Source organism: Schistocerca americana, chromosome 2 (genome assembly GCF_021461395.2).
Source record: "Schistocerca americana isolate TAMUIC-IGC-003095 chromosome 2, iqSchAmer2.1, whole genome shotgun sequence".
Taxonomy (NCBI): domain Eukaryota; kingdom Metazoa; phylum Arthropoda; class Insecta; order Orthoptera; family Acrididae; genus Schistocerca; species Schistocerca americana.
Genome location: NC_060120.1, coordinates 820,759,492 through 820,903,670, shown reverse-complemented (window position 1 = coordinate 820,903,670; position 144,179 = coordinate 820,759,492). Strand labels below are relative to the sequence as shown.

The 144,179-nt window shown below is 41.1% G+C and overlaps 1 protein-coding gene and 2 non-coding genes across 3 annotated transcripts; 2 read left to right on the top strand and 1 right to left on the bottom strand.

The window, feature by feature from the left end:
• Window positions 1-3,273: 3,273 nt before the first annotated feature.
• On the bottom strand, window positions 3,274-3,348 carry Trnat-ugu. The gene has a single exon. It is a non-coding gene; the product is annotated as a tRNA-Thr (tRNA).
• Window positions 3,349-3,759: 411 nt separating this feature from the next.
• On the top strand, window positions 3,760-3,834 carry Trnai-uau. The gene has a single exon. It is a non-coding gene; the product is annotated as a tRNA-Ile (tRNA).
• A 23,427-nt stretch (window positions 3,835-27,261) lies between these two features.
• Window positions 27,262-134,592, top strand: LOC124595031 (NADP-dependent malic enzyme-like). The gene is made up of 11 exons (XM_047133592.1): window positions 27,262-27,844; window positions 62,655-62,813; window positions 75,299-75,480; window positions 75,573-75,753; window positions 78,548-78,676; window positions 82,216-82,398; window positions 93,549-93,774; window positions 96,252-96,394; window positions 119,704-119,874; window positions 133,445-133,568; window positions 133,710-134,592. The coding sequence occupies exons 1-11, from the start codon at window positions 27,341-27,343 to the stop codon at window positions 133,841-133,843; spliced, it is 2,136 nt and encodes a 711-aa protein (XP_046989548.1). The 5' UTR covers window positions 27,262-27,340; the 3' UTR covers window positions 133,844-134,592.
• The last annotated feature ends 9,587 nt before the right edge of the window (window positions 134,593-144,179 follow it).

Here is a 144,179-nt window from a genome sequence, read left to right as displayed (position 1 = left end):
TGTGATTAATACAAGTACAGCCGTTGTCATACCCACATGGTCTTCAGTCATCTCCAATACAAGTTCATCTTCAACACTGACAGAAAAGCAAATGACAATATTAGAATAGTTTGAAAATAAATTGCTTTGAAATGTAAACAACACAGAAACCAAAAAAATATGCTTATTTAATAGCTGACGCGGTTGCATTAGCTAACGAGCCATCCAATATCTGTGGTGGAAAGATATGGATTTAGAAGACTTATAGAACAAACTTTAACCTGCTATAAAATGTCAAGTAGTACATACATTTCCCAAAAAGCTGTTGCTGCCATCTACGACAGGGCTTACAGAAAAATAAAAATAAACATTTCAAGATTTTTCACTGTTTCTGTAATGTCTGGTATATGCGCCTGTTTGCATAATGATGTCCTGAGTTTCGCAGCTCATTGGTTGTTCCCTGAATTGCAGTTGGAACACGGACTTCTTGTTATGAAACATTTTCGAGGTTCTCACACTGAAAAAAATATAGCAAGGGAACTTAATACAATCGCAGTTTGCTAGGATATTGACGAATGCAAAATACATTTACGCATTCACGTCAGTTACGTCAACGTGGTGTAAGGTGTTCGTGTGGCTTAGTGCGATTCTGCTTGATGTTTCATCCATTCGCTTTATAGGGTTGTTACTTGGCCATTGAAAGACCAGCTTGAAGTAGAAGGAATGAGTGCTCATGCTGAGCTTAAGAAAAACTACTGGCAGTTTAAAAGCAGTTAATTTACCAGAGCATTTGTTGGTGCAAGATATCAGCTTGAAGTGGAATACCGACTTTTATAATATCGTACAGCAAAAACCGACCATTTTACTTTATGTGGTGGATCACGATACTCCTACTAATTAAGTGTGTCATCTGTGCCTTTTCATGGAACAGTGCGTTAAGTTTCTGAAGCCGTTTGAAGATACAAAAATAAGCTATTTTCTCTCCTGCATATCTGAAATAACACCACCAGATGTTGTGGCATTAAATAAGAATTTAGATAAGGATGACACTGAAAAGAACCACTGAACTACTGCACACGAGAGCCTCATTAAAAGGTATCGAGTGAGGTGACGCACTGGTTAGCACACTTGATTCGGAAGAACGACGGTTCCAATCCCTGTCCGAGCATCCAGATTTGGGTTTCCTGTGATTTCCCTACATTGTTTAAGGAAAATGCCAGGGTGATTCCTTTGAAAGGGTACAGCCGAATCATCCTTAACCAGCCCATTATTATGATCTGTCCCTAATGACCCAGTTGTTGACAAGGGTTAAACCCCAATCTTCATTCCTTTTGTTGTTGAAAGCTGATTCAGGACTTCATTTCAGCTCCTCAAATCAAGATCTAAATTACTATATTGCAACATTTTTACATCCAACATTCGAGACAGACTGTTTGGTTTTGTAGAAACTGAAAGAGCTCGACAGAAGATCCTACTGAAATTTCGCGCAGAATTTTGCAGCAGCAACATTTCATCTGAAATACCTGCTAAAAGAAGTGGAGGACAGGAGACGGGATTAAATCAAGTGTGACTCGTGAAGCTCAATACATATTTTGTACCACTTTAATAGGGTGGCAAATGAAAATAGTCTGTAGGATGGTAAAGAAACAAAAGCGATTATAAGCGAGACTCACTCTTATTTGAAGACAGTTCGAGTCTATCTCAAACGCCACCCATATACTTGGTGGTCAGCTTGTAGCGTGGGCTTTGACTGGGGGGGGGGGGGGGGGGGGGTTCGGCCTGGCGGTTGTGCAGGCGTTGGCTCAATTTAGCAGTTAATTTACTAAACGTAAAACTGTTCTTGATAACAGAAGAATCATACAATAACAATGAAACAGAATTTAATACTCAGCCCTGTATAGTTTTTGAAAGCAGTCCTCAACAAATAAATTGTCTTCAATACAATAAACAGAATTAACGCCAAACCATTGTCTCAGCACACAAAATCTGATAATACAATATAGGGCACCCAGGTTGAGAGAGGAATACACTAGATATGATTTCTTAAGATACTGAAAAAAAAATCAGGCTTAATTAAGATCATCTACATAGCACATAACGGCATACTGGACTACTACTGCTACTACTATTACTACTAATACTGCAATCACCTGCTAGATACTATGACAAGATGCCATCAATACTCTGCAGAACTACCTACGCAAATATCTCAGAAGTCTCCTGTACAATAAAATGTACAAACTGATCATATGTACAAAGTAAAGACCAAGGTGGCTTTCATTGTACAAATGGCATCAACCAATCTGTCATGTTCACAGTTTAATACATAGGTAGGTACTCAGAGAGCGACCAGGATATGGTTAATATTGTGGATGGGGCCATTAACAGTTACTGTGAGTTGCACTATCATGCACACAACTTTATTTTTCTAAGAATCACTTATTTACACATTGCCTTAAAAATTCACAATTAGAAGGCCTAGTTAAAGAAAACTTGAGATGCTTTCTGGGCTGAAGGCCCAAAACAACGTCCAAAACAAGAACGGCTGAATTCCTGGCTTAGAAATCAAAAGCAATTAAAATATAAGGTAAAAAATTAAAAAAAACATGCAATTAAAAACAATTAGCTGCTGAAGGCCTACACTACACGTCTGAAAGACAACTATAATTAAAACACATTAATAAAAATATTTTTCTAACCAAGAAATTTCTTTTTAAACTTACAACTGAATCGCCGAAAGCATAAATAAAGAAATATTAACTTCTGCATGGCTTAAGGCCACAAACAAATTTGAAACAACAGCTGAAAACCTGAATTACAAGTCAGACAAACAATTTAAAATAAACCCCTTCCTTCTTATAAAAAATTTTCCTTTAAAGAATACACACGGCTGAAGGCATTATTAAAAAGGGTTCACATAAGTCCTCGGCTGATGGCCACACATAACACATCGAACAACTAACGGCTTAGGGTCTGGATTACATACAATTTCAGATAGAACAAATTTTAAGGACAAATATCTTTTTTTAAAAATAAAATCAACCTTCAAAATTTTAATTTAACACAGCTGAAAGCCTTTATGTAAAATTTAAAAAGAACTGAAATACATGGCCGAAGGCCTCACACAATACTTCAAACTAAAATGAAAATATATATGGCGGTAGTATCTGTTCCAGAAGGAACAGTTACCGTGGATGACGATGCAGCTTTGCTAGAAATGAAATGATAGTTAAATGGACACCCTAGCTGCAAACAGGCGTTGGTGTACTTCATTGGGGACATGTTGAAAATGTGTGCCCCGACCGGGACTCGAGCCCGGGATCTCCTGCTTACATGGCAGACGCTCTATCCAACTGAGCCACCGCGGGCACAGAGGATAGTGCGTCTGCAGGGACTTATCCCTTGCACGCTCCCCATGAGATCCACATTCCCAACATGTCTACATCACTACATTTGTAGTGCGCCTAATAGATGTTTGCCCATCATACTCGGTACTCGTGGCAGATTAATCTGCAAGGTCCCGTACGAGTTCGGGCGTAGCGTGTGCGTTCGCACAAGAAGGTCAATGGCCGGGAAGCCATATTTTTTAACTATATATGACGGTAGTATCTGTTCCAGAAGGAACAGTTACCGTGGATGACCATGCAGCTTTGCTAGAAATGAAATGATAATTAAATGGACACCCTAGCTGCAAACAGGCGTTGATGTACTTCATTGGGGAATGTGGATCTCACGGGGAGCGTGCAAGGTATAAGTCCCTGCAGACACCCTATCCTCTGTGCCCGCGGTGGCTCAGTTGGATAGAGCGTCTGCCATATAAGCAGGAGATCCCGGGTTCGAGTCCCGGTCGGGGCACACATTTTCAACATGTCCCCAATGAAGTACATCAACGCCTGTTTGCAGCTAGGGTGTCCATTTAATTATCATTTCATTAAAATGAAAATCACGATCTAAAACAAACAGAACAAGTGGCGCTCAGAAGTGTCCCAAGGATCGGCATGAGCAGGTAGCTCAAACATAAGGTGAGGTGAGACAGGCAACCAAGACCTGAAGTTGAATAATCGGATGGCAACCCAAACTAGGGATGGCTCCAGGGCCGACCAACAATTTAACCAATTCCCTTCCATCAGACCAACGGCACAATGATGGAAAATATTGGCCGAGTACGAGGATACAAACAGCACTATGTCTTCAGAAATTGGCGTCTAAAAACAGCCAAGGGAACAATAACCACTCTAAGCAAAATACAAACCAAACAATTTAAAAGGCTGTTGAACTACACATCGTGCTGGACAGCATCAACACAACGAGGAAAGGCACACTGCCGGAAACAACACTAACGACCAGGGCAGGTAACTGGGGCGTTAACGGTCACAGGGCAGAAAATACCTCAGGTGCACTTCACTGGCAAATAACACTCAATTTAATAATTAATCACAGTATAGGGAGACGGCTGCAAGATTTAGCTGACTCCAACACGTCATACATTGCTGCTAGCCTGAACGGCCCAGGGAGCAACAACCTGCAAATGAACAAAGAGTTGTCACAATAGTTGAGCTTTCATAACAGGTTAACTGATCACTCAACTTCAGCGTCTAGGTTTGGTGGGCCAATGAACTTTGTCAATCTTGCAGCTAGCACCTCACGATCCGACAGCGTCTACATGCCGCCAGCAGTACCGGCCTGACCTCGCGCCGTGATGACTTCCTCGTTGCTCTGTTCCCACCGACTGACAACCACACTCCACCACTACCCGGAAATACTAGCGGTCACACTACAGATAGTACGTCAGTACTAGTATCGATAAGTGCTGCTGCTGCCACTCTAGGAGGCAAGCCAGCAACTTCGTTATGGCAGTAAGCAAGGAAGAAACAAGACGCCACTCGATGTGACAAAATGCCAAAGAACAAACGGCATGAGCGTGAGCGGCACAGGGCTCAGTCGTCAAATTAAAAAAAAAAAAAAAAAATGAAAATGGCTCTTGATTTCAGAGAACACACCAAAATGTCCTCAAACAACAGCCACAACTTGTCACTTGATTATCACGGTTGTCAGTGCATAATATTGTTTGCTAACCAATACACTCAATGCACCACTTGTACTTAGCAATACACGCTGCACGAGTTATTCAACCTCCAGAATGCAATCATCAGTTACCAAAGCACACAGGTAGTACTCCTCTTGACATGTAAAAGTTCCTTCTTTCTCCACCTCCGCTTGAATCACTGTCCTCCGTTCACTCTTCCAGGAAAAGACACCAGCTGCTCTACCAGGGTATTGTGTGCACACTGCTGCCACATCTCTAAATGGCTCTTAGTGACATATCATCGACAGTCCACTGAGTACCAACTTATATAAGCTTCATGTAATTGGCTCTGCAGTCATCACTTTGTTACTGGCTGTTCGGTCGCTGTCTATTCCATTCGTAACTGCTCTTTCTGGCTCACATGCTAGGCAGCCGAAGAGTCCCACTCAGTTGACCACCTCCAAGTGCAGCCCAAGCTGCCAACCCTGGCCACCGTCTACAGCTCTCCAGGTCCTGCAATGACGGTTTAAAATGCGCCGCAGGCTATCTGACAGCAGTCACAGTGCTGACTTCCAGGGGGTATACCACATTCTAAGTGGAGCAGGTGACTGCCACAATCTCGTCTCGACACTGTTCCACTGAGGCTTGGAATGGCTCAAGTGCTCCCAATCATCCTCCCCCCCCCACTCCCTTCCCCTCAAACGAGCACTAATGTGATAGCAGCGCTATTGTGGATGGGGCAGGAAACTAGACGTACCATGAATTACAAATTCCGTCTGGCATCATCGCCCCCCTCCTTTCTCAAACCGGTATCCACCCCTCCAGCTCATGACGAAAACCCACACATATAGTCTGCAACTAAAACAACATGAAAATAGCAAGAAAAAAGTACAGCCACGCTGTCATATAGTCATTACACAAATAGGCACATTAAAACTTTACAACAGCTGATGAAAATACGCCATGGCTCCATATAGTCATACACAACAAGCATGCTAAATTATTTATGCCACTGGTATTGCCTCCCCTGCCTGGACCCCTCGCCATGATGCCAGGCTATGGCCACCCGCCAGCACAACGTACAACCACACTCTGCTATCAATTGTAAAACAGGCTTTGGGTGTAGTGTGGGGTCAGGCTGCGTGTTGTGCTGGTGTGGGCTTAATTTATCAATCAATTTATTGAACATGAAACTTAATCTGCAGCCTTACAAATTTTTTGATTGCAGGTCTCAAACAAGAGGATACAAATCAAATACATTCAACGCAATAAACAGAATTAAATCAAAGTTTTGCCCCAGTGCAATTATGGCATCAACTATGCAGATGACCATTCCAAAACACAAACATTTTATTTTTCATTCGGTGACTAGTTTCGGGCCGAGACCCATTTTCAAATCAACATTTCCGTAGGTGTCAACAAAATGTGTAATTTACATTTACAGTATATATAATGATTTGAAAATGAGTTTCGGCCCGAAACAAGTTATCAAATGAAAAATAAAATATTTGCAACTTGGACTGGTTTTTCGATCAATTGAATATGAAAGTAGCTCTCGCTTTCAGAGAAGACACCCACATGCCCTCAAACAACAACCACAACTTGTCACATGATAAACACAGATGCCTGTCTCTAATATTTCTTACTAACCAATACACTCAATACAACACTCGTACTTCCCGCGACACACTGTACTGAATCACTCAACCACCAGGATGCAATCATCAGTTACTAAAGCACGCAGGTAGTACTTTTCTTGTCATGCAAAAACCCGTTTGTCCGCCTCCATTGGAGTCACCGTCCTCTCGCCAAGTGAAAGATACTAACCACTTTACCAGGACTTGCATATTGACCAGGCTGAGAAAATCACAGATATCCGATCGCATACGTAAGGTTTCTCAACGCCTCATACGTGTATGGTAATCAAGAGGTGGGGAAATGACAGTTCCATCTTCCACCACACACCCTAAGGTGTCTCACATAGTGGTCATGCCCTATGCTGACCATTTGTGACGTCCCGTCACCAGCTTTGCAGCATACCCTCTAAGAGAAGCTTTCTGTACTTGGCTCTACAACCACTGCTTCTTTTCTTTCCATCCAGCCACTGAGTACTTCTCCGCTAACTGCTCCTTCTGGCTCATGTGCTGGGCAGTCCAAAATTTGCACTCCACTGCCCATCTGAGGTGCAGATTGAGCTGCCAACCTCAGCCATAGCCACCAGCTCTCCGCAACTCCTGCTGACTACTTGACTATTCACTGCAAGTTACCTGGCCGCAGTCACAGTGCTGGCTTCCAGGAGATGTACTGCGTTTGAAGTGGAGCAGGTGACTGCCAGCCTCTTGTCTCAAACTGTTCTACCAAGGCTCAGAGCTGCACCAGCAGCACCCCAGACGCCACCGATCGAGTCCCGCACCCAGGAGCCAGTTGTGATTGCAGCGCTAAGGTGCTCCCGTGTGCGAGGCAGGGAACTAGACAACCCATGGATTACAAATACACAGCGGAAGTCAATGCGTCACAGAACCCGAATTTTGCGAAGTTTAGATGAGTTTATCTGTCAGCACATATAATAAAAGGCTTTCCTCTGAAACTGGCCCTGTTTACGAAGTCACACACTCACCATAATTTGCCTCTAATTCGAGTATCACCTAATTTCTTTTGTGTTGATGTGAATAGCAGATAGTGTTTTGATTTGAAGATATTATAGTTTTATCTGTGTGTAGAGTATTTTGCCTGTGAATTAAATGAAGTCGAGTTTAAGAAATTTTCATAATTTATTGAAAATCCGGTTTCTGCTGTATATTGACCTACTATCTGGCATCCAACCAGATAGTAAGGTTAAGCTGAATACTGGATAGGTGCTGGATATCCGTTTCATGTCTAGGTGAAATCCTCAAATGTGAAAGGAAATTCAGGTGTACTACATGGATCACGTCAGAAGTTTTACATGGATGTTGACAGGCGTGTTATGTATAGCAAAGTCACAATGTCAGGAAGTTTAAGCTAAAATGCAAGACGACCTGTAGTTTCAAGATATCGTGCAGGGGCTGGGACTTGACTCTAACATTAATAAATGTAACATAATACGGAGGAAAAACAGTTATTGTTGCAGTGTATGTGAACCGTGATTTATTTTCAAAGAATATTCTTAAGAATTTATTTTATTTACTAGCGATTCATCAAGAACATTAACACATTTTAATCACACTATGTAAGCATGGAAGTAGTTGCCAGGGAGTAACTGATGAAATCATAACCAAATTCTTTTTAACAAATAGGCATTTTATTCACTTTAATAGTGCCTAAAAGTATTTTTTAAAAGAAACAGATTTAAAATTATAATCAGAAAGCACCCTCTAAATATCAATGTTACAATTTATTCAGAGGCAGAAAGAAACAAGTTTCGACTGAGCTTTCGGGCAGAGAACCTTCCTACTCCCTTTTGACGCGGCCGTAGTTACGACTGCTCACAACAGCCTCTGAAAGACTACACTGGTACAAATCTGCAACACACCAGATAACTTTAAACTAAGAGTTTTAAGAATTTACACAAGCACACAAACTATACACCCCCTGTAGGACGGATGGAAATAGTACAAAACACTAACAATTAAAATATTAACCTTGCCACTGAAGGTGCAACCTGATTTTAACTTCTAAGAAAAGGCTTATGATGAAAGGGTGGGAACTTTATATACTAAAATGATCATTTAAATAAAAGCCCATGAAATGCAATCTTATATAAAATTCTACAATGTTGGCCAAACAATAGTAAAGATGCTCTACAGTACACAGATACCGCCTCTCAAGATCAAAGGCAATAATTTCAAAGTTTCCAAAGATAAAAACATATTTCAGGTATTATGCCGTTACACTCCAAGCAATAAATTCGTTAACGCACCAAATCCGACAAACATGACAGAGGCAGCTACTCACGGACGGTAGATTGATAGGGAGATCACCGAACAACCCGAACCACAGGTTGCTCTAACACGCTCCTAGTCCACAAGGGAAAAACGTACCACACAATTTATAAACAACCACCTTCCCGCGGGTGGGCAAACGGAGAAGAATGGTGGGACGACCCCAAAGCAAAACGGCTGGTGACCTCACCAAGAAAACAAGTAGAATTTAACAAGAATAAATCAAACGACATATCACCAATCACTTAACTTCTAATAAACTGCGATTTCTCGAGAAGACCTGGTGCAGCACCCCCAACGCTCTCCCGAACTGTCCGCTGCCAGCCGCTTCAAAGGACACAGGAAGACGCGCCGATCTCCCGTCTCACGGCGTCGCAGCTCGCACCGGTCAGACTGATGTCGTGGGTTGACTCCTGTTGCTCTCGTGTCGACCGCGAAGTCACTACCCCTCGCTATACGCCGCAGCCCACTGGACTCACATGGCGACCTCAGATGCGCCGACGCTCAAGACGGACAAGTCATCTTGTGTCTCAGTGCGCGACTGACCAACCGATCGATCCGTCCGCCAATGACCATTCCCCTTAGCAAACTCGAGCAGACTGGCGGCCTAACGCGCAGACTCAGATGCAGTTACTAAGCCCCGACCGGGCGACAACTAGCTGAGTTCTCTTACTGGTGAAGTGGAAAGAGTCTCATTTTTCCGGCCTTAAAGGTTGATCCGAACGACAGACATACTAGCACTCCGAACGACAGACAAACTGCCTAACAAATGCGGACGAGAGACGGACTAGCAAGCTGAGGACGAGAGACTGACCCAGACTGACCGACTGGCGAGTTCATAACGCCCCTTAAATGCACGTGAACAGCAACCTTTCCCCTTTCCCACCAGAGGGAGACACCAAAGCTGCGATTGCCACAGCGGCGCCACCGCCAGAAAAGGAGGCCGACTGCTTCACACTACGCGCTGCGGCGCGCTCTTCAAAACAGCACTTTTTATCACGGCTCAGAATGACTAACGATTAATCGTTGAACACAGTAATAACTATAAAAGTCTGTTCGAATGCATTTTGAGGCACCTAAAGTTGAAAGACCTCATAAAACTATTTTTAGGAAAAGGAGATTCCAAATTTAGAACCATTGGCAGAATCCTAAGGAAATAAGACTCAGGCACAAAATAAGTAGCTTACAACACTCTTGTCTGACCAGTTATTAGGTGTTGCTCATCAGTATTTTGTCTTACCAGCTGGTATTAATGGAGGGGACAGAAGATACAGACACGAGCATGTAGGTTCGTTCGTTCGTTAGTAAAAGCCATAGCATCACTGGGAGATGATAACTAGTCTCTAGTGGTAGATGCTCCAAGAGAGGTTTGAGCACCAGGGAAAAGTTTACTTCCACAAAACTGTGAGCGTCAATTCTGAGAAGATTCAGGCAACATGTACATGACATATGTCTTAATGAGCTGTCTGGATGACGTAGAGGAACTCCCTTGGCCACAATATCCCCAGATCTGTAGATCTGTCCCCAATAGAACGTATTTGGGACCAGCTCAGACATCAGATCCCTTCCAGGGACACAGTATCCAGGATATCAAGGACCAGTTACTACAGTTGTGAACCTGTGTGTCCCAGGAAAGGATACAACAGCTTTATGACACACTCCCCAACCGAATAAGTGCATGCATCTAGGCCTGAGGAGGTGCAACATCATACGGATTATTGGGCTCATACTGTCAAGTTTTTGGCAAATTTGTCTTAGTTTTGTAATCACTGAAATAATATCACTTACCCTCTCGGCCCATGAGTTCATACCAACACTGGGGCTTGTGCACTAAAATCAAAGGCTTCTAATTATTAAACGTTGTGATAATCTGAAAAACGCTATTATAACTAGTTATTGAGAGCAGCTTCTGATGCAGCTAACGATCTAAATTCTATGAACTGATGAGATAAGTGGGCAATTTCAGGAACTGGGGTGTCAGGTTAAGCCTGCAGCCCCCTCTCTCGATGGATATACTGTACGCCCACACACTTGTATGTGGTACACTCAGGGTCACACCCCTCCTCTCTACCCTGAGCCAATAAGAAGCAAGCTGTCTTCTTTCCCCTCGTCCATTCATGGTTTCTGCTCCGCAGTGGAAGATCTGGAGTGTTTGGAGTCATGGTATGGATATTTCTAATAAATAATGATGATAAAGAAATTTTATTATTATTCCAATTTTATTGTTACAAATATTTGACTTCAGCCATTAGAGGTCTGTACACTGTAGTGTGAGGACCATCAGCATCAGCAGAGAACTGTACTTAAAAAAATTGTGGCAAATATTATCATAATTTTGCGTGCTAAGACACTTCGGCATTACAGTGTGTGTATAAATTAACGTGGTCATAGCATATTCTGCAAAACGTCGATTAATGTTAACGCACCTTATGATGTAAGATACTTTTGCATTATAGTGAGTGGCTGGATTACTAAAATTTTATGACGTCGTGGCATATTCTGCAAAAGACAGATAATGTTACTCCACCCGCTCCTCTAGGCATATTGTGTGTGGTAGGTAAGCTGTGGTAAAAAATTACTGTTTTGAAGAGTGCGCCGCAGCGCGTTGTGTGAAGCAGTCGCCCTCTGTTTCTGGCGGTGGCGCCGCTGTGGTAATCGCAGCTTTGGTATCTCCCTCTGGTGGGAAAGCGGAAAGGTTGCCTGTTCACATGCATTTAAGGGGCGCTATAAGCTCGGCAGGGGTCCCAACCACCACCACTATCATTTTCACCTCTCCCTCTGCTGCTCCAACCACCATCACATGGAGCTCATCCTCCACCCCCCTTCCCGTCCTTCCTTCTCTCCCTGTCCACCCCACCCCTGCGCCATTTTCGGCTGTAACTACCCCCAACTCACCCTCCCCTATCACTGTCGCCCCATCGACAGCTACTGACTTTCCACAGCTCCCTGCACCGCCTCCGACAGGCTCCAATCCAGCACGGATTTCGGCTCGACGTTCCACAGTCTCTGTGACACCCACGCCCCTCCCTCTGCGTCATCCGCTACTCAGGGTGGTACTGCCCCCCGCCATCTCCCCCTGCAACCCATCCCCCAGCCCCCTCTCCACCCTGTCGTGACCGCGAAACATTCGAAGCACCCGTATGTTGATTCTTCCACCGAAATCTCCTCCAAGAAAACCCCCGATCCCCGTGACCCACCCACCCCCATGGACGCAACCCCGACCCTCGACCCTGCCACGCCTGCCACTCACAACTTCGTCCTCTCCAATCCTGACCCTCAATTCCTTGACGGCCGCTCACTCATTGTCGCCATCCGGAAATACACTCCTGGAAATGGAAAAAAGAACACATTGACACCGGTGTGTCAGACCCACCATACTTGCTCCGGACACTGCGAGAGGGCTGTACAAGCAATGATCACACGCACGGCACAGCGGACACACCAGGAACCGCGGTGTTGGCCGTCGAATGGCGCTAGCTGCGCAGCATTTGTGCACCGCCGCCGTCAGTGTCAACCAGTTTGCCGTGGCATACAGAGCTCCATCGCAGTCTTTAACACTGGTAGCATGCCGCGACAGCGTGAACGTGAACCGTATGTGCAGTTGACGGACTTTGAGCGAGGGCGTATAGTGGGCATGCGGGAGGCCGGGTGGACGTACCGCCGAATTGCTCAACACGTGGGGCGTGAGGTCTCCACAGTACGTCGATGTTGTCGCCAGTGGTCGGCGGAAGGTGCACATGCCCGTCGACCTGGGACCGGACCGCAGCGACGCACGGATGCACGCCAAGACCGTAGGATCCTACGCAGTGCCGTAGGGGACCGCACCGCCACTTCCCAGCAAATTAGGGACACTGTTGCTCCTGGGGTATCGGCGAGGACCATTCGCAACCGTCTCCATGAAGCTGGGCTACGGTCCCGCACACCGTTAGGCCGTCTTCCGCTCACGCCCCAACATCGTGCAGCCCGCCTCCAGTGGTGTCGCGACAGGCATGAATGGAGGGACGAATGGAGACGTGTCGTCTTCAGCGATGAGAGTCGCTTCTGCCTTGGTGCCAATGATGGTTGTATGCGTGTTTGGCGCCGTGCAGGTGAGTGCCACAATCAGGACTGAATACGACCGAGGCACACAGGGCCAACACCCGGCATCATGGTGTGGGGAGCGATCTCCTACACTGGCCGTACACCACTGGTGATCGTCGAGGGGACACTGAATAGTGCACGGTACATCCAAACCGTCATCGAACCCATCGTTCTACCATTCCTAGACTGGCAAGGGAACTTGCTGTTCCAACAGGACAATGCACGTCCGCATGTATCCCGTGCCACCCAACGTGCTCTAAAAGGTGTAAGTCAACTACCCTGGCCAGCAAGATCTCCGGATCTGTCCCCCATTGAGCATGTTTGGGACTGGATGAAACGTCGTCTCACGCGGTCTGCACGTCCAGCACGAATGCTGGTCCAACTGAGGCGCCAGGTGGAAATGGCATGGCAAACCGTTCCACAGGACTACATCCAGCATCTCTACGATCGTCTCCATGGGAGAATAGCAGCCTGCATTGCTGCGAAAGGTGGATATACACTGTACTAGTGCCGACATTGTGCATGCTCTGTTGCCTGTGTCTATGTGCCTGTGGTTCTGTCAGTGTGATCATGTGATGTATCTGACCCCAGGAATGTGTCAATAAAGTTTCCCCTTCCTGGGACAATGAATTCACGGTGTTCTTATTTCAATTTCCAGGAGTGTACTACCCCAATGCCCCCATTTCCCTTTTGATTCCTCACAAGGACTTGGTCCTCATTAAATCCCCCAATGCTTCCTTCCACACCAATCTCCTCTCCTGCATCGCCTGTATCCAATTTGGTCAACGTGCAACCCTCCCCCCCTCTACCACACCCCATCCTCTCCCCATCAGCCTCAACCTCCCCAACATCCGCCAACCTTCACCGCTGTGATGACGAAGCTTAGCCCCGTGATCATGGAGGCTGAGGTGTTGGTGGAACTCAACTCCCGGCCTGACATAGAAATCCGCTCAGTCCGTTGCATATTCAATGATGCCGAGCTGACTTTTCTCATCCTGATATTCACTGAATCCTCCTCCTCCATTGACTGCCTCCTCACCAAGGGAGCCCTCATCTACAATCGCCGTCATAAGGTGGACCCCTCCCGTTCCCCAGTTCAATCCTACCACTGCCAATGCTGCCTCACATACAACGACCATGTGACCTCTGCCTGCAAGAACCCCCCTACTTGTCCCCACTGCAAAGCTTCACACTTCCTCAAGAATTGCCCCAACCTCACCTCTCCCCCTCCTGCAACACCTGTAACGAACCACATCCTACCTACTCCTCGAAGTGTAAAGCGAAACCTCCTCCAGTCACCCCTGAGCTCACTGTCCCTGTCCGTCCTGTTGATGAGCCCATCCACCCCAACAACTAGCTCCACACTCCATCTACTGCAGAGGACATCATCCACTTCATCACCATTGTGCTCCAAAACATCCATCCCTTCCAGCGCTCCCACACCCTTTCCCAAATTGCCCTTGCTGCCTGTTCCATCTTCCATCTTATCACCTATGCCACATACTACCACAACCAGGCCCACTTCACCTTCACCCCCCTCACCACCCTCGTCTAACTCTCCCCTCCCATGGTACAACAACCCTACCATATCCTGTACCACAATATTCACTCCCTGCCCACCCACAAACTCCTCTTCCTCCACACCCTCTGTCAGCACCGCATGGATGCCTTCGTCCTAAATGAAACCTTCCTTCAACTCCGTATCTCCATCTCCACAGCTCCTTACACCCTTCACCGCACCGATAACCCATACCCTCTGGTGCGTGGCAGAGTTGCTATATACCACCTCAAGCACCTCCCTGTCCAGCCCCAACCTCTCCTTAACAATCCTGCCGAGCATCTCACCCTCAGCCTCTTCTTCCCCACCCTTACCATCACCTGAGCCACCATTTATGTCCACCCTCACACCCCCATCCCATATGATTTCCTGGCCCACATTGACCGCACCTTCTCCACCTACGTGATTGCCGCCGACCTCAATATGCACAGCCGTGATCCTGCCGACCTCCAGTGGTGGCATCAGTTTCTCACCAACCTCCAGGGAGACCTGGTTCCCCTGCCTCAGCACACCCAACCCGAATCCAACACCACTCCTGATGTGGCCCTTGCCTCTCCCAAACTCCTTGGGCGCCTCACTGCAGATGTCCTTGACCTCATTGGCAGTGACCATTCTCCTGTTCTCCTCACTATCTCTAATGGTCGCCATCCCCGCAATGCTCCTCGCCCCAACGTCCTTCCTAAACTTGTCCATGATTACTCCCGTGCCAACTGGGACACCTACCGGGACTCCATTTACACCCAGGTTGATGGCCACGACCTTACCCTCCAATCTCCTGATGACATCTCTCGCACTGCTGCCTTCCTGCACCAGACCTTGTCTGACGCCATCGCCACCCATATCCCCACCAAAGCCATCCACCCTCACTGCCCTGCCCTGCCTCCACAGGCCGTCCTTCTCCTTCGAGAGTCCCGCCACCTCTACCGCACTTTCTTCCACACTTGTGACTGGGATACACTTACCCACCACCGGCAATTACAACGACACATCCGCAACCTGCTTACTGCGAAGAAACGCCGTGCCTGGCACCAGACATGTACACAACTCAACACCACGCTCCCCATAAACTCTTCCAAGTATTGGTCTGCTTTCCACTGCCTTACTGGGAACCGCCACACCCCCCCAGTAGTCTCTCCTCCTTGATGACCGTCCCTTTCCTGACAACCTCAGTAAGGCCAACCACTTTGCCTCTCACCTCTCAGATGTTTTTTCCATCCCAGATGATCCCCACTTTGATTATTCCCTCTTCCCTGACGTCATGGACTGTATGAATACCTCTGTTCCTTCCCTTGCTCCTAGCTTCCAGTACTTGGGCCACACACCACCATCTGAACTCAACACTCCCATCACTACACATCACATCAGCCTCACATTCCACACTAAACACAATACTGCTCCCGGCCATGACTGCATTACCTACTGCCACCTCAAACACTGCCCCCTTCCTTCCTTTCAGTCCTTGCCACCCTCTACAATGTTATCCTTGCCACTGGCTTCTATCCCGACCTGTGGAAGCTCTCCCGTATCCTGATGCTCTCCAAACCCAACAAGCCTCAATCTGATGCCTTTCCCTATCGTCCTATCCATCTCACATCAGTGTTCAGCAAGCTCTTGGAATCCATCCTTTCCCAGCGCATCCATCACCACCTCCACCAAAACCACCTCCTCCACAACACCCAATGTCGCTTTCGACCTTCCTTCTCTGCCGACGACCAACTTCTCCGCCTCACTCATCTCCTCTCCCTCCAGCTTAACTCCCGTCACTCTGCCATTTTTGTCTCCCTCGACCTCGAAAAGGCCTACGACTGTGTCTGGCATCCCAGTCTCCTGTTTAAACTCCAAACCTATGCCCTTCCTATCAACTACTTCCGTCTGTTGGCCTCTTTCCTCTCCCGCCGCCCCTCCTATGTTACCATCCATAATGCCAATTCCCACACCTTCTGCCCCTCTGCAGGTGTGCCCCAGGGCTCTGTCCTCTCCCCTCTCCTCTACCTCCTGTACATGGCAGATATACCCCAACCCCCCCACCAGTACACCTCTTGCAATATGCTGATGACACCGCATACCTCGCCCTCACTCCTACCCTCCAATGGTCCCAACGCCTTCTCCAGAATCACCTTGACCTTTTTGCTGCATGGTGTAACCAGTGGCTCCTGAAAATCAATCCTTCCAAGACCCAGGCAACCATCGTAGGTCATACCACTCGCTTCTTCCAGCACCTGGATTTCTTCCTTACTGTCTGCGCCCCTCCTGTCCGCCTCACCCCCACCCTCACCTACCTTGGCCTCACCATTGACCGTCACCTCACCTGGATCCCTCATCTCCGCTCCATCCAATCCAAAGCCCACAACCGCCTCCGACTCCTCAAACTCCTCTCTGGCTGGACATGGGGGTTGCACCGCTCTACCATCCTCCACACCTACAAATCCTTAATCCGTCCCATCCTCTGTTATGCCAGTCCCGCCTGGATATCTGCCCCCCCCCCCCAAATTCTATAAGTCCCTCCAAATCCTTGAGAGTCATGCACTCTGCCTCCCCTTCCATATACGCCTCCCGTCCCCCACGCGGATCCTCTATGACCTCATTCCTTTCCCCCATCTGCTCCTATTCCTTGAACATATCCACATCCTCTACAACTCCTGTCGCCTTGATCCCCTTACCCCCTGGTTGCTCCTCTCCTCTCCCATCCCCGCCCACTGCCACGTCTTCACTGTTGTGTCCCCCCTACCTTCCATCGCTACACCCTTCATCTCCTTTCCCAAGGTGGCTTCCATCAACTCCCCCTCCCGGATGATGCCCTCTCTCCCTCCATTTATCCCTCAAATCAACTCTGATCCTCACTCCCCCTCCTTTCCTCTGTCCTTTTCCCAGGCTCCCTCTCCCCCCCATCCATCCTCTTTTTTCCCCACCTCCCCTCTCTCTGCCCCCTTCTCTCCACGGAGTCCTTTTGCATTTCCCTCCTCTACCTCTTCTCATTCCCTCTCACGTCTGCCCTGCCCCTCTCCCCCCTTATGAGTCCTCTCCCTCCTTGGTTCCCCCCCTTTCGTTTTTTCCTCTCCTCCCTCCTCGTTTTCCCCCCTTCTCCGGGTCCCCCCCCCCCCCCCCCCCACCCGCCATCTGCCTTCGGCTCGGGAGTGTCATCTTTGTGCCGCCATTTTCGTGCAGTGTTTTACAGTGCACGTTTTACAGTGAGTGTTCCGTGTTGTGTCTTTTGGGAAGTGTTGCGAACGGCCATCATACTGTCGCTGGGTGTGATTTTTTATCACTTGCGAACAGAAACCAGACTGTCGCCATGTTTTTTAATTGTGTGTCTACTATGTTACTTGTCTGATTCCTGTGTATTTTATTAACATTGCCAACCCCTTTTGCTTTGTGTTTTAACTTTCCGCATTTTTCCGCAATTTTACACTTTAAGTCACCGTTTTATCGCCTGTTTTTCTTGTTTCTTTTCTTCTTCCGTTTTTAAAAAAGTCTGTAGGCTGTAGAGCAGCGTACTAAGCTGCTGCCAGCCCGCACCCTTCGGGGGGAACTGAAAATCAATAAAGGAAAAAAAAAAAAACTCGGCAGGGGGTAAGTCGGAGTGAAGCTACAGTCTCGCGTCACCAGTCTGTCTCTCGTTTGCATTTGTGCGGCAGTTAACTGGTTAGGTGTAAGAGAGGGCCTGAAGGCCCTAATCTTGCCAGGTAAAATAAATGCATAAATAAATAAATAAATAAATAAATTCTGTCTGTGGTCGAGTGCTAGTATGTCTGTCGTTTGGATCAAACTTTATAAGTCAGAAAATGAGAGTCTTGCCACTCCGCCAGTAACAGAACTCATCTAGTGGTCGCCCGGTCGGGGCTGAGTTCCTGCATCTTAGCCTGCACTTTAGGCCGCCAGTCTCCTCGAGTTGCTCGGGCAACGGTCATTGGCGGTTGGATCGGTCGATTGGTCGGTCACACACTAAGACACGAGATGACTTGTCCGACTTGACCGTCGGCGCATGTGAGGTCGCCACGTGAGTCCCGTGGGCCGCGCCGTATAGCGAGGGGTAGTGGCTTCGCGGTTCACACGAGAGCAACAGGAGCAAAACCACGACATCGAGCTGGCAGGGGCGAGCTGCGACGCCGTGAGACGGGAAATCGACGCGCCTTCCTGCGTCCATTGAAGAGGCTGGCAGCGGTCGGTTCGGGAGAGCGTTGGGGGTGCTGCGCCAGGTCTTCTCAAGAAATCGCAGTTTATCAGAAGTTAAGTGATTGGAGATATGTTGTTTCATTTACTTGTTAAATTCTACTTGTTTTCTTGCTGAGGTCACCAGCCGCTTTGTTTTGGGGTCGTCACACCATTCTTCTCCGAATTTATTGCTTAAAGACCGAATTCCTGAAATATGTTTTTTGCCTCTCTTCTTACGAGGTGGTATATGTGTAATGTAGAGTATGTTGTACATTTTATGTAAGTCTGCATTTTATGGGATTTATTTAAATAGTCATTTACTCTTTCAGAGTTTGTCGTGAGCGGTCATGACTACGGCCGTGTTGAAAGGGAGCAGGCAAGCTTCTCAGCCCGAAGGCTCATACTGTTAATATTGTTCTTCCTGCCTCTAAATAAAATTGTAACTTGATATTTCGAGGGTGCTTTTCTGCTTATAATTCTAAATTGTTTTTGAATAAGCTTTTAGGAATAAAATTCTCAGTTGTTAAAAGTAATTTCATTTTCCATCAGTTACTTCCTGGCAACTACTTCCACGCTCACCTAGTGTGATTAAATGTGTTAATGTTCTTGATGAATCGCTAGTAAATAAAGTAAATTCTTTAAGAAAAGATTTTGAAAGTAAATTTACGATTCAGTAGGGTGTAACCCTACTTAAAATTAATGGCCAATATTACCATAACAAATGGTTCAAAATGATGTCTTTAAGTTTCCATCTTAAGTAAGATGATTAGCAACAAAGTATTGGGTATATTTCGTAAGCACTCCTCCTCCCAATGTAATTTTCAATAATTTTAGCCTATTTCTCCACAAATACCCACACTGTGAGCCTGAGCAACACAAACTAATGCCGCAAGTATCACGTTGTGCTATTATTAATGTGTGACATCACGATAAAGCAGTCCATAGTAGTAGGCTTGTAAATAACAAAGAAAAAATGAACACACTTGACAATGCTAAAATAAAATTACTATCTCCATAGGCATAAAACTGAGGTAGTTTATTAATAAAAGAATCACATGACTAACAGAATGCCTTAGAAGAGTCAGACACTTGAAGAATATAGTACATTTGTAAATAAAGATGGAATAATCCGAGTAGGAACGTTTCTACACACCAGTAAATTTAAGCTATAAATAACAGCCTCACTTACTTGTTTTGGATAGCAATTGATACATATATGCAATTTATTTAAAACAACAACAACAAAAACTTGCAATGTGGATGCCTGTATGTAATGCCGTTGTTGCACAGGTCTCCAGCTAGGCTGCTCAAGACCAAATGCCGCCAATGGTGGCTGGTGCCGTACACCTCCGACCTAGGTCCCAGCTCCGCGACGGGGAAATTAGCGATGTGTTTTGCCAGTATCTGTGGGCTCTGACACTCTTACTACAATGCACAGACTATGAATGACACATCCCACACATTTGCTCTAGTTATAAAGGGGGAGGGAGAGGAAGAGAGGTTGCTTATTGTTGGCTCTGGGGAGAGTGGGGGGGGGGGGGGAACTTGAATTATAGCATACAAGTGCATGGACAGGACGCTGGGTCCCCAGAGGTGGGCGGCAGGTGACTATCAATATAACTCGCCGAGTTGCCTCAAGTGTAACCTGATACACTGAAAGTCTTAATAGTTCCTCGAATTGCCCCCCCCCCCCCCCCCACCCTTTATCTTAGCAGTTCTTGGAATTTAGATCATTATCTGTGCTCTGCGTAACTGCTTTTAAAAACGTTTTTCAGACTATTACAGTGATAAAATAAGGAGCCTTTGGTGTTGGTGAATTCTGCATGTGTCGCGGTGGTCGTATTCTATGGAACACCCAGATGGTGATAAGGAAACGAAACGTCATTTCAAGAAAAATTGTGGGATGTGATGTCCACCAGTTATGCAAAACACCGTTTTTTCAAAGTACCAAAACATGTTTCAGCACCACTGTGACATCATCAGTGGGTTTCCGTTTTATTTAATCTGTAATGTGAACATTTTTATTAAATGATTACAAAATTATGTGGATATTTAGGTCAAACAATAGTTAGTTTCTTTTTGTTAATACCATTACACTTGGTGTGCATGATTTTTCAGGACCACTTGTGTGTTATTTATTACGTGTAGCTGGTTTTGGAAACTTTGTTAATAGACTTTCTTGGGATAGTTTACGTCTGTCTTCAAGAGTCTACCAGTTCAGTTCCTTCAGTATCTCTGTGACACTCTCTCACAGATTAAACAAACTTGTGACCATTCGTGCAGCCCATCTCTGTTCAATATCCCCTGTTAGTCATACCTGGTAAAAAATAAATTTAAAAAAAACTGCGCTCGAACAGGCCATGAAGGCCCAACAGTACCGACGGGCCGCCGTCTCATCCACAGACCACAGGCGTCAGCGGATGCGGACAGGAGGGGCATGTGGTCAGCACACCGCTCTCACGGCCGTATGTCAGTTTCCGAGACCGGAGCCGCTACTTATCACAAGGGAACCTCCCCATCGCACCCCCCTCAGATTTACTTATAAGTTGGCACAGTGGATAGGCCTTGAAAAACTGAACACAGATGAATTGAGAAAACAGGAAGAAGTTGTGTGGAACTGTGAAAAAATAAGCAAAATGTACAAACTGAGTAGTTCATGGGAAGATATGCAACATCAAGGACACTGGGAACGCAGGAGCGCCGTGGTCTCGTGGTAACGTGAGCAGCTGCGCAACGAAAGGTCCATGGTTCAAATCTTCCATCAAGTGAAAAGTTTAATTTTTTATTTTCAGTTTATGTGACAAACTCTTATGTTTTCATCACTTTTTTGGGAGTGATTATCACATCCACAAGAAAACCTAAATCGGGCAAGGTAGAAGAATCTTTTTACCCATTCGCCAAGTGTACAAGTTAGGTGGGTCGACAACATATTCCTGTCATGTGACGCACATGCTGTCACCATTGTCGTATAGAATATATCAGACGTGTTTTCCTGTGGAGGAATCGGTTGACCTATTACCATGCGATCAAATGTTTTCGGTTCCCATTGGAGAGGCACGTCCTTTCGTCTACTAATCGCGCAGTTTTGCGGTGCGGCCGCAAAACACAGACACTGAACTTATTACAGTGAACAGAGACGTCAATGAACGAACGGACAGATAATAACTATGCGAAAATAAAGAAAGTAAAAGTTTCACTCGAGGGAAGACTTGAACGAAGGACCTCTCCTTCTGCAGCTGCTCACGCTACCACGGGACCACGGCGCTCCTGAGCTCACGTTCTCCATGATGTTGCCTATGTGGCCCATGGACTACTCAGTTTGTATATTTTGCTTATTTTTTCACAGTTCCACACAACTTCTTCCTGTTTTCTCAATTGATCTGTGTTCAGTTTATCAAGGCCTATCCACAGTGCCAACTTATAACTAAATCTGAGGGGGGTGCGATGGGGAGGTTCCCTTGTCAGTAAAGTAGCTCCTCGGTTTGCCTCACAAGGGCTGAGTGCACCCCGCTTGCCAACGCTGCTCGGCAGTCCGGATGGTCACCCATCCAAGCGCTAGCCCAGCACGACAGCGCTTAACTTCGATGATCTGACGGGAACCGGTGTTACCACTGCGGCAAGGCAATTGGCAATCATATTTGGTAGTAGTCCCGCAAACTTAAGCATTATTCTAGGATGGGTCACACGAGCGATTTGCAGACAATCTCGTTTGTAGGCTGTTTGCGCTTCCGCAGTAAACCGAAGTCTATCACCCGCTTTACCTATAAATGAGTCTATGTGGTCTTTCCATTTCACATCCCTACAAAATGCTACACCCAGGTATTTGTGAGAGTTCCCGATTCCAACAGTGACTGATTGATATTATAGTCACAGGATTCTACGTTGTTTCGTTTTGTGACGTGCACAGTTTTACGTTTCTGAACATTTAGAGCAAGTTACCAATCTCTGCAGCGCGTTGAAATCTTGTCGACATCTGACAATATTTATGCAGCTTCCTTCAGATAATACTTCATTACAGATAATTGCATCATCTGCAAGTAGTCTGAGGTTGTTATTAACATTGTCAGTCACAAATTTCACTTGATACCCCATAAGACTGTACTTTTGACAATAAGCCTAGATGAGGTACTGAGTCAAATACTTTTCGGAATTTAAGAAATACTGCATCTAGCTCATTGCCTTGCGTATGTCACGTGAGAAAAGTGCAAGCTGGGTTTCACAGGATCGATTTTGCTGAATCCATGCTAACTGGCACTGAGGAAGTCATTCCGTTCAAGATACCTCATCATGTTTGAGTTCAGAATATGTTCTAAGACTGTGCAACAAATTTATGTCAAGGATACTGGACGGTAGTTTTGTGGATCACTTCTACTACCCTTCTTGGAGACGGGTGTGACCTACGCCTTTCTCCAAGAACTGGACACGGTCTTTTATTCTAAGGATCTACGATAGGTTATAGATAAAAGATGGGCTTACTCCTCTGCAAATTCAGTATAGAATTTAACAGGAATTCCATCTGGACCTGGAGCTTTGTTAAGATTTCAACTGTTTCTCAGCACCACTGACGCTACTGCTTACTTCATTCATCTTTTCAGTGATACGAGGATTAAAGTGGGGCAATTCTCCTGGGTTTTTCTTTGTAAAGGAATATTTGAAAATGCAGTTAAGCATTTCAGCTTTTGATTTGCCTCCCTCAGTTTCAGTTCCTGTACCTTTCGCTGCGAACTGGACACTAACTTTGGTGCCATTAACAGCATTTACATACGACCAGAATTTTTTGGAGTTCTGTGAAAAATCATTTGACAATATTGTGCTACGCTAGTCACTGAAGGCATCATGCACTGCTCTTTTGACAGCCAAAGGCGTTTCATTCAGCATTTCTCTATCTATAGCTCTACGCTTCGTTTTACACCTATTATGCACCAATCTCTGTTTGTTTAAAAGTTTCTTTACAGTGACTGTATACCTTGGAGGTTCCCTCCCATTTTGGACTGTTCTAATGGGTGCATATTTCTCCAGTGCGTGGTCAACTATTCTTTTAAACTTGAGCCATAGTTTCTCTACATGCTCCTGCCCTGTGTTGAAAGTTTCAGGTTCCTGATCGAGATATGACACTACTAATTTTTTATCTAGTTTAGTGAACGTTTTTGTTTTAATTATCTTTTGTATTTTGGTAATCATTGTCGCCACAAACGCGTCATGGTCACTAATACCAGTTTCGATGTGGGCATCCTCAATGATCTACTTGTTGCCATTAAATACAATATATTTCCACCATGAGTGGGATTTCTAGCTGTCTGTTACAGGTAGTTTTCAGAGAAGGCATTCAGTAATGTTTTACAGTCTATCTTATCACGTACACCACTAAAAAACAGTAATTTTTCCAATTAACTGTTGGATCATTGAAGTGTCCACCAACGATTACAGTATGATTGAGGAACTTGCATACAAGTGAACTGAGGTTTTCTCTAAAGTTTTCGATTACATCAGGGGATGAATCCGGTGCAATAGTTCTAGATTTCCGGAAAGCATTTGACACGGTGCCCCAGTGCAGGCTGTTAACGAAGGTACGAGCGTGTGGAATAAGTTCACAGATATGTGAGTGGCTCGAAGACTTCTGAAATAATAGAACCCAGTATATTGTCCTCGACGGCGAGTTTTCATCAGGGGAAGGGTATCGTCAGGAGTGCTCCAGGGAAGTGTGATAGGACTGCTGTTGTTCTCTACACAGGGTGTTACAAAAAGGTACGGCCAAACTTTCAGGAAACATTCCTCACACACAAATAAAGAAAAGATGTTATGTTGACATGTGTCCGGAAACGCTTAATTTCCATGTTAGAGCTCATTTTATTACTTCTCTTCAAATCAGACTAATCATGGAATGGAAACACATAGCAACAGAACGTACCAGCGTGACTACAAACACTTTGCTACAGGAAATGTTCAAAATGTCCTCCGTTAGCGAGGATACATGCATCCACCCTCCGTCGCATGGAATCCCTGATGCGCTGATGCAGCCCTGGAGAATGGCGTATTGTATCACAGCTGTCCACAATACGAGCACGAAGAGTCTCTACATTTGGTACCGGGGTTGCGTAGACAAGAGCTTTCAAATGCCCCCATAAATGAAAGTCAAGAGGGTTGAGGTCAGGAGAGCGTGGAGGCCATGGAATTGGTCCGCCTCTACCAATCCATCGGTCACCGAATCTGTTGTTGAGAGGCGTACGAACACTTCGACTGAAATGTGCAGGAGCTCCAGCGTGCGTGAACCACATGTTGTGTCGTACTTGTAAAGGCACATGTTCTAGCAGCGCAGGTAGAGTATCCCGTATGAAATCAAGATAACGTGCTCCATTGAGCGTAGGTGGAAGAACATGGGGCCCAATCAAGACATCACCAACAATGCCTGTCCAAACGTTCAGAGATGTCAACACAAGCACCGAACTCAACATTACCTTCCTTTCATTGGGCCAACTGGCGGTGAATCGAGGAAGTACAGTACATACTGACGAAACTAAAATGAGCTCTAACATGGAAATTAAGCGTTTCCGGACACATGTCCACATAACATCTTTTCTTTATTTGTGTGTGAGGAATGTTTCCTGACAGTTTGGCCGTCCCTTTTTGTAACAAATGGTTCAAATGGCTCTGAGCACTATGGGACTTAACATCTTAGGTCATCAGTCCCCTAGGACTTAAAAATGGTTCAAATGGCTCTGAGCACTATGCGACTCAACTGCTGAGGTCATTAGTCCCCTAGAACTTAGAACTAGTTAAACCTAACTAACCTAAGGACATCACAAACATCCATGCCTGAGGCAGGATTCGAACCTGCGACCGTAGCGGTCTTGCGGTTCCAGACTGCAGCGCCTTTAACCGCACGGCCACTTCGGCCGGCCCCTAGAACTTAGAACTACTTAAACCTAACTAACCTAAGGACATCACACACATCCACGCCCGAGGCAGGATTCGAACCTGCGACCGTAGCGGCCACGCGGTTCCGGACTGCAGCGCCTAGAACCGCACGGCCACCGCGGCCGGCTATGAAGATACAAGTCGACTTAGACAACATTTGCAGTTGGTGTGATGAATGGCAGCTAGCCATAAATGTGGAAAATTGTAAGTCAATGAGGATAAGTTGGAAGATCAAACCTATAATATTCGGATACAGTATTACTGGTGTCCTGCTTGACACAGTCAAGTCTGAGCGTAACGTTGCAAAGTGGTATGAGGTGGAACGAGGATGTGAAAACTGTGGTAGGGAAGGCGAATGGTCGACTTCGTTTCATTGGGAGAATTTTAGGAATTTGTGGCTCACTTGCAAAGGCGGCCTCATAATTATAGGACGCTGAGGGGACCAATTCTTGAGTACTGCTCGAGTGATTGGGATCCGTACCAGGCCGGATTGAAGGAAGAATAGAAGCAACTCAAATGCGGGCTGGCAGGTTTGTTACCGGTTCGAACAACATGCAGGTGTTACGGAGACACTTCGGGAACACAGATGTGAATTCCTGGAGGGAAGGCGACGTTGTTTTCGAGAAACACTATTGAGAAAATTTAGAGAACAGGAGTTTGAAGCTGACAGCCGAATGATTCTACTGCCGCCAACATACATTGCGTGTAAGGGCCACGGAGATAAGATTTGAGAAATTAGGGCTCATACGGGGGCATACAGACAGTCGATTTTCTCTAGTTCTATTTGCGAGTGGGACAGAAAAGGAAATGACAAGTGGTGGTACAGGGTACCCTCCGCCAGGCACCTTACCGTGGTTTGCGGTGTATCTATGTAGATGTAGATGTTATAGTGTTGCCCGCATCTCGTGGTCGTGCGGTAGCGTTCTCGTTTCCCACGCCCGGGTTCCCGAGTTCGATTCTCGGCGGGGTCAGGGATTTTCTCTGCCTCGTGATGGCTGGGTGTTGTGTGATGTCCTTAGGTTAGTTAGGTTTAAGTAGTTCTAAGTTCTAGGGGACTGATGACCTATGATGTTAAGTCCCATAGTGCTCAGAGCCATTTGAACCATTTTGTTATAGTGTTGTGTTTGTGTCGTTGTTGACGGTTAGGAAGAAGAATGAGGGGAAATGCCGGCTCCGGTGCACAGAGTACTTCTCTCGAATAGGACCGAATACTGGTGATAAAAATTTCTTCCGCTACCAGCGTTTGAACCGGATACCTTTGAATAGAGTCAGTCTATACAGCGCGTTTTAGTGACCTTTTTTCACTCTATCTGTCCGCTACTTCGTCATTTTCTTGTCACTATTTCTGCGGGAGAGTAGTATGACACCTCTGAAATTCTATCGTAAAGAAAATCACACAGTTTTTTCTTTTTTTTTTTTTTATTACCGATGGTGGCAAGCCCCCTGCCCGCAGACACTGAGCTGTCGGGTCTCGGCTGCGCAGGCGAGTGACACTTCATTATCTGTAACGGCCTTCAATCTAAGCAGGAGTCTATCCTATCGATTGACGCGGAGGCATTTCCGCTCTGCCGTTTCCGGACCGGGCTTGTTTATAACGGAGGCGCAGCTGTGAGAACCGGAGAACGCTGGGGTCGCACAGAAATCTGCGCTACTATATCACCCAGAGTCACCAGGCACTAACGAAATATCGCCGTCAGTAATCTGTTAACCATGGACACCGTATCGGCGAGCGAAGGCACTGGGAAGACGGCGATTGAGGCAAAGGATGAGAAAAGTGAAACGGCAGAACATAGCGCGCACTCAGTGTCGACAACCGGTGCTGCTGACAATGCAGGCGAGAAGGCGACGGGTACAACAAAACAGGAGCTCGATCCGGGTCAAGCGAACGCAGGCAGCGAAGCGACCCTGACAATTGGCGGTGCAGCAGTGGGACCAACCTCAGAGTCAAAACCAGGTGTAGCGCCCAGGGCGCAGACAGTGCCGTCTGACGAGACAGTAGCAGGTACTACTCTTGTTCCACAGAAGCAACCAGTCGCTGGAAAATCCGTGGAAACACCGGTAGCTCCGACTGCGAAGGAGCCACCAGCAGCGGCCACCGTGTCCGACCTCCGGAGGGACAAGTTCGGACAGTGGGCGACAGGCGATGAGGGAACAGCTGCCTGCCCTTCGCTCACCAGGGGTGTGGATCACTTGCGCAGCCCTCAACTCAACAAGGTGCGTAGTGCAATAGCTGCAAAAGACACATTTTGAGGAAGGGGTTGAGGGGCTTGGATGAGGAGGGCAGGATGTCATCAGTCTTATGACTGGCTCTATTCCACCCACTACTCCTTCTCCTGTACCAATTTCTTCAGGTCAGACTAGCACTTACAGCCAACGTCTTCGAATGTTTTGTTGGACACATTCTATTCTTTATCTCTCCCTCTACGGATTGCTCTAGTACATGAAACATATTCCACGATGCCTTAAGGCATGTACTGTCATCCTGCCCCTCATTCTAATCAGTGTTGTCCACATATTCCTTTCCTCGCCGATTCTGAGGAAATCCTCCACAATTTTCGTTTTATCACTCCACTTAACTATCATCATTTTCCTATAAGATCTCAGATGCTTCGATTCTCTTTTATCCGTTTTACCACACAGTCCACGATTCAGTCCTCCTGTGCTCCAGATGTACATTTCCGATTTTTTCCCTCGTATTAATGACTACGTGTGATACTAATAAACACTTTTTAGCGAGGAATGCACTGTTTGCCTATGCTAGCCTGCTTCTCTGCTTCTTATACCCTCCTTGCGTCATCCGTCGTGCATTGTTTTGCTTCCAAGTTAGCAGAATTCCTTCACTTCGGCTACTACAGGGACTCTAATTTTTTGTTGAGTTATTCTTCATTACATTCGTTTTTCTTCGATATGCTCTCAGTTTTTATTCTGTTATCATTAAACTCAAATGAAACATTACGGTTCTAGAGACCTTTCCAGGTCTCAAGACATCTATGATGTGTATATGCAGACTGCAGTGACAAATGAAGATATGTAACAAGACCAGAATTCGAACCCCGGCCTCCTCCTTACTTGACAGATGTGCTAACCACAATACCACCCTGGCACAATGGCTTTGCACAACTGCACAGACTACCCTAGCACGCCTCACTTCTCCCCCAGTCCATACAGTTGTGCAAAGCCACTGTGCCAGGGTGGCGGAGTGGTTTACACAACTGCCTAGTGAGCAGGAGACCGGGTCCATATCCTCGCCTTGGTACAAATTTTCATTCATCGCTTCAGTCTGCATGTATACGTCATAGATGTATGAGACTCGAAAAAGTCTCTGGAACCATATGGTCTCATTCAATTAATGCACCTGAGCCCGGTTTTAAGACAGGATCCCCCATTTCGTGGGCTGAGATGTGAATGGGACTTTGTACTGAGGAGATTCCGTGGAGTTGCGGAAAGCCACTGTGCCTGGGTAGCATAGCGGTTAGCGCATCTGCCTAGCGAACAGGAGGCCCACCAGACTCGAATTGTGGCCTTCATAGAAATGTAGCCCCTTTTATACCTTGTAAAAAGAGATACGTTATTAAGAGTAAAAAAAAAAAAAAAAAAAAAAAACAAACGCCGAAACAAATACTAGTAAGACAAATTATTTTTCTTGATCCTAGGTCCACAGTGCAATGAATTTTTAATGAGTCCATGCTGCCAGTAATAAATTAAAAACTAACAGTTAGGCATCATGGAGTCATTCAAAAACTAATAAGATTAAATTACAGCAGGAGAAAGAACTAAAAATGTCCTTCAAAGGTGTAGAACATTGTTAATGCCCTGAAACAAAACGAAGTAGACATCTCGAATACTAAAGAAGTATTTGCCGTTATATATTAGAACCCATTTCCTTTTAGGAATCTAGAACTGTTTCCTTACGCTGCGACGAATTTCTTCGAAACAGGTCAACTTGGTAGAAGTAAACAGGCAGTTTTCTACAGACGTTTGCTTGCGTTTCGACGAATGACAAATACGGCAGAGATCCTGCAGAGCTTCTTGGAAAATGAAACGCAGAAATGTTTTGAGAAGTACAGTGAACGAATACGGCCGTTTGTGCTCTCAAGTAGGTCCTGATCTGAGGGCAACCACTAACCTAACATCCTTCTAAAGCAGAAAAATTTGCACTATCCCTCCAGAATTTTTTTGTCACAGACTTTGTTTACATTTCTTGAGGAATCTCAAAAACGCGTCCTTCGTATATGGTTCATCCACTTTTACTAGTTTGCCGACACACAACTAGCAGAGTACTATTACACTACAGCAAAAAAATGGCTCTGAGCACTATGAGACTTAACATCTATGGTCATCAGTCCCCTAGAACTTAGAACGACTTAAACCTAACTAACCTAAGGACATCACACAACACCCAGTCATCACGAGGCAGAGAAAATCCCTGACCCCGCCGGGAATCGAACCCGGGAGCCTGGGCGTGGGAAGCGAGAGCGCTACCGCACGACCTCGAGCTACACTACAGCAAATAGATCTATAGTAATGTGAGCAATTTCGTTTGTTTCGAATCGCGGTAGTACGTAAGAACTTATGCCATTCTCCGACTGCCGGCCGGGGTGGCCGAGCGGTTCTAGGCGCTTCAGTCCGGAACCGCGCGACCGCTACGGTCGAAGGTTCGAACCCTGCCTCGGGCTTGGATGTGTGTGTTGTCCTTAGGTTTGTTAGGTTTAAGTTGTTCTAAGTTCTAGGGGACTGATGACCTTAGAAGTTAAGTCCACAGTGCTCAGAGTCATTTGAACCACTCTCCGACTTTACTGTATACTTCACGCAATAGTTTCATTGCACTTTGACAGTTCGCTTTTATCTAAAATTAGTTTTTTTTTCAGTGAAATTGGTGTTGATGTAATCATAGGTTGTTTAGGCACTCCACGCAGGAACTTCATGATGACTAAAGGTTGACCTCTAGGAAAATTGCCGCACCACAGTTGTATAAGGCTTACTCAGGCAAGCGGGGCTCTGTCTGAGTGGATCCTTATTACCCTAGCTGCTCGTGGGTCTGAGATGGATCCCTCGAAATTTTCTCCTCCACCTCCCAGCAGAATGAGTGAGCCGCTACTAGATATCGACACCAATCTCTCGAGAGGCCTCGTGTGACGAGTCCTTCAGATTCTAGATTTATTCAGGGTAGTTCTGTCTTTAGTAACAGAACGCATGGTTCGGCTCAGGATATGTTTTTCATAGTTAAACGAAGAGAGGGAAGCTTTGAGAAAGTTTCCCCTTCCTACATTCACAAGGGTTTAGATGGTATAGCAATTATACTGAAATCTGCAAAGCAGCTGTGCAGTGAAACACTGTTGGTCGAACCCTCCAGTTCCCAACAAGCGACAAACCTACAAAATGCGAAAAGCGTTGGGTAATGTGATGTGTCGACCGAAGTGCCGACACAGTGTTATTTTGAGGGGGCCGATAGGCACGCTATCTAACGCAGACGGGCGTGAATTCTGGAACAGGATAAGTAGTGAATTCTCATGAGAAAAGTATGCAGCTCCTCAAATACTTATCTTTTATTCTTTGATGAATACAGCATTCTCGATGAGACATTTCATATGATAACTTTCAAACTAGGTAAGGCTAATGGCGCCTTGCTAGGTCGTAGCCATGGACTCAGCAGAAGGCTATTCTAACTGTCTCTCGGCAAATGAGAGGAAGGCTTCTTCCGTACTGTCGCTAGCAATGTCGTCGTACAACTGGGGCGAGTGCTCGTCCGTATCTCGAGACCTGCCTTGTGGTGGCGCTAGGTCTGCGATCACACAATGGCGACACGCGGGTCCGACATATACTAAATGGACCGCGGCCGATTTAAGCTACCACCTAGCAAGTGTGGTGTCTGGCGGTGACACCACATAATGTGCCATTGAAACTGAGATACACACAACCTTGAGCTACAGCAAAGCTACTGCATATCTGGTGGCCATTACAAAAGAAGAACTGCAAGGTTAGTGGGCTCAAGCATTCGGTTTTAACATACAGAATACCATGGAAGTGGTGAGAGAAACGTATTGTACCTGCTAACAACAGGAACTGGGGGCGGAAGAAAATGTATAGAAACTATCAAAATCAACCAAGAACAAACATTTAGCAAAGGGGAGGAGAACATGGAAGATTTTTGGCTCAATACAGAGGTATTAAAGGCTCTGTGATAGATTTCCTGTATGATATCAGTCAACAGATCAAAGTGGCCTGTTTAGATGCTCATTTGTCATGATGGAACTGAAACGGAAGGTGATGAAATGAAAGCTGACATATTAAATTCTGTCTTTGGACATTAGTTCTCACAAGAACGTAACACAATTCTTTTGATTGTCGCAAGGATATGAAAACATTAAAAACTTTAGCGCCCACCTGAAAAACAAACGAAGACAAAAGATAGAGGTTTCGTGATCGTCGATGCTGATAACCCACAGCCTGCGTACACCTGTAATACTCGTATATAGGTTCTGCCCTCCACCATGAGATGGAGGCAAGAAGAAAAACGATTATTGTAAATGTATCTGGAAAGATATTATTATGGCAGTTGAAGGCCGCTCACTTATGTCTCAGACCAGCATAAATAAATGCAAGTTATTAATAATAGCAAATAGTCTGCAGGGGACGTTGCAAATGGAAGACTCTTGGACCAGGTGCGGTGTTTATCACACTGTCCATTCATAAGATCCAGAAGTCTGTAGACAGTGAGCTTTAGTTTGATGCTATGTTTCGTGATTTCCGAGAAACCTTCGATACAGAAACACATCGACGCCGTATATACAAACCACGTATTTATGAAAACCCGTATGAAACTGGAGACTGAAGACTTTACTAGCATCGCGTAGTACCTCTTTCTTATCATTTTCAGAAGCGAAAGTATCGTCTGGTATACTTGAGGAAGTTCTGTTGACAAGACATTAAGCAATCTAAAAGAACTTTTACCTCTCTGAGGCTTTTCAGAAACGACACATCTGTAATTAGGGAGAGGGAGATCATATCGTTAGAAGATTGCTGCAGAAAGACCTAGACATAGCTATCTCTCGTTGTAACTACTAGCAACTCATCCTCAACACGGTTTATCTGATTTACTCTCCACAAATACCCCGAAAGTCCCGATACCAGTTGATCCGGTAATCATTCATTAGAATCAGTCAGGACAGCCAGGCTTCAAGGAGTAGCTGTCCAGAACGATTTATCGCGGAACGACCGCATAAATCTATCGTTCTGGAAACAGGATGATGTTGAGTTATCGGAAAAATCGTTCGGAAATGTTGTTCACCCAAGAAAAACGCTAGGCCAATTATGAAATTCTAGTTCCAACAACTCATGAGAATTGTTCGTCAGTATTGGTTACCGTTAGAGATACACGTTGAAAACAGATCCATGCGTCTCGTCATTAATTTTATTTAGTCAGTGCAAGCACGACACAGAAATCCTCAAAAAACTCTAGTGAGAAACGTATCAAGAAAGGCGCTGTGTATTGTGACTCGAAGACCTTTGAAATAATAGAACCCAGTACGTTGTCCCGGACGGCAGATGTTCATTGAAGACAGGAATGCTCCAAGGAAGTGTGACAGAACCGCTCTTATTTTCAATGTGCATAAACGATCTATCTGAGCAGAAATCTGAGACTGCTGATGACGCTGCAGTGTACGAGAAAGTGCCGTCCTTGAGCGACTGTAGCAGAATACAGGATAATATAGATAGAATTTATACTTGGTGTAATAAATGCCACCTTGCCCTCAATGTGGAAAAATGTAGGTTAATGCAGTTGAGCAGGAGAAACAGTCCTGCAATTTCGTATACTGTGTTATAGTTCAATTCTTTTATCTTGGCGGCTCGCGCATGCCCGCCTAGACGTGGGAGATTGCTGCGTTGCCAGTTGCACACGACGCACGCGCCAAGAGAAGCAGCGCCATAGTATAGCATAGCTCGCAAGCTTACGTTTAGGGGGGAGCGCGCAGTTCATGAAGTAAAGCCGCCACGGCCGCATTAACCCTTTCGCTGCTACAAAGACGTGCTCCCTGCATTCCGCGCTGTGGGCGATTTTGTCACTGCACTGCTCGCCTGTGCAGACACATTGTGTTCCGACTGCTTTGACACTCTTTATCATTCGATTCCACAAAAATTATTTGGCTCAAAAATTAGATTTTTACCTATCTTCTTGACTGATACCTTACCCATAAATGACTTAATTTTGTTTCGATGTTCAACGCAGTTATTGTGCAGCATTAAATATAGTAAACCCTTGCACGAAATTTTGAAGAGTTTGCAGAGGTAAAGTCCATAGAGTATACTTTCCGGATGGTCGATTTTAGTTGCCACAATGTTGAGAATGAAATGTGGACAAGATACCTATATATTTCATTTAATTTAAGTACCACATAAGTGTCGTATGTAATATTGAGAAATATTCCACCTTTCGCGACTGTAACAAAAGTTTTACTTACACTGGGCACGTTTGGCTTTATTTTAAAGCACTTCAATCAATCAAAAGGAAGTAGACAAAATACATTAAACAAAACTGTGGACTTACAAAAACATTAGGACTTGAATATACCGTCTGTCAGTGAAGTGCTCAGAGCTATGTCAAATATAATTTTGTGTGTGGCACACACAAACAGCATTTATTTGCTAAAACACTGATGAGCCAACACAAACGTTGAATATTGTGCTACCGCAGCACAAAACTACGAAAGGTGACTTGGCAATGGAGGACACAAAATACAGTCCTCTTATGATGCTTCAAAAGAGAGAAACGCGTCTGGTCTAAATAAGTCACTTATTACAGTTGCAGAAGAGGGATATATTTCAATACCATTGGTAAAACTGCGACTGTGGAACAAAAACAAGAAATAGAACATGAATACCATTGTGTATGTGCCATACCGTTCACCGATGAAAGTGCTTTAAAATAAAGCCAAACGCGCCGTGTGTAAATAAAACTTTTATTACAGTCGCGAAAGACGGAATATTTCTCAATATTACATACGACACCTATGTGGTACTTAAATTAAATGAGATATTGTTATACAGTAAATATTATATGAAATTTAGGTATCTTGTCCACATTTCATTCTCAACATTGTGGCAACTAAAATCGACCATGCGGAAATTATACGCTATGGACTTTTACCTCTGCAAACTCTTCAAAATTTCGTGCATTGGTTTACTACATTTAATGTTGCATATCAAAACAAAATTAAGTCATTTACGGGGGGAAGGTATCAGGCAAGAAGACGTGTAAAAATCAAATTCTTTGGCCAAATAGTTTTTGTGAAATCGAATGATAAGTGTGTCAAAGCAGTGGGAACACCATGTGTCTGCACAGGCGAGAAAAGCAGTGATGACAAAATCGCGCACAGCGCGGAATGCGGGGAGCACGTGTCTGCAGCAGCGAAAATGTTAATGAAGAGGCAAAGCACTAGAAATTTCATTCAAACGAATAAAATTCGTGAAGTAAGGCACTCCAATATTGTTTTTAAATAAAGAAAATATTAAGCGCCGCACAAGGTTTGAACTCATAACCTTTCACTAGGCAGCCCAACACCTTAACCATTCCACTACCTTAGCTCATCGAACAATGTAACTCCATAAGGACTCTAACACCTCACGCAACTACATATAAACACTGTTGGTATGACTATGAATTACTCACGCTTCGTCGACGTACAATAGGAAATAAACAGTTACCGCTGTTCTTTATTGCAAAAAAGCAGTTCGTGAGATTGAAACAAACACCTTTCCTTGCTATCGCTTGTATTAGGAGTCTTATTGCTTGTTTGGTTTAATTAATTAATAGAATATGAAGCAATTGGTATAAAGAATGCTTTTTCCAAACTTTCTGTAAAAGAAAGTCTGCTATCAAGACATTGCTTTTGTTCTATTACTTTATTTATGACTGAACGTTTCTAAAACTGAAGACACTCGTCCGTGCTCTGCACTGCTGTCGAGATCTGGCAACGTCGTTCTCTGTTCATTGGCTGACTGTGTTTTGTGACGTCAGATGCGCAGAACGAACCTAAACTCGGCCGCCAAGATATATGACGCGCACTTTAGTGGTGTGCTGATTGACATTGCCAAGTCCATTAAATAACTTACCGTAATGTTGTAAAGCTGCATGAAATGGAAAGAACAGGTAAGGGTAACTGTAGGGAAGATAAATAGTCGACTTCTGTTTATTGGGAGAATTCAAGGAAAGGGTAGTTCATGTATAAAGAAGATCACGTACAGATCACTAGTGCGACCCATTCTTGGGTAATGTTCGAATGTTTAGGATTCCGAGCATGTCGTATAAATGAAAGCTGTCGAAGCAATTCAGAAGCGTACTGCTAGATTTGTTACCGGCAATTCGATCAACACGCAAATACTACGGAAATGTTCCGTAAATTCAAATGAGAATCCCTGGAGAGAAGTAGTTCTTTTACGAAGTACTGTTGAGAAAGTTTAGAGAACCAGCACTTGCGACAGACTGCAAAATAATTTTACTACCACTAATGTACATCCCTCATAAACACAGCGTCGAAAAAAGAAACGAGGGGCCGGCCGAAGTGGCCGTGCGGTTAAAGGCGCTGCAGTCTGGAACCGCAAGACCGCTACGGTCGCAGGTTCGAATCCTGCCTCGGGCATGGATGTTTGTGATGTCCTTAGGTTAGTTAGGTTTAACTAGTTCTAAGTTCTAGGGGACTAATGACCTCAGCAGTTGAGTCCCATAGTGCTCAGAGCCATTTCAACCATTTTTTTTTAGAAACGAGGGCTTGTAAAGAGGCACCCAGAGAGTCGCTTTTCCCTCGCTCCATTTGCGTGAAACAGAAAGGAGAACGACTAACACCGATATGAGGCTCCCTCCACCATGCACCTTATATTGATTTGCGCATTATACGCGTAGATGTAATTGCAGGCTTCCTTTCGAAATTCTGAGAAACCATTTTCCAACACGAGTTTATATTTCAGTTGTTGTTGTTGTTGTTGTGGTCTTCAGTCCTGAGACTGGTTTGATGCAGCTCTCCATGCTAATCTATCCAGTGCAAGCTTCTTCATCTCCCAGTACCTACTGCAACCTACATCCTTCTGGATCTGCTTAGTGTATTCATCTCTTGGTCTCCCTCTACGATTTTTACCCTCCATGCTGCCCTCCAATACTAAATTGGTGATCCCTTGATGCCTCAGAACATGTCCTACGAACCGATCCCATCTTCTGGTCAAGTTGTGCCACAAACTTCTCCTCAATCCTATTCAATACTTCCTCATTAGCTATGTGATATACCCATCTAATCTTCAGCATTCTTCTGTAGCACCACATTTCGAAAGCTTCTATTCTCTTCTTGTCCAAACTATTTATCGTCCATGTTTCACTTCCATACATGGCTACACTCCATACAAATACTTTCAGAAATGACTTCCTGACACTTAAATCTATACTCGATGTTAACAAATTTCTCTTCTTCAGAAACGCTTTCCTTGCCATTGCCAGTCTACATTTTATATCCTCTCTACTTCGACCATCATCAGTTATTTTGCTCCCCAAATAGCAAAACTCCTTTACTACTTTAAGTGTCTGATTTCCTAATCTAATTCCCTCAGCATCAACCGACTTAATTCGACTACATTCCATTATCCTCGTTTTGCTTTTGTTGACGTTCATCTTATATCCTCCTTTCAAGACACTGTCCATTCCATTCAACTGCTCTTACCTCCAGCTTATATCACGAGTAATTATCCAAGAAAATTTAAGGCGTGCCTTTAGGGAATGAAACAAGTAGGACCGGAAATGTTTATTGCACACTAAGTACCCTCCGCCTCGCATCACACGGTGAAGTATAGTCGTAGATGTACTTGCCCTCCATTCTACGATGAAAGATTGGCTCTGAAACTGACCTCTAAGCCCCTCCAGGAAGGGCCATTCCATCAGAGACTGCAGGAGAACATCTCAGGAGTTTGGATGAGTAGTACAGAGGTACTTGTAAATTGAAGAGCCGAACAGGGTTGTGAGTTGTGTTGCAAAGGGTTAGTTATTACGAAGTTTCTTGTGGTATGCAGAGTTCTGATTTCGTCTCCAGTTTGAAATTCAGGTTTAGACTCATTCTGTAGTTGTTTCTGCATTAAGAGCCGGCAGAGCGGTTCTAGGCGCTACAGTCTGGAACAGCGCGACCGCTACGGTCGCAGGTTCGAATCCTGCCTCGGGCACGGATGTGTGTGATGTCCTTAGGTTAGTTAGGTTTAAGTAGTTCTAAGTTCTAGGGAACTTATGACCACAGCAGTTGAGTCCCATAGTGCTCAGAGCCATTTGAACCATTTGAACAACGAGACTGGACTGTAGATCAGTGGAAAAGTGTCGCTTGGTCGGATAAATCATGTTTCTTGTTACACCAGACCGATTGTTGGGTCCGCATCCTCTAGGTCAGTGATCGTCAAAGTTGTCAGTCAAAAGAGCTATATGGCAACAGAACATGAACTGAAATTTCTTCTAAGAGCCAATTTTTTAAAACTTAAACTATGTAGGCAGATACTTCGTTATTAACTTAATTAGAGTACTCTTAAGCCAGGTTTTGCAAAAACCTCCTGAATTTGAATGAAATAAATTTGCTGAGGTCAATCCCTTTCAACATACCCATCCACAGTACAACGAAAAACGAGCCAAAGTTGCAAATTTCACTTTTTTATTTACTTTATTTCGGGCCAGGACCCATTTTCAAATCATCGTGCCAGTTAGTCGAAATGGTATTTCCAAAAATACAAAATCATATCAAAAATATATAAGTATTATGAAGTGAAAATGAACAGTTACAGTGCATACAGAGTCACCGCGTAAAAAAAAAGTAAAATTTGCAACTTTGGCTGGTTTTTCGTTGCGCTGATTAAGAGACGTTGAGGGCTAAGAGAAGTTGAGGACCTGCAAATATTTCAGCATGCTAGAAGTTCATACCCATCCACATTTGTGTTTTATAATTGTCTCGTATGCCTCCTTTCATTCATCCTCTGTATATGCCAAACAGACTCACCATACCTTTCTCAATATGCGACACTACAACTTTTCTCGTACTACAACGCTCCCTAAAATTAACAAACTTCGCTGAAACTTTTAAATCTCAGTTGTGCTTTAGGCACGTTGGATAACGATGTTATTTATGAATAAAGGTAGATTTTGAGGTATCTATGAAATTAAATCATTACAGTGACTGGCACAAACTAATGTGAGTAATGATGTTGCATGTCTTTGGGCATTTGAGTAAATCAGCTTTTTATGTGGCTTTTAATTATAGCTAAGGTTCGACATTCTCAGCAGTAAGACAACTTCTCTTCACAAGGTCCATGGTTGAGAATGTTCGTTCGCATGAATACATAGATCTGAATAAGAAAATAACAAGGGACACTAGTTTTTCGGCTGATTATGAGTCAGGAATACTGTTCCAGGCGTAAAAAAAAAAAAAAAAAACTTCAGAGCACTCGCCTGAAGATAGACACAAACACAAACAGGGTATGAAGAAATTGATTTAAGAAAACCAGACATATTTACAAGTATATTTATTTGTTGTTGCACGGGCTTGTATTTCTTTGTAATTATCATCATCTACTCCACTTATTTACGACTCATGGATATTACTAAACCACTTTGCAAATGTTTCCTTGTTATTTCATTCTCTTTTTTTCTTTTTTTTTTTTAATCGATTGCACGCTTCATAATGCACTAACTTCAGCACGTTAAAAATTATCTCGCGCACCTGACATAGAACCATTTCGATGACACTGTCTCGAGCCGAAAAAGCGGTGCGAATGGCAACGAGTGGACGTGGTTTGAGTCATCTACACACACGCCTAACACCACTTCTTCAAAATACTCTAGCCCAAACCAAGAATCTACTTCTGTGCATAGGCCAGGAAGTTTCATTCGCACTGTGCGTGCACGACCGCGCGTGATTTTTGCAGAGTAACAACAACGAGATAAGAGCTGCCTGAGGCTCGCGAGCCACGGTTTGCCGACCACTGTTCTAGGTGAACTTCTGCTCGAAGCAAGTACAGCACTACCGACTCCGTCCTGTGGGGACAGCATTAGTATACGGGTACATTCACTTGGGCTTCCACGGGACCTGTAGTAGTAACCGAATGCACTGTGACAGCTGCGCACTACATGAACATAACTGCGAAGTACCTGCTCTCTTAACGCTTAATATCTTCCTTGATGACGGCATGTCGCAGCAGGATAACTGTCCATGTCACAAGGCCAAAATTGTGTTAGGGTGTTTTGGAGAGCATGATCGTGAACTCATTTCTTGTCTTGGCCATCAAATTAGTCTGATCTGAACCCGATGGAAAACATCTGAGATGCTATCGGACACTAGCTCTGTGCCCTATACTAAAGGCCCATAATTTACGGGAATTTCGTGGTCTGTGTATAGACTTGTGAAGCCACATATTTCCACATTCCTACCGTGGACTTTTCGAATCCGTAACACTCAGAACTGCTGCTGCATTGCATCCCAAATGTGGACTAACACGCTATTAGCAGGTGTTCATAACGTTTTGGCTGTTTGTGTGCGTTTTTTGAAGAATACGAAGGAAGACTATAGAGTTTTGGTTGGAGACGGACCGCAGCTAAGCTAGGACAAAGATGGGGAACGAAATCAGCCGTATACTCCTGAAAGGAACATCCCACACAGTTCGCTTAACCGATTTAGGAAAGCCACATAAAACTTAAATCTGGACTGGTAGATGGGGATTTGAAACCCACGCCTCCAGAATCTAGGTCTGTTATCTTAATCTACTATCTTAGCCGGCCGGTGTGGCCGTGCGGTTATAGGCGCTTCAGTCTGGAACCGCGTGACCGCTACAGTCGCAGGTTAGAATCCTGCCTCGGGCATGGATGTGTATGATGTCCTTAGGTTAGTTAGGTTTAAGTAGTTCTAAGTTCTAGGGGACTGATGACCTCAGATGTTAAGTCCCATAGTGTTCAGAGCCATTTGAACCATCTATTATCTTAACCGCTGCATCACATGGCTCGGTTTGGGTTTCTGAGACTGGCATTTACCTGTGTTTGAATCTGCCCACAGTTAATTACAGCACTCAGATTTGCGAATGTCTTGTTCAGCTATATCACAAGAGAGCACTCCGCGCGATAAGCTATTGGAGCAACGTCGTACTACTAGCTATTGACATTTTCAAGATATTCATTTAGTATTCTAGGTAACTGGTACGCGGCACGTCATGAGGTCTATTTTACAAAGGAACTTTGTTTCTACAGCTAGATTCATAACATTATCACCCTGAAATTTTGCCGCATTGACATTAAACCTCGTCAAACTGGCATGTACTGTAAAAAAACTGCACTGTCTGTCAGCAGGTAATACAACATGCAGCTTGAAAAAACACGCTATAGGTGAATGCTGTAAATATTATCTTATAATTATGTGCTGGTGAGTACGTAGGATACCAGTGTGTTATACAGCTAACACGAATTTAGTAGCTGTTCTGGATATGTTGTCGACTGTGCATCACGTCTTGTCCAAATAAGTTACGGCGCAGCTATTGTATTATCAGTATGAATTATTTCATTTTCTCGTAAATAATTTTTGTTTCTAAGTTGCTTGTCACGAGGGCTGATTAGTTCAAATGGTTCAAATGGCTCTGAGCACTATGGGACTTAACATCTGTGGTCATCAGTCCCCTAGAACTCAGAACTACTTAAACCTAACTAACCTAAGGACATCACACACATCCATGCCCGAGGCAGGATTCGAACCTGCGACGTAGCGGTCACGCGGCTCCAGACTGAAGCGCCTTTAACCGCACGGCCACACCGGCCGGCGGCTGATTAGTATGATATCCTATAAGCTAACTGTTTTGTGTGACTGTCTGCAGTCGCCTTTGCTCATAATTAAGAATTTCCACAAATTATTTTTCTGAAAAGTAAAGCATAAAGGCCGTCTGGTACTAACGATAGACAGGTAATGAGTGGTAGTTTCAATAGATCACTCACTGACTACAGACAGTTCTGAATTGCGTGTAGGTCGACATTCTTACTGCAGTAGCAGGCTACGATGAATGCGTGTAAAACTATGCGTTACATTTACGTCCATATTGACAGAAATCTAAGCCCTGTCAAAAAACGTTAGTAACTAAACTTGGCGTGAAGTAATATTATGGTCAACTGTATCTTACGTTATCTCGTTGTTTGATACTACAGAAAAATTCATTAACCCTGAGTGTCGACGTGATGGTGTGCAGTAGATAATCTCAGATCAAACAACACGAAGATGTATTGTCTTTCTCCACGAAGGAGAGATGCTAAAGGACTGCTATAACGACCCATCATGCATGAAGACGATAACGCTTGTTTCGTCATCATGATTGTAAACATAATAACATCGAAACGAAAAACTAGAGGCTGCAATTTGTTTTAATTTTGCTGTTACCTGTTTCCCTTTATTCCATCATTGCCTCTGTAATCGGAGAAACTGTAGGAAATAACCATTCGACCTTTTTAATTTTTTATCATGACGAAAGCTTCCGTCTCCTCTCCTGTCAAGAAGCCATTAGTTTCCGTATTATATTCATTTCTGCGTGCTTTTCTCTCTCTTTGATTTAAAAGCTTTTATCTTCTGTGTAAGACATCGCATGGATACATCTTGGAAATGTAGGCGAAATACTGCATCGCTATTCGTCTTTATATACTGATGCAAAAATATCTCAACACCAAAAAATAATTAATGTAACAAAATGAAATTTCGGAAATTCATTTGTCTAGGTAACACATTTAAGTGATTAACGTTGCAAGATCATAGGTTAATGTTTGTGTGAGATAAGTCATTGCAAATGTGAAATGCTGGTACACTAATAACCCGTGTAACCGCCAGAATGTTGAATGCAAACATGCAGACGTGCGTCCATTGTACTGTACAGGTGCTAGACGTCAGTTTGTGGAATGGATTTCCATGCCTGTTGCACTTGGTCGATCAACAACAAAAATGGTTAATGCTGTTTGTGGATGAAGCTGGAGTTGTCATCCAATGGTGTCCCATATGTATTGGATTGGAGGCAGATCTTGTGATAGAGCAGGTCAAGCCAACATGTCGACACTGTAGAGCATGTTGGGTAACAAGAGCGGAATGTGGGCGAGTGTTATCTTGTCGGAAAACACTCCCTGGAATGCTCTTCAAGAATGGCAGCACAACAGGTCGAATCACGAGACTGACCTACAGATTTGCGGTCAGGGTGCATGGGATCACCTTGAGAGTGCTCCGGCTGTAGTACGAAATCGCACCCCTGATCATAGGTCCAGCGTATCTACCACGCAGACAGGTTAGTTTCAGGCCCGCAACTGGCCCCTTCTAACCAACACATGGCCGTCACTGGCACCGAGGCAGAACCAGCTTTCATCAGAAAACACAACAGACCTCCACCCTGTCCTCCAATGAGCTATCACTTGATGCCACTCAAGTTGCAAATGGCGGTGGTTTAGGGTTACAGGACGTTTGGCTCGGAGCTGTCCTTGAACTAACCGATCTGTAAGATTCATTGTGTCACTGTCGTTCTAACTGCTGCTCACGTTGTCGCTACATATAAGTACGATGCGCCAGAGCCATGCGCCGAATACGATGGTCTTTCCTTTCCGTAGTGCCACGTGACGTCTGGAGCCCAGTTTTCTTGCGACCACAGATTCCCGTGATCACCGCTGACAGCAGTCGTGTACAGAGGCAACATTTATGCCAAGTCTGTCTGCAGTATCGCAGAACGAACATCCAGTTTCTCGTAGCCGTATTACACGACCTCGTTTAAACTCAGATGTCGATAATGGTGTCATGTTAACGGCATTCTTGACTAATATTAAATCACCACGTCCTGTCTCGAAAGTAACTAAAGGACACGGCTGTTATAGCCTGTATTTATAGCAAACCCGATTTGCATCCTGATAGTGGCTCTTATGTGACTGGCGTGAAATTTGAGTAGACATCATCTCTCAGATGTGGAAACACACCTACCAGCTTTCGTTAATGTCGCACAACTCCTTCTTGGTGTCGCGATGTTGTTTCCGTCAGTGTATTTGGCAGCTCCGCTTCGATTTTTCGCCTATTTGTACACCATATTTTTATTTTTGTTGTGCTTCGGGAATTTAGGAGGACTTTTTCAGTAGTTTCGATTTCACTTTATGCCATCTCTTCCCGTAATCTTCAATATGAGAAGCTACATTAATATCTGCGCTTTTCCGTTGGTTCATTAACAGCAAACACATTGTCTGCGTATTAATGCCTTTTTCTAAAACCAGGTTGCTTACCATCAAGTCTTGTAACCCCTACACCATCATATTGTTTAAAACAAAAATGATATCTTCTAAGGTGCTGCACTACCTCAAAATAACGTGGGCGAGCGTGGTGGGACAATAACTCGCAGCAAGCCACTCGAAACGTAGGAATTTGAACTGTCGTTGTGTACAAGATGAGTCTGAGTCGCCCATTCAGCGCGGCATCGTGGTGACTGGGTGTTGTGTGATGTCCTTAGGTTAGTTAGGTTTAAGAAGTTCTAGGGAACTGATGACCATAGATGCTAAGTCCCATAGTGCTCAGAGCCATTTGAACCATTTGACCCAGCGCGGCATCTTCAAATGTGTAATCTCTTACAAACAAACGTACAGTGGAAGACAGAAGGCAAGCAAGCTCTTGACGGAAGGAAATCATGTTTTAAAACTCTAAGGAACCGTTCTGAGTAGTATACCAAAACACTGTGCAGTTACCAGAGAAGCTGTCAATATATACTGAACGCACTGGATACCACAAAAAGTTTTTTCTAGAAGGTAACACTTCCTTCGACAATTATATTTTTCAGTTCTTGTAAGCAAGAGGTTTCAAGAAACTACTTCTGTTGAAATCCCGCTTCAAAGTGCATTCATTTTATGCGGAAGGGAGCAAAAACTACTGCCATCCTGCAGTGGAATGTTTCGTTACGTATCGTGCAAAGACTGGTTTTCAAAAGCGGCGTATACAGTAGAGCCTAGATGTTTTCGTGCAACAGTGATCTGCATATTAAGTATTGTCGTTATCACCATACTAATCTGATTTCGCAATCGATGTGTCCCAAACAGGATATCGGGAGCGCTGTTTACGGAAATCACAACAATACGGCTATCACGCCGTTATTTTTGGGCAATAAATATCTCATACGGGCACATAAACATCCGGTCTGATTCGTCCGTGATAAGCTATTTTCGGTGGCTTAAAGCATCCGGAGGGCAACGAAACGCATGTTATTTTGGAAAGGAAACGCGCTGTGATAACAGAGAGGTTGCTAACCCAAGAGAAGTATACCAATGGAGTTGAACAGCTAAAACTCGATGCACTTTGTTGGACAGTGCTAACGTAGATGTTTCCAGAGTCTGCATCTAAATACAGCCTTAGGGTCAAATATACACTGCAGAGGATCCAAAAATGAACATGTACCAGATGATTCAAATAGACAGAACATATTTCAGTTATTTATTACAGACAAACTACGAAAGACAGAAGCACATTGCGCATGTCACTGGCGAGACGAAGGTTCAAAGTTTTGACACAGCTGAGCTGCTGTTAGTTTGTACAACATGGCGACTACACCACAAGAGAAGTTACTTTGTGTGTTGGGATTTACGCGATGTCAGTCCATTGTTCAAGCTCAACGTGCATTCCGCCATCGATTCTGCAGGAAGCCGCTTCTGCACAAGCAGATTTATGACTGGCGTACAAAATTCTTTGAAGCTGGTTGCATATGCAAAGGGAAGAGCACTGGTCTGCCACGCACATCTGATGAAAATGATGAGCGCATCTAACAAGGGAACCACCCCATCGCAGCCCACTCAGATTTAGTAGTAAGATGGCCCAAAGACTGAACACAGATCAAGCACAAAAAAAGGAAGAAAGTGTACTGAACTGTGAAACAAAAGCAAAACAGAAACAGACAACGGTCCAAGCTTGACAAATGCACCATTGAGTGGAGCATAAGTGCAAAGCGGGCGAGCCGAGTTCTAAACCTCCTCGTGCCATTTATCTTTTTTCACACCTTCAAGTACTGTCCGTCCAGTCAGTGAAATGTTTGTTCTCTTTCTTTAGTCTTGGTTCAAATGGCTCTGAGCACTATGGGACTCAACTGCTGAGGTCATCGGTCCCCCAGAACTTAGAACCACTTAAACCTAAATAACCTAAGGACATCACACAACACCCAGTCATCACGAGGCAGGGAAAATCCCTGACCCCGCCGGGAATCGAACCCGGGAACCCGGGCGTGGGAAGCGAGAACGCTACCGCACGGCCACGAGCTGCGGACATCATGTTTTCATCATTTCCTTAGGAGTGATCATGTTCACTTTCATACGAACACCTAAATCGGGCAGAGAGACATATCTCACTCACTCACCAGGCGTACAAATTAGGTGCTATTATTTGGCACACGTACTGTCGCTAATGCCGCGTATGACACACCAGACGTGTTTTCCGGTGGTGGACCCCGTTGACTTGTCGCCTTGTCATCAAACGTTTGCTGTTCCAATTCGAAAGCCACTTCCTTTCGGCTGCTAATAGCGTAGTCGTGCAGAACCGACCTTCATTATAGGTCCCTTCCTTACACCTCGCTGTTGCAAACGGACCTTAGACCTTAGACCATGAATTCAGCGAACAAAAACATAAATAAATGAAAAAAAGAAAGGCAAGAAGGAGCTTTGAAAACGGCTCGCCCACTCTGAAGTCCAACACCGTGACCACTTAACCACGACGCCGTCGTTGCTCAGCTTCCTTTAATGTTGCACTTGTGAAGCCTGGATCTTTCACTGTTTCTATTTTTTTATTTTCACAGTTCAGTAAGCCTTCTTCCTGTTTTCATGCTTGATCTGTGTTCAGTTTTTGACGGGCTGACTACTAAATCTGCGGAGGGTGGGAGTCTGATAGGGAGTTTCCCTTGTGAGATGTGTTGGCGCGAAACCCTCGGAAGTCCACAACCATCTACTAACTTCAACAACGGTGTGGAGTGTTTTGAAATGACGCATGCATATGAAGTCTTACAAGTTGCATTTCTGCAGCAATTGCGTCCCGGCGACCATAACAGAAGGTACGAATTATGAATTTCAATGCCCAAGAATATGGCACAGGACACTTTTTCCAAACGACTCATCGTTTCGGACGAATCGACATTTCATCTACCGGGTAAAGTAAACCACCATAATGTAAGAATTTGGGGTTCACAAAATCCTGGCGTCGTCGTCGAAAATGAAAGAAACTCACTGAAACTGAATGGGTTCTGTGTTGTTTCTGTTCACAAAGTTTATTGACCTTTCTTTTTTGCGGAGGAAACTGTAACTGGAATGTCACACCCTGCCGTGCTGCAAAATTGGTTGTTTTCTCAACTTCACGAAGATTCCAACGATTTTATTTTTATGCGTAATGACATCTCGCCTGACTTTCATCTTGAGATGTGGCGTTATCTTAACACCACCACACCACAACGTTGGATTCGAAGAGGTTTATAACGAGATCTTGTTCACTGCTTTTGGCCTCCTAGGTCACCAGACCTCACACCTTGGGATTTTTTTTTTTTCTGATTACATAAGACAATCTTTGTCCCACATATGGCATCTACTCTTCAAGACTGATAAATCGAATTGTTGAAGATGTCGATTCAATAAATGGAATGTGTAACGAAATGAACTACTGTTTTGACGTTTCTTGAGCAACTCATGGTGCTCATGTTGATTCTACAGTGCAAACATAAAACTTTTAGTCTTCCTCTACCCAGTGACATCTGAAATCTGGTTCTGTCTTTCATAGTTTGTCTGTAATAAACAACTTAAATCTGTTCTTTCTTTTTGAATCACCCTATACTCCGTGATAAATAATTAATGGTCGGAAATGAATTCACAAAAAAAAAAAAAATGGTTCAAATGGCTCTGAGCACTATGGGACTTAACATCTTAGGTCATCAGTCCCCTAGAACTTAGAACTACTTAAACCTAACTAACCTAAGGACATCACACACATCCATGCCCGAGGCAGGATTCGAACCTGCGACAGTAGCAGTCCCGCGGTTTCGGACTGCAGCGCCTAGAACCGCACGGCCACCGCGGCCGGCAATGAATTCACACCTTATAGCAACAACTTAAGCTTTCCCAAATGCGACTGACACTTTCAGTGCATGCATGAATGACAATATAATCCATTGACAGAACTAAACGCCATGTTCAAAAACATACGGCCTCCTGCTGCTTGTACACATTCTTTTTGATACAGGTGTAACTGCTACTGCGTGACTGTCGATTACTCTCCACACTGTGTATTTCGAAGTGTCAATTTCACGCCCATATAGAAGAGTGCGTTTTGTTTAATCTTCTCCCACACGATCCGAAGCCATCTCCTTAAATTCTTTGTCGAGTGCCTTGACCCAAACGTGGATCCAGATTCAGTTCTGAAGGAGGCGAGTCACAGCAGTCGGACACCTATTATAGTTGGGAATCGCAAACGATGGCTGACGAGTTTGAGCTTCTTCTGCGCACCTACCCCACGCATTCTCCGACGGCTAATGCGCGTTCAGTAGTGTTCTGATTCCTCTGTTCTGAATGGCGTAGCTAATGCCAGCATTGAACGTGATCTTAGCGAATTGTTTAGTGAATTTTTATTCCATTTGTTGCGAGCTATCATCGCTGGTTGTGGTGGTAAGTGATTCATTCCGCATAAGCAACAGAGAGACGTAAGTTACAGGATATACCCTTTCTTCAAGCGGAAAGCACACGCATGCGCGTCCCGCAACTGTCGCCATGAATCGTCCGTGCCTCTCGACATGCGGGAACCGCCATTGTTCGTGTGTCATTCTATGAGGTGACTCTAAAATTATAATTTTGGACATAAATGTGTTTCCAGTTTCTAGACAGTTCATTTCATAAGAACTAAATTACATAAGTGGCAGAATAAAACGTTTTATAGCCGAGAGAATTGAAGTACCGGCGTATGAGAAATGCATCAGAATTCATATGGCCTGTACTCCAAATCCGGGGAGGGGGGGGGAGGTACACTTTCTTGACTTCTCCCTCCCCGACCCCTCCTTTCCCGCCCTTTTCTTCGTCTGCGCACGCCTACATGCACTGAATGCGTGTCTGCAAGTTTGCTCTGTCTTCGACAACCACTAGTGAACTGTAAACAGTGGTGAACTTCACCGTACACCATCACACTCAGCTAAATGTATACCTTTTAAAAGACGCAGCCGATTTCGTTCCCCATCCTAACATGACGACCGGTCCATACGCTGCGATTTGTCGGCGCAGAAGTCTGTTCGTGTAACAAAATGCCGTGAAGTCTCGCGCCCACACACGAAAATTTCGATATACTGCCGATCTGTCATCTGTCGATCTAAAGAAAATATCACGTTTTTACGGTGTCTGTAATACAGCAGGGAAACCACACCATATGGTAAGAAAGTATGAATAAATAATTTTACGTGCTCTTCAAAAATCTGTAATTAGTACTTAGAAACTAATATTTACATGCATTTAAACAGTAAATAACTTTCATTATGATGAATGCTTCTCGGGTTATCAGCCGAGTGGTGGCGTTGTCTTGTCGCAACGTTTCGATGAGTTTCTTCTGGTGAAGATGATGGGTACGAGACTCATCGAAACGTTGCGACAAGACGACGCCACCACTCGGCTGATAACCCGAGAAGAATTCATCTGTGGAATACGCCGAGAAAGACTGCAATCGCATAACAGTCCATATGTTTAACAGCCATAATACGCTCATGCTAATAAATTAATAGTAATTGCAGAATGTGGTGCCACACAACGTGGCATTACACAAAACTGGCGCTAATATCATAGGTACATAGGGAACAGACATGACACGGAGCTATAAGTCCACGGTATTGGTGATAAGTTGAGAAAACCGTCCTGAAACACATGTGCTACAAAACGCCAATGTCTCCTGCGCATGTACCTCGACATCAATATGGGATATGACCACCATGCACATGTACACACGCCACACAACGGGTTAGCATACTCTAGATTAGGTGGTAGAGTAGCTGCTGGGGTACAGCCTTCCATTATTGCACCAGTGCCTGTCGGAGCTCCTGAAGTGTCATAGAGGTTTGAAGACGGGCAGCGATACGTTGACTGAGAGCATCTCAGACGTGCTCAGTGGGATTTACATCTGGAGAACAGGCAGGCCACTCCATTCGCCTGATACGTTCTGTTTCAAGGTACTCCTCCATGATGGCAGCTCGGTGGGGCCGTGCGTTATCATCCATCAGGAGGAAGGTGGGACCCACTGCACCCCTGAAAAGGCGGACATACTGGAGCAAAATGTTGTGCCGATACATCTGACCTGTAAGAGTTCCTCTGTCAAAGACATGCAGGGGTGTACGTGAACATATCATAATCCCACCCCACACCATCAAACCACGTCTTCCATACAGGTTCCTTCGAGGACATTAAGCGGTTGGTATCTGGTTCCTGGTTCACGCCAGATGAAAACCCGGCGAGAATCACTGTTCAGACTATACCTGGACTCATGCGTGAACATAACCTGGGACTACTGTACCAATGACCATGTACTGTGTTCCTGACACCAGGCTTTACAGGCTCTCCTGTGACCAGGGGTCAGTGGAATGCATCTTGCAGGTCTCGGACGAATAAACCACTTCTGTTCAGTCGTCTGTAGACTGTGTGTCTGGAGACAACTGTTCCAGTCGCTGCGGTAAGGTCCCAAGCAAGGCTACCTGCAGTACTCCATGGTCATGTGTGGGCACTGATGGTGAGATATCGGTCATTTGTGGTTTTGTACACAGTGGACGTCCCATACTGTAGCGTCTGGACACGTTTCTTGTCTGCTGGAATCATTACCATAATCTTGAGATCACACTTTGTGGCACACGGAGGACCCGTGCTACGACCTGCGGTGTTTGACCAGCCTCCAGTCCCCCTAGTATTCTACCCCTCATAACGTCATAAATATGTGTTCTGTAACCCATTTTCAACACACAGTAACCATTAGCATGTCTGAAAACGTCTGCACACAAACTCGCTGCACCGTACTCTGATATGCACCAGCATATGTGGACTGCTGTCAGCCCACCGTGCGACGACCACAGGTCAAATACACAGCATGGTCATACCCCGAGGTGATTTAAGCCTGCAAACCGCCTACCGGAGCGTTGTTTCACCATGTATCAGCATTAGCCTTAATTTATGAGCATGAGTGTAATGAAAAACCCGCTGATGATGCTGCAACTGCAGTGAAACATGTTTGGGACAAAAAACAAAATTGTGTTTTGCTAAAGGCAGACCCCACCTGAAAACATATGTTATTGTTAAAGCAACCACAGACAAAAGAGCTTCAACCTCAAGATGGTTGTTATTTCACTTCTTTTAACATCTATATTACTTTTTCATAAACATTGTTACCATTCTAGAAGCGTTTCTGAATCCCTTACAAGTCTACTGTTATGAGTAATAAATAAGATCTCCAAACACTGGACAGTACTGAAGAATAGATCATTCTTGCATTCATCCACACTGAGAGTTATCTGTCAGTACTCGAAGTATACGTATTTTCCAAGTCGTTTGAAACGTTTCTTCTCGTCCTTGCATCGGAGAGACCCACTCACTGCCGCAGCCACAAACAATAGGTGCTTATGACCTCAGTTGTTTTTGCGCCCTCAAACAAAACAAAAACAACCACAAACATATATTGTGATTCTTGAGTTTCTCCCGGCGTGTTTGATATTCAAAATATCCACGGGTATGCTGCCGGTCTATAGTGTCCAACGGGCACAATATTTCGGCGATCAAACATGTCGCCATCATCAGGTGAACTGACGGACTGAGCTCCTGTGAACGTGCCGGCACGGAGATCCGTACGCTATGACTGCTCAGAGGGAACTGGGTTCGGTCGCGGCGGCGGCCGATTTAAATACCCTCCGCCCGCGGCGCGCTCCCTCCGCCGTCCGCGCCCAGCGCCACGGTCGTGCGGTGGAACAGATTGCGACGGCGTCTGAGATGACGTCGGTGTGATGGCTCTGTCCGCCGTGGTCGTCACAACTATACGTCTGCTCGATTTACTCTTGATTAACCCGATCGCTGGTTCCCAAGCCTTGCTAAGATTATAGCCACAGTCACGGTTTATGAGGTCGTCATTGGTGCGAATTTCGATGGCCTCTCTAACAACGCTGTCCCAGTATCTCGACGTCTGTACCAGAATCCTCGTGCGGTCATACTCCATGGCGTGATTTTCCGACAAACAATGTTCAGCGACCGCCGACTTGCTCGGATACATCAGTCGAGTGTGCCTCTGGTGTTCACGGCATCGATCCTCGACGGTACGCATCGTCTGACCAATATACGACTTGCCACATTGACACGGAATCTGGTACACGCCGGCCTTCCTCAAACCGAGGTCATCTTTGGCGCTCCCCACCAGTGCACGAGTTTTATTTGGAGGACAAAACACAGTTCCGACCCGGTGTTTCTTCAGAATGCGGGCGATTTTTCCCGAGAGTGCGCCTGTGTATGGAATAAATGCAGTGCCTACCTCCTCCCTCGTGACTTCATCCATCTCAACAGGTTGTGCTGCAGTGGTAGGGCGTAGAGCACGTTGAATCTGCCACTCTGAGTACCCATTTTTTCGAAATACAGTTCTCAGATGTTCCAATTCCTGGGGTAGACTCTCTGCGTCAGAGATAGTGCGCGCCCTATGTACTAGAGTTTTAAGTACCCCATTCCTCTGTGAAGGGTGGTGGCAGCTGTCTGCATGCAAATACAGATCAGTGTGCGTAGCCTTCCGATACACCCCATGACCTAGGGTGCCGTCAGCCCTTCTCTTGACCAAGACGTCAAGGAAAGGTAATTTACCCTCCGTTTCAGTCTCCATAGTGAATTTGATGTTGGGGTGTATGGAGTTTAGATGTGTAAGGAAGTCAAGGAGTTTATCCATACCATGTGGCCAGATGACGAACGTGTCGTCAACGTAACGGAAAAAGCAAGTAGGTTTCCATACGGATGACGACAGGGCTTCCTCCTCGAAGTTCTCCATGCACAAATTCGCTACCACCGGTGAGAGTGGGCTACCCATGGCGACTCCCTCCGTTTGTTCGTAGTATTCTCCATTAAAAAGAAAATACGTGGAAGTCAAGACATGCCTAAAAAGTTCAGTGGTCTTCTCGTCAAACTTCTGACTAATCAATTCTAGTGACTCTCCCAGGGGTACCCTCGTAAACAAGGAAACGACGTCAAAACTCACCATGATATCTGACTCATCCAACCTGAAGCTATCAAGGCGTTTAACAAAATCCACGGAATTACGGATGTGATGAGGGCATTTACCCACATAAGGACTTAATATTCCCGTCAGGGAACTGGCTAGTAAGTTCACTTCTTGTTCCTGGGATTGGATTGATGGTGTCACCTGGGTGTCAGCTGATTCCGCCCATAAGAAGGCTACGGGACGTCAAACAGCTAAGTTCTCACGTCTCCTTGACAAACCATCCCTGCAGGTTCCGTGCAAGACTGTCATCAATCTGAGTGGCATGGTGTTGAGTGATGATGCGGTCTCGGTTTTGCAGAAAGGTCTCAACTTCGCTCCCACCCCCAAGTTCACTCCGGTCGCAGAAATTGTTAGTGCTGTTGAACAGGTTGCAGCTCGACTTCCGCCAGAATCAGCCGAGGAAATACGTCGTGAAACTTGTCGTGCGTTGACGAAATCCAAGCCGATGAAGTCAAATATCAGCAGTAAAGAGAGGGCGGCCATTCGTGATCTGAGGGAGCGCTCTGAAATTGTTGTCTTACCGGCTGACAAAGGCAATGCTACAGTTGTTGTCTCCCATAAGGACTACACTGATAAGATGCAGAGCCTGCTAAATGACGATTCCTACCGGAAGATCAGCGTTGACCCTACAAAGAAGGTGGAGAACAAGACGAGGGCGCTTCTCAAGGACGCAGATTTACCGGAGGGTGACGCTAAGAAATTGTTACCCCAAGGTCCGGTACCGCCTAGACTATATGGACTCCCGAAGGTTCACAAAGAGGGGGTACCATTACGCCCCATTGTCAGCAACATCAGGGCACCTACATATTTGTTGGCCAAATACCTGACGGGAATATTAAGTCCTTATGTGGGTAAATGCCCTCATCACATCCGTAATTCCGTGGATTTTGTTAAACGCCTTGATAGCTTCAGGTTGGATGAGTCAGATATCATGGTGAGTTTTGACGTCGTTTCCTTGTTTACGAGGGTACCCCTGGGAGAGTCACTAGAATTGATTGGTCAGAAGTTTGACGAGAAGACCACTGAACTTTTTAGGCATGTCTTGACTTCCACGTATTTTCTTTTTAATGGAGAATACTACGAACAAACGGAGGGAGTCGCCATGGGTAGCCCACTCTCACCGGTGGTAGCGAATTTGTACATGGAGAACTTCGAGGAGGAAGCCCTGTCGTCATCCGTATGGAAACCTACTTGCTTTTTCCGTTACGTTGACGACACGTTCGTCATCTGGCCACATGGTATGGATAAACTCCTTGACTTCCTTACACATCTAAACTCCATACACCCCAACATCAAATTCACTATGGAGACTGAAACGGAGGGTAAATTACCTTTCCTTGACGTCTTGGTCAAGAGAAGGGCTGACGGCACCCTAGGTCATGGGGTGTATCGGAAGGCTACGCACACTGATCTGTATTTGCATGCAGACAGCTGCCACCACCCTTCACAGAGGAATGGGGTACTTAAAACTCTAGTACATAGGGCGCGCACTATCTCTGACGCAGAGAGTCTACCCCAGGAATTGGAACATCTGAGAACTGTATTTCGAAAAAATGGGTACTCAGAGTGGCAGATTCAACGTGCTCTCCGCCCTACCACTGCAGCACAACCTGTTGAGATGGATGAAGTCACGAGGGAGGAGGTAGGCACTGCATTTATTCCATACACAGGCGCACTCTCGGGAAAAATCGCCCGCATTCTGAAGAAACACCGGGTCGGAACTGTGTTTTGTCCTCCAAATAAAACTCGTGCACTGGTGGGGAGCGCCAAAGATGACCTCGGTTTGAGGAAGGCCGGCGTGTACCAGATTCCGTGTCAATGTGGCAAGTCGTATATTGGTCAGACGATGCGTACCGTCGAGGATCGATGCCGTGAACACCAGAGGCACACTCGACTGATGTATCCGAGCAAGTCGGCGGTCGCTGAACATTGTTTGTCGGAAAATCACGCCATGGAGTATGACCGCACGAGGATTCTGGTACAGATGTCGAGATACTGGGACAGCGTTGTTAGAGAGGCCATCGAAATTCGCACCAATGACGACCTCATAAACCGTGACTGTGGCTATAATCTTAGCAAGGCTTGGGAACCAGCGATCGGGTTAATCAAGAGTAAATCGAGCAGACGTATAGTTGTGACGACCACGGCGGACAGAGCCATCACACCGACGTCATCTCAGACGCCGTCGCAATCTGTTCCACCGCACGACCGTGGCGCTGGGCGCGGACGGCGGAGGGAGCGCGCCGCGGGCGGAGGGTATTTAAATCGGCCGCCGCCGCGACCGAACCCAGTTCCCTCTGAGCAGTCATAGCGTACGGATCTCCGTGCCGGCACGTTCACAGGAGCTCAGTCCGTCAGTTCACCTGATGATGGCGACATGTTTGATCGCCGAAATATTGTGCCCGTTGGACACTATAGACCGGCAGCATACCCGTGGATATTTTGATTAACAAACATATATTATTTATGTCTGTGGCAGCAATCAAAATTTATGCATTCTCGGCGCTGTGCGGTGCGCGTGACTAATTATGCTACAGTTTGTTCCGGAGACTTTCTCACAACTGCTTATTATTGGACCTGGATTAGTTCTTTGCAATCTCACACATGGGCATCACCAGAAGGGGGAGGGGGCCAGGGTGAACGTGACACGCTGCCCCTTTTTTTGAGGTGATAAGAAACTTAAGGATCTAAAGCACACAGATAAGGTTTTGAAAGAATAGATTTTTGTGAAAATCAGATTTCTAGGCAAACAATCTGAATCGTAGGTTGACTTTTTTTTCTTTTCTTTTTTAACAAAGTCTTGACATTCTACATTTCGTGTTAAAAAATTACATATCCACTTTATGTTATGAAATTTTAATTAATATTTAGAATTATTATTATTAATGTTAATCTCCCCCCCTGCCCCCATGAACCTTGGACCTTGCCGTTGGTGGGGAGATTAAAACTGAAGAAACTGCAAAAAGGTGGGAATTTAAGGAGATGGGACCTGGATAAACTGACTAAACCAGAAGTTGTACAGAGTTTCAGGGAGAGCGTAAGGGAACAAATGGCAGGAATGGAGGAAAGAAATACAATAGAAGAAGAATGGGTAGTTTTGAGGGATGAAGTAGTGAAGGCAGCAGAGGATCAAGTAGGTAAATAGATGAGGGCTAGTAGAAATCCTTGGGCAACAGAAGAAATACTGAATTTAATTGATGAAAGGAGAAAATATAAAAATGCAGAAACAGAAGCAGGCAAAAAGGAATACAAATGTCTCAGAAATGAGATCGACAGAAAGTGCAAAATGGCTAAGCAGGGATGGCTAGAGGATAAATGTAAGGATGTAGAGGCTTATCTCACTAGGGGTATGATAGATACTGCCTACAGGAAAATTAAGGAGACCTTTGGAGAAAAGAGAACCACTTGTATGAATATCAAGAGCTCAGATGGAAACCCAGTTCTAAGCAAAGAAGGGAAAGCAGAAAGGTGGAAGGAGTATATAGAGGGTCTATACAAGGGTGATGTACTTGAGGACAATATTATAGAAATGGAAGAGGATGTAGAAGAAGATGAAATGGGAGATACGATACTGCGTGAAGAGTTTGACAGAGCACTGAAAGACCTGAGTTGAAACAAGGCCCCGGGAGTAGACAACATTCCATTAGAACTATTGATGGCCTTGAGAGAGCCAGTCCTGACAAAACTCTACCATCTGGTGAGCAAGATGTGTGAGACAGGCGAAATAGCCTCAGACTTCAAGAAGAATATAATAATTCCAATCCCAAAGAAAGCAGGTGTTGACAGATCTGAAAATTACCAAACTGTCAGTTTAATAAGCCACAGCTGCAAAATACTAATACGAATTCTTTATAGACGATTGGAAAAACTGGTAGAAGTCGACCTCGGGGAAGATCAGTTTGGATTCTGTAGAAATACTGGAACACGTGAGGCAATACTGACCTTACAACTTATCGTAGAAGAAAGATTAAGGAAAGGCAAACCTATGTTTCTAGCATTTGTTGACTTAGGGAAAGCTTTTGACAGTGTTGACTGGAATACTCTCTTTCAAATTCTAAAGGTGGTAGGGGTAAAATACAGGGAGCGAAAGGCTATTTACAGTTTGTACAGAAACCAGAGGTCAGTTATAAGAGTTGAGGGGCACGAAAGGGAAGCAGTGGTTGGGAAGGGAGTGAGACAGGGTTGTAGCCTCTCCCCGATGTTATTCAATCTGTATATTGAGCAAGCAGTAAAGGAAACAAAAGAAAAATTTGGTGTAGGTATTACAACCCATGGAGAAGAAATAAAAACTTTGAGGTTTGCCGATGACATTGTAATTCTGTCAGAGACAGCAAAGGACTTGGAAGGGCAGTTGAACGGAATGGACAGTGTCTTGAAAGGAGGATATAAGATGAACATCAACAAAAGCAAAACGAAGATAATGGAATATAGTCAAATTAAGTCGGGTGATGCTGACGGAATTAGATTAGGTAATGAGACACTTAAAGTAGTAAAAGAGTTTTGCTGTTTGGGGAGCAAAATAACTGATGATGGTCAAAATAGAGAGAATATAAAATGTAGACTGGCAATGGCAAGGAAAGTGTTTCTGAAGAAGAGAAATTTGTTAATATCGAGTATAGATTTAAGTGTGAGGAGGTCGTTTCTGAAAGTATTTGTATGGAGTGTAGCCATGAATGGAAGTGAAACATGGATGATAAATAGTTTAGACAAGAAGAGAATAGAATCTTTCGAAATGTGGTGGTACAGAGGAATGCTGAAGATTAGATGGGTAGATCACATAACTAATGAGGAGGTGTTGCATAGGATTGGGGAGAAGAGAATTTTGTGGCACAACTGGACTAGAAGAAGGGATCGGTTGGTAGGACATGTTCTGAGGCATTAAGGGATCACCATTTACGTGGAGGGTAAACATTGTAGACGGAGACCAAGATATGAATACACCAAGCAGATTCAGAAGGATGTAGGTTGCAGTGGGTACTGGGAGATGAAGAAGCTTGTGCAGGATAGAGTAGCGTGGAGAGCTGCATCAAACCAGTCTCAGGACTGAAGACCACAACAACAACAACAACAACAGTGAGGGTCCCCACACCATTTTAATTTTCTTTCCACAATATTCTCTTGTATGGAAGGGTTTCTCATTTATAATCTCTGTAACCCTTTCACTTCTCATCTTCTCTATTTTTGTCAGACTTACCAACACCTTACTTTTTTCCCTTTCCTTCAAGACTCATGTTTTTGCAGCATAAAACAAAACTGCTGTCTAATATTTGGTATATCACCCTCTTAGTTTTCTGAGGGACTTGTTTGTCACCCATCATTCCTCTCACATTTCTCGTAAAGTTATCAGGTTGTCCTGCAAGATCACTTACTGTTGGTTAGTTTTTCCATTTTCCTGGATTATATTCCAGAGATTCTTGAAACTTTCCAATGTTTTCAGCTGCTTCCTGCCCAGCCTCATGTTTGCTATGGATATATTCTCTTTTCTAGTTGTGACGATCAGGTCAGATCACTTTGCATTAAATTTTAGGCCATATTCTTGCATAACTTATTACCAAACATTTGATTGCTTCTGTACTTTCTCCTTGTTACTCCTCAATACCATCAAATCAACAGCAAACAACTTTGCTGTCACCCCAACTCCAATCTTTCTTGCCACATGTATTGTTATATCATCCATCATCGCCACGAAAAGTAGCATAAGTAATGCACTTCCTTTATTCTGACCATCTGCTTTCCCTCTTCCTACTCTCGCTCATTTCTTCCAAAGTACAATTCTTTTATGGATACAGTTTCCTTCTCTGTCTCTTTTATTCATAGTGATTCCTAAACTTTAGTTCTGGACATAGTATCATACAATGACTCCTAAATTAAGGAATACTATAAGTAGGTCTCTTGCATAATCATGATGGTGTACCAGCAGCTGTCTCACTGCAGATATGAGACCTACTGTGGATCCTCCTGGGCAGAAATCACATTCTTCTTTTCTCAGCTGCTTTTCTGCTGTTCTCTGGACTAGTCTCTCCAAAATGTTCTCAAAAATTTTCGAGCAGTAGCACATTAGGGTAATGCTTATATAGTTATTTACAATACTGTGGAGTTCCTTACAGAATTCATTTTGCCACCCATCAACATTCATCGTTTCTTGATAACTGATCCATAATAGCTGGTTTGTTTCTATTGCATGAAGTGTCATCTTTCTGGATCCCATAGTCTTTCTATTATTCTGAATATGGTTCACCATTGAAACGCTACAACTTCTTCTCCAAAAGTCTATTGCTAATGCCAGTAGATTCACTTTCTGTCAAATTTCCAAATCCCATATCTTTGCACCACACCTAGCAACACTCTCAACAATGGATTTACAGGAACTTTGCGTCATCCTTTTTGTTATACTGGCGTTCCAGAGAACAGTGTCATCTTATTGCTCTTTTCATTAGTCTATTTTGTTATTTATATGAATTGTGCTTATGATAAGGGATAACAGTACTTGCTTCAGATATCACAGCATTTCACATGTGTTGTCTTTATCCCCAATTACAAGACCCTGATTATCAGTGAAGAGGAGTGGATATTACATTTTATCTTCTGTGAGTTTTCCAGTTTTGATCCATCTCTTAAGTGTTCCTCCAAGTAGATTCTAAATCAGTCAGTGTCATTGAATACATTTGTCACATTCCTTTTCTGACTGGTAAAACTGTGAAACTCAGTTTCTTACTTTAACTGTACTAGTACAATTTGTATATAGTTGTACATCTTTAACATATGTGCTGTAGTTGGAAAGTTATGGTAGAATGTACATACTTCGGAGTAAAGGAACTGCGCCCTGAGAAGCAGAGTTGTTGAGTTATCAGCAGGCATACACAAAAAATACTTGCCTCTAGAGTAATCCATTTTCAAGCTAGAGTACAAATACAAACTATACACACACACACACACACACACACACACACACACACACACACACACACACACATGCACATGCACATGCTTGCCTGTGACAATACATGGTACCAGGTAGATGAAGAATGCCAGTGCCATTCAGTAGGAGAACTAGGCTGGGGGGTGTTGGATTGTGTCAGATGGGGTGTGTTCAGTGAGAGATAGGAAAGAGGCAGGAAGAGGGGTCAGGACAGCTGGCCAGTGGTTGGAGACAGACAGCCACTTTGCCAGCTAGAAATATGGGAGGGAGGGGTGGCAGATACACAAGCTAGGCATGTGATGAATGGGTGCCAGAGACATTGAAGGTTACATGAACTGGGAGGGGTGATAGGACAGAAGAAGTGAAAACTTTTGGGTGGAGGGTGTGGGGACAGTGGGTTACCAGAGAATGAGACAAAGATGATTAGGGGAGCAAAGGATATGTTGCAAGGATAACTTCCAGTTTTGTAGTTCAGAGAAGCTGGTGATAAATGAAAGGATTCAGGTGGCCTGAGTTGTGCGCCAGACATTGAAATTGAGCATGTTATGCTCATCTGCATGTTGTGTGGCACAACTTTGATCTTGGAAACAGTTTGGTGATGTGGTGGTGGCTACTCATCCTGGTGGACAACTAGCTGGTAATAAGCTGTGCAGTGTTTGCAGCAGAGTTGGTGTAGGAGATGGATGCTTTCACAGGTAGCCCAGCCCCTGTTGGAGTAGGATAATCCTGTGACCGGACTGAAGTATTAAGTGTAGGGTCGTTGGACTGGTCACTTCTTGCACCTGGTCCTTCCACAGGGATGTGATCACTGTGGCAAGGGGTTGGGAGTGAGAGTAGCTTAGGGATGGACTAGGATGTTGTGTAGTTTGGCTAGGTGACAGAACACCACTTTAGGTGGGGTGGGAGGGATCTTGGGTAGGATGTGGCTCATTTGATAGGATGAGGATAGATAATCAAAGCTCTAATGAAGGGTATGGTTAAGCTGTTCCAGTACAGGATGGTATTGGGTGACAGAGATGTTGTTCCTTTATAAGTGGAACCCTACTTATCACTGTTGATGCCACCTCCCTATTCACCAACATCTGTCACACTCGTGGCCTTCCTGCTACTGAACTCTACCTGCCCCAACATCCCTCAGACTCCAAAGTCACTACCTCATTCCGTATACACCTTACCAATAAAATCCTACACCAAACTACTTTGCCACTGATGTGAAATCCATGGCACAGCCATGGGACCTGCATGGCACCTTCTTTTGCCAAGTTTCTGGGTCATCTAGAGGGAATCTCCCAAACCCTAGTCTGGTTCAGGTTCATTGGTGATATCTCCATGATCTGGACTCAAGGCCAAGACATCCTATCCTCAATCCTACAGAATCTCAACACCTTTCTCCCATCTGCTTCACTTGGAACTCCTCAAACCAATGTGCCACTTTCTTGGATGTTGACCTCCACCTCTTTAATGGCTCAAGCTGAAGGTCTCTGTAATATGCTGATGTGGTACCTCTGAATAATTCAGCTTTACTGTGCCATATTCAGCCTTCTGATGACTACTTCACTGTAACTCAGCCACTGGAAAACAAACACAAGACTTCACAAGCACGGCCATTGCCAGGTGCACCCAGTTCTCTACCAATTGCTGCCTCATGGGGCTCCACACATACAGACAGTGTGAGACAACCCTACTTCAATGATCAAACCTAGACTCTGATTGAACCTTCTTACTTTTGGGTGCAGTGTAATCTTATATCTTGTTATCTAGTCATTACTCTTTATTTTGTTCTTGTCACCAAGGATTAACTCTATCCTTCTATAACTGATGTTCCACGATTACTGAATTAATAAATAAAGTGTTGTCCATCACTACAAGTGGCTCATCAATAAGTTTTTCCCCTCTGTGGTCATGGAGATAAGTGTCATAAAGGCTTTCAGAGACAGGCACCACCCTTCAAACCTAGCCTGCAAACAGATTTCCTGTGCCATATCCTGACACACTCCCAATCCTCTCCCCCCCCCCCCCCCCCCCCCCCAAGAATCATCTACAAAGGAGTGCACCCCTCATCACTCAATACAATATCACCCTGAACTGGAATGAGTGAACAATACTGTTCCTAGCTGGAAAACCAGCTACCACTCTCTGAGCCACTAGCCATCCACCCCAACCCCTCTCCTGCCTCCAACCTTTCACATATCATTGCCTGAGTAATACAACTGTGTTATCATGCTAATCCACAACCTATTTAATGGAACAACCTGAATAAAAATAAATTACTGTCAACCATAATCACACATAACCTCCATGCTGAGTGTAAAAATTGCTTTGATTGTACTATGCACTTACGTAAATTAACATTTAGGTGTATGCAGGTGTAATGTTCATTCCAGATGTAATGTTATTGTTAAGTAAGCACAGTAAAATGCTCTGGTTTTCACTGTAGGATAAAGACAGTGCCAAACATAGAAACATTATAGATAGAACTGAATAGACAAGAAAAGCTTGATAGTTCACAACATGCCTGGTGGAAAGGTCTCCTATGGTTGCAAAGTACAGAAAACGGAAAGTGTACCCTTATACAGACAGATGTATTTAGCATTTGTTATGAGCATCTAAGAAATGAAACAAAACAAATCATATAATTGATTTTGAGAAAAATTATCTACAGTACTCAGTTACAGTGGCGACTTGTTTGAAGGTAGATATAAACCAAAAACTCAGATTTTTAACTTGCAACTGAAATTATACTTTAAATTCCATCACATTTTCTGATACATTCACCACATCACAGAAGCTAAACATGACTAACTCAACATCATTAAACCATTTTAAATATTTCCAGGGTATGGCTTTTGAATTGATGGAAAGACAACTGCTAGGAATCCATGGTCTGCTGCCTCCACGCATCAAAACCCATGATGAGCAAATGGCTCTGTGCATGCTTAATGTGGAACAGTGCACTGATGGCCTGAGCAAGTACAGGTACTTAATGGGACTTCAGGTAAGCAGTCTAGATAATACCTTTTGTATTCACTGTTGATGATATTATAATTATGTAGTGTAATTTATTGTATCTATTGAGCAGTATTATATATTTACTATATTTATAAACCTAAATATGTCAGAAGTAATACCATTTTTTTGAAGATTCTAAGAAATGCAAAACTGGCAGCATAAAGGAAACAATTTTCGCTTCTTGAATGGAAGGTAGTGGCCTAATCTTCCAAACTTGATAGAATATCAGAAAAATGATTTTCGCTTTGCTGTTTCTCCATAAACCGTCTTGTGAATGAAAATAAATTGAAACAGAAATCACAGTTCAAACCTATCAGATTTTATCAACTAATACTCAGAGCTAAGTATACTAAAGTTAGTAGATCCTTAGGCATTTTTATTTCTCATTATTTCCAAGTACCCATTTGTGACATAAATTCAGGACTTGTCTTCCATCATGTACTCTGGCAATGTGTGTCCATAACAAATCATCATATATACTTTCTATTTTCTCAGTTAGATGTGGTTTATATGTCAGTGACTTCAAGCAGGCCACCGTTCACCAGAAATCATGGCTACATATATGAAAATTTTGGAGAGAAAATATCTTTCCACATTTATTTTTCAAGAACACAATATAAATACTATAGAAAAAAGTATATTTTTGTTTTAGAGTGGTTATGAGTTCATTTAACTTAATTTACAGCTTGAGGCAAATATTAGCAAAATAAAAAATAATAGATTTACAAAAATAAGGAACTGTAGTCTACACTGAATATCACAATGGATGTATGTTCATACCAACTCTTGTGTGTCTGTCACCAACTGAAGGAAAAATTATTTGTATTTTGACATACTTTCTGGAAACACAAGTTTCTGTGACATATGCGACATGGTTGAACAAAATTTCTTGGAACTTTGTGTTTCAGAAATATTTACATTGCCAATGCTGGGTGTGACAGATTTGGCATTCGCCATTTGTCAATCATGCTTGTCGGCAAGAGCCTTGGAAAGCTGTGAAGAACCACAAACATGAGTCTTGTGGTTGTTGGCAGTTAGGCACTAATTGGAATAGTAACCAGCTGCATCTAAACTGTTGTTCTTCAAAAGAGCAAGGAGAAATGCACATCCTTGTATGAGAGCAAAAATACACTCATTACCATCGCCAGTCTGTAGTTTGTTTGTAGGCACTGCAGCACTTGCTGCAGCAGGTGTTCACTCATTACCATCGCCAGTCTGTAGTTTGTTTGTAGGCACTGCAGCACTTGCTGCAGCAGGTGTTGTCTTTGAGCAGTTGTGAAACAGTCTTTTGGTCATTGTTTCTTTGAGCTGTTACTTGGGAGCACTCATGTCTTACTGCATTGCATGGATTTGTTCTGCTAGCAGAAGCTGGTACCCTCTTGCTGCATCCAGTGAAGCTAACATATTACTGCCATTACAGATTAGAGAAGCCACACATTGTCATCAATATTTAAGGCGAAGACAAGTTATCACTGCTAATAGAAATTACTGTGCCTTTAACTGCAAATGGGAGTTTATTAAATCACACATGTTGTAGGGTTGCATCTGAACCTTCAGCTTTTGCAACCAATGTTTGAAGGTGACACCAAAATTCTAATGGGTATCTGTCACCAATATAGCTCTTGTTGAATATGTAGGTGTCTTGATTTCCAAACACAGCAAAGCACTTGCTCTTTCAGAAGTTCGTATTTGCACATACTGAGTGTGCCTCAAATAATGTCTGACAGTAAAAATAGAGTTTGAGCATCCAAAGCACCAGTGGTGAGTACAAATTGAAAAATGAGAGCTCCAGCGCTTTAAACCATAGATTTGACTGCTGGAATTATGATTTTTCTATGCAGTGTGGAAGGTACAATGTTGAAATGTTTGTGAGTTGCATATTACTGAAAATTCCAGCAAATGTCTGTAAGTTAGAAGGACATGAGAACTAAGATTAATTGTTCTACATTGTGACATTTTAATAATTGTTCCAGCAAGATGGTGTTTTGTGTACCCGGCACTGTAAATTCACATTTGGCTAGTTCTTGTGATCCAAAACTTTCTGCAGAGTCATCACTTGAGGGAAATGTTGATTCACAACAATAACAACAGTACCTATATGTTAGTACTGAAATATTTCAGTTTATTATTGCACATTTGCAGACGCATATGATACAAGACATTACAAATGTATCAACCACAAGGAAGTAAAGCGAAAGACGGGAAGACAGAGACACTAGTACAAAAGATATTACACACTATATTCCTTCAGTTATTGTCTTTAGTTATCAATTAATTGTGTCACAGGATTTAGGTTAGCACCTCACTTTTGTAGAGCAGAAATGGAGAAAGGAATACTTGTCACATTCATGAGGAATTATCCTAAAGCTGATAAATTTTGGTCAGAGCAGCATGTTGAAGCATAAGCAACAGGAGTAATATTTTATAATACAGTAAAGCTTGCTCAAATCGGCACATGTATAATTCAGAAATCTGCCCAAACCATACAAGTATTTCAGTCCCAATGCATTCAATGCACTTTTATATGCTGATTTTTTGTGTAAAGCGGAACGTGCCCAACTTGGAAACGGAGTGCTAATCTTAGAACATACTTAATAATTCATTGTATAATGTGGAAAAGAGCCTATACAGTACTACTGTATTACAGTTCATTAGTTATTCATGATTCTACAAGGACATTACTTTTAACAACACTATTAAGTGGCACAAAACCAAGAAAAGAGGTCCAGCACAGTGCAGCGCTGCTGGTGTGGATAAGATTTAGGACAAATGGATGAAAGGGAACAGGCAGATGAAAAGAAAGGCAAAGAAGACCGGAAATAAAGAAATTAATGAAATATCGTGGGAATGGTTTGTAAGTGCGTCGGCAAAAACCTTACCTTTATCTGGACCCATGTTGCAGAGTGAGGCTCTGAAAGTTGCTAAAGAGCTTGGAATTATGGATGAAAGCATCCACAGGATGGCTGGTCAGTTTCAAATCTAGCAGAACATCATGTGGAGTGAGGTGTGTGGGAAAGCTAAGGATGTGCAGGAAAGTGTGACAACAGAATGGAAGACACTACTGTCCAACTTAATTGTGAATTATGACCAGAAAGACGTTTTCAATACTGATGAAATGGGACTGTTTTATTGTGTGCTGCCTTCAAAATCACTTGCATTTAGAGATGAAAAGTGGACCGACTGAAAAATGTCCAAGGAAAGACTCACTGTACTGCTGTGTGGAAACATGTTAGGTGAAATTGAGAAGCCACTGGCGATTTCAAAGGAGGCAAAACAGCATTATTTCAAATATATAGACGTCTATAAGCTTCCAGTCACATTGCAAAGCTATAAAGAAGCATGGATAGTGAGTGTCTTATGAAAGAATGGCTGGGTTCGTTCAATGCCAAAATGAAAAAAGGAAATCACCAAGTTCTCCTTTTCCTAGACAATGCAACCTGTCACTCAAAATTAACGTTATCAAACGTGAAATTGGCTTGTTTGCCTCTAGATTCAACCAGCCCCACACAACCTATGGACCAGCAGGTTATTTACACATTCAAGTGTCATTATAGCTGATTACTGATGCAATCTCTTATTCTTAGTGTCAAAGAAGCTGAAAGTGCATTTGCTCTTGTACTGTCAGTTTCTGTACTGGATGCAGTAAATTGGATTGGCTTGGCAGTAAAGGAAATAAAACCAGAAACTATCACCCAGTGCTTCAACAAAGCAAGTTTTGGGGGTCAAGAAAAGATGTTTCTGTGGCCACCAAAGTTCAAGAAAATGCAGTAGCCATTGCTGAATTCATGAAAATGCAAGACGTTTCATGTAGTGCATATGATTACATTCTAAGTGATGACTTTCTGTCAACTCACTCCACTTTCACTTCAGCAACAGATTTAATAGAAATCCACAAAACAGAGAATGATGGAGAAGAAACAAAGGAGGGAAAAGAGGAGCAAAATGATGTCCCTAGAAAAATTAATATGCCTGAAGAACTTTTTGGAACTATTGTATGGTACAAAAAAATTGCCTAGAAAAAACAGTTTTGAACAGAAAATTAAAACAAGTGTCCCTCCTTGTTATGTGGCAAAAAAAGTGAAATGTAAAGCAAATAAACATGGAAATAATATGTATGTACATACAATAATATACAAATTTAAAATTTGAGTAAAATATAGAAATGCCTTGTGATTTATCAAATAGTGTAATAGTCCAGTGTTGTATTGTCCAATATACAGTAAATGAACATCTACGGTGCTGAAGTGAAGGTACATAAATACAGTATATGCATAATTAAAATTGTTTACTGTACTTTTGTTCATGATACCTGACAAATTTTACATGTCCCAGTGAGTTTTGCGTAATGTGGAAACTTGGCCAATTTGGAAAATTCTTTTAGTCTCAAGCAATTCGTTTTTGAGCAAGTTTTACTATACGTTTCATGATAGGTAACTGTAACTGAAAACAAGAAAAAAAGTTTCTGTTGATTTTATTGTAGATTTTCTAAAAAAAACTCTTCCTATAAGGTCAGTAACATTATCATTCAACTTTCCAACTAGGGTAGTTAATTGTTCAAAAACAGCCATTAATTATATCTATATAGAAAGATCTAATGAACAGAATTATATTACAAAACAACTCAATGGACTCTCAGATCATGACATTCAGTTCCTTTTGTTGAATGTTAATACTAACACACCAGTTGAGCATAACAAACTGGGACAAATTATTTCAAAACTGTGATTTCAGTGCCCAAACAGTTTATGAAACATTCCACAATTACTTAACAGGTATTTTAAAAGCCCATCTTGTTCAAAAGAAATACCATAAAACAAGGAAAGGTAAATTTTGGTACACCAAAGAACTGGAGAATCTAAAAAATAAGCTACTGCTGTTGAAGCGCCTTGCCAAAGTAAACAATTCTAATGAAATTAAGGATCTTGAAAAAATCACTAAGAAACTGTATAATAAAGAGTTGCAATTAGCGAAACTAAGATACAACACAAATTTCATAAAAAATAGTAAAAACCAATGCAAAACAGCCTGGTCAGTAATTAATACTGTTAAAGGTGAAGTCAGAAACTTCGACAAGACAGTCCCAATACCAGCAGATACATTCAATAAATATTTTGTAAGCTGTGCTGATGATATCAAAAAGCTGATCAGTAAACCCAATGTAACATATATAGATTATCTGAAGAGAGCAAACCTAAATCATAATAGGGCCGGATCATCATTGAAACACTTCAGAGAGGTATGCCAACGTGAAGTTCTTAAAATAGTCAAAGAAATGAAAAATTCATACAGTACAGATATTTTTAATATGTCAAACAATCTATTGAAAGAAATCATACATTACATTGCAGCACCATAAACATATTCTATAAACCTGTGTCTCATAGAAGGGTTTTTTCCTGATCCTCTCAAACTATCCAAGGTAACTCCAGTCTTTAAGAAGGGTGTCAAATCAGATCCTGCAAACTACAGGCCAATTTCACTAATTCCAGTACTAGGAAAAGTCTTTGAAGGCATAATATATAAGCAGATGTATGAGTACCTAGAACTAAATGGTATGTTAAGTGCATCACAGTTTGGTTACAGAAAAGGAAGGTCAGCTATACATGCCATAGAGCTCTTAGTCAGAGACATTCTAGCAGCATTTGAGGACCATGCGCACGCACAGGTAACCTTATGTGATCTGAGCAAAGCTTTTGACTGTGTTGACCACTCACTTCTGCTCTCTAAACTTGAGTACTATGGAATATGTGATAAAAGTTTAAAACTCATCAAATCATACCTCAATAAAAGGAACCAGGTGGTGAGTTCAGGAAGTCATCTGTCAAACATACTCGAGGTTCAACATGGAGTGCCACAGGGATCTAAATTGGTACCACTTCTTTTCCTTGTACACATAAATGACTTACCAGGAAATATAGATGTAAAGACATATATGTATGCAGATGACACAACTTTTCTATCTGTAAACCATGTACTTGATAACCTTGTAAGTGATATGAAATTGGCAAAAGAAAATGCAACATCATGGTTTAATGCCAATGGTCTGCTATTAAATGAGGAAAAGACCCAGAATATGTGGTTCGGTCTATCAAAGTCTACAAAAATAGAAAAACAAAAGGCAAAGTTTTTAGGTATTGTACTTGACAACAGTCTAACATGGAACTCTCATGTTGATCACATAGTGGTTAGGTTGTCAAGAGTTATATATTTGTTGAAGAGACTGATGTGTTGTGTGACATTTGAGTACGTAAGGACAGCGTACTTTGCCTTTTTTCAATCTGTTTTAAGGTATGGGTTAATACTCTGGGGAAACAGCAGAAAAATAAATGAAATTATGGTGATCCAGAAGAAAGCAATCAGAGTAATGGCTAAGGTAGATAATAGAACACATTGTAAACCATTGTTCACTAAATATAGAGTTTTAACAGTAATTAATTTATATATTCTTGACAGTGTTAACTACATACTTGCTGAACTACCTAATTTAAGTGTAACAAATGAAAGACATGGCTACTATACAAAAACGTGTACTTCTCTGCTGTTGCCACAAAATAGATTAGCCAAAACTAACAATAGTCATAAGTATATGGCAATTAAAATATATAACAAATTGTCTAAAAATGGGTCAATCAAGCCTGACAAATTATTTAAAGACAATGTTCATAACTTCTTGTTAACCAATCCATTCTATTCATTAGAAGAATTTTTAGAAATGCCTAATATCAACTTAAATGTGTAAAAAATTTTTTTTGTAAAATTAATAAGTTAAGTGAACTGACGAAGTCTATTGCATGTAACAATGCTGAATGACTAATAAAGAATCTGAATCTGAATCTGAATATAAAATCTACTAAACCTGTGTTCAAGAGTAAGCCAAAAGTTGATTCTTTTAGGAAGCTACTCAAAGACATGAGCTGGAGTGATACTGTGCTCATGAATGAAAACTACCACACTTTTATTCATAAAGTCCTTACCTCATTTGAAAGTTCTTTCCTACAAAAGTAACCAACATTGGAGCATAATCTGTGAAAAGCCATAAATGACTCAAGAAATAAAAGTTATCTTGTAAGACATACAGGAAACTGAACCTGTCAATCAGAAACACCTCTGATGTTGATACTATATCTCATTACAAGACATACTGCAAAATAGTGAAGAGAGCAGGTGTAATACAGACATCAGATCAAATACATTACAAGAAAAGACAAGAAAAGTGTAGCTACAACAGGTAACAAGATGAAAGCTATACGGGATATATTGAAAGAGGAGAGTGGCAGAACCAGAGATAAAGAGAAGTAGACACAGTTGAGAGTAAATGATACACTGATAACAGATGTGTGCAGTATTGCAAAACTTTTTAACAAGCATTTAATAACTGTTACTAAAAACATGAGGTTTTATGTTAAGCAGATGCTACTGTGGAATATCTCAGACCAGCCTTTACAAACAACTACAGTAATATGAATATGGCCCATGCTGCACCTGTAGAAGTAAAGGCCACAACAAGGTCTTTAAAATAAAAATTTCTTGTAGTTGTGATAATATATCACCAAAGTTAATAAAGAGTGTTCTTCTGGATTTAGTAACATATTAAGTTATTTGCGTAATCAACATCAATATAGAAAAGATAGCCAGGACTTTTCATTGTTCATTTTTTCTCAGTGGTTGAAATACACTGAAGTTAAGCCTTTGTATAAGAAAAGAAAAAATATGGACAAATATCAATCCAGTTTCACTTTTTCCAGAATTCCTAAAAATTTTAGAAAAAGTAACATACAGTTGGCTTTTTAACCATCTGACTATAAATAATAATCTGACTGGGCAGATAGGCTCTTACCTTTAGGTTATCTGGTTTTCAAATCTTGTCTGGTGCAGTCCCCAACAATCATTCTTTCCTTCTTATCCCGTCCAGTAAGTCCCCCTTAACCTGGGGTTCTAGATGACTTTTCCAATTTGTCCCCATTACCTAAACCTCAACAGCCTTTTTCTTTCACCACTCTTCCTTCCCCTTCAACACTTCTGTCAAAAGCCAGCAAATTTTAATACCTTCATATGTGTGTTCTCCTGGTGCCACTTGGTGAGTATATGTTTTATCCATCCAATTACATTATATTTTCAAAAAGTGATTACTTTCATTGATTACAAATATGACAAAGTCAAAGACACAGTTTGGATATATGGGTTTGTATATTGAGAAGTTTACTTATACATACAGCAAGAATGTACTTGTAACCGGCAATACATAAACCAACAGCTATAGTTTCTTCAATCATTTGTTCCAGAGGCAACCAGTTTTGGCATTCCATTATGCCATAATGATGGCATGGCATGTCAATCACAATATCCTTTTAAGTTAATTAGAATATTATGATTTAACTAGAAAAGCTGTAAGTGGTTCAGATTGTGTCTCTCTAACAGGAAAAAAGGGATCAAAAAGAAAAAAGCCCTGTTTTAAGCTACCAACCATCATCTAATTGGGAACTAATTGCATTTGGTGTTCCACACTATTCCATCTTAGGGCCCTAACATTTTATGGTGTTTAACAATAACTTTCATCACTAACATTACCATATGCCAAGTTTGTTATGTTTGCAGATGATACAAACAATGCAATAAAGACCAAATCATATACAGTTTTGAAATGATAGGTTAATGAGATTTTCATGGATATTAATAAATGGTTCCTAGCCAACTCCCTGTCACTAAAATAAATAAATAAAACTATATGCAGTTCAGTACTTGTAAGGACCATACCATAGAACTGCATTCTGTAATGACATATAGGTTTTTTTTTCCTGACTATACATCAAATCATGCTAACATGTAACACAAATTATTTGTGCTGTGAACTCAAGAATCCCCTGCAAACATCCACTCAAGGAACTGGAGAGACTGCCTACTGCCTCTGAAGATATTTATTCCTTAAAGAAATTTACTGTGAAGAATATATCTCTTTTTTGAACCAACACCCCAGTGCATTGAGTTAATGCTAGAAATAAGATTAAACAAACCTGTGACCATTCCTGCTGCCCTTCTCTATATATGTCCAATATCCCCTCTTAGACCTATCTGGTATGGGTCTCACACACTTGAGCAATATTTTAGAATTGGTTGCATGAACGATTTGTAAGCAATCTCCTTTGTAGATTAATTACACTTTCCCAGCATTCTATCAGTAAACTGATGTCTACCACCTGTTTTACCCATGACTGAACCTATATGATCATTCCATTTACATATCCACAATGTGTTACACACAGGTATTTGTATGAGTTGGTCAATTCCAACAGTGACTCATTGATATTATAGTATAGTCATGGGACCCTTTTTTTTTTTTTTTTTTTTTTTTTTTTTTTTTTTTTTTTTTTTTTTTTTTTTGTGAAATGCAAAATTTTACGTTTCTAAACAATTAAAGCAAGTTGCCAGTCTTTGCACCACTTTGAAATCTTACCAAGGTTGGACCGAATATTTATACCACTTCTTTCAGATAGTACTTCATTATAGATAACTGCATCATCTGCAAAAAGCATGATTTTATTATTAATACTGTCTGTGAGATCATTAATATACTATATGAACAGCAAGGGTCCCAACACACTTCTCTGGGGCATTACTTTAACATCAGATGATGGCTCTCTATCCAAGATAATATGTTGCATTCTCCCTACCAAAAAGTCCTCAATCCAGTCACAAATTTCACTTGATACCAGTGTGCTTTGATCATCTTAACATATACAGCCATATTTCTGTCCCATTCACCCAGCAACCCATCAGACTTATGTCATTATGCCAGAGTCCACAATGTGTATCTGCCTCAGCTGCTGTAAGAAGTCCTTTGAGTTCTGAATGTGGTGCACACATTTGCCCGCATGTGGTGTCAGCATCTTCTTTAGATATTTTTCAGCAGGATATTGCTAACAATAGATCGAATGACCAGTTTCGATGTTATCTCTCTCTTCATACAAGTACCACTGAGCGACTCACTCGATCTTATTGGAGAGAGGTTCGATGGAGCTCTCCTCGACTTATTCAGGTATGTTCTAACCTCAACGTACTTCCTACAAGGGAGTCAATTTTATGAGCAAACGGAAGGGGTGGATTGCCCTCTATCACCAGTGGTTGCGAACCTATTCATGGAAAGATTTTAAGAGGAGGCCCTTACATCAGCCACATATCAACCCAAGTGCTTTTTTCTTAGATATGTGGATGATAACTTTGTCATTTCACCCCATGGCAGGGAGAAGCTAGATGATTTTTTGGAACATCCGAATTCACACCACCCAAATATAACATTCACAGTGGAACTGGAGAAGGATGGACAACTGCCATTCCTTGATGTATTAGTCAAGAGAAAGGCTGATGGCACATTTGGGCACAGTGTGTACCGCAAACCAACGCACACTAACTTATACCTGCAAGCCAACAGCTGTCACCATCCAACACAGAAGAAAGGAGTGCTAAAAACTCTAGTCCACAGAGCATGTACTCTGTGGGACCTTGACAGTTTGGCGATGGAAGTAGAACACTTACAGTCAGTGTTCAGCAAGAATAGATTCTCATACAGAGACATCCAGAAGGCCCTTCAACCTGCCAGTCAACCACAGGATCCAGAAGAAGAACCAGGAGAGGTGAAGAGGGTGGCATACTTGCCATATGCTGGACCAATTTATGCTAAGATCAGCAGAATCTCATGAAACATGACATCAAGATCATATTTCTCCCACCCATTAAGATTGGGATAATGTTGGGCAATGTAAAGGATGAGCTGAGGTTACAGAAGCCAGGTATTTACAACATACCATGTGAGTGTGGGATATCATACATCAGCCAGACCACCAGGGCTGTGGACATCATGTGTAAAGAATATCAGAGGCACACCAAACTCAGACAGGCAACCAAATCAGCCATAGCAGAACACTGTCTAGAGCTCGGCCACTCAATGAACTACAACAACACCAAGATTGTCACACAGACCCCTAGAAATTGGGACAGTGCAATAAAAGAGTCCATTGAGATCAAGATCACAGAGAATCTCATCAACCATGACAGTGGATACCAGCTCAGCATGGCCTGGGATCTGGCTCTTGAACTTCTGAAAACTCAAAGCAAAACACATCGAGATTTCACAAGAAACAGGAGTGGGGACCTAGAAAACAGCCACAAAACAGAGCACCAGACACTACACATTTGTCCTGACACTCCTGAGATGATGACCACGATGCTAGAAGACATCCAAGTCAAGCGTGGACGTTGGTTGGCACACCAATGATCAGAAATGGAACTCTCGATGTGGCGTGGACTGATTATGGAATGCCCAGCAAGAGACAGAAGTGGAAACCGAGGAAACAGCAAAGAGACAGAACACCTGACATTACAGACCAGTTTTGACAGACCTCAGATGATCGCCACAATCCCAGAGGATGTCCACACCAGGTGCAGAAAGCGTTTGGAACACAAGTGACCAGAGGAGAGCACAGGAGCTGAGCCTGGTGTGCGCGGACCACAAACAAAATGCTCGATGTGGCGCAGACCAGTTACGAAGTGCCCAGCAAGAAACAGAAGTGGAGACAAAGGAAACAGGCAGGATACAGAGCACCAGACACTACAGATGATGACTGTGACCCCAGAGAGTGGCTGAGCCAGGCACGGACAGCAGTGGTAACACCAGTGACCAGAGAGGACCCTGGAAGCTGCATCTGGCAGGCGCAGACCTGAGGGGGAACACCTGATGCGGCACGGACCAACTAGGGAATACCCAGCACCTTACAGGCATAAATACTGGACTTGATCTGCCCAAGGACCGTTCTTGGGCAGCACCTGAAGAAGACAGCAAGATACACCATCGAAATACTGTGCGCAAGCGATGCAAACATCCAGCAGAAGTCCTGTTTTTTCAAAATGTCAACAGATCACCGAGAAAGCTTATTTATTACTTCATTGCTATTTGTCTTTGCACAACTCAGATGAAAATTGGCAAATACTGGTTCAGTGAATTGGGAGTTTTGGTGGAGAATTGGGATTAAAATACTGTCTACCCACTAGGCTTTTTGTAACACACAGCTTTTTTTGGTGAATGCTAACAGTTTCTCTTCACTGTAATATTGCTTGCAGAAAGTAGATATCTGCTTCTCTCATCTCATACTATTACAGTTAACGTTAAAATTACTGGTATCACCTTTTTGTATGTGGTACCAAATGACTCAGCTATCTTTTGTGAAAATAAGTTGTATTCTCAAAGGAGTATGGATAAAAATATTTTTAAAACTGAAAGGTGATCTAATCCTCAATGTGCAGAATTATTTGGGTGTAGTGAGATACCACCGGTAGAAAGGTGTCAAAAATTAAGCATTCACATCACATCAAATCATCCCTGCACATGTTTGCATAAATTTCATGCATATTAATGAAGAACTAATGGAGAGCTTATATTTTTGTACTGCTTGTAAATAATGTGGCTGTGTTTGTCAACAGGACAGCAATGAGAAGCTTTTCTATCATTTATTATCTGATAATGTGCAGTCCCTATTGCCTATAGTCTATACACCAACTGTTGGACTAGCTTGTCAGAATTATGGTCTAATTTATATGAGACCACGAGGACTGTTTATAACAATTCATGACAAAGGACATGTGTATGAAATACTCAAAAACTGGTAAGTATAATTATTCCATAATGAATTTCAGTTAATGGAAAATTTGTATATGTCCTTTTTGAGTTATTGTTAAGTTCACATTTTTTCCTTAGGCCTGAATCTTCTGTTAGAGCCATAGTAGTTACAGATGGAGAAAGGATCTTAGGTCTTGGTGATCTTGGTGCTTATGGTATGGGAATCCCTGTTGGCAAATTGGCTCTTTACACAGCCTTAGCGGGCATTAAACCCTACCAGTGCTTGCCTGTAACACTGGATGTTGGCACCAATACACAGGTAACATATTTAACCAAGACTGTCTGAGGAACTTTAACACTACAACAGTTAAATATACTGTAACTGTTACTTGAATGTAAACTGAATTTTGACAGATTTTCGTTTTTGGGTGCCTTAATTATTTCATACAGTTTGGCAGTAACTATTTCTATAGATTAACAGTTTATAGCTTCCAGCCCTGTGGCTGGACAGCTATTACCTCTTAACTGAAATTTAACCACTTATTGTCACAATGAAGTTAAATGAAATGTTTCTAGCTGAATAAGTGAGGAATGGCTGTGAACATTTCTGGTTAACATCCCTAAACAAATAGGGGTGCACATTATGTAATTCTGATCAAAAGGCAGTGATTATTTGAGAAAAGATTCTTATACACTTTTATTAGATCATGTGCTCAATTCCAAGGCAATTTACTAAAATTTAATCAGCCATGAAGTAGGCAATGACTTCATTTATATGTTTCCGACTTCAAGTAAAATTACAAGCCACAGTTACTGACTGATATCTATTTCATGTGCACTCTAAACTCAAACTAAAACCATTTACTTATTAACTATAGCACATTCAATTTACAAATACATTATCTGTTATTCTGGGTGTTGACAAGCACCATGGTGTGAATGAACAAATTTGGGAAGTCTGTGACTGATACTTTTCTGTGAAGTGCATACAGAGTTTTTGGTTTTTAGTTTTAACTGAAACTGCAGTAAACATTACAGCAGGCCTTGCTGTAGTGGAGCTGTGCACATATGCTCTTATATAAATACAGTGTTTTAACTGGTTGCGAATTTCTTCTAATGAGACTCAAACAATTGAATCCACCCTTGACAATTTTTGTTATAACCAAAATCATCAAGGACGCAAATACCTGCTGTGATATCCTGCTGTGAATGGTATTTTGTTATATCCATTTGAGACCTCTGGCATAAACTGATGGGCTACAACATTATGACAACCTGGTTAACAGCTTTTGGTCCACCTTTGAAATGCAGTACAGCAGAGATCTGCATGGCTTGAATTCTATAAGTCCTTGGTAGATTTCTGGAGGTATGTCTAATGTCAGGTGTCTAATCATACATTATGCAATTCCCATAAATTACAGGCCGATAGTTTGTGGTAAGAGGGTGGATATGTAATAGCACCCAGGATGTGTTCCATTGGGTTAAGACCACATGAACTTGATTACCATGACATCTTGCTCCTCAGACCACACGATTCTGGTCCTGTGAGAACAGCTGAAAGGTGCCACAATGATAGAGGAAGATATTAAGCATGAAGTGGCACAGGTAGTCCACAACCATGTTCACATAGCCCACAGCTATCAAGGCGCCTTCAGTTACTGCCACATTATCTCTTGTTCCCTATAGCATAATACTGTCCCCAGCAGCCTGCATCCATGTCAAGGTGCACGTTTTGAGTAGCCATTCACCTGGATGATGGCATAGCTGGATAAGACATTCAACCTGCTGTAACAAGAAACATGATTCATCTGAGACTTTTCCACTGATCCACAATCCAATCTCAGTGATCCAGGGCCCACTGCAATCATAATTTATGATGACATTAGGTCAATATGGGAAATTGTGGTGGTTTTCTGCAAGTGAACCTCATGCATGCTGAATTGTGTGTTCCAAAACACTTGTGCCTTCACTAGCATTGTACTACATCAGATCTGCCACTGATAACCAACAATCCTGCTTTAATACATGATTCCAATACAACACTGTTACACCACAAGGTGCATGATTAGCCATGTGCTTGTCTGATAGCACTTCTTTAATGTAACTGAATGCAACTCTTTCTAGTGCCATATTTGAAGTTACATGACAACAGAGACCAAAAAGTGGCATACAACTTGTCTGCTCAACAAGGTCGTATTCAGTTACATTAAAGGAGTGTCATCAGATAGGTGCTTGGTTAGCCCTGCTGCTTATGTCACTACAGCTGCTGCACTGGAATTCCACCTGGACTGGGCACTGTCTCTGATGAGGTGTGGGTGTTCAACATCCTGTCACCTGCTCATGGTTTGGCTGTTCTTCTACCACTTTCCATAGATGCTCAGGATGGCTGCATCTAATGGTCAACCAGCTTCACCATTTCCAGGATGCTCTTCTCTGGTGCCAGATCATAACAACCTTGTCAGAGTCACTTATGTCATTAGATATTGTTATTTGCAATCAGTATCATCACTAGAATGTTCTCTGTGTGTCTCTTCTCTGCTTATATACTTTTCTTATTATGTCATATACTTGCAGTGCCACCAGGAAGCATACAATTTTGTGGTGGGCAGTAGTCATTATGTTCTTGGTTATCCCTAATGTTAGAACAAATTGTGGCCTTATCAAATGAACTAATTGCAAGAGACTGTCAGAATAAAAACCAGCAATTACACAGAAAATAGCTAACATTTTAGGGTCACTGGATTTTATGGAAACAGCAGTGATTTTTATGGAAGGATACAATTTTGTAATGTGACCCACTGTCTGATCACCAATGCAAATCATAATAATGTTCTGTGTAATTGCTACAAAGCAATGTACCAGGGGTTTCTCAGACTGTCACCATTTACTGCATTTCCCTATCACAGACAAAACAAATCAAACTAATAATGACTGACACAGCAATTATTTTTGCCATTTTAGTTTGCTCACAGCCATAAAGAATATCTATCTTCATTTACAACTCAAATAAAACAGTATTTTGTGTAAGACAAAAAATATTTTTCTCATTTTTGTTGAAGGCAAATGACAAACTTGAATCTATCTTTTCATTCTTGTTTTGCCCTTTATTACAGAAACTGCTTGATGACCCTCTCTACATTGGACTAAGGCAAAAGCGAGTAAGAGGAGACCAATATTCTGACTTTGTTGACGAATTTATGCAAGCAGTGGTAAAGAGATATGGTCAAAATACTCTTATACAGGTAACATAATATCTCTGTTCTAATTATCCAAAATTAACTAATTACCAAAACAAATTCCCACTATGTTCATTTATGAAACTTCTTAGAGATGAACCTACTAATGCAACTACACATCTGCAAATAAGAATTAAGTCCATCATTTGTCACATATACTTCAGAATTTTTGTAATAATAAAATAAATAAACATCATATATGATTAGGGACTTAGGGAAAATTGTTCTCATCTCTATGTCTTCGTCACTGAAGAAGCAAAGCCAGAAAATTCTGTTTGCTTTGTTATTTTAACATGTTTTTTGTTATGAATGAATTACAAAATCCAAAATCCAAAAAGATTGTCAAAATGACAGTTTTCTGTTGGGTTGTTTACTGGTATTTTAAAACATAAAAATACTGAGTAAAATAAAATTTGCTTATCTGCTGATGCTGGAGCACTTTGAAAGCCTCTTCTTTCTTTCTTTTTATGTCCAAAAATCGTTAGCTTTTTGCAGACTTTCATCCTAATACTGAACAATATCACTGGGACATTTATGTAATTTCCTTATATCTTGAAGAGTATACTGTAATGGGGGAAACCCAGCATTCCAAGACATGCTTCATGTCTTAAACCTGATCCCACTCAGGAAGGACATAGTCCCCAGTCGTCTGGCTACATCTTATTAGATTGGCCTTCTCTACTGGCTGCTTGTAACTAATTGAGCTACTTTTTGCATTGTTGAAGTGTGTGTTGTTTTGTATAGCTTTGTGTAACATAAACTTCATGCAGTGAACTATTATGTGATAAACTGAATTAAGGATAACAGCTATTTTCTTGATGTAGGCAGATTCATTACAGAGAGAGCAGGCTGCATAGATGAGAGACCTGTCTAAGACAACTCCAAGATACCTGGTTGTATATGTAACAGCTGGAATTCCACAGACACATTACATTTTTTATCCCAGTCTTGAGTGTAAGGAAGAAAGGAAAATAAGAGTTTATAGCCTTCTCAATGGTGAGATAATTAGGGACAAACTTGAATTGGAGAAGGATATGGAAGGAAATGTGATGTTCTTTCACAGTTACTATCCTGACAATCACCTTAAGCGATTTATAGAAATTACAGAAAACCTAAACCACTCTTCTGGTTTTTCCATTTTCCTTTTTTGCCATCAAACCAAACATAAAAGATCTGTTAGGAACCAAGGAGTGAATTATTCAGAGCGAATGGTAATCCAGGGAGGATTAATATACAAACATCAAAAAAAGTTTTGCATCACCCCAGTTCCCAGAACTCCTGAAGATACATGCTGACTGTGGATATTGTATCACAAACACAGTCCCTTTGACTGTTCAGAGATGTCACTAAATCTGCCGAAAGATGTAAACAGCCATGCATGAGTAGCACCTATTAGACGGAGGGGATCTGACAGCTGATCAGTTCCAGTCACTCCCCCAGGAAGGAGGTACACAGCTTGTGTTCTCCATAGTTCAACCATACCTAAACAGTCAATGCTGCAGTTTGATTGTGTCTGCCAGGAAGGACTCTCAACAAGAGAAGTGTCCAGGCATCTTGGAGTGAACCAAAGCAATGTTGTTCGGACATGGAAGAGATACATAGAGACAGGAACAATCGATGACATGCCTGGCTCAGGCCGCCCAAGGGTTACTTCTGCAGTGGATGACCACTACCTATGGTTTATGGCTCAGAGGAACCCTGACAGCAATGCTAGCATGTTGAATAATGCTTTTCGTGCAGCTACAGGACATGAGTTACGAGTCCAACTGTGTGCAATAGGCTACATGATGCACATCTTCACTCATGACATCCATGGCGAGGTCCACCTTTACAACCACAACACCATGCAGTGTGGTACAGATGGGCCCAACAACATGCCGAATGGGCCACTCAGGACTGGCATCACATTCTCTTCACTGATGAGTGTCGCATATGCCTTCAAACAGACAATCATTGGAGACATGTGTTTGGAGACAACCTGGTCAGGCTGAATGCCTTAGAAACACCGTCCAGGGAGTGCAGCAAGACAGAGGTTCCCTGCATTTTTGGGATGGCATTATGGGGGGGGGGGGCAATTTACACTGCTGGTGGTCATGGAAGGTGTCATAACGGCTGTACAATATGTGAATGTCATCCTCCGACCGATAGTGCAACCATTTCATCAGCATATTGGCGAGGCATTCGTCTTCATGGATGACAATTCGCACCCCTACTGTGCACATCTTGTGAATGACTTCCTTCAGGATAACGACATCACTTGACTATAGTGGCCAGCATGTTCTCCAGACATGAACCCTATCGAACATGCCTGGGGTAGACTGAAAAGTGCTGTTTATGGACAATGTTACCCACCAACCACTCTGTGGGATCTACACTGAATTGTCATTGAGGAGTGGGACAATCTGGACCAACAGTGCCTTGATGAACTGGTGGATAGTATGCCATGACAAATACAGGCATGCATCAGTGCAAGAGGTTATGCTACTGTGTTTTAGAGGTACTGGTGTGTACAGCAATCTGGTCCACCACCTATGAAGGTCTTGCTATATGTTGGTACAACGTGCAATGTGTGGTTTTCATGAGCAATAAAAAAGGGCAGAAATGATGTTTATGTTGATCTCTATTCAAATTTTCTGTACAGGTTTCGGAACTCTCAGAACCGAGGTGATGCAAAACTTTTTTTGATGTGTGTAGGTTGACAATTATAATTTTGTAGTTTATAGTATCACACATTACTGAAAGGTCTATTGCTGCAATGCCAGTAACTATGTTCTCCTGGAAACCTTTCTCTATGTGTCCCATGACAAAAATAACCTGACTTGTGTGGCATTGTTGAGCTGGACTTTTAAATAGTTTTAAGAAATGACAGGGAAGAGAACTTAGTTACCAAATATGTTTGGGTATTTGTCTAACTTTAATTTGGAAGCTGCTTTTTATCTTCTCTGTAATTATGAAATATTACAGATGCTGATGCAGTTGTTACATAGTTATAATGCTCATTGTTTGGTGTCAATTCCAAAATGTTTAATTTGCTCTTTACTTGTGTCCTCTATGTTAATGACATTACCATTTCATTTTCTATTGAGACCACTGTTTTGTGCCGGTAAAGAGAGAGGAGTAGTCTTTGCTTCTTTGGATCACATGATTTTTTTGAGTTGGAAAATATTTCATTTATCTTCCCATTAAGACTAAGTTAGTGTGTAATCTGGTTTCCTCTCTCTGTGCCACTCTGTTTAGTATGGTACGGTATATCTTGGTTCCCCATTTAACTTCCTCACCACAATCGAACAGTACTGTTACTGTATGCTACACTTATTTAGAAATATTAAAAAATCTGAACTTTATTAACCATTCTGACAGAAGGGTGCAGTATTTCATTAATTTATCCATTAAATTATTTTATTAATGAACTTTATCATAATTAATTCAAGAACTTCAATTATATAATGTTAAGTAATAGAAAAAGATAATTTTAGCAAATCTTTTTAACTGATATTAGATGATGCATCTAATAAACATAGTATATATTTCTTTTAATGTTTCAGTTTGAAGATTTTGGAAACTACAATGCATTTCATTTGCTTGAAAAATACAGACAAAGTTACTGCACATTCAATGATGACATACAAGGAACAGCCTCAGTAGTTGTGGCTGGATTACTTGCCTCTTTCCGTATCACAAAGACGCGCCTGTCTGACAACATAATACTGTTTCAGGGTGCTGGGCAGGTATCTATGAACTGTTTACTAAAATATCATCATTGAAGGAAATACTGTATAACTAACTTTATGTTGACTTGTGACATAAATGCACAAGTGTATGTCACCACGGTGCTCTGTTATTGCTTTTTATGTATCTCTTCACATTGGAAAGCAATTCTTGAGTCAAGACTTCAAGTGGCAGAAGTTGGCAGCACTTCAAAGGATTATTTTTTCTTAGAGAAATGAATTGTTGCTCATTTGAAAGGACCAGGTGAGAGTGGAGATTTGTTTTTGATAGTGACTGACAGCTGACAGCCATTGCATCAACCATTAGTCCTCTGTAAATATTCCTGCATTTTGCTGCAGTCTTCTCATATTGTAATTCATTCATACACAACAATACCATTAGTAAACAGCCTTGTGGTGATTCGGATGATTCAGTTATACAGGATTTCATTCTTTTGGAGTTACTTGGAATGTACACTTTTTTTACCTTGTTTCATGTGCTATTCTTTCACCTTTATTTGCATTATGAAGCACTGATAATTCATTATTTCTGCAGGAATAGCAGTTGCACTTTCCAAGTATGTTAACTGACCAAAATCCATAAAATGGGAAATGTCAGTTTTGCTGTAGGATACTGTTTTTTCCATTGACAATATGATTTTCGATTGTTTGATGATTACAAAAGCAAATAGTGATACTGTGTTGTATTTCATAGAATGTACAACAAGAAGTAACAGAAAAGTTTACATTCAATGATTCTCAATGTATTGGTAGTGGCATAAAAATTAGCTTAGAATTCGCCCAAGAAGCTAGACTAGAATTAAACAGCCTGCCTATAGGGCACCAGAGATTGAACATTGAATTAAACACTTTTCAGAGCTGTAATGTTTTCTAATGATAGAAACAGATAGATCAATTGCCCAACAAGTCCATGCAAAACACGTGTACAGCAAGATATGAGCATGCTTAAGAGGTTCATTACAAGCACTTGTCTTAATTTTTTAAACAATCATTCAGTCCTTAACACTTAGTAGTGCATTACATATCTCAAAAATAAATATTAATGGCTGTGTGCTAAATGAAACTCCACAACCAAACATTTTTATGTCCTTGTAGATAAGAAAGCAAATGTAGTTGGTATACCACAACATTAGCTAACTGAATCTGAAAAAGACATTTTTCTTCCTCATGGCTATGTTGTCACTAACATAATGTACAGAAAACAGAAAAAAAGATGCAGTTGTAATTATTTTCAAAGATGGCATGAAATTGGACAAAATTTAATGTGGGCCAATTTTGTTAGAAATCAGATTGAGTGTCCAACTGCATGATGATGACAGACCAAGAAAATGGTAGTTCTCTGTTCTTTATAGGTCTCTAAATCAAGCCATAAAAATATTCTTCAAAAATTTTGAACTTACAGTGAGAACAGATTTTTTGAAAAAAGGAAATATCACTATCTGTGGCAACTTCAATAGAGATATGACAGACTCTGACAAGAAAGTTTCAAGGTTGTTTTTTAGTAATCCAAAGTACCTCAATTTTTTGTATGAACAAAAGTGATACTTGTAAAGAAGCCTGCTTCAGTACCATTAATGTTAATTTATCTAGTGACATTTTTACTGTTAGCTATGTGGACAGATGTTTTTATGGCCATGAACTACTGCTCCTAACACTCTACAGCAGACAGCCAAGTCACACCAACAATTCTTTCCATGAAAAAGGTGTAGTGATTTGGAGGAGTGATAAGAAATTGTTGTTTGTGAACTTGTTTGCTGATAGGCTAAGTTATATAAAATGGAGGTTTTTTGTATGAAATTGAGACTGGACAAATTAATGTTGAAACTATGTGTGATGGGTTCTTTAGCAAATTATTCAGTGAGTGGTACCCTTGTTTGCCTTTAAGAAAGATTAATTTCAAAGTTAAGCCTAAAAGAAATTTACCAAACTGATATAACAGTGAATTCAAAAAGGTTAGGGAAAAATGTTGTTACTGTGAAGCATATATAAAATTAACCATAAATAGAGACACTAAACAGGATGATAAAAATTACAAGATGTATATGAAATATAAAATATTTTATTCACTGATCAGCTAGAACATTATGACCACTGATTTACTATCAGTACAAACCCATCCAGGTGATAGCAGCATCAGCTGTTGGGAAATGACTGCAAATCAGACACACACACGGTGCATGTAGTATCAGTGAGCGTGCTGTCCATGTCTAGAATGGGGAAGGTGCAAGATCTATCTGAGTTTGACCAAGGGCAGATTGTGATGGTCCAGTGGCTCAGCACAAGCATTTTGGAAACTGCATGACTAGTTGGGTGTTTGAGGAGTGCTATAGTGAGTGTCTTCAACACATAGTGAAATCAAAATGAAACCATATCCAGATGCCATGGGGATGGGGAGCCACCCCTCATTACAGTTGTCAGAAATTGTAGGCTGAGCAGACTGGTAAAACAGGAGAGACAGTGAACTGTGGGAGAACTAACACCAGACTTTAATGCTGGGCAGGGTACAAGTCTGTCTGAACACACAGTGCAGCCGATAACCCATGCATGTGCCAATGTTAGCACCACGACACTAACAACTGATATGGGCACATGACCTTTAGCAACGGACGTTGGCACAGTGGCAGACAGTGCACGGTCTGATGAATTCTGATACCCTCTTCTTCATGTTGATGGAAGAATGTGAATCTGTCATCTTCCAGGGGAATAGATCCTCGACATCTGTACTGCAGGATGGAGACAAGCTGGCAGTGGCTCAACTATGCTCTGGGAAACATTCATGTGGGCATCCAGGGGTCCAGTGTAGCTCATGCAGGGCACTATGACCAGCCAAGGAGTATTGTACACTAGTTGCAGACCATGTTTTGCATGATCGTTTTTCTTGATGGCGGTGGCACTTTCCAGCAAGATAATGCACCATGTCACACAGCCAGGAATATGATGGATTGGTAGGAGGAACACAATGGCAAGTTTCAATTGATGTGCTGACCCCCCAACTCACTGGATCTGAACTCAATTGAACACATCTGGGATATGATCGAACCTGGTGTCAGAGCTCATCATCCTCCTCCCCAGAATTTAAGGCAATTAGGTGGCATGTGTGTGTGCAGAGGTGGTGCCAATGCACTCCAGTGACCTGCCATGAGCTCATTTGCTGTCATGCAATGACACATCACTGCTGTTATCGATGCCAAAGATAGACGTACCATCTGTTAGATAGTTGGTCATAATGTTCTGACTGATCAGTTAAAATTTTCTCAAACTCTAAAGCTATGGGTAATGTCTGTCCATCCACCTACATTATCAAAAAGGCCATTCATTTGATCTATGAAACATAAACATTCAATTCATTGTAATAAATGTCTACAGTCTGAAATTTCCCTGAATCACTAAGAACTTCAAAAGTTATAGCAGTTTCCAAAAAAGAAGACATAAATCTCTCACATGATTACTGACCAGTTTCAGTAGTTGTGATAATTTAAAAAATTTTTGAAACTCCTATAGTACCAGCTAAGTAATCATTTGAAAGAAAATAATTTCCTTCCAAAGAATCAGATTGGTTACAGATGGGGAAACATGGGCTACAGCTTCAGCAGTTTATAACATAGTAAACCAGATAATCACAGCTTTAAGAACAATATCTTACTTTATACATGAGATAAGTAAAGCTTTTGATTGTAGTCCTTAATAAATATTCCTTGAGAAACTTGAACTTTATGGGATGCATAACACATCAATACAAGTAACTGATTCATGCTTAAGTAACAGAAAACAATATGTCTCTCCGAGGAAGAGACATTCTCTGATGAAAGTTGTTGAAACAGGTGTATCTCAGGTATCATTTCTAGGACTATTCTTTTTCATTATTGCAATCAGTTAATTGATGTATTATGTTCAGCACTCTGTGACCTGCTATGTAGATGACTCAGTGATGATTAACAGCCATCAAGACACAGCATTGTTAAAACAGTTGTCACTGGAATCACTAGATGATGCAGTGAAATGGTTCTTCTCCTGTGTAACCCAGATAAGATCCATCATCTTCTAATAGGACTAAATAATGGAGAGACAGCTTATAGTTAAAGGTTCTGAAGTGAAGCCACCCCAAAATATATATTAAATACATCTCTTGATAATGGATTACATAATTTATATTATCAGAGTACATTTTTCATATTTGCCACATGAATTTACATAACGACAGTCAACGTATTTAAACTGTTGATATCATCAAGTGATGTTTTTCAAATAATTATTAGCTAGGTGTAAGACTGTGCCTCAAAATGCTTCTTAGCTCTATGTAGCAGAGGTTTGAGTGCATGGTTTCTACAGTATACAGCTCTTACAGGCACCCTGAATATTCAATTCATTCAGCCTACTGGCCCTACATCACCTCTTCCTCATGTCTACATCACAAGCAGAATTTGGGCAGATGTCATTTTGGATTTCATCATATTCAGCTTAAGCCTATGTTTGCTGGGTTTTATGTTATAAGATATTATGTCCTATGAATGCATGCTGTTTCAAAGCATTAGTACGAAGAGGGTCTCTTGAAACTGTGTCTTTATTGGTACGATCTGCTGTAAGAAAATGATAGAAAACATCATATTTTCCATTAAAGAGTTTTTGTATTTCTTCATTTTCTTTTATAGCTTCTGTGCCATGAAAGTATGGCATTTCAGGGCAATGTAACACTGAATATGCATCAAAACTGGATCATTCTTGGTATGATTTGTTATAACTGAATGTCAGTTAATGGCATACCAGTGATTAATAGTTTCTTTGTGTAGAGCTACCCGTAGTTAATAAATATTCAAACACGCACTGAGAATATACTTGAATGGTTTATTAATTGGTATTACAGAAAAAGAAATACAGTTGCTATAGGCAACTTGTAAACAACAAAAACAGTAACCAAGGAACAGAATAAACATAAAAACAAAAGTTATAACTCCAAGCAGTAGGCAAAACATTATTCAGTGCTCCAACTGGCTGATTCAAACTTGGCCGTGCAGTCACTGAATTCGTGACACAACTGTATCTTGGCGCAAATGGAACTAACGTGTGCAGACACAGCAGTTGATGTGAATAGCAGTAGCTACAGGAGCCCCCTTGGTGAAAGCGGAGCATGGTGTGTCTTCTCTGAACCTGGCCAGGAAGTGGACGTGTCATCCGGAGTGGGTGGTGTGTAGGTTCTGCATCAACCTGTTGTGGCCACTGGTGCTGGAAGTCAAGGTGTTGCATCTGTCAGGCATTGAGCTCTTCACCATAAGGTGGGTGATGCCTCCTTGGAAATGTAAGCCAGCTTCACTCTGCTAAGAGACACAGTGTCCTGTTTGCCATTTACTATGATGACCATCACATATGTGTCTCTGCGCTGGATGCAACGGGGTCCAGCATACGGTGGCTGCGGTGGTGGCTTGATGCCCTCTGTATGTAACATAATGTGCGAACAGCTTTTGAGGCTGCTATGCACAAAAGTTGTTGGACAACCATGCATGGAGGCCTTTGTGGGTTTGATTTGGCTTACATCTTTCTGTAGCTTGCGAAGGAACTCTGGTGGGTCGTCCGTTTCTAACAGTAGGCCTGTGTCGACAAACTGATAGGTGCAAAGTCTTGCCATAAACCAATACAGTTGCCAAGGACTCTATATCTGGTTTGTATGTGGCTTATAGTCCCAGCAGGACTATGGGTAGTGCAGACGTCCAAGATGTCCCATGGCACATTAGCGCAGCCTTCAGCGTTCGATGCCAATGTTCAAGCATGCCATTGCTGACCAGATGATAATTGGTCATTTTGTGATGGACATAGCCACAGAACTTCGTCAAGTGTGTGAACAAATCTGACTCAAACTGTCAACCTCTGTCAGTGGTGATATGGAGAGGACAGCCAAATCTCGCCAGCTAGATTGATGTGAAAGTGGTGGCTAGTGTTTCCGCAGAGATGTTGTCCATAGGTACCGCTTCAGACCATTGCGTGTATCTGTCAATCATTCTGAATATGTACCACTGGCCATCTGATGGAAGAAGTGGTCCTACCACATCAAGGTGAAAATAGGCGAAGCATAAAGAAGTGTCCGGAAACTCTCCTATTCGGGGATGAATGTGGCGAGTGATTTTGCAAAGTTGGCAATTCTGGCAAGTTCTCATCCATTCATGGCATTTTCTTTCTATCCCTGGCCACACAAACCTTTGAGACACTAGCTTGAATGTTGACCGGACTTGTGGGTGCCAAAGATTATGTAAGAACTTGAACACTGGCCTGTGAAATGCAATGGGAAAAAAAAGTGTGTGATCTGCCATGTGACACTTCACAGTACAATTTCATGTTCTCACCAGGAATATCAACTTGCTGTAACTTGAGTGGTGCAGTGTCATCAGGCAATATGATGTGTAGCTCGGAATCTTCTTGTTGCACCCTGGCACAGCACCATCATGTCCACAGGCTATGAGACACTGGCCACTCCAGAGAGGCAGTCCACAACCACATTAGTGATGCCTCATGTATGGCAGATGTCCATACTAAACTGGCTAATAAATTCTAATTGGCTGTACTGCTGTGGAGAGCAAGTGTTGCTGTTTTCCTTGATGACGTATATGAAAGGCTTGTGGTCAGTGTATATCACAAACTCTCGTGCCTCAACCTGTGGTCGAAAGTACTTGATTGCTTGACATATGGCTAAAAGTTCCTGATCATATGTGCTCCATCTTTGTTGTGCAGGTGACAGCTTGTGCGAGAAATAAGCCAGTGGCTGCCAGGCATTGTCCACCCATTGTTGGAGGGCTGCACCAATGGCTAACTGACTCGCATCCACCACTAATGCCAGTGGAGCTTCAAGCTTGGGGTGTGCCAGCAGTGCTGCTTGTGCTAGGCTCTTTTTGGTTACTTCAAAAGCCGCATTCATCTCCTCTGTCCACTACACAGGAGAACTGCTCTTAACCTTGGGACCAACCAGTGCTGTGTTGAACTGTGCCTGTTGTTCGGCAGTGTGTGGTAAATGACGGGCGGTAAAAATTGAGCATTCATAAGTACCTGCATATCTTTTTTATTGTAGGTGGCTTGGGTAATTGCAATATGGCTTCAACCTTCTCAGAGAGTGGTAATGAGCCTGATGAAGATATTTGATAAACCCAGGAAATCGACTTGATGTTGGCCAAACACACATTTAGCTGTGTTTAACATTATGCTGTACTTTTTGAAACGCTCAAAAACTTCTCTCAGGTGCTGGTGATGTTGCTCCTTGGATGATGAATACGCTAACACATCATCCAGATAGGCAAAACAAAAGTTCAACCCACGCAAGACAGAATTGACGAACCTGTGCCAGGTTTGAGCAGCATTACGCAGGCCAAAGATCATGAACTTGCCTTCATACAACCCAAATGGCATAATAATAGTGATCTTTGGAATGTCCTCTGTTGCCACGGAAATCTGGGTATACGCTTTTGTGCAGTCTATAACACTGAATACAGTAGCTCCATGTAGTGTGTGGCTATAGTCTTTTAGTAGTGGCACTGGGTAGCGATCAGGCACAGTCCACGAGTTGAGCACTCTGTAATTGCTACACAGGTGCCAACATCCTCCCTTTTTGGGTACTAAATGGAGTGCAAATGACCGTGGACTACTTGAGGGTTGGATGAAAACTTCTCGTAACATTGCGTTGAATTCTGGTTTAGCAATGGTGAGGTGTCCTGGAGCCAATCATCTCAGTCACCAACATGCAGGTGTTTTTTGTGTGGTTGACTGTATTGTGCAAAACTTTCTGTGGCACACCTGGAGGCCTTGTTACGGTCGGGAACTCATGGAGCAGCAAGCAATACTCCTCTTCTGATACCTGTATAACCTTGATGATATATGTTATGGCATCACGATGGTACCCAGTGGTTATAAGTCCAGTAACATTGTCTATTAGGTAGGAATTTGCTGCATCCGGTAGACATTGATAGTGAGCTAATAAATCAGCACAAATTATTGCTTCTGCCACATCTGCTATGGTGACGTCCCACGTAAACTTATGGTGGAGCCACATGCCATACATTGCAATTGCTGAATTATTTGCAGCAGACAAGCTAAATGCAGTGGGTGGCCTGAAACAGTGCAGAGATACTCTGGGCAGGATAGTAAGGTTGGACCCTGTGTCATTAAATATTTCTGGCCTGATACCCTGTCAGTAATGAATAGGCACTAGGATGTAGTTGAGCAGTCGGTGGCGCCTACATCCAACCGCTGTTTGTATTTTGGTAGGTACAGGGGTTAGTGCACTTTGTAGCCTGCTTTCCAAATCTTCTGTGGCACCAACAAGTGGTCAGACCAGCATCTGATACAGACTGATTCGAGGAACAGCTCCTAGATCATTTGTGGCTACGTCCTCTGTAGCGACTAACACCTCCTTGTGACAACAGTGTGCCAATATGTGCGCTCAATGCATCAACTTTGACGGACAGAGCATTGTAATCTGTGCCTGAAACGGGAAGGGCCACAGATGGGACACTACCAGACTTTGTCGCAGCACTAACCTGTAGGTCCGGAGCGATGGCATCTTAGATGCGGTCAGCCAGTTCTGCAACAGTGTCCAGGGACATCTCTGTCTGCGATGTGATGATTGCCTTTACCTGCAGTGGCAGACGGCTGCTCCAGATGCAGACGCAGAAGATTGTTGGGCACTGTTCTGATGTCCACCTTTCTGCAGAGGTGACACAGGTACGGAGATGGTTTTTCTGTCACCTATATCTTCCTGAGTCAGCACTTGTCTGATACGGTCTTCCTGTGATCTTGCAACTCTATGAATAAGCTCAGTCTTTAATTTTTTGTATGGATTCTCGGTTGGCAGTGCCGTGATTATATCTTGAACTTTGGAAGCATAGCATTGCTCGAGCTGACTCACTATTAATGCAAACTTAGTCGTACCTGCTGTAATTCCAGCACAGCAAAAGCTGGCATCAATCTGAGCGAATCTTGAATTTTTTATTACTTGGTATTACAGAAAAAGAAGCACAGGTAACTTGTAAACAATAAAAACAGTAACCAAGGAACAGAATAAACATAAAAACAAAAGTTATAGCTTCAAGGAGTAGGCAACAACATTATTCAGCACTCCAAGTGGCAGATTCAAACTTGGCCATTTATGCCATTCGTTTGTTGCTGTGCAGTCACTGAATTGACGACACAACTGTGTTGATGAATGTTGCGAATGGAACTAACGTGTTAGGACACAGCAGTCAACATGAGTAGGGGTTGCTACAATGGCTTCAGGAAACTGGACAATACAAAAAACACATCTGCATGGAAGTTTATGACAGTTAATGGATACACACTTGGATTTACGAGGACGACGGTTCAATCCCGCATCCGGTCATCCTGATTTAGGTTTTCCGTGATTTCCCTAAATCGCTCTAGGCAAATGCCGGGATGGTTCCCTTGAAAGGGCACGGCCAACTTCCTTCCCATCCTTCCCTAATCCGATGAGACCGATCACCTCGCTGTGTGGTCTCCTACCACAAACAACCCAACCCAACTTAGATTTACAATGCAAAAGTTAGTTGGTTCACAGCCTGCTTTCTCCATTTTTTAAAATAAAAGATTCTGGGACTTGCTTATTAATTTAATGGCTGTATGCTCTGTAATATTAGATTTCATGTACACATACAGCTCTCTCTCTCTCTCTCTCTCTCTCTCTCTCTCTCTCCCTCCCTCCCTCTCTCTCCCTCCCTCTTTCTCAAGAGTGAGTTTTTTTATTGTGTGAATATGCCATGGAATATACGAACAAACTACAAGACTGTTTTCTATGGCACTGTCTCATTAGATCTCAATTCAGTATTTATTTATTTATTTATTTACCCAAAAATCCCAATCACAGCACAAGACAAAACATTAACCATGCAGTAATGCTAGTACATGTAGCACTAAAAATTTCTCCAAAACACAAAAAACAAAAATGTGATGTTGGCAGATAAATATGCTACCTAAAGCTCTGACCTTGGAGTTAGCTTTTAGTGTCATTTAGTAGTTGATTATGATTTGGAAAGAAGATACATGTGTAAACTATTGGCCAGAGTGTGATATTGACATATTTCACTCCTCTCTCCCTCCATTCCACACCCCCTCCCCCTCCCCCCCCCCCCCCCCAATATTGGTTGCATGACAGACTGAGCTGTAGCGTAGCCCAAGGTCTGGTTTGCTCCAATTGATAAATGTTACAGCCTCGTCTAGCATGGAAACTACAAGCTACATCTGATATAACTATTTAGGAAACAACAACAGTACAAGGAAAAGGACAGACTGCTACTCACTGTAATGATGACATGTTGAACTGAAGACAAGCACAATGAAAAGACACTTAGCTTTGAGCCAAAGCCCTCTTCAGGAAAGGAAACACACATACATTCACTCACATAAGTGAGAACACCTCATGTACACATGACCACTACCTCCGGTGGCTTGGACCAGAATTCTCGACATTCCAGTCTGAGCTGCTGGAGATGGAAGTCCTCTGTTTGTGAGGTGTGCTTGCTTATGTGAATAAATTTGTATGTGTGTTTCCTTTACTGAAGAGGGCTTTGGCTGAAAACTAATGTATAACAGTCTTTTCATTGTGCCTGCCTGCAACTCAATGTGTCATCTTTAATGTGAGTAGCAGTTTATCCTTTTCTTTATGTTGTCGATATTCCAATCTGGAGTTCTCATTGCCTGTAGAAAATAAGTTGAATCCACGGTGATGTGGGGAGATCACATCAATCATATCTGGAAATGAATATCAAGGACAACATGCCTATATAGAAAGTAAGATGTGCAGTTACCTCTGATTATAGAAGACAACATATATTGAACTGTTCTAATCTCATATCTCTTGTGGGCTGCTGGAGTGGGTGCACTCTTCACATGTAAGTGATACACTGAAAATAAAAAAAAGTCTTGAGAAATGTGTGACACTTGCCCACGAGCCCACTGTCAGTCTCTGTTCAGAAAATTTAAGATAGTCAAAATTGTAATCTACACATATACGTCTCATCATTATGCATTAAGTTATATGTAAGAGGAGATATTCACCAGCATAACACAAGAAGTAAACTGTAAATTCCAAAACACTGTTCACAACCTCTAGTTTGCACCATGAGAAGATTGGTGAATCGTACAGCATTTTGATATTTTTATAGGCTTCACTTGGTATTGCTGGACTCTGTGTGAGGGCAATGCAGGAAGAGGGAACCTCTCTGCAAGATGCAAGGGACAAGATCTGGATGGTAGACTCAAAAGGACTGATTGTCAAAGATAGGCCTTCAGGTGGAATTACAGCTCAAAAGTCAGTATATGCAAAAATCCATGAACCTATCAAAGATCTTGAGGAAATAGTTGAAACAGTGAAACCAACAGTTATAATAGGTAATTATCAGATTTTAATAAATAATCTATTTTTATACCTATATAGTTTAACTTATTTACTAAATCTATACCAGTCTCAATGCTGCATTTTGCTTTGAAGTTCAGTTTCTTCTTGACCACAGCTTTAGTTTTTCTTCCTATACTGTGCCCGGAGCTTGAACTGCTGCAGACATTGGTTGAGTTGTTTTATAAAGCATAATTAAAGAGCAAAATAGTGGTCCACAAGGATTCATCTATATCATTTTGCTTATTTCAGTCTTAGAATGATTTTCACAGGTTTATCCCACTGAATCAGGTGCCAGGCCACCTGTGAAAGCAGCCATATTATTTACCAGCTCTGCTCCAATCAGTGCACGGATTATTATATTGCTATGACTACCAACCAACTGTCCAGTGGGATGAACAGCCACTGCCAAACTGTGGCCAAGAGAAAAGTAGACTACCCTGTGGCACAATATGCAGCTGAACATAACATGCTTGATTTCAATGGCTGCATCACTACCCAAACCACATAGATCCAGCCCTCCACCAGCAGCTTTTCTTTCAACTGCACAGATGGAGCTATCCTTATAACACATTCTCTGCTCTCATAATTATCCCAGCCTTCGTCTATGGCAACATATTGTCCCTACACCATTCACCCATAAGTTTCCACCCCCTCTGTCCAATGATCTCCTCCACATTGTCCCCTCCCACCCTCTTTGTTTTTCTGCCCTCTGACAACTTACATGCCCATCTTTTTCTGCTGCTCTCCTTTTTTGCTCCTTTTTGCCCACTTCCCTGCCCAGTAACCTTCTGATACTGTAACACTCCACAGGACAACATTCTTCTCTCTCCTCACCCATGCACTACCATCCCTTCTCCTTCCTGCCCCCTCCAGATTGCTGCTTGCATCCCAGATTAAGGTGAACTCTGGCTCAATATGCTGGAGTTGGCAGTAATGTGTACATAAGGTGTGCTTGCTTGCATGTATGAATGGTGTGTGTTTCTCTTTTGCTGATGAAGGCTGTGGCTGAAAGCTTTAAGTAAGTGTCTTTCCCTTGTGCCTGTCTGCAACTTAACATGTCTTCTTTACAGTAAGTAACAATCTATCTTTTCCTATATTGTTGATATTCCTACCTGTAGTTTCCACCGTTTACACAGAAATCTCTTTATATTTTGCTATGTAAAAACTGAACAGTTGTAAAAATTATCATATAATATTAAATTCTGTAGTCGTTTTTAAGTACACTGATACTTGTATCATGCATATGTTATCACTTATGCTTATATGAAATGTTTTTTCTCTCTGTTTATGTAAAAACTGTAAATTGTGTTCTCTCACTTAGTAGATATAATTAATGATTTTGATCAATGGGAATGAACTATGAAATTTAATCCCTGAAAGGCTGAGAAACAAATAATATCTAATAATTAACATTTATCCAGAACATATGGTTTCCACAGAAAGGAAAGGTTTTATTCATACTGTGCAGTTATTTGTAGGTTGCATTTTAGTGGAATACATCAGCCTTTGCATCAGCCTTATGTGAGCTAATTAGAAACTCAATGGTACAAGTACAGCTTCAGTATGGGATGGAGATTACTGGTGACTATATAAAGGGCCAGACAATCCAATCATACCTACGGTAACTGTAAAACACACTTCCTCAATGCTGAAAAAACTAATTTTACTAATTTTAAAGAATCATGTGATAACTACATTCTAATGCTCTATCTCATGCCCAAATTACAGTGTAGAGGCAGCTCAACTACAACTTATCCAGTTGATGAATCAAGTATGAGCAAAGTGATCCAGTAGAATGACCTGCTTAGTCATCAGACATGTGAAAGGTTTCATGTATGAGGAGCTCATATAAGACGTTCAGTTACTAAAATAACATGTTCACACCATTTAGTTTACATTGGAATATTTAAAGTGTGCAGCAATCTGTGACAGTTGCATATTCATGCAGGCCTCTGCATTTGAGATGAACACTTCAAACCCTTCCACCAAAATACAAGAAAGTGTGTCATTCACTGTAATTTACTGTGAAGGATGCTGCATGGCATGCATAAAATGGCCTTTTTAATTAAAAAGGTGTGTTATGCACTTTTGTTCATTAAACCTTATTATTCCTTATATCATCATGCATCATCTCCTGCAGTTTAACTAATTACTCAAAATCGTGATGTGTATGAAAAGAGCGTTCTTTTCTTCTTATCAATGGATGTCATTTTATTTACGTTCAGCTACTTATGTAACTCTTGATATATATTTTGACTGTTTTAGGACTACTGAAATTTAAAAAAAACCTTAAATTTTTGTTTAAATCTGGCTGTAGTGCAGACATACTTTTGCCAAATGTTTTGTTGAAGATTTGCGGGAGCACTTGTAGAAATAATGTCTTTCTTACAGTGCCTGCTAGAGTAATATTAAATATTCATTTTTTTAAAATCTCGATAACAATAACAAAATGTACATCTTCCCTTCCCAGGCGCTGCAGCTGTTAGAGGGGCTTTTACACCAAAGCTGTTAAAAACTGTGGCAAAATTCACAGAGCATCCCATTGTGTTTGCATTGAGCAATCCTACAGAGAAGGCAGAATGTACAGCTGAGGATGCGTATGTTAACACAGATGTAAGTGACTCAATGAATGTGAAAATATAAGCAATAGGCTATAGCATTTTGAATGAGAGAGAAATGATCTGTTGCAATTGCAAGAGATCCTGCCTTTTTGCAAGATACTGCAGTAATTTCTCCCACATCATGAAACTGAACATAAGGAGATGGTAATGCATAACATTTGATGGGAATAATGCTCCAAAATATATGCAGAAAGAGATATATTGCTTAATGGGACTCAACCATTATTTCTGTACATGGGACAGCTTTCAGTTTGTAATCACTTCTTCAAGTGTGCTCTGTTTCATGTGAAAATATTATGAAAAGGATAGTTGCATTACTCACCATATAGCAGAGATGCTGTTGCAGATAGGCACAACAACTGAGGCCTCAGCAACCAGAGACTGTGGTCTTGTGTGTGTAAGTTGTGTTTGCATGAGTGTGTGTATATATGTTGTCTATTTCCAACAAAGGCCTTTTTGGCCAAGAGGTCCCTTTCTGACAGTCTTTTTGAGTGCCTGTCTGTGACTCAGCATCCCTGCTGTATGGCAAAAAGCAACTATACTTTTCACAGTATTGTCCCATAAAACAGTACATTCTTCTTATATTAGTTTATGTATCATAGGCATTGCAACATTCCTTTTCTTGGTCAAGATCTAAACATTTAGTGCAAAGTTCTAATTATAGATTGAATTTTCATCAACATCCAAATAAAGGGCTTTGCAAATCATAGAAGTCTTACAGCAGGAAACATTACTTTTGCAACAGATATGTATCCTGAAGAGTTCAAAGCTGGCTTTCATTGTTGTTCATGTATGCTCACTGCAGGCATCCTGGTTGCTATGCTTTATTGGATTATGTTGCATTCCTTAGCAGTTTTTGTATTTTGACTTGTTTTAGATAAAAAATCAAACAGAGGTATATTGATGATTTTCTTCATTTATCCAGAACAATTAACTGCAACTGTCTCACACTGGTTATTGATTCACACTAACAATTCAGTAACAAATCTCTGTAGCAATTAATTTGAACTGCTTTGGCCTGACACCATACCTTATATAGAAATATAACAATTTGTGGTGCTTACAGTTTTGTTATGATTATTATCTTATATAATTTACAATGAAAAAAAACTGATACAAAATTATTTATGCACGACAGTATGCTTGACAGAAAATAGACATATCTTACATAAACAGTTTCGTAAAATACAGTCTTCCAATGTTAAAATCTATAGGAAGAATACTTTTAGGAATTATATTAAAAAATTTCATTAAAAATAAAGTAATATACCATATCCCCATACTAGCAGTAACTTCAATTCTAAATCTTCATTATTTTATATAAAATATAATGTTCCAGCTCATACTGAAGACTTGTAATTAAAACTTCTTTACATTATGAACAAATGTTTTTATAATTTAATAAGTTTTTTGTTATCCTTTGAAGTGTGATTGTTACTCTTCTTCGCATCACATAATGATAAACGCAAGCTGAATATTGGAACATGGTCATACATAAATTCTTACATAGCAAAATTACCAGTGTATCAAGAAGTAAGCAGAAAAGGGTGCATCATGCACTGCTATTGGTGTCTTGATGTGTTACATTATAGCATCCACAAGAGAAGGAAATGGTCACCTCCCCCCCCCCCCCCCTTTCCCCTAAATCAAGATGTGAGATGCATTTAAAAAATTCTTCCACATTTTTCATATTATTTTGAGTAGACATGTTGCGGTAATCCCTATGTCTCTCACTCTATGAAAGCCATAGACGTCTCCAAGATGGGACGTGGATGTGGGGGTCACGAAAGAGCACTTGCTATTTCATGAAATATGGAGTACAGGCTCTTTATTCACTACATAAATCTTATCTATTTCAAAAAATAGTTATCTGTAATTCTGCTAAACTTCAAGTTTGACCTATTTTGGCATTATGTCACTGGTGTAATAAAAGCTCTGTCGCCATGACAGTTGCTGTGTAACATTTGTTTGTTTTGTGGTCATGCTTTTCATAGCAATTTATTCAGTTTCTGTTTGCTTGGTGGCAGTATTAGCACCATTGAATGTTGAATAAATATGTGAACCTGCCCAGAACAGTGTCAAAATAGTCCATAAGTTCTTCTCTGTTGCTTCTGTTTACATATTGTTATCAAGCTATAATATTGACTGATCCTACAGTCCAGAGTGTAGAGTCAGCCTCAATTCCCTGCTCACACAATTCCTTCCTCACCTCCTTAACCCTGGTTGTAGTGTACCTTGTTGATATCAAATCAACACTGACCATAGTAGTAAAAGTTCATATGACAACTAGGTCTGCAGATGATTAAGATATTGAAAGAATAAATGATGAGATAAAAGAAATTATTGAGGTAGTTAAGGGAGACAAAAGTTTAATTGTGGTAGGGAAGCTAAATTTGATAGTAGGAAAAGGGAGAGATGGAAAACTAGTAGGAGAATATGGTCTGGGGGAAAGTACTGAAAGAGGAAACCATTTCTAGAATTCTACCAAGAACATAATTAATCATTACTAATATTTGGTTTAAGAACCATGAAAGATGGTCGAAGGACAGTGGGAGGTTTCAGATTGATTATGTGACTGTGAGATGAAGGTTTTGAAACCACATTTTAAACTGTAAAGCATTTCCAGAGCCAGATGTGGACTCCAACCATAATTTTTTAGTCAAACTGTAAGTTAAAACTTACAGAATTAAAGAAAGCTATGAAATTAAGGAGATGGGGCATGGATAAGTTGAAAAGACAAAAGATTATTAGGAATTATAGCAAGCATAAGACAATATTTGGCTGAAACTGGAAGGGAATGTAGTTAAAGATGAATGGGTAGCTTTGATGTAAGTGGGTAGCCTTGACAAATGAAATAGTGAAGGTAGCAGATAATCAAACAGGTAAAAAGACAAGGCCTAGTGGAAATTCTTATATTACACAGAAGATACTGAATCATTTGATCAAAAGAGAAATTATAAAAATGAAGCAGGTGGAAAGCAGTAGTCTAAAAATGAGATTGGTAGGTATAAATGGCTACGCAGAATTGGATAGAACATAAAAGCAGGGCTGTAGAAGCTTGTATGACAAGGAGAAAGTTAGGTACCACCTATAGAATGATTAAAGAGACCTTTGGAGAAAAGAAAACCAACTGTATGAATATCAAGAGCTGGAATGGCATATTAATACTAAACAAACAAGGGGAAGTTGAAAGCTGGAAGAAATATATAGAGAGGCTCTACAAAGGAAGTGAACTTGAAGACAATATTGAGAGAGGGAAGAAAGAGTAGATGAATGGGAGGTATGGTACAATGATGAGAGTTTGACAGAATGCTGAAAGATATGGTTATCAGACACTCTGTCATTAAGAGATTAATTTTTTGTCCAAATTTTCTTCCTCTGTTTAGTTTTTACCCTTAGTAAAGAACTCTCTCTTTTTATACTTATGTCCTATTCGAAACTATATTTTATGAAATAAATGTAATCTTAAAACTTTTCTTCATGAAAAATGACTTTGTTACAGTTTCTTTGGTTAATAAATGTCATAAATATTGTCAATGCTCGAGCTTCCAAATGCAGGCAAAAGCCAACTTCACTAATTTACATTACTTTCTCCACCATCTCCTGTCTGATTCAAGTATAGTGTGGCATGTGTTCTTAATCTGTTAGTCTTTACTATAAAATTGGTTTCAAGTTAACATTTGAGGGTGAAGAGGGTTCATCCAAGACTCCTCCATGAAAAAAGTTTAAATCTAAAGGCAAATATAATCAAATATATCTCAAGAAGTGGGAAGATACATTTGTGTGGTTTGAGCCAGGACCAGATGAGAGCCAAGCATTCTGTATTTTGTGTAATACACATTTTAATATTTCAAAGGGTGTGGATTAACTGACTTGAGGCAATGTGCTCCATTCAAGGGATAACAAATTAAGGAAAAGTTCAAACAAACTGATGAGCTATTTTGTTATCTTAAAAGGTAAAGAAAAGTTCGATAAAAACACCACATGTGAACTTCATTTTATGTATGCAGTGAAACATAACCTGAGATATTCATGTCTGGACTACAGAAACATAATCTGTGTCCAATGTATTTAGAGATTCTACAGTTGTTTGCAAACTTTCATGTGGATGCAGTAAAGTGGAAATGTTTGTGAAGGATGTACTAGCTTCTAAAAGTGCAGAAAAGACTTTAACATTATTTTCATTGGCAACAGACGAGTAGTTCAGCAGTCATCAAGATTACCTCAGCAATAGTGTGAACAAAGAGGAAGTGGGTGATAAAGTTGTGAACTGGCCTGAATTCTTTTGTTTGATACCTGAGCAAGGTGTGCCAAATATTTCCCAAGTGCCAGGAGTTTTGTTTAGTATTCTTGATTTCAGTTGCCTTTGTGGAGTGTATCATGAAGAATAAGTGATGTGACACAAGAAACAAATGTTTAACAGATTTAATTAAGAGAGAATTTCAGGTAACAGTGAACTATGAAAGCATGTCCTGTTCAGAATTTTTTTTTAATTTACAAAGTGATAATCAGTTATTGAAAAGTGCCAGAAGTTCAGTGAAATACAATTAGAATCAATTTGAATCTGACTGACTATCCCTTGAAAATGATAAATGCATATTTTTTATTTGTTAGATGTTTACTCTTGCATTATTAATATTTTGTGCACTCTATTGATATATGGAAGGGCTATGTAATTCTTTGCATGATATATTGTTATAGAAAAGTAATGAGTCATCACTCTTTTTTTTTTATTTCACAAAATTTGGCAACCCCAGTGATTGAGTTAAATGCAAATAAGGCCCCTATGTAGAGAGAATTCCCTGAGAATTATTGAGATCCTTGGGAGAGCCAGCATGACTAAACTATTCCACCTGGTGTGCATGATACAAGAGATGGGCAAAATACCTTCACACTTCAATAACAATGAATGATTCCAATTCCAAAGAAGGCAGGTCATGTTATCATTATTTAACTACCAGTTTAATGAGTCATGGTTCCAATTAACACAAGTTATTTACTGAATAATTAAAAAACTGGTAGAATCTGACCTTGGGGAAGATATGTGTGGGAGAAATGTAGGACATGTAAAGCAGGACTGACCCTAAGACTTATCTCAGAAGATAGGTAAGGAAAGGCAAACCTTTGCTTATAGCATTTGTAACCTTAAAGAAAGCTTTTGACAATGGTGACTAGAAAATAGTCTTCGAACTACTGAAGAAGGAAACCAAAAAATTTGGAGATTGAATTATTTGCAGGGAGAAGCAATAAAAATTTTGAGGTTTACTTGTGACACTATAATTCCATCGAGGTCAGCAAAAGAACTTGGAAGAGCAGTAGAATGGAATGGATAGTGTCTTGTAAAGAGATTTATAAAATGAACATCAAAACAAGGAGAATGGAATGAGTCTAATTAAATCAGGTGATGCTGAGGGAACTAGATTACAAAATGAGACTAAAAGTAGTAGGAGATGAGTTTTGATGTTTGGGCAACAAAATAAATTGATAATGGTCAAAGTAGAGTGAATGAAAATGCAGACTGGCTCTAGAAAGGAAAGCATTTCTGAAAAAGAGGAATTTGTTAACACTGAATATAAATAAGAATTAAGAAATCTTTTCTGCTGATTTGTCTGGAGTGTAGCCTTATGTAGAAGTGAAATGTGGACAATAAGCAGCTCAACAAGAAAAGAATAGAAGCTTTTGAGATGTGGTACTGTAGAAGACTGCTGAAGATTGGGGGGGGGGGGGGGTAGATCAAGTAACCTATAAGGAGATACTGAATCAAATTGGTGAGGAAAAAATAATTATGATACAACTTGTCTAAAAGATTGGATCAATTGAGAGGACATATTCTGATTCATCCAGAAATTGTGTTTGGTATTATAGGGAGGTGTGGTGGGGTGATCAGAATTTAAAGACCAAGGGATGAACATAGCAATCACATTCAAATTAATATAGGTTATCTTTGTTATTCAGAGATGAAGAGGCTTGCATGAGATAGACTAGTTTGACGAGTTGCACTAAACCAATATTTGAACTGAAGACAACAGCAGTAACAACATGGGTCATAAGTTTCCAAAAGGACACTTGCTACATCCCTGTACAACACAGTTGAGACCATTGGTGGCTTGCTGGGTCTACTTTCAATGTGATTGTAGCAAACCCTGAAAAACATGGACATGTTGTAGGGGTACTCTTCTGTGCTTCATATTAGATTAGACTAGATTTACTTTCATTCCAATTGATCCTTAGTGAGGAGGTTCTCCAGGATGTGGAACATGTCAGAAAAACAACAATACAGGACAAAATATTTACAACTAAAAACAAATAAGCTAATGTACCATTCCACCGGTCCCAAGTGGAATGATCATTTTTTAATGAACACTATATGAAAATCATTTTACAAATACTAATGCACTGAATTTAATATAAAAAAGGTTTTTATTCATTTATAAGGTAATAAACATGTAATACAACTACTATAATACTTATTTACAATGAACACATTACTGCACTGAAATGGTGCAGAAGTTAGATTGTACTTACACACACACACACACACACACACACACACACACACACACACACACACACACACACACATTTACAATGAACACATTACTGCACTGAAATTGCGCAGAAGTTATATATATCAGTTGGTTTTACTGAGAAATTCATCAATGGAGTAGAAGGAGTTGGCCACCAATAAATCCTTTAGGCTTCTCTTAAACTGAATTTCATTGGTTGTTAAGCTTTTTATGGCTGCTGGCAAGTTATTGAAAGTGTGTGTTCCTGAATAATGCACACCTTTTTGTACAAGACTAAGTGACTTTAAATCCTTGTGAAGATTATTCTTATTTCTAGTATTGATTCCATGAATTGAGCTGTTGGTTTGAAAAAGTGATATATTTTTAATGACAAATTTCATTAAGGAATAAATATATTGGGAAGCAGTAGTTAGTATCCCTAGTTCCCTAAACAGGCTTCTGCAGGATGTTCTTGAGTTCACACCACATATAACTCTTACTGCACGTTTTTGTGCCCAGAAAACTTAAGCTTGGTTTGATGAATTACCCCAAAAAATAATCCCATGTGACATTATGGAATGAAAGTAAGCATAGTATGCCAGCTTTTTCATTTTTATATCGCCTATGTCTGACAAAATTCGCATTGCAAACAGAGATTTGTTAAGACGCTTCCACAGTTCTGTGGTGTGCTCCTCCCAGTTGAATTTATTATCAAGCTGTAAACCCAAGAATTTAACACTGTCCACTTCTTCTATCTTCTTGTCATCGTATGTTAGACATATACTCGTGGGACACCCCTTACAAGTCCTGAACTACATGTAGTTTAGTGACAAAGAATTGGCTAGGAACCATTGATTAATGTCCACAAATATTTTATCAGCTGATCTTTCTAAGACTAAGCTCGATTTGCTATTTATTGCAATGTTTGTATCATCGGCAAACAAAACAAACTTGGCATCTGGTAACGTTACTGATGAAAGGTCATTGATATACACAAGAAAAAGTAAGGGCCCCAAAATGGAACCTTGTGGGACCCCACATGTAATTATTTCCCAGTTGGATGATGCCTGATAGCTTGATACATGTCTCTTTCCTAATAACACCCTTTGTTTCCTGCCAGAGATATAAGATTTGAACCATTTTGCAGCATTTCCTGTTAAACTATAATATTCTAATTTACTTAAAAGGATATTGTGGATTACACAGTTAAATGCCTTTGACAGATCACAAAATATACCAGTTGCCTGCAATTTTTTGTCTAATGCATTAAGCATATTTTCACTGTAAGTGTAGATAGCGTTCTCAATATCAGAACCTTTTAGAAATCCAAACTGTGACTTTGACAGTATGTTATTTGAGATAAGATGGTTATAAAGCTGACTGTACATTACTTTTTCGAAAATTTTTGAGAATGCTGGCAACAGTGAAATTGGATGGAAATTTGATGCTATTTCTTTATCTCCCTTCTTAAACAGTGGCTTAACTTCAGCATATTTCAGCCATTCAGGAAATATTCCACTGATAAATGACTGGTTACACAGATAGCTTAATATATTACTTATCTCAGAATCATATTCTTTAATTAACTTTGTTGATATTTCATCATACCCACTAGATGTTTTTGATTTTAAAGATTTTATGATGGACATATTTCTGTTGGGGGTAGTGAGGGTCAAATTCATATTATGGAAGTTACTTGAAATGTCTGGTCAGAGGTATTCCATAGCAGCATCTACCAAACCTGACAACCCCATCTTTTTAATAACAGTTATAAAATGCTTGTTAAAAAGTTCTGCAACACTATATACATCTGTCACCAATGTATCATTTACTCTTAGTGCTGTTTGTTCCTCTTCATGTCTGGTTCTACTGGTCTCCTCCTTCACTTTATCCCATATTGTCTTTATTTTGTTATCTGATATGACTATCTTTTCCTTGTAATATATTTGCTTTGACATCCGTATTGCAGTCTGTAATATTTTGCAGTATTTCTTGTAATGTGCTGTAGCATCAACATCGAAACTGTTTTGGATTGACAGATACAGTTTTCTTTTTGTTTTACAAGATACCCCTATTCCTCAAGTAATCCATGGCTTTTTTGTAGACTTTGCTCTAACCTTGGTAAGTTTTGGGGGAAAACAGTGTTCGAAAAAGGTAAGCACTTTATTAGCAAAAGTGTTATATTTTTCATTCATGCATCATTCAGAAATGGAACAAGCTGTGTTCTACACTGGAATTGGAAAATAATCTATTAACATTTAATCAAGCATGAAAAAGTGTTCTGTCCAGAAACTGACATATTGTCAAACTTGACAAGTTAGTATCACCAGTCATAACACAGAAAATATAATTGCAAATCCACTGGCATGGCTGCACAACAATTTGTCAAACTGTGGATATGAAAACAGTCTTGATTTGATGCTGGGCTGTCAACAATCAATTGTACCAGACATTTTGAGTCTCGGTAGAAAGTGTACCATATCCATGTGTTCTGGACCTAAATTACACTTTATGTCAAATACTCAAACATGTTGATTTCAACAAACATTTGTTAAACTTTAATTACAGCAGTCAATGTTAAAAAATAGAAGCATATATTAATATGATCAGATGTGACATTTTGTGAGCAAATAAAGGGTTGTGCAGTGTGTCACAGAAATGCTTCTGAGAATTTGATAGGTAATATGACACAACAAAAGAAGAATTCTTCATTTTTGAATTATTAATAATAGAGCATTACTCACAATTCTCAAGTCAAAAATATGATAGCAAATGTCTAAAACGTTCCCCTGCATCTACCTCTACATCTCCATACATACTCTCCACAAGCCACTGTAAAATGCATGGCACAGTGTACCCGGTACCACTGTTAGTCACTTCCTATCGTATTCCACTTACAAATAGAGCAAGGAGAAACAACACTCTATATGACTCCAAATGAGCCTTATTTTTCTCTTATCTTTGTGGTCCTTATGCAAGTTCTCTAAATTTTCTCAATATTGTTTCATGAAAAGAACATCACCTTCCCTCCAGGGTTTCTGATTTTAGTTCCTTTTAGCTCCCAAAGCATCTCCACAATACTTCTGTGTTATTTTGATCTACCAGTAACAAATCTATCAGCTCACCTCTGAAATGCTTTGGTGTCTTACTTTAATCCAATCTGCTGCAGATCCCAAACACTTGAGCAGTACTCAAGAATGGGTCATGCTAGCATCCCGTGTGTGACCTCCTTTACAGATGGACCACACTTTCCTAAAATTCTGCCAATAAACTGAAGTCGATAATTTCCCTTACCTACTACAGTCCTTACATGTTCATTCCATTTCATGTCACTTTGCCATGTTACATGTAGATATTTAATCAATGTGACTGTGTCAGGAAGCTGCATTTAAACATTATGGGTTTGTTCTCCTTACTCATCTGCATAAACTAACATTTTTATACATTTAGAGCTAGTTGCTATTCATCAAACCAACTAGAAATTTTGTCGAAGTCATCTTGTATCCCATTACACTCACTCAACAATGACATCTTCCTGTACATCACAAAGTCATCAGCAAAAAGCTGCAAACTGCTGCCCACCCATGCTGCCATGTCATTTATGTATGTAGAGAATAGCAACAGTCCTATCACACTTCCATGGGGGGCTCCTGATGATACCCTTGTCTCTACTGAACATTTGCTGTGGAGGGCAACGTACTGGGTTCTGTAACTTAAGAGGTATTTGAGTCACTTTACATATATGGGAACGTATTCCATATGCTCATACCCTTGATAACAGTCTACAGTGGAACAATATGTCAAATGCTTTTTGGAAATCTAGGAATATGGAAGCTGTCTGTTGCCCTTCATCCATAGTTCACGAGAAAAGGGCAAGAGGAGTTTTGCATTAATGATGCTTTCAACAAACATGATAATTCATGGACAGAAGCTTTCTCAAGGAAATTTATTATGCTGAAACTGGAAATATATTCATGAATTTCTGCAGCACACCAGTGTTAAGTATATTGGTCTGTAATTTTGCAGGTTCCTTCTTCTACCTTTCTTATATGCAGGACTTGCCTATGCTTTTTCCAGTCATGTGGGACTTTGTGCTGGGTGAGAGATGCCTGATAAATGCAGGCTAAGTAAGGCTTCGGTGCTGTTGAGTATTCATTGCAAAACAAAATTATGATTCCACCCAGACCTGGAAACTTATCTGTACAGGCAACTGTGTGGTGGTCAAATGCTGGTCTGTTTGTATGATTCTCCTGTATGAATGCTTTCTTAATGTGAAATCTAAAACTTTGGCTCTCATTTTGCCATCTTCTATTGGTCCACATGTTTTCTGTCATAAAAAGTGTTCCTTTCTGTCCACATCTGTGATACTCATCAGATTTAGCATCTTGTGACTCCCATCTCTTCCCAAAAATCATAATCCTGTGTAAAGGGAAACACTTTGACACCATTCCAGACACTGAGAGGGCCATGGCACAGAGCTGAATGCCTTCCAAAAAAAACCTTCCAGATATGCTTCCAGTCCTGGATTCAACAGTGGCACAAGTGCAGTGCTAACCAAGGACAGAACTTACAGGGAGATTAAATCAAATTCCATGAAAGCTAGTTACTTTGTTTCTAGTAAAATTGCACCATGTACTGACCATAGACTTTCTCTGAATAACTCTAAAACTGTCACGGCAGAATCTGGTGGCTGGTAAAAACATCCAATGGTTAACTTTATTTCACCTAGCCCTGTTATATGCTACAAGATAATTTCACTGTCACGTTCAAATTTGACCTCAATAGAGACAGTATTTTTGTCACCTGCAATGGAGACTCCTTCTATGACATCTGATTGCTAAATATCTTCAGGTTTCAACCGGTCCTGAGAATACTTTGAGCATGGGAAATCATACTTCAATAATTCACTGATAAAATTTTGGCAAGCAAAGCATCTTTACTCTGAACATGGTCTGATTTGCTATAGTCATGTTGTCTGGTAGTGTTCAACAGAGTACCTCAAAATACCACCTAGCCTAAAAACTCCTCTATCTTCTGTGTCAGGAATCGAAACCATCGGTGACCAGCAGGCCTGATTAACATCCTTACTTGAGCTCATGGACCACCTTCTCATGTGATGCAGCAGCAGCACTTTTAGCACACAGTCAAAACTGTGGGGGCTGTGAAATTAATGTTTATGAGATAATGCACCAATATGAATGGTACCATTTTCATGATATGCCACACCAAGAAATTGTGCCTCAAGACATTCATTTTAGAGAGTACATTCTTTTTATGTTCACCCCATCTTCAGATGTTCACTTTTATTTACACATTCTGAACATTGTTTCTTTACTTATGATATTTTACTGTAGCCATCTCCTAACTGCTGTTGCAAAATTTGCAAATTTCTGCAGTGCCATTAGTAAAGAAACAATGTTCATGATACATAAATAAATGTAAACATCTGAAGATGTGAGAATGGGATGACAGGCATCTTTAAATGTTACCAAAGAAATATAAATGCCCATAAAAGCACTGGTTGCAGATAATTCATGATAAATCACATTTAATCCCACCTGCTGTAGTATTATTATATGTACACAACAGACAAGAATTATTTATTAATGTTAATGTAAGAAAGAGTATAAAAACAAAATGCGGTAATGGTATAATGGAATTGGATGGATAAAAAATCTCCTTACCAACCGGTGGCAGGAGAACACACACATAGAAAAAGGTTTTACTTATGCAAGCTTTTGGAGCCAATGGCACGAAGGGGAAGGAAGAGAGGGTGAAGGAAAAGGACTGAAGAGATCTACGAAAAAGGGTAGAGTTCGGGAAAGCTACCCAGAACCCTGGGTTATGGGAGACTTCCCAGCTGGGATGAGAAGGAAAGACAAATTGTCAGGAGCTGCATTAGACAAGAAGGCACCACTGCTGGAAAAAGGAGCCACTGGCTCTGAAGGCTTGCGTGAGTAGAACCTTTTCTTATGTGTGTGAGTTCTCCTGCTGCCACTTGGTGGATAGATTTTTTTTATCTATCCAATTCCACTATAGTGTCAAAATTTGATGATTTTCATTAAAATATGGTAGTGAGATAGGCAGTCCCAATTGACAAGCAATTAGGAGAAACTTTGCCATTTCTGGCCACAGGCAGTTGACTCAAGTGTTTGTAGGTATTAACACAGTAAATTTCAAACACTGTTAGCAAGCTCTTTTTAAATATCTATCCACAAATACTTTTGATGCTGGTTGCATAGGCAATGGTTGTTTCTGCAACATAAATAAAATAAGCCGTACATAAAGTAAGCCATCATTTCTTTGTTCATTTTAAGAAGTTTAAAAGTCTAAATCACTTGAATTTAGTTCATATTGACTGTTTTACACAGAAGCCAAACTAGACAAATCCGAACAACAGAATGACAAATTGTCAAACTGATAATAGTCACTCTCACATATACTGTTCAAACTGAGAATACTGTTTGTCAATATTTCTGATATTGCCATAATCACTCTCAGATCATTATAGTGATGTATTTACAATAATATTGAACATGTGAGGGACCCTTAACTTCCATGTGATGTTTCCACCACATTTCCCACCATGCCCCTTCAAGGAAGTGAGCTGTTTCACCCACTCTCTACATGCACATGAGCTGTAACTTTGCCCTCGTACTGGAAACATATTTCTCTTTGTTGTTCAAATCCAGCAGCAGTGAAATGATGTTGCATGTTCTAGGAGGAAGCAAAACTTTCACGGGTCTGTGCCGAGCTGCAACCCGAGTGGGCTGAGCATCTGTAGAAATATCTGAAAATGCCCTCTCACCCATGAATTTCTTCTGTGTGCCAGTCTGAGATCATCTGGGGTTGGATCTGGCCTGTGGGCCATGAGTTGCCTGCTCTATGTGGCTTTGTCAGACCACAGATGTTCACATACTTTTTAGATGCCCCTGGGCAGTGTCAAATTGTTTCTTAGGCTTCTGTGATATTTTCGTGAATATTTTGTGTGCTCATACTTTTAGGGACTTATCATGTAGCATGTATGGAAGAGCTTTCTGAATACGCTTCTTGAAGACAGCAACTGTAAGAGATGGGAAAGAAGGTCTAAACCTAAAATTACAGTGCGCACATTATACTTAAATCAGTTCTGACGTCTAGGCTGAATTATATCATACTCATCTACAAATTTTTGTTGAGAAAAATTTGCTGTTCCTTCTCTTCCAGAAGTTGCCTTGTTTGTAAAGGAGACTGAAAAGCAACATCCCATCAGCAGAAATTTTTCCATGTATAATGATTGGCAAAAGACTGGCCATGCACACACTGAATGTCATACAGATACATGAACTATTCATCATGTACCATCTATGTGGCACTATGGGCTGTATCACAAAGGCAATGTGTCATGTGCTTATACCTGGATCTTTGACAGACACCACTATCTGTGGTGTTATGGATCCAGTCTCAGGAATGTAGTAACAAACAGCAACAAAAGTTGTCTTCTATCTGGAAACATAATTTGATACAGTCATATAGCCTTGACTCCATTAACATTTCTATGGCTGTGCCTAAAAATCATATGAACCTGCTCATTAAATGGATGTTGTTCCATGACTAATCAGAACAACTAGCAGATAACTCACTGTTAATAGACATGTGAAACATTCAAGACACATTAATCTTAATAACACAATGCTAATTAGGGTACTATAAATGCTTCAACACATTGACTTGCATCAATATTATCACTCAGCTACTTAACAAAATGAATTTGAAGTACTGCTTATGAATTTCAGTTGTTTCATTTTACCTGGAATAAATTTATCATCAACCTTCATTATAATTCATAAATTAATAATTTTTGGACTACTATTTAATTTGGCTTTTTTCTTGTTTTGGTCAAATGAATATGCCTCTCACAGTTTGTAAAAATATTTGTAAAACGCTCTGTAAATGGAATAAAAGTTCAATAAGGAGTTTTTGCTGTGTCTTCACTTTTGAGAAGTACTAGTGAGTGGTGGTGCATTATTACTGGTGATTTTTATTGACTACTATCAGGGTATCTCATTTGTTCCAATGTTTTCCTATTTCACTTTGTTATTATGATTGTTAATCTAATAATACTGGTATTTGAATGAAAACATCCTTCTAGAATCATTATAGCTTTATTCCCTACTTGTTGATCACTTTATTGGACACTTTTCGAATTTAATGATAAGAGGATATGTAGTTTCAAATGTTGAAGTTAAAAAATGGCATCAATAATAAATATTAATATTATATAAAGATATTCTTGGTATAACTTGTTATTGTAATGGATACCTTTTACGTACTATAGTAATCACCCCACAGAAATATTGAGAGATTAACTATCATTCATGTGGGAGATAAAAAGTTATTGTAGCATGGCACATCTTCAAATCCACTGACTTAATTTTATAAAAAATGAAATCTCATAATTGTGCTCCTCCGTTATGTTTTATGTAATCAGTAATTCTTCCCTCTGTATTTTCCTCAGAAAATGTATTCAATGAACGAAATCTGTGCACATTCCATTGTCACATAATACACTAAATTATACCATGATATAATTTTTTGCAATTTAGTTACATGTTTTAAAGTGTCCTTCTTTACTCCCCATTATTTTAATGATATTCCTTCTACCCTCTTCTGGTTTGTGATCCTGCATAATAGCAAGAACATTTCTGGAAATTTTATTATTGTCACGGTGGCAAATTTTTAACTGCACATTCAATCTCTCCTATTAACTGTGTTTAGTCTGAGGAAGGTTGAGTCACCCATTTCAGTTTTAGCTCTTACCTCACATCACATCATATCAGTTTCACTTTGCACTCTCTCATTTGTTCATAGGATTCTGCAGATCCTATCAAGAAGTAGTGATGTGGGAACAAATCAAGATATACAGTAAAATGTGGCAAAGAGACTTCCAGAAACTTAATCTTTAGACTGTATTAACAGTGAACTATAACTATATTACTTAATTATGTTAAATCTTATACCATCTAAATTTACTGAGTACATTAGTAAGAAAGCTGCTACTTTGAAAAAACCTACCACATCATCAGCTTTACTATACAGCTGTTGTTCATCTGATGTTAGTACCTCGAGATTTACTTGATAATGCTGGTGTTTTTAAAAGAAAATATCTTTTACATCTACAAGAACTAAGTCCTTCTTGTAACACATTACATTACTTGCCATACAGTATGATAATAAATGATGTTACTTGTATGTAGCTAACAGAACTTTTCAATCCTTATATCAAGATATTCATTAAGTCCAGATAAAGATCACTAGGTGATTTTTAATGGAGAGAAAACTACTGATTCACTCATAACATACATGTAAATTTAGTGTTGATTGAATTTTGCTTTGTTGCTTATTCATATAAAGGGTGAGTCAGGAGGGAAGGTACATGCTTTGGCAAGTAATACTACTGGTGATTCTGGACAAAAAGCTTCTAATAAACATATGCCCTTTTCTTAACCATCTCTGGGTAAACAAATGAAAACAGCTAGGAATGGGAAAGGCACTGGTGATGGTAAACTAAGATATTGTAGTGATATGGATTGTTTAATTGTGTACATTTCCTCACAGAAGATGTTCAAATAGTCCACAGTCAGCTTCAATGGATGTTGCTGCTCTTGTAGACAGGTATTGTGTCACTGATCAGAGCTCAGTTTTGCATTCCTTTAACTGGGCGCAAGCATGTAAAATATGAGTGAAAAGTTTCTCTCTTGTGTCCACTCTGTGATTGTAGATGTCGCTCTTCAGCCAACCCCCAAACAGTAATCCAATGGGGTAAGATCGGGTAACTTCAGTGGACAAGCAATGACTGCACTGCGACCAATGCAACGACCAGGATATGTTGTGTTGATGAAGAAACTCAAGATACCATGTCCCGGTGATCTAAAACAACTGGACCAATGAGTTGATCATCAATAATACTGCACCAAACATTGATTGAGAAACATAATAGAAAATTCATTTCCACAGTAGTGTGCACATTTTAATTTGCCCATACATGAGAGTTGCATGTGTTGTTGATTCAGTTGTGGGTAAATGTTGACTCATCAGTGAACAGAATACGTGGAATTAATATATCATTGGCAATGATTCATTTACAGAATTCTTGCCTGGCAGCAGTATCTCCTTCATGCAGAAGTTGTACACTCTGTTGATGAAAGGGATACAGACTGTAATTGTGTATTGTTCGTATCACTCATGTTTATGGAATACCAAGTTGGGCAGCAATTCTCTGTTGTGACAGTGCCACGAGATTTAAAAGTGCCCCTACGTCAGTACGCAAACACGACGATAGAGGCGCTCCGCAGCTCGGCCGAGCACGGGAGCGCCACCTGGCTATGAACGGCGCTGGCCGCAGGTCACGGCATGGGAGTGGAGTGACAGATTCGGAGTTGGAAGCATGTAACTCGCTATTGCTCTACATTGTATATCCATGCAATTTATTAGGATTAAAGGTTATAACACTTTTGGTGACGAGGTCGGATATTTTTCTTCCTGCATTGTGGAATTGTGTGTTCGTGTCGGGGCAGACATGGAACAGCTTCTGCAAGCGCTCATTGACCAACAAACACAGCTGACGGCTGCTATTCAGGTGCAACAAACACAGGTGACGGCTGCTATTCAGGTGTTGTCGATGTCGCTTACTCATCGTCTGTCTTCCTCTTCTCCGCTTCCGTTCCCTCCTTACGACGAGGCCGCTGAAGACTGGGAGGATTGTGAGAAGCGTTTGCGGCAACACTTCTTAGCTTTCGGCATTGTCGATGCTCCTATGTGTAAGTCATTATTTCTATCTTGGATTTCCCCATGGATCTATCAGCTGCTATCTCAGTTAGCCCCTCTGCGGGAACCAGCCTCTCTGTCCTTCAAAGAAATGTGTGACTTATTGTCTAACTATTACCGAAAAAATAGCCATGTCGTTGCCGCCCGCGTGTCGTTCTACCGGTGTCGTAAACAGCCCCATCAATCCTACCAGGCTTGGGCGGCGGAACTACACGGTCTGAGTAGGAAATGTCAGTTTGTCATGGACACTCATCATGAGTCTTATGCTGATTCAATGGTTAGGGACGCTATTCTCTGGCTTGTTCCTGATAAAGAAGTTCGGCAACGTGCCTTACAACTGCCAAACCCGTCGTTGTTGGAAGTTCTAAGCATCGCTCAATCTTTTGAAGTGTCTCACGCTGCTGGTGCGCAAATAGACACATGGTGTGATGTAGGCGCTGTACAGACCACTTTCGACACGGACAATTTGCCTGTTTCACAGGGGAACGACGATGTGACGGTGGTTCACTCGCATCAACAACATTGCATTGGGCCGCCCCGCTCGCAGCGAAAACAGCAACCACAGAAGCAGGTTTGTTCCACACTTCCTTCTTGTCCACGTTGTTTTGTACAGCATGACAGGGCCGCGTGTCCAAAACGTTGGGCCACATGTAATTCATGTAGGAAAAAAGGCCACATTGCTTCTGTGTGTCAGTCCCCTAAAGTTCCTGTCGACGAGTACGAGGCATTGGACATGGACGTTAACTGTGTGCTTTCTCAAACAAATAAGTTGTTTGTTACTGTTCGTGTTCTGGATAAAGACATTCGCATGCAAGTGGACACTGGCTCTGCAGTAACTCTCATTAATTCTCACACGTATTTGGAGTTGGGCTCCCCTCCCTTGTCTCCAGTTACACGAAATCTGAGAACTTATAATAAGCAGAAAATTCCTATCGTTGGCCAGTTTGATGCTTCCACTGCCTACAAGTCTGTTGTTCGGCCCCTCACGTTTTATGTGGTGGATCATGCTGGCACTGAAAACCTGTTCGGTTATGATGCTTTCCAGTTGTTCGGGTTCTCCATTGATGATGATGTGCACCTCATATCTGAGGATATTCCGTATCAGCAGCTGGATGGATTGTGTTCTGAATTTTCGTCCGTGTTCTCTGCTGGTCTGGGTTGTGCCAAGGATTTTGAAGCCCACATTACTCTTAAGCCTACGGCTTGCCCTAAGTTTTTCGGGGCACGCCCTATTCCGATGGCGTTGCGTGCACCTGTCAAGGCTGAGATAGACAGGTTAACAGCTTCCGGGATTCTCCTTCCTGTTACCTCCAGCGAATGGGCATCGCCAATCGTGGTGGTTTCTAAACCAAACGGGAGTTTGCGATTGTGTGGTGATTTTAAAGCCACTGTCAATGCTCAGAGCCTCATTGACACTTATCCTCTTCCCCGTCCTGAGGAGTTATTTACCAAGCTCGCTGGGGGCCAGTTCTTTTCCAAACTTGACTTATCGGAGGCGTACCATCAGTTGCCGTTGGATGCTTCTTCCAAGGAATTTCTCGTCATCAACACTCCTTGTGGGTTGTATCAGTACCAGTGGTTACCATTTGGCGTCGCTAGTGCGCCGGCCATTTTTCAGCGGTTTTTGGAACAGCCCACGGCTTCCGTTCCCGGATGCATCAACTACCTGGATGACATTGTTGTCACGGGGGCCTCCACTGAGGAGCACCTTCGCAATTTGCGTTCGCTGTTTCGGGTTCTGCATTCGGCTGGGTTGAAGTGTAATCTGGACAAGTCACAGTTCTTCCAACCCTCCATTGTTTATCTTGGTTTCCACTTGTCCCGTGAGGGCATACGTCCTCTATGACAGCACATTGCGGCCATTACCGATCTACCCCGGCCGTCTACGGTCAAAGAACTTCAGGCGTTTCTAGGCAAGATTGCTTATTATCACAAATTCATTCCCTCTGCGGCGGCGGTGGCTCATCCTCTGCATCAGCTGTTACGCAAAAACGTTCCTTTCTGCTGGTCCGATGAGTGTGAGCAGGCTTTTGTCCACCTGAAGGCTCATTTGCAGTCGGCACCTTGTCTTACCACATTCCGTCCGGGTCAGCACTTGGTTCTGGCGACTGACGCGTCACAGTATGGCCTAGGGGCTGTTCTCGCCCATTGGTATGAGGATGGGTCAGAATGACCCATTGCCTATGCTTCCAAGACCCTCAACGATGCCCAACGGCGTTACTCTCAAATCGAAAAGGAGGCGCTCGCTATCATTTATGCTCTAAAAAAGTTCAGCGTTTTTTTGTATGGTTCTAAGTTTCACCTCATCACCGACCACAAGCCACTGGTCTCTCTGTTCAGCCCCTCGGCGTCGCTTCCAGATAAGGCAGCTCACCGCCTGCAACGTTGGGCCTTATACTTGTCTCGTTTTCACTATGAGATTCACTATCGCCCCACGGTCCAGCATGCCAATGCTGACACGTTGTCGTGTTTGCTGATGGGCCCCAACCCGGTTTTTGATCGAGATGAACTACTCTGTTTCCACATTGATGAGGAAGAACGTTGTGTGGTCGAGGGTTTTCCACTTACAGGTTCGCAGGTCGCGTCGGCTACTGTGCGGGACCCGGTCCTGCGTCAGGTGATCGGTTTTGTTCAACGGGGTTGGCCAGACAGGACCAAGGCCCGGGCATCGGATCCCCTTCGCAACTACCATGCCTTGCGCCTTCGTCTGTCTGTTTGTGAGGGTGTTTTTCTTCTGGCCATGGATGGCGCATCTCCACGGGTCGTGGTGCCAGCCTCTCTTCGCAAAGATGTTCTCAAACTATTGCATGAAGGCCATGGGGGGATTTCTCGGACTAAGTCCCTGGCTCGCAGGCACGTTTATTGGCCTGGTATTGATTCGGACATCGCCCAGATGGTCGCTGCGTGTGGTCAGTGTGCTCAACAACTGGCTGCACCTCGTACTATGCCCTCTCCGTGGCCTGATCCGGCGTAGCCGTGGGAACGGGTGCATGCTGACTTTGCCGGCCCCTTCCTTGGCACTTATTGGCTACTGTTGATTGACGCCTTCTCGAAGTTTCCGTTTGTTGTTCGATGTCCGTCGCCCACCACTGTGGTGACGACGCTGGCTTTGTCCAAAATCTTTGCACTAGAAGGTCTTCCATCCACGATTGTCACGGACAATGGCCCTCAGTTCTCTTCGCAGGCCTTCCGTGATTTTTGTACTGGACAAGGGATTCATCATGTTATAGCACCACCCTTCCATCCGCAATCAAATGGGGAGGTCGAGCACCTTGTCCGCACTTTCAAAAGCCAGATGAAAAAATTCCTTAGTGATTTTTCCACAGATGACGCTCCGTTGCAATTTCTGATTTCTTATTGCTTCACGCCTCTGGGTGATCGCAGTCCTGCTGAACTCTTGCATGGCCGCCAACCACGCACTCTACTGCACCTGCTTCACCCTGTCAGGCCTTGTACTGTGTCCCCTAGTGCGGGAAAATACCCGGTGGGTGCCGACGTGTGGGCACGGGGGTATGGATCTCGCCCTAAATGGATTCCAGGGGTGGTCCAGGCTCTTCGCGGCCGTCGGCTTTGTGAAATACGTACGGACGACGGCATGGTTGTTCGCCATTACGACCAGATGCGCCCACGAGTGGTGGCCACGCCAGTGCCACCGCCCATTCTTTCGTCTCCACCAGCCCGAGAAGCCAGTCCTGTCACTGCTGCCGATCTTCTGGGCGTGTTGCTGCAGCCGACGTCGCTACTGCTTCCGAGTACGCCGGAACCGGCCCCAGTCGCGACGCCGCCTTCTCTGGGACCCATCTCGCTGGGGCACACCCCTAGGTCCACGACACCTATGGATGCTGCTCCGGAGTTTCCCCCATCATCTCGTCCAGGAGGCGCATTCCACGCGCAAGCTTCCGTCCTGGACATTTTCGACCATACTCTCGTGTTTCTCCGCGGGATCTTCTCGGGGCCTCCCAAGAGGCCATGGATGTCTCCGCACTGTCCGTGTCTCCAAGGAAGTGAGTGTTTTTTTTTTCAAGGGGGGAAAAGTGTTGTGACAGTGCCACGAGATTTAAAAGTGCCACTACGTCAGTATGCAAACATGGCGATAGAGGCGCTCCGCAGCTCAGCCGAGTCCGGGAGCACCACCTGGCTATGAACGGCGCCAGCCACAGGTCACGGCATGGGAGTGGAGTGACAGATTCGGAGTTGGAAGCATGTAACTCGCTATTGCTCTACGTTGTATATCCACGCACTTTATTAGGATTAAAGGTTATAACATTCTCCTAGAGATAATAGTGTGGTTGTGTTCCACTACTTGAAGAATGTTCTCAACTTCATTAAGAATTTGTTGTGTGGGACGGTCAGAGAAAACATTTACGCTGGGAAGCATACCACACTCATACAATCCATGAAATACCTTGCTAAATGCCCTACTATCAGGCAATCAGCATTCAGTAATTGTTGTTGGTATTCTTGCACAGCAGCTCTGGGAATTTCCATTGGACAAACCATAGTCAAACACCATGTCAGCATACTTTGCATGTGTGAAGATCCGTGGCTTTTTCACTACACAAAACTGTATTCGTTGTTCACATAAAAACACTGTAGTACGATGCACTATGATAAGCACTATTGAACTGAGACTTGAGGTAAACAACTGCACTATGTGCAAGTGAATTGCATACTGACACAGTAAGGACGACGCTACATGTTTTCCGCTCCTAGTCGTGTTCATTGGTTTACCTGGAAACAGTTAAGAAAAGTTTATTAGAAGCTTTTTTATTCAGAGTCATCAGTAGTATCACCCCTCAAAGCTTGTACCTTTCCTCCTGTCTCACACTGTATAAATGAATTCAGACAATCAAAACTTGTTCACTGTAGGTGCAGCCAAACACAAATACATACAGGAAATTCTCAATGAAAAGTAACTTCAATTGCACTCTTTTCCTACATTACTGTTCTTTGTTATATGTAGTAAATTAGTTTTGAGATACATGACCATCACCAAATAATGATTTTACATTTAAAAAACTTAGTAAGTTTACTCAGAGTCTCATAATTTATACGCATATGCTTGGTAATGGATGGGTAGCCTGAAACTAACTAGTGATGTGTGTGTTTTTGTGAATAAATGATATAAATGAGAACACTACAGCTGACACCTTTGTATGAATCTAGATTTACTATACCAAATTTTGAAGACACTTGTTCTTTTTTTAATTGGGTGGTGTGACTCCACTACATAAAGTAGCTCATTTGCTTGCAAAGTTCCCATAAGAATGCTTATACATTAACTAAGCTATTTTTTAATTGTTTAGTTTGGTTTAAGTTATCAGTTGAATGGCATAACACTTAATATCTTTGACACTCAGAAAATGTAACAGGTATCTCCTGACAGGACTGAATGTGATTCTCTTTTACTTGGGAAAAAAAAAAAAACAAACCAAGAATGAAATTAACTGTGACATGATAACTTATTAACAATATATTAAAAGGGATAGAACTAAACAGTGTAGGCACAAATGAAAGATCAGGGAGATAAGGGTAGCAAAATCAGCTAATTTCACTGATGAACAATTGAGTTAGAAACATTTGAGATTTTTGGGAAGACCTTGGTATTGAAAGCCAATGTACAACAGCGCACTCTGTGAAAATCCAAAAACATAGCAACCTAAACCTGAAGAGCATAGGACTATGTTAATTAATGGTGATAATAATAAGAAAATAAGCCTGAATGAAGTTCAATACAATAACAATCTGTACAGATCACGGCAATAGGAAATAGAACAGTTTAGGTGAGGAAACAGTTAATGAATTTCCTGAATCTGGAATGAAATTTTGAATTGTAGGAGAAGAGAAAACAATGTGTATAAATAATTTAATAAATTTTAACTATTTTAACATTATTTCATGGTGACTGAGAAAATTACTAATAATTTAAAAGCTAATTTAAAAGATAATAATTTCGAGTGTTGATACAATTGTATTTTTTGTGAAACAGGGAAAAGCCATTTTTGCTAGTGGATCACCTTTTGCTCCAGTAACATACAAAGGGAAGACATTTTACCCTGGTCAGGGAAACAACTCTTATATCTTCCCAGGAATTGCACTTGGTGTAATTACTGCAGGGATACGCATCATCAGTGAGGATGTTTTCACTGTTGCAGCAAAGGTACAGTATTCCACTTCATGTATGAAATGGGCTATAATCCACCACAATAAACTTTGATATAAAAATAATAGATGACATTCTTAAAAGTTTCATTATGTAAAAGGTATTCCTCAAAATAATGAGAATGTTTTCAGATTGTTGTATTATTTGTCAAATTTTATGTTTTAAGTTTGTTTGTTACACAACATTAGTGAAAATGAAATGAATGTCACTTGAATTTTATATGTCAGTTGTCTGTAAGAATATTGAAGCTCCTCTGTTACAGCTGAAATAAGTTGACTCATTCACATCTAGAGATTAACTCCACATCTTTAACTGAAGAGGCTCATAGAAAATTATGAATTTCTCTTATTAAGATACTCAAGCAGTTTTCTAATATTCACACAGAAATTGGTAATACATTTATGAGTTTATACTGTCATGTTAAATAGGCCTAATTCTTGCCCACAAATATGAGTGAGTGCATATGCAGGTTTTTACATGTTATCTAGCCTCTTACTGTGTTAGTTTAAGGTATTTTTTACTTGTTAACATAATTTTGTTCCAAGTGGTTCATACAACCCAGAATGAAATTTTTACGCTGCAGTGGAGTGTGCACTGATATCAAACTTCCTGGCAGAGTAAAACTGTGTGACAGACCGAGACTCGAACTTGAGACCTTTAATCTGCCAAGAAGTTTCATATCAGCGCACACTTTGTTGCAGAGTGAAAATTTCATTCTGGAAACATCCCCCAGGCTGTGGCTAAGCCATGTCCCTGCAATATCCTTTCTTCCAGCAGTGATAGTTTCGCAAGGTCTGCAGGAGAGCTTCTGTGAAATTTGGAAGGTAGGAGATGAGGTACTGTCAGAATTAAATCTGTGAGGGTGGGTCATGAATCATGCTTGGTTAACTCAGTTGGTAAATCACTTGCCCGTGAAAGGCAAAGGTTCTGAGTTTGAGTCTCAGTCCAGCACACAGCTTTAATCTGCCAGGAAGTTTCTGGTCATAGAATATCTGTCTCTGCTGCTTGAATTTTATCACTTATGTCAAAGGCACCATCTCCACGTGTGGCGAATAACAACATCAGTTTGGGAGCTATTTTACCTGCACATTAAATCTGCTCAGTTTTACTTTCATTCAGCTCCAGTCATACATTTACAGTTTCGTGTGTAATAAGATATATCACTTTCTTATTTCACCAAATAGTGTATTAAGGTGGATCAGTTATAAATGAGCCTTCAGTGATATAATTTTTATTATTCAAAACTACTTCATATTTACTGTTTTTATTATTGATGCACTTTTAACATTAGCCAACCAATTTTAATATATTTTTGACAGACAATATGACGACATAACTGAAGCCAGCTGCACACAAACTGTTGCACCTCTGTATTAGTCATGAAATACTCTCCTCCAAAGCCTTTCTTAAGGCACACAAACACATGGAGGTCACATGGTGACAAGTCCTGAAGGTCAGATGTTCCAGGGCAGTCCAATGAATATCTGCTGATGTTTGTTACGTTCTTTTTTGGGAATCAGGTGTGGCATTGTTGTTGACAAGCAGTAAACTTCTGATGTGGCTGTTGTACCTTTTTGAGTAGCAGCCAGATAGAACTTGATAAAGAATGATTCAGTATTAGACAGCATTAACGGCCCAACATCCATGCAGGGAATTAATTAGCAGAATGCCTTGGTGTTCTCAGAACACCATGAATATGACCCTAACAGCAAGAAACTGTATCTTGGCTTCCATCAATACCCCATCATCACCCCTCTGTCACTCCATACTGACTTTCCTCAATTAAAAGGTGTAATGCTGGGTGTAAGTCTCTTCAAGTTTGATGAATTTCATTAAAAAGCAACACATTGTTCCTCATATTTTCTGGAAAGCTTGTAAGAAATTGTAGCTCTTGCAGCATTCTGCTCTCTATTCAGCAACTTTGGAACCCAACAAGTTGACACATTTCAGAATCCCAACTAATTCCAAATTACTAGCTGAACACTTAACATAACTGATTTATAGTTTCTGAGAGATTTCAGTAATAGTTGTGCCAATCACCTTTGAAGAATTCATGGATATCTTAGATGTTTTGCACTGTGGTTCCGGTATGAAGATGATGAAAATGGGCCTTGTTATCAACACATTCTCATCCTTTCTTGAACTTTTTACACAGTGCTTCATGCTGGATCATGAGTGGATTTCCTCAAATTACGAAGTAAACAGCAACAAATTACCAAAGAAAAAGTCATAATATGGAAAGTTGTTATGTTGGATAGTCGAAATTAGGGATGTCTGTATTTTTTGTTTTGCACATAATGTAACAATGAACTTTATGCCTTCTACAAAAGAACTCCAACCCCCCCCCCCCCCCCCCCAATGCTCTCTCTCTCTCTCTCTCTCTCTCTCTCTCTCTCTCTCTCTCTCTCTCTCTCTCTACATAAATGAGGCAGTTATAGGTGCACTGATTGCTGACTGTCATTACTCTTAGTAGGCAGAAGATAGGTCTGGAGTGATCTTAGTTCATAGAATTCTAACCAACTTTTTCTTGAGTGCCCTACTGACTGAGAAAGAGTCAGAATTCTATGAACTAGGACATGCTCACATTCTTCTGATTGATCCACAATTAATGTGGCTGTGACAGTGTGCATTGTACACATGAAGGGATATTGTATTGTTATTATAGGGAATATTCCATATAAAGTGGTTTAATTTTAGAGATGTTTCTCACTTGACTATCTCAGATTTTATCTGAATTTATGTGCAAGTTTTCTATGTGGCCAGAGAAAAGTAAACAAACTTTTAGCCAAGAACTTTTAATGTCATTTAAATCTTAATTTACTAAAGAAGCAACACTGTGAAATTCTTCCATGCTCTGTATACTGCCAAGAGAACTTGGTTACTATGATGAAACCTGAATCATCCTTGCCAAGTGAACTTGCAGACAATCAAGAAACCACAATAATCCAGGCACCCAGTGTCACTAAGACTAGACAGTATCTGCCATGTTTTATCTTAATTTCTTTTCATTTTGCTTTCTGTGAACCACTTTTTGCTCATGATGACACATCTGCTTCATGAATTGCATGATCAGGGACTTTCCAACTAGGTAACAAGATAGCATCATTTACACTATAAGATCTGTCTACTGTAGCTCAAATTATTTACAAATATTACAAATAGGGAAAGTCCAGGCATCAATACCTGAGCATATCCTATTCTAACTTCTCTCCATGTAACATTGCTCCCTTGAAGGTTATAATCTCCCACCTGTTTTCAAAATAGGAGTGTAGGGTTGCAAGGGCAACACCAGTGATACCTAGTATTTCAGATTGGTCTACAAAATGTGATTTGCAGTCAAATGGTTTGTTAAGGTCATAAAGTGCTACCACTCTTAGTCCCTTCTCATGTGCACTGTTTATCTTTCTTACCATTGTAGTTGGCCTTCCTACTGAAAATCCATGCTGGACACCATGGAATATGTCACTATTTTCAATGTATTTGAAAAGCATATTTTTCATTACAGACTCCATCAATGGAGCTGGTACAGGAATTGTTGATAATGTCAGGTGGCTGACGTTTGAAGAGAATTGCCTTGCTCATAGACTGGTGCTGCTCAAGCTAATTTTAAAGTGTTTGGCACAGCACCAGAGGAAAAGTGTTTGTTTATTGCTCTGGCTAGTAGTTTTTCAATTTCAGAAATAAGTTTATTCAGGACAGCATATGTTATGTCATAGACATATGGACTGTCACAAGACCTCTTAGCTATCATAATGCTTATCATTTCATTATGATGCACTTTCTTTCTACTTATTCAATGTGCAACATCTGTTTTACATCACAATATTTACAGAGTATGTAAATGAATATGGAATCTTCTGCACAGCTTTTCTCATTAGTCTCAAGAATGACTCATTAAATTTATTAGGATCACCATAATTCTCAGATGCTATAGGTTTGTCTGTGCTCATTAAATGGCTTATAGTCCTTTTCATTGTAACTGGCATTCTAATCCATTTTAGCTTCTTCAGTTTCTTTCCTGTAGACTTGTTTATGAATGTTTCACACTCCTTATACTCATCTGTTATAGTTTCCATTGTCTCATCTGTGTAACACAAATTGTATCCAAAACTAGTAGCTCAACAGCAGTCAATACAAAATTGAGATCAACCCAGCATGTTAAGTCAACTGTCCTGACATTGAAACTATTGTCATCATACACAGCCACGTTAACATACATTGACCATATGGAGTTACCCAATAAATGTGCCATAAAAATGCTGAATCATAACACATTTGCTGCAGTTGTGGTCAACATTATTTTGTCCCTTGGATCAGAATCAACATAAATCACATGATCAACTGTTACTTCAGTTTTCACAAATTAAATAAATAAATATACACACACAACTTACTCCTCTTTCTGGTACTTTGTACCTACCCTTGCACAGCCCCAGAAGTGATTTTTCCATTACCCTATATTTGATGATCAGCTGCAAGAGAATTTATAGCATAATACATTTTTTGCTTTTTCTGTTTTTCACTACTTACCAATTTGTGTCCATGTAGTTATTTGAATTAATATCTATATTTTGGCAGGTTTTCATGATTGTATTGATTCTTGATACTCACACAAGCTGGTCCTCTCAAACACTCCAGCCTTACATTTGGACTGTGCAAGAAATTTAGGATATTCACATGCTTACTTTTAGAGATTTCTTTGAAGAGACTTTCCAATATAAATGGCAATGGCAATTATTTCACAGTTTCTACACATGTTGTGTTTGTCATTTATCAATGTATGTGATGTGTCTTATTTTTTGCTTTGTTGACTGTGGTTTCCACATTTCTATCCTAAATTTAGTTGTCAACACAGTACTTTGCTTTCATTTTCTTTATTTGTAATCAGTAGTAAATTTTTTCACTTGTTTCATAATATTATTCACTAATTTGACTCAGTTCCTTGTCCACAAGTTGCCTAGTCAGTCCTATTATTTTCTCAAATTTATCATTAAGATATTTCCTCATGTTGTTAAAGTATGGCCTATGTGGTCTATGTGTCAAGTAGGATTATTGATTCAGCTGAGGTTTGTTGGTCTATGTGTAGCCAATAGGGGTCAAGGGAAATAAATCATGTGTTGACTGCTGGCTGCTGCCAAAGCGCATTGGCTCCATGCAAAAGCTGTCTCTCTGGGACTGTTTCCATCCTAGCTTTTTTCTGGGCTTTAGTTCCAAAATAACTAACTTGCATTTCTAATGCGTCACTTCTTGGCCCCACCAAGACTGGCTAGCACCTCAAAAATTGACCTTGTCACACCTAATTGCACTCCATATAAGAAACAAATTACTTTTTGGTTCATAAAACTTTACATCTTATGATTTAATATCTCCTAAAGATGCCCATACTTTGACTGTCTTGACCAGACTCACTCTGCACCTGAACACTAATTTGTGAAGTTTTAGCATGTTTTACATTATTAGCATCTCTGATTTTTTTCTGTTAACCCCTTTACATAATTCTCACAAAGTTATTTTTGGCACCACTCTACAATAGGGTCTTCACTGTTGCTGAGACCAGTCAAATCAATTTTAAAACAGACAATCAATTTGAAATGATATTCCTCACCAAATTTTATGTGTTTAATATTTTAGCAGATTTAACACAAAGCTTTTTCTTTCTTCACAACAGTTTAGATCTTTGATGGTTGCAACCAGGTGAGTAACACTTTGTTCCTCTGACATGGCTGGCATGAGGTTTGCTATGCCTGGTTGGTCGACTAGATTGACTACAGATGTTGCTTACCACCTCCACATTTTTGACTGTTTGAATAATTTTTTCTGTTGGATACATTTGTTGTAGGGACTGGAAGGGCCAGAGCAGATGAGAATATTGAGCTACAATGGCTTGTTGCCTGCTTCAGGGCATTCAATATAAGATATATTCATATTAGATAGTATAACACATCATTTATTTGAACATCACAAAATCTGGCGTGCACATTAACATAAAATAACAATTAATTTAATGAATCATAAGTAAATGCAAAAAATTGCAGTATATACCATAGTGAGTGAACACAAATAATAGAAAAGAAGCCACTAACGCCATAGAGAAGTTACACAAAATTGCACAAAGAACTGGCCTGCAAATCTCGTATGAGAAAACCCAGTACATAGAAAGAGTGCCACAAGACAAATTGCCTACTGTGACAACCCATGGGAAAATTGTACAAGTACCACATTTTAAGTACCTGGGAGAAATCATCCAGCCATCAGGGATCAACCTAAAGGCCAATGAGGAAAGAATAAAAAAACTACAGAAAGCATATAAACTCACATGGAACTATTATAACAAAAAGTCCATATCCATTAACGCAAAATTGAGGCACTACAACACTGTCGTACTCCCGGAGGCACTGTATGCATCTGAAACAACACAAATAGGTGGGCAAACTAAAATCAAAGAAATAGAGAAACAAGAAAGGAAAATTCTCAGGAAAATTTTTGGCCCGATACAAGAGCAAGGAATCTGGAAGAAAAGACCAACATCAGAATTATATAAATACACAAACAAGATTACGGATACAATAAGGAAAAGAAGAATGCAGTTCTACGGACATATCCACAGGAGGAATGAAAACAGAATTTCAAAGAAAATACTTAAAGTCATCAACCCAGGCAGGGGAAAAACAAAATGGATAAAAGAAGTTGAAGAGGACCTCAGACAAGCACACATAACAGTAAACGATGCAGAAAATAGAACTGAATTCAGGAACATCATCAAAAAACATAAATTTGACACCACAACACAGAAGAGACCAGGATGCAAACGGACAGCGGAGGGAAAGAAACAACACAGTGAACACATGAAAAAAAATTTGGGCTCAGAAAAAACATAAACAATCATCATAAAGGAATTCAAGTTCAAACACTCTCTTAAATGGGAATAATCGAAAATAATAATAATAATGAGTGAACACTGAATCATAAAAGTGTGCAAAAGACCATGAATATGGAAAACTGTCCATTTGCTTCACCATATTTTGCATTACTGGCCAATAAATCATATAAAATACAAAAAAGTATTGTATTGTCAGTAGAGAACCAGTAACAGCAGAATGGGTCAGTTACTTCAGATGTGTACTAGTCATTGTATGTCACATGAATAACAAATCTATCAACCATTATAAAGCTGCCAAGTTGGTGATGGTGATGTGACTGTAAAGTGGAAATGTGAAGGAAACAGCCACAGCTAAACCAAGACCAGGCAGATCTCATGTATTGGTGGACAGGGACCATTGAGCTTTGTAGTGGGTGACTGTAAGAAAATGACATGAAATCAGCAGAAGGAAGTGCTTGTGCATTCTGAAGTGTTACCAGGACAATGAACTGTTAAGTTAAAAAAGAGTGGGATTTAATGGTCAAGCAGCTCCTTGTAAGCCACCCATTTCTGTAGTCAGTGCTAAACCATGCTTACAGTGGATGACTAGAAAAGAATGATTTGAAGTGATGTATTATGCTATATCCTGTGGCTATCTGATGGAAGGTTTTGGATTTGGCGAGTGCTTGGAGAATGTTACCTGCCATCATGTGTAGAGCCAATAGTGAAGTATGAGGTGGTGTTAGGATATGGGGGTGATTTTTGTGGTTAGGGTGTGGCACCCTTATTGTACATAAGAAAATGCAGAGGGAAAGGAACATAAGCTTTGAGTACGTACAGCAGAGAAACAGTTCAGAGATGAAGACTGTTTGAAAAGCATGAAAGTGAACTCACAATGATATCCTGTACACCAAATACACTTGATCTAAACCAGTTGGAACACATCTGGGACGCAATCAGACACTGACACTGCGCTCATAAACCATGGTGGACTGTGTGCAGGCATCTGGTTCCATATGCCTCTGGAAACCTACCAAGGACTTGTCAGATCCAAGGCATGCAGAATCACTGTTGTATTGGGTTCCAAAGGTGGACCAACACACTATTGAGCAGGAGGTTGTAATATTTTGGCTCATCAATGTATTTTGGATAGAAGTGGTTCTGTAAAACTTCTGAACAACACTCTCAAAGATACATTTATGACTTAAGATTTCTTCCAGTTAAGAAGGATGTGCTGTGTTCTATTTGATTGGAGCTTTTCATTCCAATCACAAAGCTGGTATGATGTTCTGTATGCTCATCTTTTCTTCATTGTGTGGCAGTATTGAACTGTATCAAATGCCTTCCTGAAGTCAAGAACACAGTGTCAACTTCAGCACACGAATCTGCTAATTTTGAGCTATTTATTGGCTTAATATACGACCAAAATGTCTTAGAATCTTTTTGTCAGTACTTTAGATAGAAATTACTTTTGAATTGATAGAACTTTTCATCCGTAGTTCTCCTTTAGCTCCTTTTGGTCTTATTTGTCAACAAAACTTTGACTTAACTTAAATATGTAATGAAGTTTTCTTTGATTTTGAAGTAACTTTCTAATACAGCTTGAAATGTTTATTTTGTCCATTCCTTGAAGGTCTTACAGTATGGTGCAAAATCAGACTCATGGTACAGTTAGCTGATGTGTACCACACATGAGAAATTATGTAATGTACTGCATTAATCAGAAATGCTTATCGGTGGTTCTGATTTAATTCTCTGTATTGCCAAACTATCCAGTCAATGTAAATAAGGATCACTAGACTTGCATCGACCCATGAGACAGGGCTAAACTTCTCACTAGTCCAGGATCAGTTATTAAGAGTCTTGTAGCTATCTCCAGAAGGGGACTGCCAGTTGGGGAGGTGCCCATGAGAAAAAGATTGAATAACCAATGAAGAGATAATGTTTTATGACTCGGTGTGTGGAATGTCAGAAGCTTGACCGTGGTAGGGAAGCTAGAAAATCTTGAAAGGAAAATGCAGAGGTTCAGTCTAAATATAGTAGGAGTCAGTGAAGTGAAATGAAAATAAGAAAACCTTTTCTGTGCAGATGAGAGCAGGGTAATATTAACAGCAGCAGAAAATGGTATAACAGGAGTAGGATTCATTATGAATAGGAAAATAGGGCAAAGAGTGTGTTAATGTGAACAGTTCAGACTGCTACCAAGACTGGGAACAATGACTCTGTCGGTGTATTGCTACTGAAGGGAACTATTTTGAACAGGACAAAAATAAAAACTTTGATAAATAAAAAATCAGTCTCATTACTTTTCTCACACACCTCATATATTCTACCAGGCCTGGTAACAACACTAATGCACTCTGGTGGCTTTCTTACTGTCACAGAGAGTTACAGCTCAAATCATTTATCTTACTGTGAATGGTGTGTACACGCACAAAGTTACATTGATATTCTCCATGTCTTCTGGGTGCTTCACTTTTTTTGTCAGACATTATATTCTGGCAGGAAGAATCTTTTCAATAAACAATTCTCCATTTTAAGATATATTAATATATATACTAATATTACTGTTGGTGCCCAATATATTTAACTTATTTTTAATGAAGCATAATAATTTAGTGGTAAGGAATTAAAATAGTTAATTTGCATTGCACAGCATCAAAAAGTTGCACATAAAACAATCCTGACCAGAGAAAAACATTGTGGTTCTTTCCCTGGGGTAGGTGTTATGAAACTGTATTTCACTTTATGTTCCCACTTTGTTATGTTATTGGCTAGTTGTGGCATCTGGGGAATGAGAAACTTGGAATGCATGTTCTATAATTATACACTTAGGTTCATGTTGGGTGAATGTGAAAACAAAGAGGCATATTCTAAAACATTCAAGGAAAACACATACATAACCTATATATTGTAAGACAAGGTTTTACCTCATTGGATCACAACACTAAGACAGGATACTTGAAGAGGACAACCTTCATCACCACTGCACATTAATATATTATAGGTTCATAAATGTGTGGGTGGAGATGCACATAACACCTGTACCCATTGGTAGATCAACCTTGAGATTAAAACATAAACTTATAGGTACTGTTCACAATGATTCTATCCAGTATGTGTTTCAAGAGGAAGATACAAGTTGAAGGTTGATTTGTGATAAAATATAATCAGTTGGCAATCAAAAGAATGTCATTGTACTGTTAATGGTCTCATTGCAGCCAGAGGTGTTGGCATACTGGGAGTGTAAAAGTCACATAGGCACAATAATGAATGTCTCTTCACCAGTACTTTTTGGAATTCAAAATGTGTATCATGCAAGTATATTCAACCGCTGAGTTAGCATTAAGTGAATGTCAGTGAGAAATTCGTAAGTCATTTTATGGAAAACCTAACACACTTCTCAGTCATGTGATTGTGGGTCCCCCTCATGTTATCAATGTATTGAATTTTCAGTAGATCACTGACTTCATTTTCCAGTGATTTAATAGTGGTTTATTCTGTATGTGTGGAAGTTGTGTAAGTAAATCAAGTGGTTGTGTTTTGACAGTCATCTTGCAACAAGTTTGTTGGTTGCAGTACAGAAATTTTGTATGATATGAAGCATAATGTGACACAACAACTGCTTAGCTGTTTTCTTCTCTGTGACTAGGAGCTGCTTTTTGTAATAGAGTTCCCATAATTTAGAGGCCATTGCTGTGGAACAGTAATGACAATGATGTGTCACTTTGGCACATGGAAATTCCATTGTGGTTCATACATTTCATGGCCAAAGTATTGATTGTTGTATTTGTTGTATGAGATGTAACTGAGAAAGCAGCTTTGGTCATGAAGAATATTTGTTCATCAGCAAAATTATTTATTTTTGGTTTTGGTTTCCTATAAACCTACTTCACTTTTCTACATAATCATTTTTTGTAAACTTACACTAGCTTCTACAAGCCCTCTGTGCAGAAGGACTCTGCCTAGGAACTCAACCAGTTGACAGTGGCAGTTTTGAGTTCTTTGTCATTTTCAGACCATTGTCCACCAAGCCTTTGTTTTATTTCAAATGCAAGAACACTGTTATTAATCACTGGGTGCGAGGTGGGGACTGTACTCAGGATAGAGAAAAATTCCCAACAGAAGTATTGACTCTCACCCACACATTGTCATGGAGAATAGTTCTCCTGGACAAAAATTCCCTGCACACCAATTTTTATGGCATGTCACAATTTTTTGAGAGTTTTCTGTTTACCCAGATTCCATTTCAACATAAGTAAAGATATGCCCTCAACAATTTTTTTTTGTGCAATATTGAACTGTGGAGAGTTCATCACCAGTCATGAATCACTAGTCAGATCATTGGGTTTGGTCCACCTATTGCATAATTTTGTCACTGTGGATACTTGACCCGCCACTGCAGTCTTTATTACACTCACTTGTATGGCTGTTTTTGAAGTCCTCTCATTATTGTCTAACATTTCCTTTATTCGTTACTGTAGATCCATAAATTAGTCACAACTTTTGGTGAATCTGAATAGCTGTAGACCTTTCTGCACAAAAAAGGAAAAGTATTAATGATAGCATATAACTTATATAGGGTGATTATAACTAAACTTTCAAAATGTGGGAATAACACCACTGGTCAGAATGACATCAAATTGCAACGGAATGTTGTTGAAGAAGGGGGAAAATGTGTGGCAGAAGAAAAAAATAGTGTGAAAACTGATTAACAGATGGTGCTGTATGTGTCAGAATACATAAATGAAAAAACCTGTCATGGGCATGACCAATTGAAGTTGGTATAAACACACCGAGTACATGGCTTTTCCTCCATTCATGTCTGCAACGTTTGCCATTACTGTCTCAATTCTCTGCTTGTAAAGCTGTATTACAAGAATGATGACTGTGTACACATTGTTCTGCAGAAGTTCTGAACACTGAAGGGTTTGAAACAAAGGTGTTGGTCTGATGACTGCCTTGGGTCTGGAGAAAATGATTTGGGAATTCAAAGACACAGGTTCTTTTGGTGTGCAACCTGGTAGAGGGAGGAAACAAATTGATTTGATGTCAGTGGATGCAGTGGCCACAGCAATGCAGGAGGAGACGAGTGGTGGTGTGCAAATGTGTAGTGCATAGAGAATTGCCCGAACATTGGACCTACCCATGAGCATAGTGCATAAAATCCTATGACACATCCTTCTTTGCTGTCCATTCAAAATTACCCATGTACACGAGTTGCTTCCTGTTGACCTGCCAGCAAGAGAGACCTTTGCTTTAGAGTTTCTTGCTCACATGGAAGTGGACAATGATTGACCATGGAAGACTTTGTGGACAGACAAAGCCCACTTCCATCTAGCTGGATATGGCAATACACAGAATTTTTGAATATGGGCAATGGAAAATCCACACCTAAATCAACTAGTATCATTTCATCCTGAAGAGGTCACTGTGTGGTGTGGCTTTATGGCATCATTTATCATAGGGCCATATTTTTTTGAAGATACAGGTGCTTCTGGTCCTGTTACCTGTATCATCACTAGTAAGTGATATGAGTGTCTTTTGCACAACCACATCATTCCAGCTCTCCATCAGCATGGATCTGTGGGTGGAATCATTTTTATGCAAGATGGTGTACCTCTGCACATTGCAAATCCAGTTAAGCATTTGGAAATGCTAGAATTATCAGCCACCATTTCCCTACAACCTGGCCGTCCCACTAACCCGATCTTAATCCATGTGACTTCAGTCTGTGGGCCTATCTGAAAGATGTTGCATTCTGTGTCCCAATCGCAAACTTAGCTCCATTGAAGGCCCACATTGCGCAACACATACTGAACGTGACCCTGGAAACACTTCGATCAGTTGTGGAACATGCTCTTTCTTGATTTCAACTTGTTGCAGAAACTGGTGGATAGCGTATTGAACGTGGTTTGTACCAGTCACATAGCAATCAATAATCTGATTTGATTTTCATTAGGGTTTTCTATGCAGTTTTTGGCCTCAGGACAGTTGAAAACCGATGTGATTGATATTTTTTAAGCGGTTTTTGGCCTCAGGGCAATTAAAAATTGATGTGATTGGTGCTTTTTATGCAGTTTTTGGCTTCAGGACAATCAAAAACCGATTTTTCCCATATGTTGTGATATGAACTTGCCTTGGTGGATAGGCTTACGTAACTAACAGTATCACATCTGTACACCCATGCACACTGAGTAGTAGAGTTTGTTTAACATCAAACGTATACCATAGGCTTTGTTGTGTGATTCATTTGTCATTTGTAGTCGACCACTCTTAAATTATGGTGCTTACAGTGCCATCTATTGGTGCATTTTGTGACTATTTATTTTTCTCCTGCTATACATTTTCCCCCTTCTCTGGTAATATCCCGCTGCAATTTGATGTCATTCTGACCAGTGGTGTTATTTCTACAGCGGTTTGAAAGTTTAACTTTAATTATAATTGCCCTGTACTTTGCAGATAGCAATAGAAACAATTTTGTTGTTTGCTTACTCCTATAGTCATATGATTTCTGTGGCTCTGTAAACAATTTGTAGTGTTGCATTCATGCAATTCTGTTCTGAATTGCCAACCTGTAAATATAAGCAAAGGCCTTTACTTTTGATTATGCCTCATGCAAAGAGCAATACATATTATTTTCAATCATTTCTGACTGTGTACCTATATTTTCTAATTTATCTGCCAACAAAAAATGGTTATTTACAGGCACTGGCCAACTTTGTCAATGATTCTGATTTAGAGAGAGGTAGCCTTTATCCACCCTTGCATAGCATCCATGAGTGTTCATTTAGAATTGCTGTGGAAGTTGCAAAGTTTGGATACAAAACAGGTGAGAACATATTACATCATTTTTTAAAAAGATTTTGCTCAAAGCTTGTAAAATTGTTGAGGCAGTGACCAACATATTGCTTTGATTTATGTTTATGAAAAGAAGACTGTATATTTTTATGTTCGTTTATTTTTATTTCAGGAGTTGCATCAACATTTCCACAGCCAGAAAACTTGGAGAACTTCATCAAAGCACAGATCTATGACTTCAATTATACATCTTCAATACCAACTACATACGCATGGCCAAAAACTGAAATAACGAATGGTCAGTAACATAATTAGAGTGTTTCAAATATATTCATATCTTTAAAACACACCTGTAATGCAACTGTATTGAACCAATTATTGTGGACAGATGGATAGAAAAGACCTGAAACAAAGAGAGCAGATAATTCCTACATTTATCGTTTTAGCACTTTTTCTCCATTTTCAGTATTTTATAGAAAATAGAAACATATTACTGGTATACATTTTTTAGTATTAACAAAGTAATTAAACAGAGTGTTCTTGGTGAAGTTGTCTCTGTTAAGGACAACAGTTTGTAATGATGATGATGTTGATAAGATGTTAATCTCTAAGCTACCTTCATTACTTTTCAGACAGAAATCCCATCATTTAAATAAGTTATATACTTGATCAGAGAGAGAGCAAGGAATAATAATAATAATAATAATGATAGAAAGTTTTCAGTGTAAAATGACACCACCCAGTTTCAAACATGCTGCATGGTAATTTTATCCACTTGATTTCTGTCTTTAAATATCAGCTTTTATTAGTTTTTCCATTCTTTGAATTTTCATCACCTTCATTTCCTCCCAATTGCTGTGAATAACTGAAATATTGATCATCTCTACTGAACACTCTGAATTAAAATAAACAAATATACCCACTGTCAAACAACTAAGGAAAAGTAATGAAAACTAGTAAAAGCAGTTCTGTCATGGAATGAAGAGGAAGTTTTATGTCTTACAGTTATATTTATTTGTTATCACAATGTCATTATACTCATTAATAATTCTTTATAAAGTGTGAATAAATATGTAAATAAATAAATAAATTGTATCATATTTCATGCAAATTAGAAATAATGCAATGAACAGAAGAAAAAGAAACAGAACCAATGTTCTTTGTTTTCTCAGAGCTGCAACTACACTATTCTGCAGTACAAAGACAGGAAATAGCACAAAAAGACTTGCACAAAAAAATTACACAACTGTTCTATGATTTTATTTTTAACTGCACAGCTAATTTTATTTATTCTGTTTTTACACATAACTGAACAGCTACCTGAATAAAACATATGTATAACTATCATAAAAACTTAACTTTGTTGTTAAACATACACCATATTAACCATATCACAATGAAATTTGCTTCAGAAAACGATAAAGTAATAATACAAAATTAAAATGCTAGTGGCTACTAGCTTCAAGAAGTGAGATATCAGTACTGCTAACTAATACACAATACTAACATAACTTTTGGAACTTCACTACATTTGGGTCATGTATTTTTATACGTGTCTAGCAGCATTGCTGATATTCCAGGTCCTGAAGGTAAGTACTAGCTGGCAATTCTGGCAGATAATTTTTTGTACAATAATAGTCAGATTTCAGGCCTTATGTTCTCAGAGCACACTTTTTTTAATGTTTGATAATGTAAACTGTATAGTGTACTCATAAAATGAAAATAGAACCACTAAGCATGCACTTGTTACATTCAAATTTTAAATACCTTTTAGGTAGCCAAATTTGAGCACTATGTTTATCATATGTGTTATGTTCAACTTCATCAGTATTTTCAAAAGATATTCCAGTTCTGAAATGATTAAGGAATTATTGGTATCAAACACATTATTCTCATTTCAGCAATTGGTACAAAAGTTTTTTACAAAAGCTTTTGTAACAAGACCAGTATTACTATGTCAACAACAGTTTTTTATTTAGTAATAAAAAGTTGCAAAGTCTACTAAGTTTACTGAGTCCAGGTTGAAGTAAAAACCTGATACTCAGTTTTTTTGTTTTGTACTTTATAATCAGGAGAAAAACAAAATTCATGCGCTTTTATTGAAATGGGGACTAATCAACTTTTGAGATGCTGTATTACATTTACACAGTGTTAAAAATGTCGAATATTTCGAGAAGTGGTAGTGCTTAACACAATAAGAGAAAACAGGACAAATAATCATGCGTTTAGAAATATACCTTTTAGAGATCTGAACACTTGTTCATACGAGGAGCTCAATCTGATGTCCATCTGCAGCAGTGCACTCTCCTGCATTCAATGTAAATAATCACACACTCTTTGAAACTGATCCGTTTGTTGTAGTATGTGCTGACATGCATAAAACACATCTGTAGTATTTTTGAGAAAGCCTGCTTCCAATACATTAATTGAGAAGGTGTGCTCATGTCATCTTTTCACAATTGCATGGTGATTTTCATCAGTCTATACAAGCAGCTGATGAAAATTCAGATGACAGTCTCTAGTAAACCCATAAGTAAATAAAATCTTAGATGTAGACAATGGATCTATATCCCACTTTTGCCTGAGCTATTGAAAGAATTGCAATGAGCAACAGCAATCTTGATGCCTTTGGGCCAAGACACACTGAAGATTAATTGGTCATGGAGTAACAATCAGATAAGTGTATGACTCATACCTTCCACTGATGTTAATCATCACACACTGTAAAAGATTGCCATTGGAGTAAACTGAGATTTGTATCAATTCATAATTACAATGATCGATTTTTGTTAAGTTTTTTTTTTCCTTGCTATAGAATTTTGTTTCATTTTTATTGACTAAGATTACTGTTCAATCTGTGTCTCTGCCTTGTAAATGCCTCTAACTGAAAGAAATGAAGATGTGTTATCTACTGTCTTAGAATTGTTTCCCTTCTTGTTCCCGTGGCTATGTAAGCTAAGTTAAACTCCGTATGCTAAATTACTTGAATAATTATTCTAATATCTCATACATATCTGAGTCTGTCATTTCAATTCCATCACCTATCTGAATTTCCCTCATGCAAATAGCATTCATTAAGCTTTTAGATTTTTGTTTCACAACACCTCAAATAAGAAAGAAAGGAGATGAGTTGTTGGACAGTGAATGACCAAATGCTGATCACATTCTCTCATTACTTATTTCTTTACATGGAAGCAAAGCATCCTGAAGATATTTCATACTGATCAGTTTTTGATACCTTATGTGATATTCTTGTAAGAACTGTAATTAGTTGATATGTATCCCACCATATAACAATGCATTACCCAATTTTCTCACTGGTCTGAACAAAAGTGGAGGAAGAGGGTGCTTTGAGCAAAAAGTATTAAATAAATGTTAACTACCTCTTTCACACTAAACTGTAAGGTGTATTAAATTATATTTCTGGTCTTCACCTTGCTTCTCTGTAAAATACGTTGTAATTAGGTGTATGTACAACACAACCAGTAGGCTGAACAAAATTCCATAGAAGCATTAACAACCTGAACACAGTAGTTAAGTAACATTCAGCAGGAGCCAATAACGTGCACAAAGAGCTGTAGCAATACACATAGAGAACAGAGGCTAAGAGTAGCTTGGCTAGCCTTAAATAGACTGGGGCCCATGACAGTCTCTGATAGTGGCCTCACACACACACACACACACACACACACACACACACACACACACACATACACACACACACAAACAAACGCAAAGTCTGAGGTTCCCTCTGCAGATGACATATGACATAGAAATGCTGCATGCAGATTCTTTTGAAAGTACATGCATGTGTCATGCCTTCTCACCAACAGCAAAAGTTATTTTGATGTTTTGTCAACAACCCTTACAAATATTGTAAAACGTTGTTGAGCGTAGTTACAAATATCAAATTTACAAGTGTGTGAAGGCAAAGAACCACACATACTATGGACCTCAGCATTTCTCACTCTTGTGAGATGCAAAAAGAAATACACTGATTGACACAAGACATGAATAGGCTAATTTCTGTACTACAGGTATCTAACAATGACTATGATATGCAGATTAATCCTATGGTGTGTCATACCTAGTGTACCAATCCCCACCTTGTGCTAGTAAAGACTTAAAAGTAAATGGTTGGGGGGGGGGGGGGCTCTTTTAGGACTAACTTAAAGTAATCCTTATCACTAGGCCTAACGAAATCAGAAATCCAATGTTACCCGTCACCACCTACTTCTAAAACTATCCTGACGAATTACCACACATAGAAAAATTGACACACATTTAATTAAATTGAATAAGCTTTTGTAATTATCCTAGTATAACTGATAAGTAAGTAATGTAACTTAAATTATCTATATAATTATTTGTTCTTTTGTTTATGTATATATTTCCAGTTTTTTTTTGAGTAGACTATGATCAATTCCCATTCTCCTTTTTTCGTTGTCAGGCCCATGCCTCTTTCTGTTCTATTCTTCGCTTCTCTTCCGTGAGGACAGCACCTGTGGACATGGTTGTAACAATTCTCCCAAATACACTGTGGAAAAAAAAAAAAGAAAAACAGAACAGAATGGATATTGGTTACCACTTCCATCAACATGGCAGACACTGTAAACGAGTTTGATGTGTGTACAGAGAAAACAAATTAGTCTATTTGTTTTCTTTTTGCTCTCTTTTTTTGTTGATTTGTGTGTTTTTCTTGACCTAATTGTTTTTGTTTTCTGTGAATGAGAGCTGTGAGTGCATTAAGTCCATCCTAGGAATATTTGTTGGGTGCTTAAGTGGTTAAAGCGCCCATCCTCGCTACAAGTGTGCAGGGTCATTGGGACACATCGAGATATTTGCCCATAACAGAAAACAATGACTTTGAGAACATATGCACGAATATATCCAGGGATGGTGTCTGACACGCAGCTGTCATTCACACAAAACAACAAAATGAAGCCAACAGAAACACACAAAACAACAAAAAACAAACATTCTAGAGAGTAATATGGACGCTATGCTACAAATAGTAATACATTAAAAAAGTCACAAAAATTAGAAGATCAAACCCAATACTAACAAAAAAAATAAAAATAACAAATGATGAAGTTCCTGTTCTAGAAATGGTTTGATATCTGGCTTCAGTTGTGATTCTCACTTTGCTGGTGTAGTCCTTTGGATGGGTTCAGACCATTAAGTTCTATTCTGTCGCCGTTGTTGTTATTACAGTTCTGTCTGCCCCATCGGTTGTCTCCCTGCTGGCTATACTTTAGTTGGTGCCAGTTTCTATCAAACCTACGGGCATTCTCAGCTCCATAGGCTTGGTCCTCTTGATTCCTATGGTCCATCTGTGCTACTCTTTCCCATCACAAAGCTACAGTTCGTTTTACTCATTGCTCCTTTTGTTATTCTTCCGGGGGTTGCTGAGTATACCCTTCATTTGCCCTTCTCCTTTCTCTTCCATTTTTGTTTGTGAAACACAAGTTCCTATTCAGGCTGCAAACAATTAAATGATTCAATGTAGTCACCATATCTTCCAACCTAAACTTGCTGGTAGTAGGTGGGGAGATTGCTGTAACAAAACCAAATTATCTCAGATGCGCTACATGGGAAGTCTTAGAACTGATTTTTTCGAAGCAGTGTGTCGAACATTTTGAGAGGGTTTTTGTATCTGGATGCTTCTAGATCTGGCCACATCATTATGTCCTGCTTAATGCGGTCTTGCATTTCTCGCGACCAGTATGTGGCAGGAAAAGCGTCAATAAATTTGTTGAAGGAAATGCAGTGTTCTGCAGTGACTCTTATTTTTTCCACAGAAACACCCTCCTTGTGAGTACAAACAAATTGCAGCTTCGCATTCAGTGACCATGAAGAGGGGAGTGACTTGCTGAATTGTCCCAGTCAAATCCTTGAAGTTCTGAAATTTCAGGACTGATAAGAAGTGTTTTGTGATCAAACATGGGTGTTCCTTCCATGCTTGACTATCTCATTGACTCTGATATCTGAACAGGTTCTACGTGATGTCTACAGACCCGAACTACTGCTAAGGGTGTCTGGTGTTGCTTCTAGCGTCTGTCCGGAATGGATCTCCGAGTGTACATTGATCGTGTCTCTGTTCGAATTGTGTGGGCTGCCGCTTAAACCTGAATACATCATAAGGACTGAACCGTGGGTGACCCATGTAATCGTACAGCCTCCTCTACATCTTTTCTTACAGTGACTGGTTTGAACGCTTGCTCAAAGTGAGCTACTCGATCATCTATTTTTGTGTCTTTATTCGAGATATGCTTGACCACTACCTCACCTTCTCTTAGTCGATTGGTGAAGGTCTTAGTGTTCTGATTCACTGTTTGATTCGGATGCACAGCTCTACCGGCTGTTGTGACAGCTACCTTCTTGGCTCCTGCCCCTTCTGATTAAGTCTGTTTCAGTGCCAACTGCAGTTGGCTGCTTCTGCTCACGTCTTTGCCATTTTCAACATCTACTCCCCGAGTTCACTAAATTCAGTGAAAATTCGTTTCCAAAGGTCTTTAAAATTTTCATCTCGTGTCTTTCAGTCTCATCCCTTCTCTTCTCTGCTCATTCCTATTTATTTTCGCTTTGAGAATTTCCTTACGAAATTCTTCGGCCTTCTCTTTCCCCTTCTTTCTGATTCCTCCATTCTGTTATCTGTTTCCTATCTTTCTCTTTCCATCTCTCTGGGAAGAGCTAAAACAGCATCCCACGGTAGCTCATATACCATACAGGTAACAGGAAAGCCAACTCTGGATTCTTGCGCGCTATTACAGTATGCTGGCGAAGACTGACTGACCTGTATGCTGTCTGTTTGCAATGGGTTCCAAATTGTTACAATGACTTCAACAGGTTCCCTAAGGTGTGGCTCAACGGAATTTGCGTTATCCTGAATGGAGCGTTTTCCCCGTTGATGACCAGTCTCAGAGCGGTGAAAAACAGTGGCATCTGGATCTGTCTGCTCCGTATTCCTTGAACACCATCTCGACCCCTGAGAGGTGCCACCCCTGTCGTCAAATTGCTCCAGCGTGTTAATAGAATTTGTACGATTTGCGTTCCTTTCAGCATTCAGAACTAAATGACATTACAACAACGACACTATTTCAAGCAAGAACGGATCTAATAATGTACTATTCTTTCCTCGAGACAATAATGAAAGAAATTTTCCCTCCAAAAATAACACAGACTCAAAAAGAAATCTTATAGAAGTTAATGTCACTGTTCACAGTGCTGGCTTACGACAATCATCATGAATGTGGTGCAGAAATCACAAAACGGTGAGTCACCATGGAATGTAACTCGCTAAATAAAAGATAAGGATTAGCACATAGGTGCCGCCAGCTTAAATCTCTCGCGGATCTAAAAAGAGTATCAGGTAACAGATGAGTTGAGAAAACGAAACTAAATTGTATCAGTATGATCTGTAGGGCACGACTCCTAATGCAAGGCTCTCCAATATCTATCAATAACTATCTCTTATTTCCAATCTTGGTACCCTTAACTGATATGCAAGTTCGGAGGCAGAATCACAGTATCACGCAAATCACACCCAAGTGGGTTTATGTTGATTCTGGGTGCGTAAAGCGAAATAACAATGGCTCTGATATAAATCTTATATGGGGTGTTTAGCCTCTAATATAATTTATTCATTAAATTAAATTCAATGTTTCCCTCCAAAAATGATGATGGGGAGGGTTCTGGTGATTGTGACTATTTAACAGATAAATTCCGCCCTAAAAACTTACACTTACATTTATTTTCTTTAACTGGAACACAAAACTGATTTTGAATTTGTAGGAGGAACAACCTTGTATATTAAAGTAACCCAAACATGTAAGAATTCCCCACTTCATAGAAGTGTTGGAAAGAACCTAGTACAAACTACACTGTATGGAATTTAGTGTGCTTCTCTACTGTAAGAAGGAGGAGCAAAGAGAACAGCTGAAATGTATAATATCGATAAATAAATGGCTAACTCTAAGGGGTTAAAGTGATTCTTCTGCTGTCACGGCCCAATAACCTCAGTTCGAATTCTTGGTGGCTGAAAAATCAACTGAACCTTACAGACCGGAGCTGCGTATATTACCGACAGTATGGCTACTGCTTTGGTCGCTGCATGGAGAGGGCCCCACCTTGGAGACCGATCGAAGCGCGAAAAAAAAAAAAAAAAAGTGTTTGTCCGGATGGCTGGACAAGTGATTCTGCAAATGAAATTACTCTGCAGCAAGCGTGGCAAAGTACTCTACTGACTCCTGCGGCGCTCAGGAACCAACAATCCCAAATTAGCTTAGCTTCCACCCTGCCCCCCCCCCCCCTCCCCGAGACCAATTATTCCATTGTGCCTGAACTCGGCCAATCGTCGCCAATAAACAAGGATTTCGCAATTATGGTCGTACAACAAATTAGTCTAGACTCCCACTACCATATTACGTCAACCTAGGCACCAGTCCTTCCCATCGATTCCCGATGGCGACTGCAAATGTGTGTTCACTTAACAATCGAGCAGCCTATCAGAGCCTCCGTCAGGAGATTGCACGGGAACCTGGGGCCAACGGAATGTGTTAGGTTGCTACTTGTGGCATAGTCCTGTTGGATATCCCGTTGACCTCAGCGTCCATTTCCCCGAAACGCCACAAATAATAACACAGCTGTAGCAGACATCTCGAGCGTTCCTGCCGAAAACATGAGGCTTTCGGGAGAAAACTGCCCCCACCCAATGTAAAACTAGCGAGCCTCTGCCGCTCTGACCACTGAGACCCAACATCAAAAGAGAAAGCCGCCAGCCAGGGTCGGGACTCTGTCCGCCATTCCTAGTGACCGGTTTCCCATGCCTTCTGACCGTTCGTCGCTGTTGGAACGGTTGGCCTCTTCAACACCCAAAAGTTTCTGCTCCTCTCCTACGTGAAATGAATAGAACTACAATCTGTATGCTTCCTATTCTCAACCATGTACATGCCGGTACGTAACATCTTATTACCCACCATGCATGACTGTGTAATACGGTAGCGAAATGACATTAATTTGCGTGTATCCAAATTCAGATTTTAGGAATTGAAGATAAGCCCTTAATAAGTATTTGAAGAGGCCAGAGGGCCTGCCGCCTTGCAGCTGTCCTCAGGCCCAATGGTTGCCACAGTTTCAATGCAGAATGCTTTGCATTGCGAAACAATTATTTAAATTACCTTTGGAAAACCTCAGACCATTTACATTTCGTGTTCATTTATATATTTAAAACTAGAACAATAGTTAAGTACCCAGCATCAAATAATCTTATGGTTTCACGTGGCGTTGATTTCATCTCCCTTTCCATATGGGCATCATTACTTATTCACAAATCAATCAAATCATATTTTATAATACAACACGAGCCATATTAAGTAACATTGTTCCACCAGAACACCTTTAAAAACTGTGGTGAATGTCCACAACCACGCTAGCTAACAAACTGTTTAAGAACAACACCTAACCGACGGTTTCCTATCAACATCAAGACGCAGCAGCACAGCATGTCACAAAGGGGGAAGAAAGCTGCAGCAGCTGGACGAACGATGCATCCCCATAAACGGAATCGGCCTTCCAGTAACATACAGCCACAATGAATCTTCAGCTGTGAAGTACGCGAATGCCTGAAGGTCGATGAACGTGGAGAATTGAAGGAGTTCTCATAAGTTGTTCAAATAACTTACTGGAATGCAGCCGGGTGACGTCGTCGACAACTGCCGATACTTCGGCAGGAGCACACTCTGCCATTTTCAAGGGAACAACGCAGCAAGTAAGTGCTGTCCAAGGGAATTTAAAATCCCATTTTCCAGAGAAACTCCTGAAAAATAAAACACACACACACACAAACACACACACCTGCAAACACTAACGCCATCACAAACCATAGATGATCGTCACCAGAAGTTATCAACAGTGAAGCTAATAATCAGAGGATGAGGTAGCATTATCTTTGTCCCTCTGTTTTTTGACAAGTGAAAGAGCAGGATTCCATGCAGAATTTAAATAAAACCACCATCTCTGTTTAAAAGGTTACTTGATTACTTAATTTCAACTGATTCCTTAATAACATTATCCCAACAGCTGAAAGTACAAGCCAGGATCTCCGTGTTGTTATATTCCGTAGGACGACTGGTGCAAAGACAATGTTCTACTATGGCGGATTTGCTCGGTTGTTGTAAGCTTCGGTCGCAGGTTCGAATCCTGCCTTCGGCATGGATGTGTGTGATGTCCTTAGCTAGTTAGGTTTAAGTAGTTCTAAGTTCTAGGGGACTGATGACCTTAGAAGTTAAGTCCCATAGTGCTCAGAGCCATTTGAACCATTTGTTGTAAGCTTGTGTGGCACTTATGCTCAGTACACCGGTCCTTCACAGACCTGATAGCCTGACCAATACATAACATGCCAAAACTGCAAGGAATACGGTAGAACCCACCTTACGCAAGCCAAGATCATCGTTTACGGAACGGAAATGGACCCTAATCTGCCAATTAAAGTGTGGTCGGAAAATATATTTCACATCTTTTTTCTGTAAAATACGACCCGTTCTGTTCGAAATGCTCCCTGCGTGTGGCAAAAACACCGTAAAGACCGTAGACTTCGATGAACCTTTCTGACGTAAGGTGACCTCAAGATAGGCTAACTCAG

Bases quoted from the DNA above. Each gene is read 5' to 3' on its own strand.
- LOC124595031 (XM_047133592.1), top strand. From the start codon at position 27,341: ATGGACACCGTATCGGCGAGCGAAGGCACTGGGAAGACGGCGATTGAG. The intron at 75,754-78,547 runs GTAACATATTTA...CCTTTATTACAG, and splicing joins ATGTTGGCACCAATACACAG to AAACTGCTTGATGACCCTCT. The intron at 96,395-119,703 runs GTAAGTGACTCA...TTTGTGAAACAG, and splicing joins ATGCGTATGTTAACACAGAT to GGAAAAGCCATTTTTGCTAG.